A 144,179-nucleotide genomic window follows, 5' to 3' on the forward strand; every position below is an offset into this window, starting at 1 on the left:
GGAGGGTCTCCCTGAGGGTAGAAAGTTTGAAAACCACTACTAGACCAACAAGTCAGGGGGCACCTAGGCCTGCTCTTGCTGACCTCAGACTGGCTTTGTCTTCCTCCTCCTCTGCCTCACTCCACTTCAACTTCACAAGAGCTGGATCTAACACAGCGCTGGTATTAACACCTACTTAACTTAACAGGTAATTTGCACCGCAAGTAGAGGCACCTGACATTTGACACTGTTCCATTGTATCTTTTTCACAACTTCCCAAACTCATTATGAAATTGCTTCTATTAAGTCTGTTAGTTGCCATACATTCTTGGAAAGCTGCTTTTTGGAAGCTGATCCCACAGAAAGACAGACTGAAGACCGGCCCCTCCATCCAGTGGCTCTCATTTTCTTTCTTACTTTCTGAATATGTGAATTGCCTTGCTAAACAAATACTCAAGGTGAAGTATAAGAAGTAAAAGCAACAATGACAGACAAAAAGGTGAAAGCCAATGAATGCTTCTAAAAACACACACCAAACAACAACACCTTAACCTAATGAGACAATCTTAAAACAGCAATGGCATAACCCTAAAAGCAGTAGACAGGGGGAAGCCAGCCTTAAAAGCAGCCAGCCCAAAATGAATCAAATCATTAAAAAAAATTAAACTATTAAAAAGAATATGGGGAAATGGAGATTGGAATGGGCTGGTCCCTTTTTTTTCCTGGTGGCTTCAAGGTTTGGCATGCATGGCAGCCTTAATCCCTTTCTTCTCCATTTTTCCTTCACTTCAACCCAGAGCTGTCTGAGGAGCCCTCCTCAAGCCCTCCCTTCCTTTGCCTTTTATTCCACACACCCCACAAGATATGTCCATTTCCAGTTTCGATTTCTTTGCTCACAATAGCTGTAGGTTCTTGGGAAGTCATCTACACGTCATGTTTGCATCAAGTTAGGGCATGGCTAGATGGGGTAATATCCTGGTGATCAGCCCGGGATCATTCCTGTGCGTCCACATGATGCACAGGGCATCCCGAGAGCAGGGAGGGAAGATCCCTCCCTTGCCCCGGATATCACCCTACAGTTTCTGATTTTTCCGTGGTCTTGGGATGATCCTGAGACTGCGGAACGTGTGGCCCGCCATTGCTGTTTTGTCCTGGCTCCTCACGACTAAACGCCAGGAGCTGGGAACCGGGCATCAGGGGTGGGGTGGGGGGAGGGCAAGGTTTTATTTTTTTTGTAAAAATACTTACATGGCGCTCTAGAGCTCCTTTTCCTTTAACAAAAACAAATCCAAAATGGCGGCCACAATGTTGTGCGCCATGTTTAGACAAGGAGATTGATCTCGCGATCATAAAATCGCAAGATCATACCCCTCCAACCCCCTTGTCTAGCCATGCCCTTAGTCTTCCACCATTCCCTTTTGCTTTCATGCATGCCAGTGGCATAGTGGTCTACCATCTAGAACCCCCTGGCTTCTATCTCTCTCTGAACATACCCTACTGTCAGGGTAGGGATCTGGCCCTCCTAGAAACCCAGCCCAGCCCAGGATTCCCCAGATACCTGCCCCCTTTCCCTAGCACTGCCCCCTTTCCCCCTTTGTTTGGTGGTTTCCTAGCTTTTGCACATTCCAAAAGGGAGTGTTAACTGAAAATATGCTACTGCTTTTGGAGTCTTGGGCCCCACCCAACTAGGGAGGAGATTCCATAGAGTAAGGCTGAATCTGCTGAGATGGGATAAGACAATTCTGAACATAAATAGCCCCTTGAATGGTTAGATTAATGCTGAGCATTCTTCATATTCCCCCTGCCTTCCACTCATAATTTGTTGGGAGTCATAAAATTTTAGGGCAATAGCTGAAATGTAAATAGATCCTTAATTACTGCAGTGTGCGTGTGTGTGTGTGTGTGAGAGAGAGAGAGAGAGAGAGAGAGAAAGCAGAGAATGATTGGCAAAATGGCCTTAAAACACTCAAGAGCTCATTAGTTAGGGCTTAAGCAATAAAGCCCTTTATCTAACTTTAGCTGTCCTCTTAAAGCTGATTTCTCAAAAACGTGTTGCTTAAGTGTTGATGGGAAAGCCAGCTTTAATAGCTCAGCTGCTGGCAAAATGCCCAACAATTTATGACTGAGAGTCATTCGTAGTCTCTTTTTCTTACTCCCTCTCAGCCAGTTAAAGTCAAGGGTAACCAAAGCAGTGATCTGAACCCTTCAACCCAGGGTTCAGACGCCAAATGAACCAAACCTTTTCCCGACGTTTGGAAATGATAGCTTAACTCTCCTTCCCTCTCCCTTAATTTTCATTCCTACCTGCCAAGACTCTGAAATGGAAGAACTAAAAATATTGCCGAGGCAGACCACACAACAGGGAAGGCATTTGCATTTGCAAGGCACAAATGTTCACCCAGATCCAGCAAGAGAGCACAATGGCTTTTGTATTTCAGAGCAGCTGCCTTATTGAATCAGACCAAAATCCATCTAGTTCAGCATTCTGTTTGCAATAGCAACCCGCAGATGTCTCAAGGCAAGAAGGGCTTCAAAGGGCCACAGTATATCAGATGCCATTCAGACAATTGTGTGTGTGTGTGTGTGTGTGTGTGTTTATTTTATTTTTTTAGAGCACCAGTGGATGCTTTCCTCTCAATGCAAGTAGAAGGCTTGGAGGAAGGATCCAGATTGAGATTGCAGCATGGAGGAAAGGGTTAATCCCCTTACCTAGATTTTTGTGAACCACCCAGAGCGCTTCAGCTATGGGGCAGTATAAAAATGTAATAAATAAATCATACCAGTCCAGATCAGGGGCCCATGCCTGCTATACTTTAACCAAAATGATTATTTTTTTCCTGGGGTTTGCCCCAAATATCTGGTTCATTCAGATACATGGGGTTTCCATTGGGCTATAACCACGGAGGATTCAGCTTGACGAGGGGGGTCGGGGAGAGGCGATCTCACGATTTTATGAGCGCAAGATTATTGCCCTGGTTTACACATGGCGCCGGCATCGCACCCGCAATTATTGTTTTTAAAGAAGGAGTGCATGAACGCTCATGCGCAAATAGTTTTTTTAAAAAAGAAAACACCTAAATTTCCCCACTCCCCCCCCCCCCCCGATGGGCATTTGGATGCACAGGGACAATCCTGGGATGATCACTGGAATATCACCCTGTCTAGCTACGGCCTGAGAGACAAACACTGCAATCCTGCATACGTCTGCTTAGAAGTAAGCCACATTGAATTCAGTGGGGCTTACTCCCAGGTGAGTGTGTATATGATTGCAGCCTTTTTCATTAATTTGTCTAATACTTTCGTGGAACAAAAACAAGCAAACCAAAAAAACACCTGAGCTACAGGCCGTTATTACAGCTTGCTCTACAGAATTCCCGAAGTTAGTTTTGTGTCTTTTCCCTGAATCGACTTGTGCACAGCTGCATTAGGTGACCAGAAGTTCTAGTATTATGAGGCCCTTCTACCCACTCCTTCCACACTAGGAGCAACTGTATAAGTCTTTATTTATTTATTTAATTATTTACTACATTTTTATACCGTCCAATAGCCAAAGCTCTCTGGGCGGTTCACAAAAATTAAAACCATAATAAAACCAACAGGTTAAAAGCACAAATACAAAATACAGTATAAAAAGCACAACCAGGATAAAACCACGCAACAAAACTGATATAAGATTAAAATACAAAGTTAGAACAGTAAAATTTAAATTTAAGTTAAAATTAAGTGTTAAAATACTGAGAGAATAAAAAGGTCTTCAGCTGGCGACGAAAGCAGTACAGTGTAGGAGCCAGGCGGACCTCTCTGGAGAGCTCATTCCACAGCCGGGGTGCCACAGCGGAGAAAGCCCTCCTCCTAGTAGCCACCTGCGTCACTTCCTTTGGCAGGGGCTCACGGAGAAGGGCCCCTGTAGATGATCTTAAGGTCCGGGCAGGTACATTATTATATCTACTCCTTCATTGGTTATTTTTGTGTTACCTATGAACTCAGCAAAATTGAAACCAGGTCCACTGAAGTTACAGTATAATACATGTACTAATAGTGAACTCACTTGTCTCAGTGCCAGTTTATGTAGCCCTAATGGCACCATCCTCACCCAGAGGGAGATAGTGAAAGGCTTGGGAAAACCCTGAAATTCGCAAATGTACACACACACACACACACACACACACTGGGGGTTGGTCAAGAAAGAAAAGTTCCCAACACCTGTCCTCCAAAACAGCCCAAAGAGGACTGTGTGGTTCACTGTTGAGAGGGTAGGCTGGAATGGAATGACTGGAAACATGAACAGAAGCATCCCACATCACAACACTGCATTGTGTTGAAGGTCCCTCCTGAAAAGAATAATGACTTCAACAACTGGAAACCTATTCGCCTTTCTTCACAGGGCAAATGCTTCCCACAGTTCATTATTTTATTTGTGTTCTAACGGTTTAGCTTAGCCTTCTTCCATCATTTAGGGCAGGGGGAGGCAACTTCAGATGGCCCAAAGGCCATTTTCACTCCCCACAGGTGCCCAAAATGGGAACACACACACACAGCTAATTTTGACCCTTTTGGTACACTGTAACAGTTCTGGACACCATTTTCTTTGCAAAAAAGATTTCTTAAAAAAATTGAGGGTGTCACCCCCAACTTTTAGGGGAGGCTGCACTGGCAAGCTGTGGGAGCACATGTTGCCCAACCCTTGCTTTAGGTGCTGTTGAACATTCATTTTCAAACTTTAAGGAATTGTTGTGCAACAAATACATTTGTGTCCTAGAAGTCAAACTGAGTAGGGACAGTCCTGCTGAACCGATTAAGGAAAAAGATGGCTGTGGTTAAAACAGCAGGACATAGTGACAACCCACAGTTCACAACCCAACAACAAACCAGATGTTCTCTTCATGGATTGTTTGTGATTAACAAACCATGATTTGTTAGTGTGGTTGGGTTCACACAAAACAGCAACCCATGGCTCAACAGCAACTCACATTCAACCCATACTCAACTTTGACTGTGGGCTGTTGTGTTGTGTGCGTTAAAAGCCACCACACGACTAGATAAAACACAACTCCTATCACAGCATTATTCAGTATCCTGGTACCACTGATCCAGATCTGGAAAAGATGGCTGGTACTGTGGGATTTATTCATTTTCCCGTACATAAATATCAGTTTCATCCATTGAAAGAGAATTTGGCACCCAAATTCTAGACTTAGGATATATTCAAAACTCTTAGGAGGAAATCTGTTTTCCTGGGCCAAAGGAATGGATTTCCATGGAAAAACCATCTGTTCTTTTGGATTTCAGCATGTTCTGTGTGCTCTCGTATATTTTTACTTCTAATTAAAGACATATTTCATTCACAGTCCCATTGCATCATGGTATTTGTACTTTATCTCTTGTTACATTAGCTAGGGGCTTAGTTTAGCTTAACAGAAAATGTCTGTCCTCAGTCACTGTGAAAACCAAATGCTGCTTCTGAGAACACAAATGCTGCCTCAAGAGACATTCATAAGGCACCCTGTAAATCATCCCCTCCTCAGCTCCACCCTACTTACCTCACCCAAACTTGTGGTTCAGCATTGCAGAGCAAAACTGGCTATGAGGAGAAATCTGTCATCTGAACACAGGTATAAGAGGACAGCTTGATACAAAATTCCCCAAGAAAGTTAGCTCAGGGTTGGTGCTCAATGTCATGTGGAGGAGATATATATATATATATATATATATATATATATATATATATATATATATTTCTCTGAAAGAATCTGGGAGAAGGAGATGGCAATGGCATCCGGTCAAGGGCTCTGTATTACTCCTTGAGGCTAAACAACAGCCGCAGTTTAAAAAAAATAATCCAACAAACTAAAAAGAAAAAAGCCATTTTCTGTTGAACAAATTTGACAGAGCCCTCTGCTCACCTTCATCCATCTGCCAGCCGTGCCTCTCTTGTACAAAGCAGCAATGCAGGAGAAAGCAAAATGGTAACAATAATCAAACACAACCACATTCCATTGCAGACCCTTCATTTCTGATTAACTTTCTGATATGCAGGGGTACGGTCACTTCTCTGCCTTCAGATTCAAGAGATGCTCACCATCTGTCTCAGCTGGGTATGCTGCATCTCAAGAGATAGGAGAAGCAAGAAGTCACTGTAGGTGTAACATTTTTTCGGCCTTCCTAAGGGGACAGTACAGGCTCATCTCTGGTTGCACTGCACCTGTACAGTACACCGAGGTGAACAAAAAAAGGACGTAGTCGTCGTTTTAAGGGTAAATAAGAAGTGCATGAATGCATTTAAACAACTGTGTGTGTTCATTAAGTATGTGGAGGCTTCTGCTTGGAGATGCTGCAGCCTTGGAATTGGAACAACGTAATTTTCTGTCTGGAGCCCTGAGTGTTCCTAGACCCACCCCCAAGGCAATTGTCCAAAAGGAGACTGCCTTTTGTTCAGTGAGAATTTAGCTCAGAAGGTGGCTATTTATTTTGGGCTTAAGATCATTTTCACCAGTCCTCTGCTCTCGTTTGACTGTCGTTTGAAGACACGGGCCACCAAAATGCATGAATTCATTTCTAAACTGGGTTTCTCAGTGGGCTGTTTGATTGTAAGGGGCTGCGACATTGCCCGACTGGATGTCTCAAGGCGTCTGATTGTTGCTGGCTTTCAGTTCTCTACTGCACAAGTGGCCAAGTATTGTTCCAATATGCTGTTTAAGATTGTATAGCCCTTCCTGGTAAATTGCCTCCATGTTTATCTTTAATCTGCCCATATGGTTTTAGATGGCTCTTAACTAAATGCAGGGCCGGATCTACACTACTGCTTTAAACGCTTTATAACAGTTTTATAGCGCTTTAAAGCAGTTAAAGTGCTTTATAACTGTTATAAAGCACTTTAAAGCAGTAGTGTAGATCCTGCCCAGGTTATTAAATATTCTGCAGTTGAATAGACATTGTCCAGTCAGATATCAGAAGATAAGAGTAACTGTTTCACTTTTTTGAGGAAATGCCCACTGTATCTTGAGGACTTGGTACCTTGGTACCTATGGTTGGTGTTATAGATAACTGTTTTTAAACAAAATCTTATTTTTTATTGGCTGGAGAAAATAATAATAATTTGTGACATACCACACTGCTAAATTTGTTAAGTATAAATAAGAGGAAGCCTTTTTTTTTCTTTATCTGGGCAGATGACAATATTGTTCTTATTGTTTTATTATGATTTTATTAGAATGTAAGCCTATGCGGCAGGGTTTTGCCGTTTTATTGTTTTACTCTGTACAGCACCATGTACATTGATGGTGCTATATAAATAAATAAATAAATAAATAATAATAATAATAATAATAATAATAATAATAATAATAATAAATATAGGCCATTGAGCTATTTAAATAATTTAATGCAATAATTTTAGTATAAAATCAGTTGTTGATGATTTGTTAAATTATTTCTTATTTTCCTACTAGCAAAAAAGCCCGTCATACGACAGGTGTAGAGGAGCAGTCTGGTGAGGAGGTTAGTGGGTTTTGGCCCCTCTGCTAGGCCGGAAACGCCTGGCAGTTATCTTTCTCCAGAACGTGGAACTTCCATAGAAGGTCGCAGTTCCGAGAAACGTCACTAGATGGCGACAGAGGGCAAAACCTAGACGTGGCTTGGAGGAGCCCTCTGGCCTTCTATCTTGGAACTTCCCTAGATAGCAGTTATTTTTCTTGGTAGACGGCAGTTATTTTTCTTGGAACTTCCATAGAATGCCGTGTGAGCTCAGAAGTTTTAAACACGCAAATAGGAGAGAAGGCAGAGTCAGTGGATTGGCCTACTGGTTGGCGATGTCTTCGTGACATCACCAACCAGTAGGCCAATCCACTGCCTCTGCCTTCTCTCTTATTTGCATAAGTGGCTTGGAGGAGGCTTCTGGGCATATATATATATATATATATATATATATATATATATATATATAGTTTATTATATCTAGCCTGATTTTTTTGCATGCTGACACACTATCTGGCTTGCCTTTTGTCTTCCGTTTGATGTATATGCAAAAGCCTGGTTGGCTATCAGGCATAAACTGAACTGAACATGCATTAAACGCTTATCTCCCTTCCTGCCCTGCCCTTGAAATCAATGGGAGTTAAATATAGTGATAAGTTAACTAACTCTAATGCAAATCAATATATCCTTGGAAAGCAACAAATTTGTCCATCTAATCTGAAATGACAATTCGCCATCGATTTGAGATCTCATTCTGTATATACAAGTTTTTGTGCATTCGCATTATCAAACTGCACAGCCCACAAGTGAGAAAGAAACATTGAACAGGGGGTGAATAATAACCTACTGGGCTGTTTCATCAAATGTGATTGGTTTGTGGATGGAGTTCACTCAAATCCTAATTTTTACAGATCAGTTTGGAAACAGTAACTAAAGGGTGACATCGTTAAATTTCCTTCAGAAATAAAATTAAACCAACCAACTCAGCATATGCACAGAAATGATGGTGAAGGCACCAAAAACTTGTAATCAATTTCAGGTGAATAACAAATCATAGTGAACAGACATCCAAGCTTACTACAAAGGTGAGCGTTAAAAACACACGAGTTTTGATCATCAAGCTAATTCATTTTAAGTTTCTGTGACATCACTAGTTACATTTGCTTTCCTAATGACATTTGCCCCTGGAGGTCAGGCAGGTGCCAACATGTGTTGCTTCCGGCACCTTCTGAAAAAAACCCAAAATTATTTTCTAGAAAGCATTCCTGAACTGACAGGCTACAATTTTTATTGGTATTCTGTTTTAAATTGAGAATTTTAATTTGCTGTTTTAACTTTCTAATCTTTTTGATATTTTATTCCGATGTTCAGCACTCTAGAATCTATTTTACATATGGAGCGGTATATAAATATTGTAAATAAATAAGTACAATTTCCTAATGATTAGAGTAATTTCCTAATTCTTATAGCCCATCTTACATATTCGGTCATCACCTGGGGAAGAAGCTGTCACTGAGGGCTTCTCACCATTGCTTCCTAAAGACCTGAAAAGTTCTTTTATATTCAGTAATTATTTTTTCTTACAGTAGGACAGTTGGAGGTTTGGGATACAGCACCACATTAAAAGCTCTACAGAGAACAACTAAGCACAGAGAACAAAAAAAGGACCAGATTATGTTATTAATACACTTTTCAAATTATTACAATGAACCATCAAGAGTGATTTCAGGTTAAGGATAAAGAACCTGCACAAGTTACAGAGACTTAAAACAGGTTCCTATTCACAAAGCCTACAAGGCACAGTTTCTGAATTTCAAGCTTTGATCCACAAACACACCACAGTCCTTTGCTAAATTCAATTCTGACTCATACTTTCTTTTCAATTGTGCCAATTTATAGGGGAAATGACTTACAATAACTAGAAAAGACTCACTCTTTTTTCTCTTGTCCTGTTACATAGTTTTTGTTCAACAATCCCACCATCCTTAAAGGACATAAATATCTTGTGCTGCTTTCCCTACCAAGCACACACTCAATTTTATGTAACACAGAGTTTCTAATTTTTAGACAGTCCTTTAAATGCTGTATTTATTGGTCCATTGTCATTGTTGGGCTGGCACAAAGTAACAGAACGTTGTAAGAAGTAGACGTAGCAGAAATCACAAACTGAGCTTGATTTATAAGGCAGTTTTATTGAGTGTGCTTTATTTAACCCCTATTCATGTTTTCAGTAACTATATGTGGGAAGGGGCTGTGGGGTGGGGTGTGTGGGGCTCATTCCCTCCATTTGTATCCTTTCCATGTTGAATGGAAATGCCTAAGGAGTACATTCAAGGTTCCTAATCACGTAAATGCATTCAAGGTTTCCAGTCATAGGGAAGATTATAATCACATTAGCCAAGCCAACAAATTTGCTTCAGACTTTCCCACTCCACATGGAAGCACTAGCAAGTGAGTAGACCAGCAGCCCTTCCACAGACAGAATTTCAGAATGCCTGAGTAGGACTTTCATATTTCCTGAATGTGAATATCAGCAAATTGGTCAATGCCTCATCCATACCAAATTTGACACAAGGCATTTTTTTACCCTTCACAGATCTACATGCACATGCCTGTAATATGTCAACAGAGCTACCAGCTGCATTGTTGTGGGAAGTGTAGTGCGGAATAAAGAGGCGAAACAAGTATATTGTATTTTAAACAGGGCCAACATTTATTTGATGGACTTTGCAGAGGGGAAACCTAGTCGGGCATCTTCCTAGCACGGCATCAGCCGTTGTATAGTAGGGCGAGACATTCAGAGCCCTGGTGGTGGTGGCTAAGAGTCACCACCCCCTGGCTCCCCCTTTTGGGGTGGTAGGCCTTCCGGTGTCACCCCTCCTCATGCCGCCCGGCTCTGAGTGGGTGAGAAAGGTTGGCCTCAAGGGTAACCCTTATCTCAGCAGCTGTGCCGCCTAGGCTGGGAGCTGCTGAGTCTCAGGCGTTACCCCTCACCACTTGGTGCCTTGGAGTGCTCACCGACCCTATCCATCCCTCAGATGCCCGCCTACCTGCCATAGGGAGAGACAAGACTCAAGCTTTGTCCCCTCCCCCCATCTGGCAAGAATCACTTCTTTCAGACCCCTCTGCAAGTTCACCAAAAACAAATCATTTCCGAGGTCCGACATATGTACCCCGTCGCTCCTGTACAGCTCCCTCCGGGTTTTCTTTATAAAGGGATGTTGAATACTGACATCCCTATGCTGTATTAACGAATTATAAATTTCCCCATTAACCTTTCGCCGGGCTCTCTCGATCACAGATTGATCGGATGCCCATCTCCAATTTAACCTAGGAAGTAGACAGGATCAAACTATAACGATTCCAGGCCAATGAGAATGTATTGTCTGGAAATCTTTCAACGCCTGCAGGATAAGGGCCTTGCCCGAACTCTTAAACCTGGCAGTAGTATTGGGAACATCTATGGGTGGATTGATGCCCCTTTCACGCTCCGCTGCCTGGAGCCTTGTTAGGAAATTTGAAATATCAGGCGTATCACTGTCATCAGATGAGGACGTGTTTCTCTGTCTGGGGTGTTTTTGCGTGGGGCGAGGGGCTTTACCCGTCCCCTTTTTTCCGCCCGTTCCTTTCTTAGAGGGCATTCTGAGATTAATTGGTCTAAAGATTTATTAAGTCTAAAACTGTTTGTCTTGGTAAGAAAACACCGCAATGAAACAGGAAATTTATGTTTATGTTAACTAGTGAGCCAAGGAAGAATGCCAGCCACCCTAGAGGCCTGTCTGGAAAATTAGCTGGGATGCAAGGGAAGCCACACCCACCCCTTCTTGTAGTAGAATATTAGAGGTCTAAATTGAGTGCTACCCCTCCCCAGAGATAGTCTATGAAGAAAATGCAGTCCAAATTAGAAGCAGAAGGTGAAATTAGGCAGCAATCAGAAGCATAAGGTGAAATAGGCCTCAATCCACTTCAACTGCCAGTATTCAGTATTCAGTATTCCCCAGGCCTAGGAAAATCACGTGGCGCTGGGGAAACAAGTCCGCCTATGTAGGCCAAGCCCATGCTTCGCTGCTCGTGGTCCCGAAAATGCGCCCCTCCCACCAGATTGGGCCTGGGCTCCACCAGCAACACACACACACACACACACACACACACACACACACACGGAAAAAGAGACCCCGCCGCCCAAACGCTTCCCAGCCGGGTTCACATAGGGCAACTTTAAAACGGCCTATCAGCGTGGGAATGCGCATCCTCTCCCCCCCGCATGCTCACTCGGATCGCTCCCAGAGAGTGCCCAACCCTCCCCCAAGGACAAAACCCCTTCGTTCTCGCTGCCGCCAGTCAGGTAAGGAGAGATAAGGCGGCGCTTGCCCCCTATCCCTAAAAAAGCCCGGCAGTGAAAGGGGTGGGAAGGACCGTCCGGTCCTCTCTTCGATCCTGGGCCCTTCAGCCACCATGCGTGAGGAGGGTGGTTGGGAAGTGCGGCAGCGAAAAAGGGTGGTGGTGGGAAGGACCGTCCGGTCCTCCCCTCTAACCTGGGCCTTTCGGCCTCTGCTTATGTGCAGGAGATCGGGAGCAATCCGTGCTCTCTCCTCCTGCCGTCGTTCGCGTCCTCGGGCTGCTCCAATCCACGCCGAGGCCTCGTCTACTCAACGTGCTGCCGCAAGATCCTTCACTCGCCGCAGCCGTTTTTCAAAGAGGGAGAAGGGAGGGAGCCAATTTTTCAAATAGGGCTAAAGCCCCTCCCTTCCCCGCATAAGATCATGTGGCCCACGTGATCCCGTCGCCTCATCCACCCACACCCACAATGCCCTCCCCGCGCCCAGGCTACGCCGGGCACGGCAGAATGGCTTTTCCTAAATATCTTGTGTCTATTCTATGCTGTATCCGATCCACTTTAGGAAGATGTGCTCCTTCGTGCTGCTGGTTACTTCCTCGATGTCAACAAAGGAAAGAAAGTTCCATTTTTCTCTAATATTCTTTGCTTCTGACAGGAAAGGGAAGACAAACAAGCAGGAAGGGACAAGGCAATATGGAAAGTGGGTGCTACTTCAAGTTCAGTAAAGACTAAAATGACCTTGGACCAGACTCAAAAGGGGGCACAAGTTACTTCTTCTGCTGATGGAGCTAGGACTCTTGTCCTGCATCGTGGGACTGTGCTAACCCATGCCTTTCAGCTTTTCTTTTCTTTTGCCAATGTTGCAGATCGGGGAGTGGGGATAACTTCTCCTAATGCTGGATTCCCTTCTTTACAAGGACCCCACCCCAAAAGAAGATAATTATGGTAGGTTACCAACACAGACTGATCCTTACCTGAACACTCTAGGCCAAGGATGAGCAACCCAGTACCCTCCAGATGCTTTGGACAACATCTCCCATAATTTATTAACATTAGCCATAAAGGCTGGGGCTGATAGGAATTGATGCCCAAAACATCTGGAGGGTGCCAGGTGGCCTACCTCTGCTCTCAGCTGGAGTGAGTAATTCCACTTTAAAACAGTGCAGCCCAATTTCTGGCTGGTTGTCTATCTACATAATTTTATTTGGGAAAAGTGAAAAAGAAAAGCAACTCTCTCTCTCTCTCTCTCTCTCTCACACACACACACACACACACACACACACAAAAAGAGAGAGAGAGGGAGAGACTTTCACATAAAAATCAATAGTCAATTAAACTTGGTACATTTTACCTGCCTGAATAGAATCTCAGGTTTCAGAGCATGTGCAGTTCTTTGTACAGAGGATGGTTTGAGACAGAGAGCACATTTTTGTATTCCTGATTTAGGTGGTTCAAGAGACCAACACTGAGGGAAGTCTCATTATTATTATTATTATTATTATTATTATTATTATTATTATTATTATTATTATTATTTGCATTTCTATCCCACCTTTTTCCGCCAAGGAACCCAAGGCAGCGTACATAATCCTCCTCCTCTCCATTTTATCCTCACAACAACAACCTGTGAGGCAGGTTGGGCTGAGAGTCTGTGACTGGCCCAAAGTCACCCAGTGGGTTTCCATGGCTGACTGGGGACCAGAACCCAGAACTCCCTACTCCCAGCCCAACACTTTAGCCATTATTACACTACACTGCTCTCATTGGATATCTGACCCCAATGAGAGCTAGCTCCTTAGAGGAATGAACTGTAATTTGGTCCAGTAGTAAGCTCAGCTATATTTCTGCCAAAGGAAGTGAGGCAGGTGGCTACTAGGAGGAGGGCTTTCTCCACTGTGGCACCCCGGTGGTGGAATGAGCTCCCCAGAGAGGTCCGCCTGGCGCCTACACTGTACTGCTTTCGTCGCCAGCTGAAGACCTTTTTATTCTCTCAGTATTTTAACACTTAATTTTAACTTAAATTTAAATTTACTGTTTTAACTCTGAATTTTAATTTTATATCAATTTTGCTGCATGGTTTTTATCCTGGTTGTGCTTTTTATTAGGGATGTGCTCCGCTCCGATTAGGAGCGTAGAAGCAGTAGCGGATTGGCCTGCTCCGCCTTACCCAGAGGCGGAGTAGGAGCGGACCGCGGACCCCCTAGAAGCAAGGCGAAGAGAAGCGACCATTTTTCGGAGCTCCGAGTTCAGTCGGAGCGCTCCGGTCGCCATCTTGAAAACATTTCGCCATAGGATTGCATTGCGGCAAATAATCGCGCATAACTACGTTGTTTTTGAAGCTATCGTTCTGGAAATTCTTGTGCACAGAGAGTCGTGGATGGGGGTCATTTTGAGACCACTCTCACCTCTCTGCGTGCTGTGGTTCACGTGCAATATTTTTTTAAAAATCGGGTCAACCGCGGGGCTCAAACTGCGTTTCGGCTTTTCGCCCATAGGATTGCATTGAGGGAAAGAATCGGGGATAACTGGGGGGGGGTTTAAGCTATCGTTCTGAAAATTCTTGTGCACAGAGAGTCGTGGATGGGGGTCATTTTGAGACCACTCTCAACTTTCTGCGTGCTGTGGTTCACGTGCAATATTTTTTTAAAAATCGGGTCAACCGCAGGGCTCAAACAGCGTTTCGGCTTTTCGCCCATAGGATTGCATTGAGGGAAAGAATCGGGGATAACTGGGGGGGGGTTTAAGCTATCGTTCTGAAAATTCTTGTGCACAGAGAGTCGTGGATGGGGGTCATTTTGAGACCACTCTCAACTTTCTGCGTGCTGTGGTTCACGTGCAATATTTTTTTAAAAATCGGGGTTTGGGTTTTTTTTTTTTATTATTATTATTTTTTTGGAAGCGATGACAGGCACATTCAACTCCCAATCCTGATGAGAATTCATCTCCTCAGAAAGCATCCTCCTCCAATCCCAGCGTTGGAGGGGGGACTAAGGCAGACCCACCCTGAGAACTTTCTGTTTTGTGTCTCTTTGTGGGTTGGCGTTCGTGGAGGGAACACTTACTTAGCTAGTGCTCCTGCTTTGGAGATAGATTAATTTAATATAGGTTTAGTTTGGCGCGTGTGTGTGTTTGTTTGCTTCTTTCTGACTTGTAGCTTAGTTTGCCCTGTGTTTTCCCCTTACTTTGATTTAATATAAACTTTATTTTTGAATTTTGGAGTGTGTGGTTGGGTTGGTTGCCCCCCCCTTCCCTGTATTAAAGCCTGACTGTTCTGCTTTTGTGAAAGCTTTCTTTTGAAAGCATACACACACTTTTTGTCCCATTTCCCTACATTTATATTCTTAAACATATTTTATTATATTCTTTCACATAGTCCATTAGTATATATTCTCATACATATTATATTAGTATTCATATTTTGTTCTTCTTATAGTAGTGGTTGGTTCTTTTTCCCCCTCCCCTCTCTTAAATCCTGATTGTGTTTCCTTCTATCTTCTATATACCAAATATACCAAAAAAATTGGATTCTCTTTTTCTTCTCTGTGTAACTTCGACGGAGTGGGCTGCTTTTGTCAAGTTCAACAGGCAGCCACAGATTGAGCATTTTGGGGAAAGCATACGCACACCATTTCCCTATTCTTAAACATATTATTATTATATTCTTTGACATAGTCTTAGTAGTCTATTAGTATACATTCTCATACATATTAGTAGTAGTATTCATATTTTGTTCTTCTTATAGTAGTGGTTGTCCCATTTCTTGTCCCATTTCCCTACATTTATTAGTAATATTCTAAAACATATTATTATATTCTTGTAGATATTCTTAGTAGTATATTCTCATACATATTAGTAGTAGTATATTTTATTGTTCTTGTCCCATTTCCCTACATTTAAACATATTATATTCTTCTTATACATATTCTTAGTAGTACCTTATACATAGTATTAGTAGTATTAATATTTTGTTAGTCATCATGAAAAGAGAAAGCAGGCGTGCTGAAAGCAGCAAGGCTCAGTCTGCCAGCAGGGCTTCCTCTCCTCCTGTGAAACTCAAACGGGCAACTCCTTGGCTGACTGCTCCAAAACAGAAGCAGGACAAGCAGCAGGCAGAGCCACTCTCTTCTGCAACTTGTGCCCGGCGTTCTCTTTTTGAGGGTGGGAATGGGAAAAGTGCCCGTTTGCAAGAGGCACGTGGCAGCAGTGCCATTAGAGGAGGAGGAGTATCCCCAACTCCTTCATTCTCCTTTCAGCCCACGAGCCCGCTGATGGACCTAGACGAGGTCCTCAGCACAGTGGAGGGGGGGGAGGAGGAGGAGGCGGTGGGCCTCCAGGATGTGGGGGCTGAGGAGGAGCAGCAGCAGGCCGAGGCTCTCTCCCCAGTCTCATCCCACACCCCTGTTTCTGTGGCAACACCAGAGAGCTCAGGCGGGCAATTGGTGGTGTCACCACAGAAACGAAAGACAAGCATCGTGTGGGACCACTTTGAGTTGGGAGCGGATCCCCGCTTTGCTGTCTGTCGCCACTGCAAACTCAGCCTAAGCAGGGGTTCATCGACAGGGCATTATGGAACCAGCAGCATGAAGATGCATCTTCATAGGCAGCACCAGGCGATCTTGCTGGGGAAAGAGGCGGGCAAGGCGACTGGTTCCAGGGGAAAGCCGAAGGCTGCTGCTGGCACTGCCACTCTAAGCTCTCCATCTCCCATCCCCACAAGGGTTAGGCAGGCAACCCTGCAGGACATGGGGTGGGGGAAGTATTGACCCACAAGATGGCGTTTTCCAATGCCCACCCAGGGTGCTACTGTGTTGGGGCATCTGCCGGGACTGACTCCTCCCCAATACTAGATCTATGACATGTCACTCTGCCTGCCCCTCTGCTAGCCTGTCCTCCTCGGTGACCGACTCGCTGGGATGGTTTGCGTTTGCAATGCGTGACTAACTGCAATGCTGGCTTAGAAACCAGCCATCACTTCCTTGTGCCCCCAGAAATGCCCGCAGCCTGCCTGCCTGCCTGCCCGCCTCCCCCGGGGTGCTGCTGTGGTGGGGCATCTGCCAGGACTGACTCCTCGCCTACTCTGCCTGCCTCTCTGCCCGCCTGGTGCCTGGTTTGCTCCCAATCGTCCTCCTCTGTGCCCCTCAAGGCGTAACTGCTGGCTTAGAAAGAAACAACCAGCCATCTTTGCCTCACTTTGCGCCCACTTATGGGTTGGTTTGCTATGCGTTAGTGCTCAAGCCATCCTTGCGGCACTACAATGCATGCTGCCTGCCTGCTTTCCATTGATGGTGCTATATAAATAAATAATAATAATAATAATAATTCTCCCCTTCCCGCCTTGCAGCGATGGTGTATGTGTCTTGCTTTGACTAAGGGGAGAAGTCCTTCCTGCGCTCACTTAGACTTTATCAAATTCAATAATCCCTTTTTCAAATGTGCCAGAAGATTTAGGGTTATCTCGTGGCATGTTGGGATTGCCTTGGAACTGGCCCCATTGAGCTGTCTGCAATTGCAACTTTAAATCCCTGACATACTGGAGTGTTCAAATTTCAAAAGTTCCCCTAACATCAGGGGATGATGGGATTGCCTTGAAACTTGGTGTCCATGGGGACACATGGGTAAGCTGTCATGGGACCAAAGGATAGGTTTCTAACGTGCAAATTGACGTAGTTGTAGAATGGGACTTGATTTGGGGTGAGTTAAAAAGTTTAAGCCGCGCCAAAAATCAGGGGATGATGGGATTTGCTTGCAACTTGGCGTGCATGTGGACACATGGATAAGCTCTCCTGGTGCCGAGTTTGAGGTTTCTAACATGCAAATTGACGGAGCTATCCCAAGGGGTGTGAATGGGGTGCCCGATTTTCATAAATTCCCCAAAAATCAGGGGATGATGGGATTGCCTTGAAACTTGGCGTGCATGTGGACACGTGGATAAGCTATCATGGTGCTGAGTTTGAGGTTTCTAACGTGCAAATTGACGTAGTTGTAGAATGGGACAATTTGGGGTGAGTTAAGCCATGCCAAAAATCAGGGGATGATGGGATTTGCTTGCAACTTGGCGTGCATGTGGACACATGGATAAGCTCTCCTGGTGCCGAGTTTGAGGTTTCTAACATGCAAATTGACGGAGCTATCCCAAGGGGTGTGAATGGGGTGCCCGATTTTCATAAATTCCCCAAAAATCAGGGGATGATGGGATTGCCTTGAAACTTGGCGTGCATGTGGACACGTGGATAAGCTATCATGGTGCTGAGTTTGAGGTTTCTAACGTGCAAATTGACGGAGCTATCTAAAGGGGTGTGAATTAGGGTTATGGGAGGTGCGTTAGAGGGTAGAGCCGCGCCAAAAATCAGGGGATGATGGGATTTGCTTGCAACTTGGCGTGCATGTGGACACATGGATAAGCTGCCCTGGTGCCGAGTTTGAGGTTTGTAACATGCAAATTGACGGAGCTATCCCAAGGGGTGTGAATGGGGTGCCCGATTTTCAAAAATTCGCCAAAAATCAGGGGATGATGGGATTGCCTTGAAACTTGGCGTGTGTGTGTATACGCCCATGAGGTGTCATGGTGCCAAACGTGAGGTTTCTAACTTCAACGGAAAAAAAGTTGTTTACTTTTTTAGCTTTCAATGCAAGCCTATGGGGGGGCAAAAACGGAGCTCCGGATCCGATCCGGAGCTCCGGGCGGAGCGGAGCGGAAGTGGGCGGAGCGGGGGCGGGGCGGAGCGACCCGCTCCGAAAAATGGCGGATCTGCAAGTGAAGCGGAGCGGGGGGTCCGTGCACACCCCTACTTTTTATACTGTATTTTGTATTTGTGCTTTTAACCGGTTGGTTGTTTTATTATGGTTTTAATTTTTGTGAATCGCCCAGAGAGCTTCGGCTATTGGGCGGTATAAAAATTTAATAAATAAATAAATAAAATAAATAAAATTCTAATGTGAATCAACTACCTAGGCCAATCAGAAAAACACTTAGAAACTGCACCTACCTTCTTCATGACTCTAAGCTTACATTATAAAACAGGTGTCTAGTTCCACCCAGATGGGGTATTAAGGAAAAGAGCTTGGGCTGCAAACATTATTAGAGAATAAAAGATCCGTGCCTTCAAGTCTGCACTTCAAATAGGCTAAATTATAGATGCTCTAGGGGATAATGTTGGCTTGTTCAGAATATAGGATTTGTCACAGTCAGCAATCAAGATACTGGGAAACAGAAGGGCTTATCCGAAATAGAACCAGTATTCATCTTACTGGTTTATTTCAGCCCATCTAAACTAACAATAATTGATGTAGACAGGAATTTGGGGGGGAAAATACAGTGAGCTGCAAGGTGATCCTGCACTACAGGGAGGGATTATAGTTGGAAGCCACACCAGACTCCATATGCTAAAGTAATGCGGATTAGAGATGTGCAAATCACCCAAACTTCAGCTTGCCAAAGTTCTGTGATTTCCATTTTGAAGCTCGTGCCAACTCAAGTCCTTAGAAAATTGTGAGCTTTGTCTTTTTGTTTTCACATGAAAATCTGTGTGTATTTTTCCAAATTTAGCCATCATTTGTATCCATCTATGACATGCATGCATCCTTTTCCCATTGTTTAAAGCATATTTGTGCACAGTTTTCTTTTTTTTTTTTTTTTTTTTTTTTTAGATAAACATTTCCAAAATATAACTAAAACAAACACAATAAGAAAAAAAATACATCAAATATCTGCTGTATACATATTGAATAATTGTTGAGTACAAATATCAAAAACTATTACATATGCCTTATCACACTACAACATCTTCGTTCTTAACATAAAAGTGCACCCCCCACCTCGGGATCATTCTTGAGTCCAAAATCTAATCGTTTCTTCTGCTGGTGGTTTCCCACTTCCCTTAGTAAACACAAACACTAGGAACTGTTTCCAGATTCCTTCGAACTCATTTATTTTAGTTACGCCTTTTCTCCACTTAATATTACATGTCAGTTTATCATTAATGGCTATGTCCCATACTTCTTTATACCATTCCTCAATAGAATATTCCCCTTGAATCTTCCAGTTCCTAGCTACCATCAATCGTGCTGCAACCAGCAAACTCGATATCAGCTCTATAGTTTCTTTTCCACACTTTATATCTTCAAATAGTGACAGCAATGCAATCTTTGGCGTTTGTTCTATTTTCATTCCCACTATTTCTTCAATTTCTGAGAACACCATCTTCCATAATCTTTGTACATATTTGCATTGCCACCACATATGTAAATACGTTCCTTTTTCCCCACAACCTCTCCAACAATTTGCTGAATGTTGATCACTTATCTTATTCAATCTAACCGGGGTTAGGTACCACCTCCATAAAATTTTAAAATAATTCTCCTTTATTCTTACTGATAAACTTCTCAACACTCTTTGTTTCCATAGTCCCTCCCAGCTCTGTCGCCCTATTTGTATCTTCAAATCTGATTCCCAAACCATTTTCTCTGTATTCTCTCTAAACTCCTTCTCTAACAATATTTTATATATTTCACTCATTAATCCTTTTGAAACTATACTACCTCCTTTTCCTTTCTCCTTACTTACTACTAATTCTTCAAACCTCGTCATCTTTCTGCACATTCTATTATCTTTAATCCACTTTTTATTCCATTGTTCTAATTGACCATATTCTAACCAAGATAGCTTCTTCTCCTTTAACAAATTTTCCATATCCTCTCTTGTTTTAATATCTCTTACCCAATCCTTTAATTTTATTTTATTTTTCTCTTTTAATATTTTACATAATCTGCCCTTTAGATCCTCTGGGAAATTCTTTAACATTATTATCGGTGCTAAGGGAGAGTTGCTCGGAAGCAGCTTCCCTTTAAATTTACTCCAAATTTCCCATTGAGTCCTCAGGAGTGGATTATCTATACTTCCAACCCACTTTCTTCCTCCATCTTTAAAAAAAACATTCTCCAAATTCATCTCTACCTTACTTATGATTTTTTCCTCCATCCAATATAAATCTCCTACTCCCATAATTGCTTCTACAACATGTCTTAATCTATTTGCTACGTAGTATAATTTTATGTTTGGGAGACCCATTCCCCCCTTTTTTTGGCTTAGGTACCAATTATTTTTATTCACTCTTGCTCTCTTTTCTCCATTACAATATTTATTAATAATATTTTGCCAACTTTTTATCTCGGTTTCTGATATTTTTATAGGTAGCATCCTAAATACAAAATTAATTTTAGCTAATATCTTCATTTTTATCAAAGCTATTCTCCCAAACCAAGATAAATTTAATCTTTTATATTTCTCCAATTTCTCTAGTACCTCCTTCTTTAACCTCATTAAATTTTCCCTTTCTAAATTCTCTAGATTTTTTGTAATTTTAATTCCCAAATATTTAATCTCGTTCTTAACTTTCAATTCCATTCCCTTAAATTCCCAATCCTTTTCTTCCTTCTTAGTATAGTTAAACAACATCATCTCTGATTTAGACCAATTTATTTTTAACCCTGTAATTTCCTCAAATTCCCTCAACTGATATTTAATTCTTTCTAATTTTCTTAATGGATTCTTAATGGTCAATAAAGTATCATCCGCAAACATGTTTAACTTTATTTCCCTTACCTCTCCAATTCCTTCTAACTCTTTATCCTCCCTTAGTGCCTTCGCCAAAACTTCCATAACCATTACAAACAGGACCGGCGAGAGCGGACATCCTTGTCTTGTTCCTCTGGCTAGTCGTATCTTTTCAGTAAGTCCGTCATTTACCACCACTACCGCCGTATTTTGGGAATATAGCTGTTCTATTACATTTTTAAATTTATTTCCAAATCCCAATTTATCTATAATACTCTTTAGTGCCTGCCAGCTCACACAATCAAAAGCTTTAAAAATATCTAATGCCATAATACCTGCCTTAATATTTGCTTTTTTTATTACATTTATTACATTTAAAACTCTACCCACTAAATTATGCATATGCCTTCCTACCACAAACCCACATTGATCTGCTCCTATATATTCTGCCAAAAATTTATTTAGTCGTTTGGCCATAATAGATGTAAAAATTTTAGCATCCTGATTTATTAAAGAAATAGGTCTATAAGAATCGGGATTAGTCAAGTCTTTATCTGGTTTTGGGATCAGAATTATCACTGAATGTTCCCATGATTCAGGTATCTTCTCTCCTGATAATATCCTATTATAAAGTTCCATTAATTTTGGAACTAAACAATCTTTGAAGACCTTATAATATTCTGGACCCAAACCATCTGCTCCTGGTGATTTACCCACTTTTAACTTATCAATAACCTCTTCAACTTCTCTTTGAGTTATTACTGACTCCATTAACTCCTTATATTCTGATTTTATTTCCTTCTTTATAAACCTTCCAATATACTCCTCCACCTTTTCTTGTTGAATTTCTTTACCCTTGTACAATTCCTGATAAAATTCCTGAAAAATTTTTATTTTAACTTTCATTGCATGACAATAATTCCCTCGGCTATCTTTCAACGTTTCTATCCCATTCCTCCCTTTTTCTTTTTGTGTGAGCTTGGCAAGCAACCTCGAGTTCTTATCACTGTTTTCAAAAAATTCCCTTTTCATATACATTAAATTCTTTTGAATCTCTTCTATATTTAAGTTTTCTAATTGTTTCTTCTTAGCTTGTATTTCCACTAATTTATATTTATCTTTACCTCGCCAATATCTTTCCTCCAAGTTTTTAATTTCTATCTCTAACTTTTCCTGTTCTGCACGTTGTTGTCTTTTTAAGCTACATGTTTCTCTAATACAGATTCCTCTTGCTACAGCCTTCATGGTGTCCCAAATGACTGACCCAGCTGTTCCTCCTTTTTCATTAATTTCCCATGACTCCGACAATTCCTTCCGAATTTTATCTACTATTTTATTGTATTTCAATATCTTTGTGTTCAGCTTCCATCTATATGCCTCTTTATAATCTTTCTTAACTGTAAATTCTAAACTTAACAAGGCATGATCAGTTACTTTTATTACCCCCATTTCCATTTTACAAATCCTCGTTGCAAAGTCTTTTGAAACAAATATATGATCTATCCTGGAGTATGTATGATGAACTGGGGAAAAGTATGAAAATCCAGGCCTATTCCCGTTAAGTAATCGCCACGAATCTAAATAATCATTTTCTTTTACTAATTTATTCAATATAGTCATATTGTTCCTCTTTTCAGCATTAGTGGGATTTGACCTGTCCCATTTATTATCCATAACCATATTAAAATCCCCAGCTAATATAACATACCCCTCCTTAAATTCTTCTATTTCTTTAAACAACTTTATAAAAAACTCTCTATGCCTCTCATTTGGGGCATAAACATTAATCAAAGTATAGACCTTTCCCTCAGTTTTACCTTTTAACATAAGATATCTACCCTTATCATCCTTTTTTACTTCTTCTAATGTAAACCCACTTTTTTTTGAAATCAAAGTGGCCACTCCATTTTTTTTCGATGTCCCTAATGACTTTTCATAATAGGCTAACCACTTTAATTTTATCATATTCGAATTCTCGGAGCCTTGGTGTGTCTCTTGGATCATTATAATATCTGATCCCTCTTTATTAAGCATTTGTTCTATTCTCTTCCTTTTCACGACTGCCCCTAAACCTTTAACATTGAGTGTTGATACTTTTATCTTTTTATCCATAATCACCCTTTTGAAATCTCTTCCGATCCCTTGTGCTCAGCAATTCAAACTTACTTACATAAAAACACAAACTCCATACATAGAACCCCCACCCTCCTACCCCAATCCCTCCTCCCATACCTTCCCCCCCTCCCCACCCCCCCACTCTAATCCCCCCCCATATCCCCGTGAGTCTAGTACTCCAGCCATCTACTTTAAAGGGGGGGGGGGGGAGGCAGTGCTGTGCCTGGCCGGCAGGTTTCTATATTAGCATTTCTATTTGCAATTATCTCCAAACATGATTAACAATTCTCTTACTCTCCAGATGTCCCAGCCTCATTCCCTCCCCCACCCACTCCAGCCCCATTTGCTTCCCCATCCAGACCCAGCCTCTTCAGCAAATCTTTACCTTGATCCAATGAGGTTACTCTGTGTTCCCTCCTCCCATATGTAAATCTTAAAAAAACCGGGTAACCCCATGCATAAGGAATTTTATTCTTCATTAATGTTTCCGTTATTGGTTTAAGACTACGTCTCCAATTTAATGTGTGTTGAGAGAGATCATTGTAAATTTGCACTGGTTTGCCTTTATACTGTATCTGAACCTTAGATCTCAATTCTTTCATAATTTGCTCTTTTTTGTAATAGTTACCAAATTTCACCAATATGTCTCTAGTCCCTTTGTAGTTTTGCCCCCCCACACGGTGGACTCGGTCCAGATCCGATCCATCTATTGGTATGTCAGGCATCAGCTCCTTGAACCAGTTCACGATAATTTCTCTAAGATCTTCTCCTTGCGTCTCCTTCAGCTACTTTATTCGAAGCGAAGATCTACGAGATTGATCTTCCAAGGCAATCAAACGCAATTCCCATTCTTTAAATTGTATATTAATTGATTTTTCAAAAGCCTCTTGTTTCTTCTGGTCCAGATCCGCTTTAGCCTCTATCTCTTTGATCTTATCCGAATTTTCCATCGCTTTATCCGCAATAGTACGCATTTGTTTTCTGAATTCACTCATATGCTGATCCATTTTTTAAAAAATAATAATGTTATTTTCTGCTATAATAGCCTTGATTTCCATTAAAGAGGGAGGGTTACTACCACTTTCTTTTCCCCCTTCAGCCATGTTTTTTTCTTTATTTGGTATTGTATCCAAAGAGACTGGGTCTATATCTTCCTCTTCCTGTTCAACTCCAGGGGCTGTACTTTCCAGGAAGGAGAGGTGAGCCAAATTATGATTTGAAGGTTTCTTTTTTTGTATATTAAGCTTTTCCCAACTTTTGATCTTCCTTTTAACGTTTGGCATGGGACCCTTCTGAGTAGGGTTTCCCATGAGCATAAATCTTAGAGTAGCTTACTTCCTTAGCAACTCATGCTGGCTTCTCTATTGTATAGCAAACTGACTTCCTTCTTCACGAGGGGGGGAATATCCAGTTCACAACAGCATTCACTAGAGGGGATCAGATTTAATCATTCACAGTCTCTCAGCATCCCACATCTCCCTCACCGAATGCCAAATGCAGCTTTTTTCGCCCCTTCACCCCCCCTTCTCGCCACGCCAATAAATCCAATCAACAACTTCCACCTTAGAAGGCCAGCATTTCAATCGTTCCCATGTGAGATAAAGATGAAAGGTTATAACACAAATCAATGTCCGGCAAGCGTAAATTCCTTCTTTTTAAACTGCGTCAGAGTCAGCGTTTACTTTCACTTTTGAGAGTTGCCGTTTAGACAGACATTGCATTAATCATAGTTCATCTCACCTCCCTTCTTCAAATCTGTCCACTTTCCCAGCTCCTGTTGGTTTTATAATCATTTTCTGTCGGTTGCTCAAAGATTTATGCCCATTAGAAGAGAGATAATTGCCTTTTCCGGCAAGCGCCGTTCAGAGCCTCAGAAAAAACCCGCCATCGCTCAGGCTGCCAAGCTCCGCCCCCTTTGTGCACAGTTTTCAAAAGTATGCATTTTTATGTGCTTTTTCAAATGTACGCAAGCTATCGAGCACCGATGGTTTTTGTTGTTGTTGTTGTTGTTGGGCCACAAATCACATTTCAAGCTTGGAAATGCAGACTTTGGACACAGATTGGGTCTGAGTCCATGTTTGATCCAGAAAGTGTGAACTACATAAATCATGGTCATTGAAACAAATTCCTCATCTATCCCTAATACAGAAATTCAAAATCTGGAATTTTTATTTTCACTTTCCTACAGATGGGCATCACATATTTAGGACACATATCTGCAAGAGCTGGTATGCAATTTACACAATGTAGATCTGAATAATTGTTTCAGATTGCAGGTTTATGATTATCCATAATTGTTTGAACTGAACATCATTTCCCCCATTCAAAATCAACATTTGCCTCTCTCTCTCTCTCTCTCTCTCTCTCTCTCTCTCTCTCTCTGCAGTATAATGAAGATCCAAACCATTGTCCATAAGGTTTCCCATTCAAAATTGCACGCATATCTAAGTAGTGCTATGCAGATCTGGATAATTCTTGAACATCACATGCACAATTACGTTAACTGTACAAGTGCATGCCACTAGTACCACCCCACATACAGTTTAGTTGATAGAATTTTCAAACCAGCTGCCTCTTGGGAATAATACAACAGTGAAGAATGTATAGTTTGTACACCATTAGGAGAAACAAAGAAGTTTGCAAATGTTACTCATCCAAAAGGGGGAAATAAAATTACTACTATGTCTTCCCATGCATACCTATGTTTAGGTGAGGCCTAAAAAGAAGGAAGGGATAAGGAGCAGCTTTTGTAAAAAGCTTCCCACCTACATTCCCTGGAATCAAATTCTTACCACAGGCAACCAAGCCAGGGTGAATCCTACATGGTTCTCCTTGTATTAGGTGTGAGATAGTTCATCCCATCTCCTATCTGCTCCTCCTTCCTGCCTGCCCTCTGCCAAAGCCACCCCAAAAGGAATGTCCCCTAATCTTTCCCTTCCCTTGTCAACTGTAAATGAACAGGAGCAGCAGCAAGGACAGCAGAGTGTGAAGGAAAAGGTTTTCTCCTCATCTTCCATCATAACATCTAAGTGATGAGATATGGACTGCCAAAGTAGGAGTAGTTCTGAATTACCCCTCCTATAGTATGTTGGCTTCACTCATTTGGATGGGAAGATGGAGGGAACGGAGAAGAGTGGAGGGAAACAGCCTCCATTTCCCTTCTGATGTTGCTCCCAAAACTTCTCCTGAGCCACACCAATCAAACATGTAAGCGAAAGGCAAAACAGACCAGAAGATGCAGGCAGGGGACTTCCCCAAGGGCTTCAGTTTTGATTTAAGCAGGAAGAAGTTCATGCATTAGAAGATTCATGTCCCATTTTGATGAGGGCCTTCTAAACCTCAGGGGTTTGGTTGCAACCCAGGCTAATGGAATCTCATGAAATCTCTAGTAAAATGGCATTTTCTCCTCCATGCCCCGACAAGTAGACAGTACCATTTGCTTGAACTCAAGTGTATCCATTGATTCTTTAAAAGACCATCTTGTTTCCGTATGTTTCCATCAGTGGTTACAAAAGTACATATTCTCGTTAGGTCAAGAAACCTAAGCGTTGACTTTCTTCTCTATGCTTTGTTCTTTGTAAAAGTCTAATGTTCCCCGGTTTGTGACAAGATTTATTTCCTTAAAGCGCTGTACTCCTCTCAAGCACATCAAGTACTGGCTTGTCACCTACACCAAGAATGTAAGAAGAAAATAAAAGACCTTGCAGCTCTGATTCAAGTGTTCACACTCCTTCCCAACATATAGTACTCAATTTAACACATCAATGGAACAATAACTGAAAGAAGGGGGGGAAATGACACCTTGAATAGTACACAAAACTGACAATCTCTCAATCTGGACTCACCTGTTTTCTCATTCACATATGAAAAAATCTCACTGGCTGCTCACAGCATGTTTTTATTATTGTTCTCTGGTTTTTATAACTTGATTGTTTAATAAGCAAAAGGGATCAGTAATACATATACTTTAAAAGAAATAAACACATTCAACTCTTTAATTTCCTCCAAACCTTTTATATGTTCTGTAACACAGCACGATCTTATACATGTCTAGTCAGAAGTATGTCCCAATAAGCTCAATAGGGCTTACTCCCAGGAAAATGAGAACAGGATTGCATCCTTAACTTATATTTTCCTAAAGTAATGTAAAACAGTTTGTTTGTATCACATGGCTGGAATCCCAGTACATGATGAAAGAAGTGTGTTTTCATACAAAATGATTGCTTCTTTGTCTTTCTTCTGGCATTCACAGATAGCGTATTAAATCTGAAATCATTCCTCCATACTAGTACTTAAAAATACTCAGTCTTGGATGTTGGTACTTCATCCTTTATTCATTAGTATGTGTGTACAATTCCATCTGTAAGAAGCTCAATTGTCTTTTGGCACCAAACCCTTTATTCTACAAACATATATTTTGGGTTCTTAGACTTGGTGCTCCAAACATGGTGCCAGTAGGTGTAATGGCACCTCCAGGGAACTCCCCCGATTCCCCTGAAGTCCCTGCACCTCCACATGCCCACTTCAGGCATGTCTACAGCTCCCGGTGTTCCGGGAGGGAGTGGGGAGGTTCTCACAATATGTTGATCGTGAGATCCTCCCCATGTTCACATGCGGTGTGCGACGTCCAGGGAGAAGGGATGATGTTGCACCTGCCATTTTTTTTTAAAAAAAAATACAGGACCTGGAGTGCACCTGTGCTCCAGCGTAGAAGTAAGTATAAAAAAGAAAAGAAAAAAGTCCCGATCCCACTCACGAGATCCTCCCCCCTCCCTCTCTCTACACTCATATGATGTAGAAACAGCAAGAGTTTGCCTTCCATGAGTGGGCATTCCGCTAGAGCTGAAAACTGTGGATTTAAAAGAATAGTTTTGTATTTGGGAGCAAGTTACTTGTCTCTCAGCTTCACCAATTTGCCTTCTGTGAAATGGGTGTTTTGTGACTGGCTGTGGCCATGAAGTCAGCCATTTTGTGAATGGGAACACACCCCATAGCAGCCATTTTGGGATGATGGTCACACCACTCTCAAAATCCCAAATGTGTCTATGGGCCAAAAGGAGTTGAGGACTGTTGCAGTGTCTTATTTATATCATTTAAAATTCACTTAATATCTTTTCAAAATCTATTACAAGTCCATGCACAGTTAACACCACTTGCTGAAGTTATGAAAAATCCAGGGGAATCACTATTACATTTCATTTTATTTATTTTATTTATTATTTATTTATTTATTACATTTTTATACCGCCCAATAGCCGAAGCTCTCTGGGCGGTTCACAAAAATTAAAATCATCATAAAACAACCAACAAGTTAAAAATACAAATACAAAATACAATATAAAAAGCACAACCAGGATAAAACCACGCAGCAAAATTGATATAAGGTTAAAATACAGAGTTAAAACAGTATAATTTAAATTTAAGTTAAAATTAAGTGTTAAAATACTGAGTGAATAAAAAGGTCTTCAGCTGGCGACGAAAGGAGTACAGTGTAGGCGCCAGGCGGACCTCTCTGGGGAGCTCATTCCACAACCGGGGTGCCACAGCGGAGAAAGCCCTCCTCCTAGTAGCCACCTGCCTCACTTCCTTTGGCAGGGGCTCACGGAGAAGGGCCCCTGTAGATGATCTTAAGGTCCGGGTAGGTACATATGGGAGGAGGCGTTCCTTCAAATGGAGTGATAAAGCCTTAGAGAATTATGATATCCTTGTAATATCTCTTTATTCACAGATGTACAAGCAGAACCTAATGTGGAGCACGCAGACTCCTAAAACTGCTAACCCTGCATCATATTGATTCGCAGCTCTTCTTCTCTTTCTTCTGTTGATAATTTCCCAACAAAATTAATAATAGTATCTGACAGAATGGCTTTGATCAAATAACAACATGGTGTTTGCATGGAGTTCTTTCAGCATGTGGTGACCTTGCAGACACCATTTATTGAACAGAGGTGCATTTGCACCACACATACATGGATCCATTTGGCTTTATCACCAATCAGCATCCTGCTATACGGACAGAAATGTGGAAAAGTTTTGTTGAAGATGTGTTGGCTCCAAGCTATTAAAGAAAAACAAATCCACAGTTAAGTGGGGAAAGCTTCTGATGGTGATGGCAATAAAAATGAGCAGATTTGTTGGGATTTGCCAGAGTGTTAGAAAACACTATGAAGAAGGTATGAAACTTTTCCCAAAGATTTTCCTCTATGATCTGCTACTGAAGCCTACGAGAAGTTTCCTCAAAGGATTTCTAGAAACAATATCAGCCAGCAAATATGCAAAATACCTTGTTTCTTTTTTTTAATTTAGTCCCTGGTTGGTTATTTTTAGGTTATGTCTTTTGATGAAATGGGAAAATCTTCTGAGTAGCAAAAGGCAATATCCGTTTCAAGAGATCCATCAGTACGATATCACATTGCTTTTCAGCACAGAAGAAATGATTCATAAATGCACTTGTGTGAACACATGAACTTAATCCCACAGGGCCATCTTGATGGCCAATGAAAAGACAGATTGTGCCCTCAATAGGGGGAAAAACATGCCTTATGGTCTCATATCTCTGAATTCATGTGCTGTCAAGAAATTTCCACTTGCATACATCTGGAGTCATAACTGCCATCTTTTCATGCAGTCTCATATTGGAGGTTTCCACTTAGTGCTTCAGCACTTTTATCAGGGAGATCTTAAAGCCACACTTTAGTTTAGAAATTTTTTTTTGTTCAAAAGCTGGATTCCATGCAGTGGAAGAACCCTTTGCCTGATTTGATTTTGTACTGACTTAAAAAATGGAGTAGTTTGTTCTATTGTGGGTCTGATCCAGCACCCAAGGTTCATTCTTTCCAGTAAATATGTAGAAGATTCTCAAGAACCATGCATCATGAAATGTATAATTGTACTACAATCAGATGCACTCATTGCTCTAACAAAAGGCAGCTGTATTTAAATCATTCCAATGGGAAAGCACTAGAGTTACCTCTCAGCTCATATACTGGCCACCTTGTGTATCAGAATATACAAACGTCCTAAAAATAAATGCCATCAAATACTATTCCTCCACTACTTTGAGCTCTTCTATGGGGTTGAGTCACATGATGAAGTGTTTCTGAGATGTTCACTGAAATGGTTGTATGAAATGGCTGTCATCAAAAACAAAACAATGCAATCACAAACATGAGCTACTCATCAAAGGAATATGCATCTAAGTAGATGATCGCCATTTTAACTGGACATATAAGTTTATCTTTCAGATTCTATTCATAGCCGAAGACCTTTCGATTAAGTTGTGCTGGCTAGAGCTATATAAATAGCTCCTGTAAAAATACAAGGAGGTGTAAGGGAGAGGCAGGGAGTCGTACAGCTAGGTAAGTCCTCTTTTTTATGCCTGGCTGTCTATTGAGATAAAAAAAGACTGCATGGTATATATGTTACATTGGCTGGAAGCAGAGAGCCATCAACATGGCTACTGGTTCCACTGGCAGAACTTCAAAGAGATCACAGGATTCAGCAAGACCTAAAAGTTTCTTGACAACCCAACTAGGAGCAAATTGGAAAAGTGGGACGGGAAGATAATTCCAGTGGCTGATGATACTTCCTTTTAATCTCCCCTGCTGATATGACCTAGATGATCATTAACAATCAGGGGAGAAAATGTTATACATATGAAGGAGGAGGGGGAGTTCAAGCACACACAAAATATAATGAAGTAGAAACTGGTTGGCATGAACTTTAAAGTTCTCACCAATGACATTTTGAAACATGTCACATTTCAAGCTTTTGAATAATGTAGTGAAAGATCAGATTCTCAACCTAGAATTGAAGTTCAGGATCAAACATCAGCTGCAAAATTAACATGCAAGCGGAAAGGATAAAGGATATAAAGGATAAAAGGATGTTGTCTCTTACAATATTAAAATATTAAACTATCTGTAATACCAACAGCCTCTCATGAAACACACTCACACACCCCACCAATTTATTTACACACACATATATATTTGCTGACATATTTGGAAGGACCACACAGTTACCAAACCAGGTGCCATATGCTATCATCACTAACAACTAGGGTAAATTGTAAACCAATGCTCAGATTTCTATAGGTCAACCCTTACTCAGCAACTTCATAGAAACAGCACCTGGATTGTATTCCTTCATTCTCCTTGCTGCTCTTATTTACTAGAGTAGGTCACACAAGTAGAGGGAGTCACGTGCAAATGGGAACAGATGTACATTGTGTCTGTAAAGTGTTCTTCCTTATTCCATAACATTAGCATTATACAAATAAGGGGAAGGAAAATGTGTACAATCATAGAAGTTTAAAACGCCTCCCCCCCCCTCAAAAAATAATCTCATTTTGTCTTCTAGGTTTAATAATAGGTTCTAATAATTCTACTTTGTGCAACAGTATCTTTGGGGAAGAAAAAAATAAGGGGGGAAAAACTAATTCAGAAAGAGAATGCTAATATTACCTTTTATTAGCTTCTTCCATGATATTGTTCTGTGAAAGGATATGAAAGATTGAAGAGCTCTGACGTTACTGGGTTTTTTTCATGTCCTTACCAGACAAAATGTCCCAACTACCAGAGGAGTTGGGAAATTTTGTTATCAAGGGGGGGAAATCATTATTTCTTCTAGCTGCATAGTTAATAGAATATTAAAATGTACAGCCTTGCTGGTGAAAACTCAGGTTCAGTGAAGGTGTAACAACCTCTAAACATAGTGGAGGGTTACAGTTAGCTCTGGTGGCTCTGGTGTCAGTAGGGACATTACATTGGAGCCACTAGCTTATGCACCTTGTATAACTCCTTTAGAGTTCTGACTGAAACCCAGCACAGATTCACCACCCCACTGACATTGGAGTGATCAGCCTCCACTGCTGTGAGGATTCATTATGGTCAATCTAGCCAGAGGAATTCGCTCATAGGGCAAATGCTTCCCTTATCACAATGAAGGTCTTCTAAAACCCATTTCACTAATGGGAGGGCTGAATGTGGCATTTATTGGCCTTACCTGATATACCAACTATGACCCTACCTGGTCAGAGATAGCCGGGCTACAATTATCCATGCACTGGCAACCTCCCACCTGGATTGTTGCATGGATAACTATTTTAATGTTTTACTCTTTTTAATATTTCTTGCTTGTTATCGTTTTATGGTTGTATCAATTTAAAGTGTTGTGCACCTCCCTGACGGCTTCTTAGCAAATCAGGTGATATATAAATGTCTATAATAAACAAATAAATATTACATCAGTCTTCCCTCTCAGCTTCTTCTACAGTTTTCCCCCTGATCCTCGGGTTCCCCCCCCCCCTTGATCCAACTTGACTTCCCTTTAATGTGGATTGAGGGGAACCTTCCTGAAGTTTGTGTCACACTGATCCCCACAATACTACACCACTCCCATCCTACCTGTTTTAAACTCAGATGGATACAATGTGAGCAACTCTAGTAAGTCATGAGTGGTGTAGCTCTTCATGGTTGCTCACTTGTTGAAAGCTACAAAATAATTCTCCCCCCCCCACACACACACACACTCGTTACCTCAGAATAACTAATCATAGGTGGGTCGTGGCAAACTACCATGTCACCCTCCCACTCTACCCAAAAATAATTATTGTCATCTAAGTCATCCACCCAAAATGCATCTATGGCTTGTAGAGGCAATAGGGCAACGACTGTGCAAAGTATTAGTAAGCACAAAGCAGCAGCTACCTGGTTATGAATAATTAGACATGAAGATTAATGGGCTTAATTATGTGCATTTGGGTACAGGAATACAGCCAAACACATCTCTTATTTGTACATGTATAATTTCCCTATGTCACCTCACACTTAACATCATGTGCTAAACAGGCCAGGAATTCTTTGTATTTGAAGGGAGCATCTCAAGGGAAAGCATTAATGACAACTATGGAGAACCTCTTTATACCAACTCTGTATCGTCTTTAATATTTAATGTCTAAGGAACTGCAAGTAATACAGTACTACAGGTGTCAATTTTGGCTGTGTACCTCCTTTACATAAAGCCTTCACAGGAGTCTTTATGTGTTCGCTTTCTTAACCTCTTGGAACCTCTTCAAACCATTTTTCTTCCATTGCAAACACATCCACAAAGTCTTTGGGCACTAGAAGTTGTGTAGTTCACTAAATGCAGAAGGGGGGTGGACCAAGCATCGCTTCCATTTGCACTCTGCTGTGACCACTCAACCTCTTTAAAACAGTGGTGCCTGGTATGTACTGTAGGTCCTGCCCCCCATAGAGAGCCAGTCTGGTGTAGTGACTAAGGAGTTGGACTGGGAGTTGGGAGATCCGGGTTCTAGTCCCCACTTGGCCATGGAACCTGACTGGGTGACTTTGGGCCAGTCACAGACCCTCAGCCCAACCTACTTCACAGGGTTGTTGTTGTAAGGATAAAATGGAGAGGAAGACGATTATGTACATCACCTTGGGTTCTTTGGAGGAAAAAAGGTGGAATATAAATAAATAAATAAATAAATAAATAAATAAAGGCCCAGTTCATGCAATTGCTGGTTCTTCCTAATCCTTGCCGGTCTGCAAGTCCAGTGGTTAGCCCCACACATTCCCACTGACTGAAACAACCCTAACTGTTCTAGAGACCAAGTGGAATAAACATCCAAAAAATATAAGGTTGTTTTGAAAAAGCAAGTTCTCCACCCTATGTTGCTTTCTGAGAAAACATACTGAAAAGTCCATCTCAGACAAGAGCTTTCTCTCAGCTCTATTCCAAAGCAGTGAACAACTATTCATCATCATGTCCTCCAAGTGACGCTGTCCAGAAATGAACTACTTTGTGTTTATACTTCCCTTTTTCTTTTCTTCATACCTCATGGTTATGTGACATGCCTTAGCTCTGGAAGCCTAATTCATCATTTTCTTTTTGTGCACACATACTACTTTTGCTCAGTTGGATTTCAAGCTAAGTATAGAAACAAGAGCAGCACACTAGGGAATTCATTCCCCTAGCAAGGACCTAAGATCTTCCATCCAAAATTTCCAGCAATGGCATATAATGTCAAAAATGATCGCCGTGTTCTACTTTTGTGTATGAGCAAGCCAGGGAGAATGAGCCCCTATTCATAGGGGACCATCGGAAGTTCTTCGTAAGTATGACATTTGTTTGAAGGGACAGAGCCCAGTTGTTGCATTTTACAACCATTTTAGTGCCCTGTACCTTTTATAGCACTTTTCTGTGTGAGGTCTCATTTGTCCTCCCACAGTCATAAATGAAAACTAGTGCAATATTATCTTCTATAATAATCACCAACTGTCTGTGACTCTGTGAGACTGAACTACTTCACCAGGGCAGGTAGGAAAGACAAGCCATGTGAAATCTGAATGTAATTAAGGGTGCAATCCTATACATGTTTAAATAGAAAAACGTCCCCCAGTGTAAATGTGCACAGGATTGCTCCATAACTGTATCTGATGAACTTGCAACCTCTCCATTAGGATAAAGTTCTCTTTTCCCATAAAGTTGTTTAGGACAGCCTTGCACAACTGTACACAAAAGTTACAAGCCCAGTTGCTAGTCCTTTATGAAACAGTGATGGGCTGAAAGCACTGTTGAAGAATAATAATCAGCTATTTACACATTATAGAAGTTTCCTGGTCACTTAAAAGCAATTCTCAGTTGCCACACATGAATGTATGTTTACAACAGCTAATCTCTATCTTTACCTCATCCCACTAAGGCTCAAGCTATATGCGATTCCAGCAGATCATAGTTATTTGAGCTTGGGTCCTATTGTATTACAGCTGGGTGTGTTTTTATATAAAAAATGCAGAAATATTTCATCTGTCACAGACACACACACACGCACACACTTATAAGATTATGCCCATGTATTACATTAATATTCATTTGTTATACATCTGTCTACATTTTTGAATCCTCAAGAGTCACCTTCAGTCTCTGTTGCTCTAATTCAAAAACAAAACAGAGCAAAATCTGACAATTGTAACACAGAGAATCACAACCTCTAAGGGCATTAGAACCTGGCCACGCATGACTCATAAATAGGTGCGTTGCTTGTATTTTTCATTAGGTGAGCATTGCAGAAACTGGCTCATTAATTTTTTCCCCCTGTTCAGTGTGAGTTTTTAATTCATTTTTAAATCTCCCAGTTTCTACAAGTGACAACAGAGAATGCATAGCCCTGAGGAAGAAGCCTTTTCTTTTCGTTTCATTTCTTTTCTTGAAATTATCAATGAAAGGGGGAGACACAACAGAAAAAGTACAGAAGAAAATGCATGCATAAGAGTCTTCTATATTCAGCTTATATACAGCTTAAAACAGTTTAATTTAAACAGCATTTTAGCCAATTCATTCTAATCTACCCAGTCACTGAAGAAATGTGGCTACCTTAAACTTCTGAAATTCATCACAGGAATGCACAGATCAGTCTGTTAAGATAGGTGCACACACATACACAAACACACAATCAGACAGAGGTAACCTTCGGACTTCAAAAACCAATATTCACTCACCCCCTCAGGTCCTCACAAGTCATATCACTGTCAGAGATAGTTAAGGCACTGCTGTGGGGTCTAGTAGTTTTAGTTAAGATTTAATTAGAAGTAGTCTGGAAGGCTTTGAGCCTGTTTAGCCTCTGGAATATTAGAATCTAGGGGCATGTTTAGACCAGGGGAGGGAGGGGGAAGATCTTGTGATATTCTGCTCACGAGATCCTCTCCTTTGGACAGACGCGCACGCAACATCCCAGGAGGAACGAGGGATGTTGCGTGCACTTTTTTTTTTACAGACCATGCCACCCCCAATGGGCATGGAACACCTGAAGAGCTCCGTGCCCTGTGCCTGCCTCCTTGTGTTTACTCGCAAGGAGCCAGGACAAAATTGGGAGGGCCACCCACACCTCCTACAGTCTCGGGATGATCCCCAGACTGTGGGGAAAATCGGGCTAAAAGCCATCCCAGTTATCCTATGGAAATGGAGGGATCATACCTCCCTGCCCCCAGGATCTCCTGTGTGTCATGTGGATGCACAGGGATGATCCTGGGACGATCCCTGGATAAGGCATGGTGTAGACATGCCCTATGTGAGTCGATCTCTGTCACGGTTCTCAGAACAGGGATGGGGAAGTTGCCTTACTCTCCATAGCCACCCGCTTGTCTTGGCCTTGGCAGAGAAGCTGTCTATGAGAACTTTAAAGAGAAAGGGCGGGGGTTTACAGAAGGGTTGCCCAGATTGAAGCATCATCTTGGTGGGCTGAGCAGTGCTGCCCTGTTTGGTCAGGGGCATTGCTGAAAGGCCAAAAGCCCTTATCTGTCGTCTGGAAGAGGCCTATGCCTCCCTTTTTAAGCTGGTGCAAAAAAAGGGAGGCTCTGCATTCCTCAAGAACCTCCCTGTTTGGATCCATCATCATCCGAGACTGGGGGCATTCTGAATATGCTCCCTCCTAAGGTGAATTTTGGATTACTGTGCTTGATCATTCTGTGCCACTGCTTTCGCATGGGAAACTCCTTGCTGCATGAGTCCAGGCAGAGGAAAGAAGGTCTAGCAGTCAATGATCAAGCCCAGTCTGCTAGTACACTGAGTTGACGTGTTTAGGGGAGGGCAACCAGGATGATCAGGGCTCTGGAAACAAAGCCCTATGAAGAGAGACTGAAAGAACTGGGCATGTTTAGCCTGGAGAAGAGAAGATTGAGGGGAGACATGATAGCACTCTTCAAATACTTAAAAGGTTGTCACACACAGGAGGGCCAGGATCTCTTCTCGATCCTCCCAGAGTGCAGGACACGAAATAACGGGCTCAAGTTAAGGGAAGCCAGATTCCGGCTGGACATCAGGAAAAACTTCCTGACTGTTAGAGCAGTACGACAATAGAATCAGTTACCTAGGGAGGTTGTGGGCTCTCCCACACTAGAGGCATTCAAGAGGCAGCTGGACAACCATCTGTCAGGGATGCTTTAGGGTGGATTTCTGCATTGAGCAGGGGGTTGGACTCGATGGCCTTGTAGGCCCCTTCCAACTCTGCTATTCTATGATTCTATGATTCTATGACGTCAAAGACACACAAACCACAGCAAACGAGAGTTCATGTCTATGAAAAGTCTCACAGTACTCTTCATAGCAAGTTCTTAGTAATCCAAAATTCATCATCCACACCCACTAATTGATCCAAGGTAAACAATCAATTTATCCATCCAAATCTGGCACAAAAACCTTGTCTTACCAATTTTTAACGTCTGAATAGGGATGTCCCAAGCATTTGACTGGGTCTGGGAGTTCAACAGCCCCCCACCTCCGCACCCGCACCCCTGGACCCAGTCAGGCACGCTTGAGCACCAGAGAGGCGAGCGCCGAGCAGACACCTTCCCTGGCTGCCAAAATTGTGCCCTTTCTCCTGCAGTGTCAATGGTGGTCACCATTAATGCAAAGTGGGGAACTACGTGATTTATAGAGGCTCTGGAAATCGCAAACTTCCCCCTGCTGCATCTATGGAGGCTGTAATTGTTGGATTGCTGGAGGCTCTGGATATTGAACACTTTCCCCTGCTGCATTGATGACAGCTGCCATTAATGCAGAGGGGAGTGTGTGATTTCAGCTGCCAGGTTGTGCGACTGCCAAGTGTTCACCAGGCCAAGCCGAGAGGCTCACAAGCATGGGCAGGCAGTGGTGATGGGGCAAGCATCCACCAGGGCAGGCGAGGGTGAGTTCACCCACACCATACCTTTCTAACAGCTGTAATTATGGGAGGAACCTTATCCATTTTACTGTGCCTATTATTATTATTATTATTATTATTATTATTATTATTATTATTATTATATTTATTTATTTGAATCCTGCCTTTTGCCCAATACTGGGTCTCAAGGCGGCCTTACAAAATTTAAAATGTATTTTATGGTGTTTTTCTTTGTGTTGTACCCTGCCTCGATCCAGAGGGAGAGGCAGGTAACAAATTATTATTATTATTATTATTATTATTATTATTATTATTTATACATTTTAAACCTAGGAACATAAATGTACAAAAAAAATTAAAAATAAATTACAATATTAAAACATCAAACGTTTAAAACACACAACAATTTTACAAGACCTTAACATAAATGGAATGAACGTAATGCCATCCATTTGAACATATGATACAGGCAGGAAGATGCCAAACTAACCTAGACAGAAAATCTAATCTAAGTGGAAAAGACCAACATTTAATACATGTCAACAAGTAGTCCTGATGATATCAAGCAAGATTCGGAAAGCCAGCCACACTTTCTTTAATTGGAAGTTGCATCCTTTTAAAAATATATTCATGATTTGGAGCACACACATCCCAATTTACAAAACAGAGCATTGAGGTTTTGGAAATATTTTCCAGGTATAAATAGAGGAATTCCTTGTATAACATAGACAATCCAAAGTAAAATATTAATCTTTTAATGTTGTAAACCGCCGAGATATCCTATTATATTCAGCAGTATGTAAATGTAACAAATAAATGAATCTGAACTCTTTTTCCTTACCCCACAGACTCAGGACTTAAGGATGTCCATTCACCTATATCCTGTGAGATCTCATTAATCTAATTATTCAAATTTGGCTTAATCATTTTAGATAGGTCTCTAGGAATAAGAATTCCCAAATAAGTAATAAGATCTAGGCACCATCAGAATTGCCAATTAGCTAATACATTATGACATGTAGTATCTCCAATTGGTATCAATTCAGACTTTGACCAGTTAATTAAGGGGCCAGACAAATCACCAAAAGTATTGAACAACTGCATCACAATTGGAACAGATGACTGGACTTTTGGGAGAAACAGTAGAAGATCATCAGCATAAAGTATAATTCTAAATTCTAAACCATCATGTATGATATTATTCTGACTAGTAGCATATGTCAGAGGTTCCAAACATAAATCAAGTAACAATGGAGAAAGTGGACATATATGTCTGGTACCTCTGCCAAGTAAAAAGGAAGCTGAGAAAAGACCATTACTCTAGCTCTTGGGCTTGCCTAAAAAAATTACATTGTTAGATTCCCCCCTCCCTTTCTCTCCCACCCTTTCCCCTCATGATTTGCTTTGTTTTCTTGAAATTTCCAATAATAATAATAATGACTAAGGATCAAGAATTATTTCAGTAAGACAGACAAAATTTCTCAGTAAGGTTTCACAGATCCATAAAATTATTATTATTATTATCAAGGGTGACCATATTTGGGAAACCAAAAAAGAGGACACCTAGTGTGTGTGTGGGGAAGCAGCTTTCTGAGTCCTGCAGAAAGTACGTTATTCCCCCGCCACCTTAAAGAACCCGATTGGAGTGGAGGAGGGGAAAGGATTTCATTCTGCACCACCACCATCCACTCCAATTGGGGCCTTTTCTATAATGTCCACGAATGACCCACTTTCCCCTTTAAGACCTCAATTGGAGCTCGGGGTGGGGGAATGATGTGCCTCAAGAAAGCATGTCACTCCCTCCTGCCATGCTAATGGCAGCCTTAAAGAGGAAGGTGTGTCATTCGAGGACATTATTGAAAATTATAGAAAATCCCCCCTGACACCATGGAAAAAACAAAAACCAGGACAAATCCGGGGAAATCCTGACAGTTGGTCACCCTATATTATTATTATTATTATTATTATTATTATTATTATTATTATTGAAATTTGGTCAAAAAATGGTGGAATTGAAAAGTTTAACTGAGAAGTTAAAAGATACCAGAGATCAGCAGTCCAGTCCATTACTGTTTCATGAGAACTGGATTCTCAAATCCACCACTAGATTCTATTGTATTCTAGTGTTCAGCAACAATTCTAATTTAAGAACAAGCTGGACCTGCAACGAAACATTGCAGTATACTGTTCCTGTTCACGAAGCCAGCTAGCCAGCCAGGCAGCCATGGAGTCCTCCATTCCATTTCCCATCATCCACCCCCATTTCCATTGCCCCCATCCCACTCAACATCAGTCAGCATTCTGTGGACACTAAACATGCTCATTCCTCAAAGGCATGTTTTGGGTCCCCGTCCCTATTATTTTCCTAACTTTCTTTTTTGTACTTCTGCAAACCTTGTAGGGGTTCCCCAAAGCTGGCTGAGACTCTCCTGTTCTGTGTGGGTGATGCTAGTTTAGCTACATGAGGATCCACACTCAGAAAAGGAGTTCGCTATAAGTATGTAAGATGAAATCAAGGCTCAGAGAATAATTAGTAGGGCGGGTTTGCAAATCTGCAGGTAATGGTCACATTATATTTAACACATTTCTCATCAGATTTTCAATTTCCAGTATTGTTGTAGGGGGTGAAATTGGGAAACAAATCAATAAAAATCTATCATTCATATTATGAGAGGCATAGTGGCCAAGTATATGAGCTGGAATGCCTTCAGCCATGAATTGACTTTGTGGCCTTGGCCTTAGCAACCCAACACAGACAATCTGCAACATGAGTGAACACTGTCCTCCTACCACACATAAAGATGACAGAGATAATTATGTGAAGCACTTGAAAATTTTTGGAATTGGTGGGGGTTATTTTTTTTAAAAAAAAATGCTGTCTTTTATTGTGGTTGTAGATATAAGTTTATTATATTGTACTGCCATTTTGAATCATTTATTATTGGTGCAGGACACCACTCTGGAATCTCATGTGATGAAAGGTGTGGTACATAAGTGTTTGATATAAATAATACATGTAGTGCACTATAAACACCTGGAAAAGAAGATGGTAGTGGTGATGATGGCACAAGATTCATCATTTTCATATTTATTTATTTATTTTAGTAACTTATACACCACTTCCCTTCGTAAGTATAAACTCCAAGCAGTTTACACCATAAAACAGCAAAAATGGTATGATATACAGAAGGTACTACTTATCTGTTAATACTAGGAGAAGAAGAAACATGAAGAATAAAATTCAATGTACTACTTGGACAATGAGATGAAAAAAATATGTTTTGAGGTCTGACAATGACTTGGAGGATTCCCTAAAGTTAAAAGAGAAACAGAATCTGGATGCGAAGAAAGAGATACCAAGACGCATACATATGCCACAGAAAGGAAGAGCTTTATTAACACAAGCGCATCAAAATGCTGTGGGTTTTGCTGGTGCAGCCATCTGGCTGCAGTGACATCTTGTCTCGTTTTATCTTGTCCCACTCATCTTGTAGTGTGATGTTTTACTGGTGATGTTTCATAGCAGTGACACATCCATCGGACTAAATATATAGGGTCAGATTCACCGAGGCAGGCGCGGGGAGGTTTAAATTACCACTCGCCATGTCAGCCTGTCCCTTTGCATAGTCGTTTGGTATCTCATTTAATGCCTGCAGGAAGGCAGATGGTACTGCTGGTGACAGTTTGTTCCTGGGGCACTTCCCATGAGTGGTCAGCATAAAACACACACACACAACATCAACTGCATGACATCTCCTACAGTGGCAGACAATGCATAATTTTGTGCGTTGAGTATGTCCCTTCTGCACCCAGTACCGGGACATTTGCCTTCGCTTGGCCAGAAGTTAACCAATCCAGAAAACAACATAGATGATAGAAAACCAGAAGCAGCAGCTGCAATCCAACACACATTTAGGCTGCTTAGACCCCAATGAAGTCAAAAGTACAAGAAAGATGGAGATTATCAAACCGCTCATGTAATTAACAGTAGAAATGGAAAATGGGTGGAGAACCATGGCAGTAGATGAGCAGCTTTATGTTTTGGCCTCTTCCCATTACAGAAGTTGTCCAAGTCCTGTACATAAACCGCCCAGAGAGCTTCAGCTATTGGGTGGTATAAAAATGTAATAAATAAATAAATAGGCAATGCATGAAGAAAGCTACTGTGAGGTAACGCACAGCTCCTCCTAACTCCAATAAGGCTGTAAATAATCTATATTCTCACAGAGCATTCTTGCTTGGAAGGCAATGCAGTGTACTGCAATTATTCTTAACCAGAGCTACATAGTGCCCATTTGGGGGGAGGCAATATATGAATCGGAGGAGGGTTCAGAATGAGATTCCAAACTTTTTCAGGCATTATGACCTCCTTATTATGACCTCCTCCCAAAGGGGGGCAACCACTGGGCATTGCTAAAACATATGACTTAAAGAAGCATTACGTGCATTACATCTCCAACAGTTAAGAGTGTTGGATAGTGGATTGAGACACAGGCAAAACCATAAGAGCACCTTGAAATATGACACATTTGATATTTATTTCTTTTCAGTCTGTATATGATCATTGTTTGTTGTTAGGTGTATTGTTGTTCTCCATGTGTCCGTTATTGTTGTCAGAAAGTTTTGGATCAAGGGATGTATTTTGTATGTTTTTAGTACATTTTTCAGCCAACTGTGTGGGACAAAGTCAAAAGACTTTTTATAGTCTATGCAGCAGATGTGGAGGTTGATGGGGGGGATTCTGTTTGCTTCATGATGACACGGTCTATTATTAACTGTTCTTTGCATCCTCTGCTGTTCTTTTTATATCCTTTTTGTTCTTAGGTGAGTATATAATATTGGGTGAGATGTGCTTCAATTTTCTCTGGGTGGCAGTTATAATTTTGTAGAGTGTTGTAGAGTGTTGGAGTGTTGGAGCGTTGGAGTGTTGTAGAGTGTATTTTTGAGGATATTTTTCGAATGATCTCCATTCATGTATTGTGTCATTCTTCCTATATCATTTCATAGTTTTTTTCCATTTTGTTTTCAATTCTGATTTGGTTTGGCTTCTAAGCTTCTGCATGTGTTGTTGTTGTTGTTGTTATTGTTATTGTTATTATTATTTATAAAGCTCAATCAATGTTCATGGCACTCTACAGAATAAAACAAAACAAGACCATCTACCATATGGCTTACAATCTAAAATCACAGTAACAGACGGGAGGGAGGGGTTAGGGGGCATTAAAACCAAAATATAAACTAGTATGACCACCCTACGATTGAAAAGCTTTCGAGAAAAGAAATGTTTTCAAGCAAGATTTAAAAATTGAAATTGACGTCGTGGTCTGGAAGAGAATTCCAGGTATAGGGGGCAGCAAGCGAGAACGGGCGAAGACGAGCAAGAGAAGTGGAAACACTTGGGCAGGTAAGAGACATGGTATTATTGGGCGGAGGACACTGTTTGTTACAGATGACGACTGCTGTGGATTTTTTCTAAGTTGCTATCATTATTGATGTATGGCATGAGTTCACTATTCACTATTCATCATGTTCATGAGTTTCTGTGTTTCCTTGTAGTGAGTTTCTTTTCGTCGGGTCGGTTTCTGTTATGCTATTTCTTCTTTGATTTTTGGAATTTTGTGTTCCGTTAGCCTTTTGATCATAATTCACTTTTTTATCTATTAGTCTTTGTTCTGTTACAATGTCCGTTCGGTGGGGGTAGATTTCCAAAAATAGTCTATGAAGTTCTGTTCGGTATCCTGATGATATTGTTTCGATTGTGTGCTTTTATAATAACATCATGTAACATTACAATTCTTTTCATCTGACCAAGCTAAGCACTGCCTTGTGTAACAGGCAAAACATATCTGTGGGAGTTTGGGTGGTTGTTCTTTTCCTTATTCATTGCCTGTTCGTTTCCATCTTCGCCGACTGTTAGGTTCATGCAGCTTTCTCGGCCTTGATGCTGCCCATTCGAGGCTTCACACCCACACTTTCTGGAACCATTTTTTCACACTAACAGGTTAGCCCTGACTAGTGGTGGTTGGCTAAGGTCCACAGGTATGTCGTGCCAGTGTAACCCCTTGCGGGATTACCTCTTGAGGGATGATAATGATTTAATCCATTTATAATCTGCTTAACCATTTCTATAAAGAGGCAATCCAAAGAGGTTCACAACATAAAAATTAAAACACAAAACATCCAGTGTTAAGACATGAAATAAACATTCAATGTGCAGTAAACACACCCACATATATACCCAGAAGGTGTTGTACAGGACTAGTAGTACAAGAGAGCATATGGGGATGTACATTCCAACTCACACTGCAATGCATATGGGAGCACCCCACTAACAATATGCAAAGCAGACAACTGCACACTGCAGTGTCAATGTGCATCAGGCATGCATCAGTATGGATGCTAAGTGCATGCATATTCCTTACTGGAGTGGAGAAACTGTGAATATCTATGAACCGTTGTTACAGAATACAAGGATATTCCAGAATATGAGTCTTATGTAAACAGAAGTTGTCTGTGTTAAATATCCCATTTTTATGTCTCAGTACAGAAATCACTCATGACACTAGAAGTCACTCTTGTAAGTGATACTGGTACCACACCTAAAAAAGCTGAAAAAGTGCAGAAAAGGGCAACTAAAATTATTAAGGGGCTGGAGCATCTCTCCTACGAAGGAAGGTTACATCAACTGGGATTGTTTAGCTTGTAAAAAAGGAGACTAAGAGGAGACATGATAGAGGTATACAATATTATGCATGGTATGGAGAATGTGGACAGGAAGACATTTTTTTCTCCCTCTCTCAAAATACTAGAATCCGGAGTCATCCCATGAAACTGATTGCTGGGAGATTCAGGACAAATAAAAGGAAGTACTTCTTCACACCCCGCATAGTTAAATTATGGAACTCACTACCACAAGATGTAGTGATGGCCACCAATCTGGATGGCTTCAAAAGGAGGTTGGATAAATTCCTGGAGGCGACTATCAATGGCTACTAGCCCTGATGGTTGAGTGCTATCTCCAATATTTGAGGCAATAAGCCTGTGTGCATCAGTTGCTGGGGAACATGGGTGGGAAGGTGCTGTTGCACCATGTTCTGCTTGTTCATCCCTGGCCGATGGCTGGTTGGCCACTGTGTGAACAGAGTGCTGGACTAGATGGACCTTTGGTCTGATCCAGCATGGCTCTTCTTGTGTTCTTATGGTACTAAGGGTCCTATGTGAACTAGCTGTAAATGTCAATCCATAGAAATATTTAAAAACTAAAATATCCTGATAAGCGTTTATTTTATATTTTTGACCGTATCCCTTAAATTACTTATATGTACTTACATGCCTCTCATTAACCATCTTTAGATGCAGTAAGCCCAAATGCTTAAAGATTGCTGAAGGAGGCACAGCAAGACTGGTTTACTCTTGCTCATGTAGGATTTTCTTTTATTCATGAGCAGGTGTTTCTTTTTAAACTTTAGAATAAAAACAAATTCATGATTTTAATGTGAGATCCTGTTGGGGCTGCTGCATTTCACTTTACATTGTCAAATCCTTTCAAAACCATGCATTCCTTATGTTTTTAATGTTGAGGCGGGGGTGGGAAAGTATCAAAAACAGCAGGCATAAAGAACTAAAAAGTAATTTGGAAAAAGAACATTTGTTTAGACTACCATTTTGCTTCAACCAGTTTTTTTTTTTAAAAGATCACAATACAAGGCACTATAAAATATATGGAAGAAGTTTAACAAAAGATACGTAAAAGCTGAAAACGGTCAAACAATTGCTGGTGATCCTTTGAATGTGCTTCTCAGGCTCACATCGTTTGGCCTTTTTCTCTGTTCCCATTTTCAAAAAGACTTGCAGGGAAGCAGCAGTAACATAGCCCCAAACAACCTATCTTTGTAATATCAAAATCATTGCAGATGGGAATGCAGATGGGGAAATGGCAGGAATATGACTGAATGTTAAAACCAGTCATGAGCGAGACAGGCCAGTTACACAACCATCTCATGCCATGTCAGCCAGTTTTCAGTCAGATTGTGCTAACTTTTAGCCAGAGCACCATGGGATGAGGATGTCCAGATGACTAGCAAGGAATGGAAAGCACATCACATTTTATAGACAGGGAGACCTCATGTTCTCATACATGGGATCTAAGTATCCCTCCCCTCAGACAGAATCCCATGGTTAAGGTATCATCTGAGCAGGTCCTGGGACTTTGGGAGGAAAACAGGCACCTTCTCTGTTCATTATTGCTGAGACAATTGCGGTAGTGAATGGTGATGAAGTCTTGCTTCCCATTCCTGGGTAGCAAGGTAAGGTGGTGGATGAGTATTAACTGCACCCTATCTATTTAGAATTTCAGTTACTTATAACATCAATATAGGTCAATCAATTAAAAGCCACCAGCCATCTACTGCTGGCAGGAAGGACATATTCGCACACCTACTAGGGTAGTTGCTGGGGGAAGCTTAAGAATCACTGTTTTAAACCTGTTTTAGGACCACCAGACAAAAGAAGAAAACAGGAATGATGCTGAGATGAAGCACAAGCCTGAGAAACAAAAGGATGCTGAACAGCAAAGAGGGCTCTTTGAGGTATTAATTTGGCTATGTCGAAGATGCTAATTTCAAGGCAGATATCAAATTATCAAGTATGTGGAGAAGTCATCATGATTTTAACCTACCTAAACTTCTGTTAAGTGCTTAAGACTATTATATACACACACAAATAGATTATTGCCTTCTCTTCAGAACCACTCAGACAAGGGGTGTATGAATGAACTATATTCTTTTTTCATGAAAAATTTATCTTAATGAATGCATATAGGACTCAAAAAATCTGGAAATATTTTAGACAGCTAAAGCTGACCTAATAAAACATATCCTCTTTACCTATATTCCGTATCTGTCATTTTCCACACTTCCAATTAGTGAGGACAAAGGTATAATTTTCTGTAAGATAGCCCCTGAAGGAATGTAACAGAAAGTAGTTCTTGGAACATGACAGGGGAAAAAAACTTTCCCACCCTTCTCCCACACTGAGAGATACAAGTTATTTAACACATCTAGGAGTAAGGCTATTACTGATTTCCTCCTGGTTTAAATTGCATTCCCCTTTCTTTCTCTTGACCCACTGTATTTGATGACGGGGGTGGTCTGCCATGTATGCACACACCCCTTCTACATACCATCACTGTTATGTGAAATAAAACACAGGCTGTCAACTGAATATGCTGAAATGCAATTTTGGTTCCTTTTTATGGAGAACTGTGTGAACATTACATTTTATTTTATTATTTTTTGAGAAATTGCCAGCTGCTGGTTAATGAAAACTAAAATTATACCAACAGTACAATCTTCTGTTCTGCAGCAAAGCCTCATGGTAAATCTCACCTCAGGCTGCCTATGCTAGGCATTCTCTTACTCTAAAACATGCATACACACATTGCTAACGAAATTGTTTTGTGCTATAATTTGGACATTTTTGACAGTCACAGCCTGAGGTTCTCTGCAGAGTGTGAATCAAAACTAAGGAAAAATGTACAGAGTTAAAAGCCAGAGGTCATCTTGTGATCAGAAATGCCTTCCCAGCACGCCCTGGAACATGGGCGTGCGGAGGCCGTTGCGGGTGGGGGCGGGGAGACGCTGCGAGGGACAAGACTATTGGCTCATCCCACATGGTGCCACTGCTTGGGAGAGGAGACAGCGTGGGTATAAAACCCGCGTTGGCCCTCATGGCGCCCTCTTCAGCGCGAGTCTCCCTCCCTGCCTCCCTGTAGGCAGTGTGGGTCATCCGGTTGCCCATTTGGGAGCCAAGTAGGAATTTTTTGCTCATATCCTAAGTTGGTTATGAGGTTTTTTTGCCTACTTCACACTGTGAGACAACAAGGGAGTATTAAATAGGTTAATTGGTGTTTTTGGTCACAATTTTGATTTGGCGGTTAAAATCAAACATCGGGGGCGAGTATAGGAATGGTGAGCATTCATTGGCACCGTTAATGGTGAGCGGTATTGCCTGAGTCTCACAGCTGGGAGCCTTGTGGCAACAGCTGGCGAGATAGGGCTTACCTCTGAGGCCAACCTTTCTCACTCACTTTGTAACACGGGGCGAGCGACACCGGAAGGCCTACCAACCCCATGACAGGGAGCCTGAGAGGTGGTGGAATACAGGCCACACCTGTTGGGCTAAGAATGTCTCGCCCGATCCCTTCAAGGCCAGATTGATGGCCAAGATAGGACGCCCACTTAGGCCTCCACCTCTTGCAGAATCACAAATAAAGTGGCCCATATTTTAAAACCTTTATCTGTGTGTCGTCTCTTTATTTACATACTCCACTTACGCAATGCACAGTGGGCCCATGTCCACTTTGGGTGCATCATGCCCATAAGTTCCATTTTTCATATATACACACACATACATACACACACACACACACACACACCCCTTGTTCAATTTTTATTATATGACAAATATGCTCAGCGTAAGGCAATTCTGCTGGCCATCCTTGTCATGATGACTGATCTTCAACCCTCTGCCAAGGCTTTCTCTTCAGCATGGAGTTGGAAAGGTGTTGGAGAGCTTCCCTGCTGTGGCATTGCACTCAACAGCACAGCTCAACTGCAGGGAAGATGCTTTGGCCTGGGCAGAGGTGGAGCACCTGCCTGTCCAGCAGCAAACAAGCCTCAGCTTTCCCCTCTGGCTTTAGGGATGAAAAGGGAGCAAGCCAAAATAAGCTTTGAGATGTTTTGGGAGAACTTAGCCAAGCTCAAAAACTACTGAATATCCCATTCCTAGCTGGGGCTGGACACACTGGTGTTGGAGGTGCTCAGACCATCTGCCTGCACTGCATCAAAAGAAGCCACCACCTTTCGCTTCTGAGATGAAGCCCAGAGTGACTGTTTTGGTGCTGAGCAGTGAGGGTGCTCAGAGTGCCAGCCTGTCCAGTGCCTGCCAATACAAACCCAAGACTTCCCCGCCAGCTCCAAAGAGACTGATCAGCCACTTGAGGACCTGGCTGTTTGAGTGCTGATGAGCTGCAGAAGCTGTATGAATGCCTTTGCAACCCAGTGCAAAACAATCCCCTCAGGACCTGTAGGTTTGGAGCCTGAGCGGGGGCTTCTTTTGGACATCTACCACTGTGGAGCCCTGCTGGGGAAAGGAAGGGGGCTGTCCTTGACTTCATACTGAAGCACACCATAAGGTCATGGACAATGGGAAGGACATGGTCTGGTCAGGCACAAGCTTCACTGAACCCTGGTTATGCTTAAGAGAGATCTGCCTGGCCCAAGTTGCTGTCACAATGTTTCCATGATGTCGTGACTCAAGGCATAGCCACATAGCCACACAGCTCACTATCAGAGGAGTGGTCTGATGATATTGCAGATAAGTAAGACTGGTTTCAGCTACCACCTCATGGACAACTGAAGCAACCGCTTGGTTGCAGACTTACCCAATCAAGCTCCAGGAGCCAGTGATGGCATCATCCTCTCTGCCTGAGGAAGCAGCCCTGTCTGCTTCCCCTGACTCAGACTCAACCACAGAATTATCTACAACATGGGGACACAACCTTCCAAGGAGAGCAGAAAGCTCACCAATTCCACAGGAGCCTGTGAATATGGAATAGAGCATGGCCCCTTTGCGCCTAAACAGTTTCCCTCTGAGGGTGGAACTTGAGATACCTGCCTTGTTAAAGGCCTACTTCAGCACTCAGAGTATTGCACTCCAGAGTATTGCACTCCAAAGCACACCACAAGGCCACAGACGATCCTGAATTCTCGTCCTCAGCTGCAAGCTCAGGAGAAGAGCACAATCAGGTCCACATCAAAGCCATTAAAAGCACTTCGGAAGCAGAGCGAAACTTCAGGAGTGGGAAAGCAGTTGTCCACGATGTCCTGCAATTTGGAGTTGTCTGGAGAAATTCCAAAATGCAGCACCACCCCAGTTCCAGCATGTGGGGGATTGCTTGCCTGTGTTTGTGATGCATTTCGGTGGCACTCGGAGCCCCCCTAGCATGTAACACTATTGCAAAGATGATCTCTCAGCTCGGGAGGAGGGTCAGGGCTCACTATGCTTGCCAGGAGTTGGAGGGGAGGAACATTTGCTATAAATGACCATATGTGTCCCTCTCCTGGGAGTAACTGTGTAGGTGCCACCAGCAAATGTTATTCACCAAGTGCCCCATAAACTATCCCAGAAGCTGAGAGCTTTCATTCATTTAGAATTATGCCTTTTCAGGAGGATTTCAGGGGGGGAAATAGGGGAAGGTTTAACCATCCTGTCTCAGAGCACCATGGTCCTGAACCAAACTGCAGCAATATGCACTTATATGGGTGTAGAAAGACTTGCCTTAGCTACATGCACCACAATTAGTGGAATGTGAAGTTCGGCTTTTACGGAGACCTAGGCCGTAGCTAGACCTAAGGTTTATCCCAGGATCATCCCGGGTTCGTCCCTGCCTGAGCGCTGGATGCCCTGTGTGGCACTTAGATGAACAGGTTTGACCCCAGGACAATCCTGGGATAAACCTTAGGTCTAGCTAAGGCTCTAGTCTTATGAGCTAGGCTTTACATATGTGTTGAATCTATTAATTGAGGTCATCAATATTATCCGTCTAAGACCAGACTAGCCAGAGACACATGTTAACTGTCTGTAATGTGATGGATGCTCAGTGTCAAGAAACCAACGATTTGTCCATTCAGCACAAAGAATCACTTACTTTTTCAGAATTCCTCTGGACTTCTCTGAGGTTTACTTCAGCCCATGTTCAATACAGTATAAACTATGAAAGTATCCTCTTACTTTCTGCTTTCATATGAATAGGCAAAGAGAAATGAGGAAGGTTTTTTCCCCCCTCACTCGTCCTGGATCCCAGCTTGCGTTTTTCCTTGTCTTTGAAAGAAGGAATTCGTTGCTTGAAAAGATGTCCATTCTTCAATATTGAAGCTGTTCCTTATAAGTTTTCTTCAGGGGCTGGTGATTTGGTTCATGAACAGCTTTGAATAGATTTAACTTTTCACAGGTTCTCCTTCCTATATCTTTTCTTTTACTTTAGTTTGTTGCAGAGTTCCTCTTGAGGAGCTCAGACTTCAGTATTTCAGTTTTAAATATTTTCTCCAACTTCCATGTGGATTAATTATTCCTGAATTTTCTACCCTGGATTTCTACTAACCTTCATCTGAGTCCCTACAAGCCTACCTCCTCTGCTTGGAATAGATAACTATAAATCATTCTTTTTTTCTTCTTCTTTTTACTTTTATGCCAAACTAATACACACTGGCAGCACAGTAAACTTTAACTAGAAGGATGGTGGAAGACATGGGACAAATGTAGGGTTTCATAAAGGACTAATCATAAGTAATCATAAAGAGCATCGGCTATTGGGTGGTATAGAAATGCAATAAATAAATAAATAAATGTATACATCATAACCATTGTATATAGCAACCGTTTCACCTAATGCTTTTATAAAAATTGTTCCATACTTTTTTATTTTCATTTAATCGTTGTGTTGCTTTTATCTCCATCTAATTTTCTGTATATTGTACCTTCATCTCATAAGCCCAATTTATTATTTGTCTGCTGTGATTTAAAGAAATATTTCAAGCATTCTATTTTCAGTTAAAACTCTGGTCCCTTATGGTTCCCCACCACTAGCTCATTGGGGCAAGCTTAGCAGAGCTAAAATTGAGCTTCTTTTTAGGGGGGAGAGCAATGAAAACTATCAACTACCTTAGAGGGGAAATCCCCATGTTTAGAAATGAGTACATTGAGCACAGCAGGGATGCAGCAACAGTGATAACTTCATTCCAGTTAGTATTCTCCTGATGTGGCTTCTCTGCCATTACAAAATTGCTGTGTTTTGGGGTGGGGTTTTCTAGTTTTAGTGCTTGCCATAAACTGATGTATTGGCACACTGATGTACTGCAGACATCTGCAGACATGGATTTTAATTATGATGGATGAACAAAGTGTGAATATCTTTCGCGCAGGCCTTTGGCTATGTGCAATAAAAAATTATTCATTCATTCTGTTGTTGTTGATTTGTACTGATGATTTTGTATTTTATGACCTGCATTTGTTGACCTACTGGGAGCGCATTTGTTGCAGAAAGGGGGTACAAACATGATTTCAATGTATCAGTCAAAGCAGTATAGTATCCTGGTGATCTACACACTCAAATCACACCAGTACACACCAATAGCTTATTGAAAACCAGCAATGTTCCCCAAGGAAGTCCAGCCTTAGTATGTATTAGTGCATTGATATATCCCACCCTTTTTCCTCCAAGCAGGGCTGGTGCCAGACTATTTTGCTCCCTAGGCAAGGTGAGGTACTTTCACACACACACACCCAAAATGCCAACTTTGATTTTTAAGAACATATGTTTCCTGGAAAAAAAATAAGAAGCACAAAACTTGAAACTGCTAAGTTTATTTTAAAGTGCAAGAAATACGTCATGCCAATTGTAGCAAACAAATTGGAAAGGAACGTCTATGGGTCTAAAATGCATTATTTAATAGGAATATCACCTCCAAATCATCCCCCCCCAACTCACCAGCACGCGTGCACACACACACTCAGCATCACTCACTCCAAACAAACACATGTATGAACACATGCATTCACTCAAAGACCCCATGCACCCCATTCACCCATACATTCTCTCTCTTTCTCTTCTGGGCGCATTCCAGAAGTCTGAACGTGGAGCCGCCCCACTCCCACCCCAGCGTCCCTGGCTTCACTTCGGCTGGGCGGGCGCGGGGCGCCATCTCGCCCACCCAGGCCCAGCTGAATCCTCAGGCCGGCCCAGCTCACAGCCAATGCGCATGAGTGCTGCGCTGTGCCCGGTGCACCACTTAGCTTGGCGCTTTAGGCAGCCACCTGAGTGGCCTCTATGGTAGCACTGGCCCTGCCTCCAAGGAACCCAAGGCAGCGTACATAATCCTCCTCCTCCTCTCCATTTTATCCTCACAACAACAACCCTGTGAGGTGGGTTGGGCTGAGAATCTGTGACTGGCCCAAAGTCAACCAGTGGGTTTCCATGGCCGAGTGGGGACTAGAACCCAGATCTCCCAAAGTGTCCCAGTCCGACACTTTAGCCACTACACCACACTGGCTCTATGTCACTGCAGTGACATAGTCTGCAATCCTATGCACTCTTACCTGGGAGTAAGTCCCTTTGACTCAATGGGGTTTACTTGAGAGCAGACATGCATAGGACTGTACTGCCAATATGCTGCCATTAGAATCCCACCCACCCACCAGCATAATACAGACAGAGCAATCCTATATACACATTTCAAAATGCTTAACTTGAGCTGGATATTATATTATTGTCTTCATAGACAAGGAATGTTCTCTCCTGCAAGTTAAGTTTTCCTAAGTTTGGTAAACACAATGTGGGTCCTGAAAATGAATAATGGTGGCGACAGTAACAGAATAAGCAGCTTTGTTAAAATTAGAACTGTGCAGGGAGCCCTGACCTGTTGACCTGTGCGGGGACCTTTGGGGCCTGGTCCAATCCTGATTCAGATTGATCACTTTGCTTCAGGATCCAAATTCGAACCCGAGTTGGTGCACAGCCCTGATTAAATTGATTAAAACTGAGTTATCTAAACTGAATTTTACATTTTAATAAATCAACACGTGCAAATAAGCAATCATACTTGTCCTTTGCCTTTCTGTGGGAAGCAACAATCCCTACTTAAGTAGGGTGACCATATTTTGGAAACCAAAAAGGAGGACAAAATGGCTGCCCTCAGGAGGCGTGGCCACCCCAACATGCCCACCACCAAGGCGGTGCCAACTCAACATGTCCGGCCCCCAAGGGGGCGTGGCCTCGGTCACATTTATTTATTTATTACATTTTTATACTGCCCAACAGCCGAAGCTCTCTGGGCGGTTCACAGAAAGTAAATGATAGCAACCAATGAGTAGCAAAGGCACACAACTACTATAATAATATACTAAATACTAAAAAAGGAACTTACACTTATATAAAACCATTTCTTTATTTTTTATAACATAATAAACAACCACAACAGTCATAGTACTAGGGTGACCATATTTGGGAAACCAAAAAAGAGGACACCTAGTGTGTGTGTGGGGAAGCAGCTTTCTGAGTCCTGCAGAAAGTATGTTATTCCCCCGCCACCTTAAAGAACCCGATTGGAGTGGAGGAGGGGAAAGGATTTCATTCTGCACCACCACCATCCACTCCAATTGGGGCCTTTTCTATAATGTCCACGAATGACCCACTTTCCCCTTTAAGACCTCAATTGGAGCTCGGGGTGGGGGAACGATGTGCCTCAAGAAAGCATGTCATTCCCTCCTGCCATGCTAATGGCAGCCTTAAAGGGGAAGGTGTGTCATTCCAGGACATGATTGAAAATTATAGAAAATCCCCCCTGACACCATGGAAAGAACAAAAACCAGGACAAATCCGGGGAAATCCTGACAGTTGGTCACCCTAACTTAAGAGTAGATCCAAACCTTAAACACAAGGTCACATATTACAGGATGCTTAAAGACTTATTTCTATGCACCATCTCTGATATTCTAATGCTTTTCTATGAAAGGGAGGACTTTCTTTCTAAGGGTTATGATAAATGCACAACTAAAAAGGAAATACTGTGTTAGCTAAATATCCCTAGCTTGCAATTATGATGCTCCTAATCTTTTCTTTGCTCCTTATCTCCAGGTCTCCATTTATAGAAAAAGGGATACTGGAGAACCCAATCTGATGTTTGCATGCATAGGTTACATCCAATATGTTGTGCCCCCTCAGGGACTAGACTCATCCACCTGCCGGTCCAGATTAGGCTCACCTCAAAATGCTGAAAGATGAAGCAAGCCTAGTTTTATAAAGAGCAAATCACACATTGTTCTTAGAATTTATCTAGCATCTCAGTCAAAAGGATTGTTGCAATTTTGTTTCACTCTTAGAGAGGTTACGGGAAATGTTTGAGTTTCAGCTAGGACTGAGCTGAAAGAAAGGAGGCAATGTTCACAAACTGTTTTGGCAGTGGCAAATAGTACTCCCCTCCTCCACCTTTCCCCTGTGATTGTTTGTGGGTTGTGATGAAAATAGGTGGAAGGATTCACCTCTTCAGGGTGAGGACAATCAGTGATCCTGCCATGTATACGCACTGCAAGATCATTGCCTTCAATCACAATAAGCTTCATTTGTGCTAAATAAGGATGTCCCATGGTCAAATCTGATTGGCTATATTCTACTATGAAATCATGATCACTGTATGTTCATTGATCCCAATAAGACATTAGAATGGGGGGAGGTAGTTGGTCCTGAAAGATGAGTAGATCAGGAGCATAATGTCTGCAACATGTGCAAAAGATGGGCATAAGTTCTTCAAAGGTAGGAGTTTTTCAGGGTGCTGGGGGTTCCAAAAGCTCTGCTTTCACCTCACAACCCAAAATATATGAATGTCCAGTGCATCCCAAATTTAAACTAAAATCTACATATGTCAGTCTACAGAAATCTAGTGCAGTGTAGTGGCTTGAGGAGAAAGGCTATGTAAGCCACCTTGGGAGGAATATACTACTGTTACTTCTACTAAAGAAATGTATGAATTTGTTAAATTCTTATAAAAAATGAAACAGTCAATACTGTCACTCATCTGCTCCATCCACGATCAAGAGATACAGCTATCCTTAGCGTGGAGTAGTTCATGCTGTGCCTGCCATGTGGCAAGCCTAATTCAGCAACCCAACGAGGTGGCAGCCCTAATTCGGTGTCACATACACAGCGGAATGCACAGGGATACAACCTTTAGACTTTGAAAAGCTACACACTGAAACCTTCTGCCTAGATGGGTTAATCTATCAGTTTCACTTTCTCCCATATTTGATTAAAATAAAACAAAACCCTCAGATCCTTTCTATCCCATTTAAGAAGAATTTTGCAAATCTGGGTAATTTATTATTAAAAACAGACCCAAACTGAATTCTTACCCATCTTTCCCCCACAAAAGTAACCTTCACTTAACTACTGATCAATATATGCTAGAGCTCTAAGCTACCCGTACCAACATAAAACGCAAACAAGACTTGAAAGAACATTCTTCTTCCATTCAGTCAGCTCCCAACATATTCAGGTAACCCACTGATGGAAGGAGAGGTATCTCTGAACTATCATATCAACTGAACTAGAGATGGGAGCATTCCAACGCAAATGGGATTTGGGCCAAAGGCTTTGTTCCACTTGGTGTGGTGGAGGAATTTCCAGACTGGATCTGGGGTCCTCCACATTCCGGATGGTTCCAATTCTGTTCTGGAAATAGCTTGCAGGGGCAGAAACACCACCTGTAGGCCTCATCTTGCATGCTCAGAGGCCTCCAAAAAGGCATAGGTAGGAGCAGTATTGCCTATATTGGTCATATCTCTAAAGGTCAGAATCTTTAATCCACCCCTCAACATGCACTGGGAAGGAAGAAAAACATATTACTGTTTTTATTGCCTGTTTACCACATCAATTCTGAGTACAGTGGGATATGTTAAAGCATAAATCTGCATACAATAACCTTGAGACTACTCACAGTCTTATGCTCTTGAATCTGCTGTCCCTTATTTGTCATCTGCCCTACTCAAAACAACCCATTTCTGTTTCTTTATCTTCATTACAATCTGTCCTAATTGAACGATAACCCTTGAGCAGCAACACTTCTTTCTCTCCCTGGGGATGTCTATACGGTGGTGGGTTGCCGCCACAATAAGCAAAACCCTGTGCTTTTGCTGTGTCGGGGTCACGATGGCTAATCCTGATGCACAGCGAAAGCATGGGGTTTCCAGCAGCCTGGGCAGACAGACACCAATTCAGGGTCACCATCCACCCAGCCACAGCTCTGCATCAGGGATGGAGCGAGTTTAGACAGCAGAAGGACCGTGATTGCCTCACTCCACCCTGAAAAGTCAGGGTAAGTCTCTGGAAATCGATGCAGCACCACCGCGGAGCCACCTCGGGCCTTCCAGAATGCATCGACAGTCCCCTGTTGTTCTTCCCTTCTCTAGCATAGGTGAATCCCTTGCAGGTGAAAAAGGGGACCAGAGCTCCCAGAGAATGGATATCTTACCATAAAACAGAACATCTAATGGGAAAGTGTTTGCGTTTTTCAGTAGGGGAAAAAAAACCAAGTCAATAAGAGTGAGGCGGAGGTGCTTTTCATTTCATTGCCCCCACAAAAACCTGTAAAATGCATTAAAGGCCCTATCTATTCTCAAATTCATTCTAAATATTTAGATCGTTTTTTCTGTGAATAAGTCCAGCTGGTCTGATTCAGAAAGAATATACTTTTTGTTTGCATGCAATAACAAGACTGCATTGGCCAACTTCGCTCTTACAGCCCAAATGTATAGAGCAAAATTTCTGACTTTGCATGTATGATTTGTTTTAGTATTGTTTTTTATTATGCTTGTTGTAACCATTGGTTGAAAAAAATAAAGCTTTATTATTACTAAAAATAAAGGCATCAAATGAACAAACTTTGCAATCAGACTCAACATATCAGGATCTGACATTTCACACCCTGAGCCAAATCAAGTTGCACTTTAAAGGGGGTATTTATACATGACTAGCTGCACTAGAATATGGATCAGGATGCACATTTGAACACTCATTCAAATGTCCATCCAACTGAAAGCAATGTAGTGTGGATAGCTAGCATTCTGGACATCCCCAGGCATACACTCTCATCCTTCTTGAGGTAGAACAGGCTGAAACCATAAGCCTGTTCATAAATGGACCACACAAAATTCTTCATGGTTTTTCTTTTGGGGGGAGGGGGCAAAGAAATTGGGGAAACTGTTTCACTGAATTTGTCTAGGGGCTGAATAATTTTCTTGTGGGGCAGGATTCACCATTAGTTGGGGCAATAGCAGAGATTCTCTCTTTTTTTCCTAAGAGGTTTCTTTTTCTTTTGATTTTGCTGCCAATGCAAGAGGCAAAAGCAATAGATATTTTCAACTGGGCCACCATTTTGCATCCTCCACAATGCCCCAGGCACCCTAATGGTATTCCAAGATGGCAACAACATTAAAAATGGTGGAAAATATTGAGGGGTCTGAAAAGTGGTCTTTTTCTAGGGGACTAAGAAAAAGGAAAAACTCAGAAATGTTATCGGGGGGGGGGGGAGTCTTCTGAGAATTTCAGCCCAGCTCTACGTGGGAACTGCCTTGTGTATCATTTACATTCATGAAACTGTTGCCACCAGAACAGATATCCTAGATCTGGACATGGGGAAAACCAGACTTTTAGAGCTGCCAGAGGGGGAAAGATAGACTTTCTACTACATATTTATTTAATATTGAGTAGCCTTAGGACAGAACAGTGAATTGTAGATAAGATTATCAAAGCTGTCAAACAACTCCAGGTTCCTGATTCAAGATTATTATTACGTTTAATGACTTAAGAAGAGAGTCAGAAAAATAAGGAGGCTGCATGAAAATAAAATAAATTGCTTGTCCTAACTTACCTTGCTGAGTTACTAATTTTTAAACAAATTAAGTACTTATTATGAATTTACTAAGCTACCCTTTACAGGGCAGGTTCCCTAGGGCAAACAAAAATGGAGGCAAATTCCAGAAGGATTATGGGTGGGGGTGGGGTGGGGAGCATCCAATTAGATAAAACCCAGAGATTCACCTTATCTAGCACATAGGCAGAATCTGGCTAATGGATTTTGGGGAAGTGAAATCATAAGAAGATCTCTCTTTCCTGTCATACCTTCCCTGATGTGGATTCAGAATTGTTCAGCCAGTGTGGTGGTTCACTTATCTCTGATGGAGAAGAGATTTTTAAGGGGATGAAGTTGGCTTTGCTTTGTTACAAATGCATATCAAATTTAGCCAATTCCTGATCCCAAAAGTGACATCTACATGGAAGCTCACTTGCATATGCAGAGCTCTTTAACTGAATCAGGGCAAGAATCATAGAATCCCCATCTGTCAACAAAAACATATTTAAAGGAAAGCATACAGAGAATGCTGATTATACGAAAACTTGCTCACATTGCGCTTATTTTGCAAGAGAAAATTGTCAGAAATAATCTAGGACTCAAACGATCTTGGACTTGAAGAAAAGCATGATAAAAACTTGCTTGACCTTGTTCTCATGACAGTTTGATATATGTTACTAAAAAAGAAAAAGGAAAAAAAGGGGGGGGGAAGGATACAGCTCTCAATCCTTCCAAAAGAATAGATGTCTTACCTTTCTTGCAATATCAACCAAAAGGTTAGTGAATAAGGGTTTCAGAAAAGGAAAACAGAAAAGGACGGCTGATATTCAAATGATAAAAGTGCATCATTTGTCAAAAGAAGAGAAAAATGTTGAGATAACCCAGATCATTCTCCGGCAAATGGTCAAGTCAATTATTATTCTACTATTGGATACATGCAAATGAACATTTTTGGGTGTTCTTAAGATTTCTGGAATGTAGTAAGCAAGCATGTCTGTTTTATATCTCAGAGACTTCATTCATACAATAGCATTTCCTTTGCTGTTCTGACATCATTAGCTGACACTCCAAACGTTATTTTCTTGAATATATTGCTTGTTGCAATTTTAAACCTTTTAAAAGCCACCTTATTGCTCTACTATTAATAAACCTTATTTTCTGAATACATTACCAGTGGCAATTGTTATCTCAACAAAAACAAGCATACATGTTCATTTAATTTCCTACAGGGCAGACCAGTATAAGAGTGAGCTCTTGTTTGATATGAAATTCGGCAGGGGATCAGGCGTTGGGAGGGTGGGTGGGGGGTGCTGGCTAATTTGACAGGACAAATAGCAGCATGGGAAATGCAGTGTTTAATCCCTTTACCCCAACATCATTTCCACTGATCTAAATTGGTCCCACTCAACCTGCTAATTGCTCTGTGGGATAAATAAATGCATACACAATTGTTGTTTATTCGTTCAGTCGCTTCCGACTCTTCGTGACTTCATGGACCAGCCCACGCCAGAGCTTTCTGTCGGCTGTCGCCACCCCTAGCTCCCCCAAGGTCAAGTCTGTCACCTCCAGAATATCATCCATCCATCTTGCCCTTGGTCGGCCCCTCTTCCTTTTGCCTTCCACTTTCCCTAGCATCAGCCTCTTCTCCAGGGTATCCTGTCTTCTCATTATGTGGCCAAAGTACTTCAGTTTTGCCTTTAATACCATTCCCTCAAGTGAGCAGTCTGGCTTTATTTCCTGGAGTAGGGACTGTTTTGATCTTCTTGCAGTCCAAGGCACTCTCAGAATTTTCCTCCAACACCACAGTTCAAAAGCATCTATCTTCTTTCGCTCAGCTTTCCTTATGGTCCAGCATACACAATACATGCAACTAAACTCCACCCCCGCCCCCTTTAGACCAAACAGCAGCTTGGGAGGGATGATTTAGATTAGGAAAATGACACTGGGTGCGTGTGTGATTAAACACACTTAGAACATCAAATTAGAACACACACCCCAGTGGCTGAATTTAGTTAACCGAAGTTATTGCCTCCCACTTAGCATATACTTTAACCAGCAGCAATATCAAATCATGGCACAAGGCAGAAAAGGTACAATGTTCATATATCTACATGGTCCTCAATTAGGTTTAGGGAAAAATATAAATAGGCAAATATCTCAGTGACAATGAAGTGCAATTTTAATCTTCAAAACAATGTCCCTTTATTTCCAAGGCACAGGTCTCTGTAGGCAAGTCTATACCCACATAAAGCTTCTACTAATACTCCAAACCAAGGAAGGGCTGAACATATCTAGAAGCAGATTTATTTATTTATTTATTTATTACATTTCTATACCGCCCAATAGCTGGAGCTCTCTGGGCGGTTCACAAAATTTAAGGAAGCAAGTGTGAACGCTTTAGGCAGATTCACATCCAGGGATCTATCTGCACTGCAATGCATAATCACAGGACAGAGATCTGGGCAGCCTCCATTTTTATTGCATGGTGAATGTGCATGCATCCATCCACAGCACAATGCAATTGGAAGTGTGTATCTCAAACCAGTATCTTATGCTGCACACACATTGTCGCACGTGACTATATCGGGGTCGGCAGATGTTTTCTTATTAAATCACACAGCATGCTACATATCTGCCAGTGTGGAAGAACAGATCCTCTGATCTGCAGAAAGGAAGCATATGAACTGCTTTTTCTAATCCATTTCAACTGTCTTAAGTACAGGGCAGTCTCAAAATACAGCATCTGACATTAACTTTCCTTGGAATGGGTAATAAAACATAGGAAGCAAAAAGATCATAAAACCTATTCATTAATTCTGTTCCCACAGTGAGGTCACAAGGAGGCCAAAGTGATTTTTATTAGAATCACAAACTTCAGAAAGTGAATTCCACCTCAACGATGAAGTTAAGTGACTGATAACGTGCACTAAGTTCCATAATTCTAAAAAAAGGTATGTGTGATATTATACAATACTATACGTGAGATTCAGCCCACGAAGACTGTCCATGAACTGCTTTCATTGGTATGTTTCTATCAATCAACATATATACAATTGTATTAATGTTTTATGGTTTGTAAATGGCTATTAATCAAACATTCTCCAAAAACATCCAAAAGGGGAAATATATATAAATACAGCACAGGTTGATGTGTATGCTGTCCCAGCATTAGAAGAACATAGATTTCCCACACTCATAGCTCCCTTTTTAGATTAAGAAGAACACACACACACCCCAATGGAAGCATACCATGGTACAGAGGGTGATGGTGGTAGTGGTGGATAAACTTGGGGCCCCATTGGCATGTGGGGGTGGGGGTGGTAGAAATGTGCAATCTCCCCATGGTGGCCACCATTAATGCAGGGGAGGAAAAGGGTGTGATCCCAGAAGCCAGGAAGGATCCACACTCGAGCACTCTTGTGCATGGGGCAAGTCTGCTTGGTTCCGGGAAGGCTGGACGTGGGGGTGTCTGCTGCCCTCAGGGACCCAAACGGACACTCACCACATCCCTAGCTGGTTTTGCCCTAAACTATTAAACTGGAACCAAGTGAACACTATCGGTTTTAAGATTTATTTATTTATTTGTTTGTTTGTTTATTAAAACATTTCTATCCCGCCATATGTCACAAGGATCTCAGGGCGGCGTACAGATAAAATCATACATATAAAATAGAACAATAAATATACAATTCTAAAACAAATTAAACCATTAATATATTAAAACCAATATGAAATTTTAAAACAGTAAAATCCAATTGAAACAAGACAGTGTGCAGGCTGGTGGATTTAGCCATCAAAGGCTTTGTTAAAAAGCCAAGTCTTAACCTGGTGCCAAAATAAAGCCAGTGCCAGCGGAAGGCATTCCACAAAGCCAGGGTGCCACAACAGAGAAAGCCTTCTCCCATGTCCCAACATAGCATATATCTCACGTTGGTGGGGCACAGAGAAGGGCTCCTCCAATTAGGGGGCTGTCTATACATTAAAGCTCCACGGTGGCTTCGAATTGGCACTGTGCTGGTTACACAACTTGCAAACACTGCAGGGCTTCTACATGCAGCTCTGCATTAAAAAAAGTCAGGGATTTATTCTGACTTTCTTCTTCTGAGCGAGGTCACCACGGCCCCTCAGCTGTGTGACCTCGCTCCATCGTCAAGTTGAGGGCATTCCGGGCAACCCCTCATCGGTCACCAGAAGCCAGGCAGAGGGCACGGGGTGGCAATCTGACTGATCTCGCTAAGAGGCGTTTCTGTGTAAACTGAGGCTGAACAAACATAGAGGAAGCTCTTAGCGTGCAGCCTCCAAAAATGTTGTCAGGGACTTCATTCTGATCTGGCTGCTCCCACACTGTCTTTTACAAATCAGGACTTAGAAGGGCAGCAAGCAGTCACCTCAAGGGTGTGGGGAGGCTGGTGGAGGTGGACCTGGTGAATGGCTGTTTTCTTTGGAGGATCTCATGCCATCTGGATTATCCCACCTCACCCCATAGAAACTGCAGGGTTTAGCAGGAAAGCGGATGCAAGGCAGTGCCATGAAGGCAACCCCCAAGGTAAGGAGAATATGAATTTGCTGATTTATTAAATAAATAACCTCATTCCAATTACCTAGACTATCTCAGGAACAGTCTTTCTTTTCCCTCAGATATTTCTCTCTGAGAGGGATGGGTGAAGTCACCCTGGGTCCGATTCACTCAGGCTTCTTTTGCAGCTCGGTGAGTGTCCCAACAATGTCACAAGCCCGTCTGCCCTCATCTGCAGCCTCCATTGTTGCGCACAGTGGAGGCTCCAGATGAGGGCAGATGGGCTTGTGACATCGTTGGGACACTCGCTGAGCCGCAAAAGAAGGAGCTTCTGAAGAAGGAGCCGCAACCATGGAGGCTCCAGAAAGTATGCAATTTTCCCATTGTGTAAAACGGCAGCTGTAAAGGCCCCATTTACGCAATGGGGGAAATGCGCAATTTCAGAGCCTCCATCGTTGCACACAATGGAGGCTCTGGACAAGGGTTGCCGGCAGTTGGGTGCTTGTCGGCCTTCACAGGTGCTTGACCCACAGGCATGTGAACATGCTGCTTGTGCTCAACTGAGCCGTGTGTGTGTGTGTGTGTGTGTGTGTGCCCATGCCCGCAACATCCCTACTCTCAAACTCTAGGAGCGGAAAGTGTTGACATCTCTAATTTTCCTTACTAGAAGAGTAAGGCGAGATACATAATCTTCCACCACTTCACCCTTGTGATGTGATCACGAAAAAGAAAGAAGAAATGTGAGTCACTCACACCTCCCTTCTGACTGCTTCAGGGGTGGGGAATTAAGCAGCCCTCAGCATGGAGTCGCAGAAGTTGAGCTCTTTGTATAAGGTCTCTGCTTCCACAATTACCTTTGAACATTAACATTCAAGAACTTCATGGAATTCAATTTTGGTAAAATTATACTTTAAACATCTGCACTCATCAGAGCATTTATCATAGAAGCGTAGACCTTCTAGTAAAGACCCTGAAAGAATAGCTTTCGGGATGGGGGGGGGGGCAACAATGAATAATCCACCTGTTTTTCATAATTTTCTCATTGCCAAGATTTAAAAATCTATACAGCTTCCCCCCCCCTTTTTTTTTTGCAGCACCAGCAGCAGCTTAAACTCATTGATAACTGCAGATGATATTCACAGTGGATGATTTAAGGGTGGAAATTAAGCATCTGTCTCAGCACAGTGAGGGGTCCTACCAGCAGAATTATTTGTTAAGGCTTTCTCTAGTAATGTGGAACTGAGCAGGCTTTCCAATGAATAGCTGAATGGGATGAATGGCAAATGCCTAAGTATCTGTTATCTTCTCATTTAGTGGCGAGGCGTGAAGCAAGTTCTTGAAGGACTGAAGCTGCTTTCTGCCTGCTAAAAATTCAGAGCTAAATCATCCAATATAACTATCTATTGGGCCGCCATAATATAATGCACAATTTGGCGGGGGGAAATAAACAAACAAACATCTTAATGGCATCATGTACTTTCTGAGAGCACCAATGTTCACAGAGTTCCAGGACAAGACTCCTAATGGAAAAGCTCCATGATGCCCAGAAAGAGAAATGGTCATTATTATTATTATTATTATTATTATTATTATTATTATTATTATTTATATAGCACCATCAATGTACATGGTGCTGTACAGAGTAAAACAGTAAATAGCAAGGCCCTGCTGCATAGGCTTACAATTTAATAAAATCATAGTAAAACAATAAGGAGGGGAAGAGAATGCCAACAGGCACAGGGTAGGGTAAAACTAACAGTATAAAGTCCGCACAACATCATTACACATTATTCCATTCAGAGAACCAGCAAGAGACGTCTTTACTTGTCCTCTTAACTGCAGAGATCATACTCCTGGAATAAAGAGGGATGCCCATCAATCACCAGGTTATGCTTATTTCACTGATATGATTTATTTTAGCTTTTTAAAAAAACACCAGCTGCACACACTTCTCCCCCACCTTTTTTGCATATAACGTCTAACTTTTTTTTCTTTTTTGCATATAACATTATAACAACAAATGAAGGTCACGTAGCACACTTATGAATTAGTTTATTTGTTATTTGTTTATTTCTTTTTCCTTTTTCTTTCTTTTGTCTTGTTTCCCCAACCCCTAAAATTGTATTAACCGAGTTTTCTGTAACAGCTGTTTAAACTCCAATTGTTAGGGGACAGTTCTATTATTTATGTATTTATTTAATTTCTATACCGCCCAATAGCCGAAGCTCTGGGTGGTTCACAAAAATTAAAACCATGAAGAGCATAATAAAACAACCGACAATTTAAAAACACAAATACAAAATACGATATAAAAAGCAATATAAAAAGTTCTATGTTCTGTTATATCTAGAACAAGTGAGAGAGAGAGAGAGAGAGAGAGAAGAGAGAGAGATCTTCTGGTAGGCCTACCCAGTGGAATCTTAGGATGTTTTTATAGGATGTTTTAACAATGTATACTATGTTTTTAATTAGTATTTTACGTATTTTATACTTACTGTTGTTCCCCACCTCAATCAAAATTGAGAGGCGGGTAAGAAATATTATTATTATTATTATTATTATTATTATTATTATTATTATTATTATTTAAAAAACTAACTACTGTTCTGACATTGTGAATTGTGGGTGGGGGCATAGTATTAACTCCCTTAGAATTAAGGCACTTGCACTCCACTTTTATGAACACCATTTCCTGCTTCTCTCCAATGATTTCAAAAGTAGCTTTGACCTCTTCCCAGTCTGGAAAGAAGAAAGGGCAGTGATCTTGGCCAGATCTACACCAAGCAGGATATAACACTTTGAAAACAGGAGGTTGGAAAGTGTACATGGACTGTGTCCTGGGCCCCAACAGTTGTCAATACCACTATAAACTGTTTTAAAGCAGTAGTGTAAATCCTGCCCTTGTATTGCTCAGTGCTCCAGTTCATATAAAATTCACCCAACCAGTGAGGGCCAAGAGAGTTGCAGCTTCAAAAGGCTCACATTCTGTTGGTTTCAAACTATTTCCCTGAGCAGTGCAGCAGCAGCCTGCTTGCCCCCGCCCCCCTGCCCATCCCTTAGTATTCAGTTTGGGATCAGGCTGCCACCCAAGTAGGACTTCTCTAAATGCAGGTCCAGAATTGGAAAAGGGGTGGGTGGGGTTTGCCTAGTCCTCAACAGAGCCTCAGCCACCCAGGTAATCTGTTAATCCGAGTCTGTTGTCCTGAATCTGCAGTTTGCCAATCCAGTGTGGGTCAAGGGAGGAAATATCAGGAGCGCTGCAAATGCTCGAGAGAGAAGTACATTGATGGTGAGGGAAGTTCACTGGGACTCCCTCGGCAGGCAACAGTGCAACATTATGGAGAGTGGGCACTGAGAAGCCAAGACCAGAATTGGCAACTGTTATGAGGCTTAGCATCAGGAAGGTGTTTGACCAAATGGGAAAGACAGCAGAAGTAACTCCTCTTCCTGACTCAGTATATAGGGTGCTGTAGAATACACATGCTGCATACCTTAGAAGAATCAGTATAGTTACATTTCAACCCAAGCTCATCATGTCCCATTTTCCTTTGGGGCTTTTTGGGGGGGAGGGGGGAGAAGGGATTAGTCACTGGTTAATGGAGCAGGGAGGGAATTTTACCTGCACACAGATTGGCACCACAGTGCAGGTTTTTCGCCTTCCCAAGGCTCAGTTTAACTGTCTGTGCCATGATGTATGCCCCTCATTCCTGCCTCCTCACAGAGGCCTCTGGCATGCATGGTATGGTTGAAGGATCGGACAGCAGGCAGAGTATCCACGCTTACGCCCCTGTCAATTCCATTCCAAGCTGAAACAAATAAAGTTGTGGCCTTTCAATTTCTGCTGCTGTTCTGCGTTTTTAAAGTTGTTTTATCATATATTGGAATCCATCAGGGGAAGAGCCTTTAGTGGGGTGGCCCCTTCTCTTTAGAACTCCCTGACTCTGGAGGTCAGGCAGGCACCAACACTAGGCTGCTTCTGGCACCTCCAGATAACAACTCTATTTTGAGAAGCCTTCCTCAGTTGACAAGCCACTGTTTTTACTGGTTCTTCATTGAGTGGTATATAAATAATGTAAATAAAAACTTCTGATGTCTGCTTTTAGCCTCTGCTGCTTTCAATTTATTCTTTTATTATACTGCTGCTGTTTTGTGTGGATTTTGAATTTCAATTGTGGTTTTATTGTACATCACTCTGCAAGCTATAAACTATAGGGCAATAAATAAACATTGGACTACAAAACCATTGCCCCTAGCCAGCATGGCAACAGGTTGGGGTAGGCTGTCACAGTGTTTGTAACCAAGTTCCTGTGACCTGACCATTAAACGATTCCTCATCATCATTTCTAATGTTTGTAGCTACCTGTACTAAGGAGACTCTACTATTTCCTCATTACAAGACTCTGGATAAAACTATGGAACATCAACCAAACTTGGACTGGAAATTTGGATTATACCCTAAATTCTACAGCTGTCCTAATTTGTTGCCTATATTTCTGTCTTCAAGCAATTTTCAGCAGAATCCCCTCCAAGTTTACTCAGAAGTAAGTCCAACTGATTTCAGTGAGATTTACTGCCAAATAAATATAGTTAGGATTGCAGCCTTGGGCAAGGAATGGAGTCTGCTCTTATTCTTAGCAAAAATAAAATTCTCTTTCAGCCTTTATTACAATTGTTGGAGGCAGTTTCTAGCAAATTATATGTAGCAACAAGGGAATGTTTGGCTTCCATTTTGTTTTTAGTAATGCACACTTGTGTATATGGAGTTTGCATATGGAATAGGATACGAGAGCAGACATTTGCATATGGAATATAATACAAGAGCAGACATTTTCAAATGCAGCCATCTATTTTGAGACATGGAGAACATTAGCATAATATTTTAAAAAAACTGAACCACAAGGTAAGGGGCTGCTACCATGAGCTTCAATATGTCTCTTTGTAAATCTGAGTTTCATGACCTTGAGCTGAGGCAACTTTCCACAAATTAAGTACTTTCAGCTTTGTTTTTTTGTTTAACCTTAAGAAACAAAATCACACAGCCCGCTATTTGTTTATATTGGTTTCCATGGAAATTAAATAAAGGATTCATTCAATAGCCCCATCTTCTCCACTTTTTCCAAATAAATAATAAAACAAAAAGGTTAGCTACTACTGTGAGCCACTTAGCCTTCAAATCACCATGGCAACTGAGGGGCAGGGAATGTATCTTGGCTTATTTGGGAAATAAAATACTTACAATATACACCTCTTCTTGTAAAGAATCAGGTACTACCATTATGATATTGCTCTTGAACCTTACCAGAGGTTATCCTTATCCAGGTAAGTATGTAGCTGGGCCACCAACCAAAATTGGTAGAAGGCACTCTGTGCCACTGAGACCACCTGACACTCAAATGACAAAGTTTACTCCAGAAGAACCGCAAGCTACGAACCTGCTCCTTCATGGGGGATGCAAAACCGTCCAGAACAGGTTAAGCACCTTCCATCCAGTCAGAAGAAGCACCAATTCATAGCATTTCAGTTACAGTATATTAGCCTCATCCAGACTATTATCACAGCCAGACGCCAATCCAGCACAGCCACAATGTCACCTAATGAAGATTAAAAGGAGAAATAGTGTTGCGTGTAATTAGCATACTGATGACAACACACTCCAAAACTCTAAATGACCCTACTCAACCATTTCATGTAGATGTTGAATAGCATGGGGGACAAAACTGACCCCTGCAAAACCCCATACTGGAGAATCTGTGCTCTCCCTTGTGTTTCTGTGTTTCATCTCAATAATGATTTTAAAGAACTGGAAAGTTCTTTAAAATAAAATAATAATAATAATAATAATAATAATAATAATAATAATGGACACAGAAGAGCAACAGGAGTATGGAATATCTTCCGCTCATAGCAAAACTAGAAAGGTCTGGGTTTTTAAAAAAATTGTATGAAGAATGGTATACGGATTTGCAAAAGATCTGAGAAAAGTGACATGGGAAAGGAACAACAGAAATGGAATTAAAGCAACTCTAAGCAAGCAAAGCCAAATTTTAGCACAGCAAATATTATTGGAAGTCATTTGGGCAGTAAAAAATACTGCCCCCCGCGCTAGCAAGACCTATGACTAGCACAATATGAACCTAACAGTTCCTGAAGCCATCAGAAACGAGCAGAAATGCTCATTTCCGTAACAGCACAGGTCAGCGGAGCTCACAGAAGGAACTCTTCTGACCTGTCCCATTCCAGAAATAAACATGTCTACTCATTTCTGAGGTTTCTTTTCGAAGTGCTAGTTTCTTTTTTGCTCGCAGTGGGTCCTGTAAGTATAACGAAACCTGCAGAATGGCAGTACTGAATAGTGCCCATTGACATAGGCCTTAGTTAGACCTAAGGTTTATCCCGGGATTGTCCCGGGGTCATCCCTGTTGATGTAAATGACATACGGGATATCCTAGGAGTAGGCAGGAACCCCGGAATAAACCTTAGGTCTAGCTAAGGCCATAGTTTCAACACAATATTTGGGAGAATTAATGGAAGATAGGCATTCAGGACTTAACTTGAACCATGGCTCAGCTTTACAACTTTGGGTATGATATATTAAGTCCCTGTTTTGCGGGGTGGTGATGTGAGATACCTTTATTTCATGCTACCTTGTGGATCGTGTTAAGTGCATCAAGAGAGAAAAATGATGTCTCTTGGTTGTTGCAGGAGAGGCAGATATTCTCAGATGTATAGTTAAAGCTTGAACAAACCAAGTGATCCCCATTACATATTCTTCAGATCATATTCACCTTTTTCTTTATGTCTGGATTTCTCTTTCTTACAGTAATCCCAGCCTCCCCCTCCATGAAAACCTTGACACCAGTTCAATCTGGTCTCATTTCCAAAGAGATTTGTTCAGCCTCATACCAAGTATGGAAACTTCCTATTCTCAGCACTTGTCTAGTGAACCTTAGCCTTTACTGTGAAGAGGCTCAACACTTCCATTTGGAATAAACTAAGAAGACAAAGAAAAGTTCATGAAAGCTCAACTATTTCTGTTCACACTATGAATCTCTCACTATTTACCTGTTTTAGATGGTTATGACATTTTATATACTGTGAATAGAAAACTACATAGGGGGGAACAGGGTTACTTTATAATAGTCCCTTAAAAGAAGAATGGGTGGTATAATCATAATGACTTGAAGGCAATGGCACTAAATGTGTGGAATCAGGTTCAATCCAGTTTTTCAAGTGTAGAAATGAACATGTGGAAGTGGGATTTGGATCCCGCCTCCTTGCCTGGTCTTCATTTCCACACATCCTAGATCCCATTTAAATAAGAGCATCATCAGACAAGTGTTTTATCAAATGCTCGTTACTGGCCACTCAGTTTTTCACAGGTCCTTTTGATGACGAAGCCGGATTCCCATGCATTTCTTGCTCCTTCTGGTCTTCTTTCCATCCCAAAATAGACCCTGGTAAATCTGACTCTTTTTTGGGGGGAAGCAAAACGTGCTATTTCCTGCTGTCAGCAGGTTAAGCAGTGTGAGGAGAAACACCCACTAAATGGGCCACGTGGTCTTGTTTACTTCCTTTTTCTTTGGTGTCTGAAGAAAGAGGAAGCTGCTCATCACAGAAGCATGATTCAAAGCAACAGGAGGGAAGCGTGATTTTCCCCCATTTGAAGAAGCTCTAAGTCTTATGCAAATACAATGCCTGTGGAATCCAGACCTTGAAATGTGGAAACTACACATTCCTAATCTTCCATCCGCACACTCATTTATAATGACTGCATATGGGCTTAGTTCATAACTTTATGATCTCTTTAAATTTAGGAAATTCTACAAGGGTAGCATAAAAATAGACCAATTGGGAAAGGGAGTGGTGTGTCAAGGGGGATCCCACTGTTGTCTCTGATTTCCCACCCCAGGGTGAGGCTTGAGAGAGGGGGCAAACTGGTCCATGGGCTGGAGGTTCCCAATCCCTGATATATAATATATCATTCTAAACGGCTTGGGGCCAGGCTATCTGAAGGAACGCCTCCTCCCGTATGTACCTGCCTGGACCCTAAGGTCATCCTCAGGGGTCTTTCTCTGCGAGCCCCTGCCAAAGGAAGTGAGGCAGGTGGCTACCAGGAGGAGGGCCTTCTCTGCTGTGGCACTCCAGCTGTGGAATGAGCTCCCTAAGGAGGTTCGTTTGGCACCTACATTATATGCTTTTAGATGCCAGGTGAAGACCTTTTTATTCTCCCAGCATTTTAACAGTCTATAAATAAATTTTAACTTGGTGTTTTAAATTTATAATTTTGCATTGCTGCTGTTTTTATCTGGTTGAGCTTTTATATTGTATTTTATATTATGGTTTTATACTGTTGTTTTATACTTTGAATGTTTTTAATTTTTGTGAAACGCCCAGAGAGCTCCAGCTATTGGGCATTATAGAAATGTAATAAATAAATAAATAAATAAATTCTGTTCCTTCCAGACAACTGGCTACTCAGACAATGAGTGAATAGGCTGTGCACCAAAACTGGGATTTTAGCAAGGCGTGCAGTTGTTTTTCTTATAAAGCAGCCTTCCCCAACCTGGTGCCTGTCAAATGTGTAGGACTAAATTGGCCATCATCCCCATATGATGGCTGGAATCATGAGAAAGGTAGTCCAGTACATCTGGTGGTAAACAAATTGGGGAAGACGGTTAGTGTTGTAAATCACAGGAGTTGCAAGATAAGCTGCAGCTAGAATATTCAATTAACAGTTCAAGTCCGGTATGCCAGGAATATCTGTCGGGAGCCAAGTTAAACAGTACAGGTTTCAGGGATGTGCAGAAGAGTTATCGAGGTCTTTCCAGGGTCAGATAGCATTCAAACAAGTCAAGGAGCTGGTAGACAAGTGACTGGAACAAAGCACCAAACAAGTCAATTGCTTCCAGCAATCAAACAGTGTCTTCAGCTTGCCTTATATTGGAATATTGATGATGGATGGAAGCCAGCTGTGTTGGGCTGCAGCTAGCTTCTGCCTGCTCATGTGAAGGGCCACTCCCCAAACACTCAGCCGTTCTGCCTTCCTCCTCTATCCCAAACAAAGGCACTACAGTTAAAAAGTTTGGACACCAGTCTGCACGATTTTGGATGCGCACATGTATAGTTTAATCAGTGCTATAAACTCCTTATAGCTTCTGTACTGACATGCTTCTGATCATTTATATATGTACCTTAATAAATATGTCTTTGATTAAACATTTTAAAAATTCCAAAGGTTGAGGTAATCTATCCAAATAATTGGGAAATGGGGGGCACGGAAGGGGAATAGTTATCCACTCTTACAGACACACCACCATTATCTCCTATTACACCACCAGCAATCTTCCATCCCCAATTCCAGGCCACAGAGAGGGAGATAGTTCAGGATGCAAAATGGGATTCTCCTAGAACTGAGAATTGGGATAAGGCAGAAGCCATTAGCACTGAGCTCCTTTCTGGCTCAGAGCTAATGGTAGATGCTCTCTTTCTTCTGTTTAGACTTAGAGCTCAGGGCTTTACAGTCAGGAGGGGGAAAGTAGACCTGCAGGAGACTGCACATAAGCTTCCATCATTTGATCTCTCAGGGAGAAAGAGAGAAAGCAAAGAAGCCAGCCATTCCTGCCCGCATCCTCTTTCTCTCCTTCTCACATATCAGGAGAAGAGAGCGAGTGAGCAATGAAACATCTCTACTTCATTTGCCTGCTTAATGTAGTGGGGTTGGAGGGGCTCACAGCTAGTGTATTATTTCAGAAGAACCTGTTTAAGACAGAGCTCCATTCCTGAGACAATAAATCGGTCTGTTCTCCAACATCCAGACAGAGTGTTGGGACAGTGCATGCAAATAAATTCTGTTAGGAAGCTGCCTTGTTTCCCATTTTCTGCAATGGTGGTAGCAAAAGCCTTCTCCTGGTAGGCTGCACACAGTGCTGTTTTGCAAACCTTACTTACCCCCAAGTGACCAGGCAAGTGGCTATTTGCAAGCCTGGATTATATCTTATTGCATTTTCGGGTTTATGACAGTGAGCAGTGGTAAAACTGAGCCCTACCCTATTTGCTAGGAATAAGATTCTTGGCCCCCATTGCAGCTTAAATGAAGACACAGGATTGGCCTACTGGTCCGATGGGGAGTACGGTACTATCGTGTCTTGGACAACACTACCAACAGCACCTGAAAGTTCAAGCTTTGACTGGAAATTCTTTAAAGAAAACTGGTTGATTTCTGCAATATATGCTTGCTCACTATTAGCCTTATTGCTGATAATCAGAAAAGGTCTCCATTCAGTTTAAAATGTAGGGATATTTATCCTGACATTTCAGTGTTTTCATTTTTACTGATTTCCCCCCCCCCTTTCCATACAATAGCACTGCATGTTCAGGATGATTATCAGAACCATCTCTTGAAAAGTAGATCCAAAACATTCATAAAAGTGGATCTGCATCATGTGGCATTACCAGTTGTGACTGCACATTAAGCTGCCTATTCCAAAGCAGAGTCAAGAGTACAGATCTTCTAAATCATTATTGCACATCACACGGGCAATTGGCTTAATTGTACACGATCCTCTCCATTCAAAAGCACAGACAACCGTATGAATTAATGCGGAGAGGAATCGTTTGGGGGCCTCTCTTAATTATATCATGTTTCTCATGCAAAAAAGCAGACAGCAGTATAGATGAATGCAGAACCAAATCGTTGCTGAACATCGCATGTACAAACGGCTGTGCAATCAAGTCACTTTTATTATTTTGTAGATTGGATGATAATAATAAAAAAAGGAAATTTTAAAGGCACATTTACAAACAATTCCAGCAAGGAAAAAAGATAGAAGACCACAGAAGAAACCAATGTGGCTCCACAAAAAAAGTTTAGAGATGACCTGAAAACAAAGAGGGATGTATATAGAAAGTGGAAGGAAGGCCAGGCTACAAAAGGAGGGTACAGACAGGTAGCACAGAAGTGCAGGAATGGCATCAGGAAGGCTAAAGCTGAGAATGAGCTCAGGCAAGCAAGGAATGCTAAAAGCAACAAAAAAGCTTTCTTCAGGAATGTGCATGGTAAAAGAAAGAGGAAAGAAGTGGTGGTTCAACTGCTTAACGAGGATGGCAAATTGATAACAAGTGACAAAGAAAAGGCCAAAATGCTCAATTCTTACTTTGGCTCAGTCTTCTCCTGAAAGTGGGTCTATGACCCCACCCCACCACACACCCCGGAAAAAGTGAAGTACAAGCTGAAGGGGAAGGATTGAAGTTTGAGACTGATAAACAAATGGTCAAGGAACACCTAAGTTCAAATCTCCAGGGCCCAATGATCTGCATCCTAGAGTAATAAAGGAGCTGGCAGAAGACCTCTCAGAACCACTGTATTATGGTTCTGATGCAGTGATTACAAGAAGCCGGCATGGATTTATCAAAATCAAATCCTGCCAGACTAATCTTTGATCAGGTAACCTCCCTTCTGGATTGTGGGAATGCTGTGGACATAACATAACTTGACTTCAGCAAAGCTTTTGACAAAGTACCACATGACATTCTGATCAGCAAACTAGCTAAAAGTGGGCTAGATGGAACAACTATTAAGTGGATCTACAGTTGGCTACAGAATCAGACCCAAGGAGGGCTAATCAATGGTACTTTCTCAAATTGGGAGGAAGTAACAAGCGGAGTACCACAGAGCTCAGTCCTGGGCCCAGTGCTCTTCAACACTTTTATTAATGACTTGGATGAGGAGGTGCAGGGAACGATCAAATTTGCAAATGGCACAAAATTGGGTGGGATAGCTAATATCTTGGAAGTCAGAAGCAAACTTCACAGTGTTATTGATAGGCTGGAGTGCTGGGCTGAATACAACAGAATGAAATTTAATAGGGATAAATGCCAAGTTCTACACCTAGGGAAAAGAAACCAAATGCACAGATACAAGATGGGAGACACGTGCCTCAGCTATACTACAAGCGAGAAGGAACTTGGAATTGTTGGAGATCACAACTTGATATATGAGTCAACACTATGATGTGGCTGCAAAAAAGCAAATGCTATTTTGGGCTGCATTAATAGAAGTATAGCTTCCAAATCGTGCAAGGTACTAGTTCCCCTGTATTCTGTTTAGGCCTCATCTTGAGTATTGTGTCCAGTTCTGGGCACCACACTTCGAGAAAGATGCAGACAAACTGGAGGGAGTTCAGAAGAGGGCAACAAGAATAATCAGGGGTCTGGAAACAAAGCCCTGTGAGGAGAGCCTGGAAGAACTGGGCATGTTTAGCCTTGAGAAGAAAAGGCTGAGGAGAGACATGATAGCACTCTTCAAATACTTGAAAGGTTGTCACACAGAGGAGGGTCAGGATCTCTTCTCAGTCATCGCAGAATGCAGGACATGGGCTAATGGGCTCAATTTACAGGAAGCCAGATTCTGGCTGGACATCAGGAAAAACTTCCTGATTGTTAAAGTAATATGACAATGGAAACAATTACCTAGGGAAGTAGTGGGCTCTCCCACAAAAGAGGCATTCAAGAGGCAGCTAGACAGCCATCTGTATGCTTTAAGGTGGATTCCTGCACAGGTTGTTGGACTTGATGGCCTTATAGGCCTCTTCCAACTCTACTATTCTATGATTCTATTCACAAAATTATTTATTTAACTCATGTGTATTTGTATAATACTTAACAGTGCAAACTTATACATGCCTACTCAGAAAGAAGTAAGTCCCACTGAGTTCAATGGAGCTTATTTCCACGCAAATGGGTATAGGACTGTAGGCTAAGTATAGTGATATTTCTACAGCTGATCATATAGAAGATAATGGTCATTGGATAAATCCATAATGGAACCAAATGAGTTTGGATTTTTATTAATTTAACCTGTGGATATTGCAACAGACCAGCTTTTCCCCTGTCAGGTGGATCCCTTAGACTCACGGACCGATTTTCTAACCTCTAGTAATTTTGTGCAAATTTCATTGTAGAAAAATATGCTTTTCTAAAAAAACGACCGAAACTGTGCATATCCCCATAGGCTAAAGGGTGAAAATACACATTTGAAAGAACTTGCGCAAAATTGCATTTGTGCAAATTCGCACATGCACAAATTCAGAAACTAAATATAATCTAATTCCGCAGGTGGGAGGATGGTAGAATGGAAGGTGCCCAACAATTTGTGAAACAAAGATGGAACAGATTTTACACAATTCTTACATCCCTATCAGATGTACCTAGTCTGAAGACATTTCTATCCTGATTTCACTTGATATTTCTCCTTGTATGTCTCTACAAATTGCCATCTGGAACTGTATAGTCTAGACAAATAAGGTCAAATAACCAACTTTATTTCCTTCTTCTGACTATCAATATTTGCTCAGCACATTTTTATGAAGCAACATGATGTTATATTAGCAAATCATTCTAAGTGGTATACAAATTATATTACTAATTACTCCAAAGGTCGCACACAAGATTCAGAGTAATATACTAAACAGTACAGAAGTTGCTATTTGGCAGGAAAAACAGTTTTAAATCCTTGCTATAAATAGTTTATTTGCTTTCAGTTCCTAAGCAAAGGAAATTATGCAGTATCATTGTCTAGGTTTCAGCAGTGCCTGCAATCAATACCACTAGCAAAGCTGCCAAAGTTCACAAATAATGAGCTCCTATCCTGAATTTGCATTGCTTTTAATAATACATTTTTAAAAATATATATTTTAATTTTGACCTAAACTCTCAACCTATTCCCAATTAATAATGAGACATATCGCCAGATGATGTCCTACTTTTATACCCATGCTGTCAGCATTCATCAGAGTAGGCCAGCAAGGCCAGGAGCAGTTATTGACACATTCCCAGAACTAAATCATCAAGATTTACTTGGTCTTGATGAGAAACGGTCCTTCCCTGATAGCTGCATTTTACCCCAGTCTTAGGCCTAATCTACACCAAGCCAGATATAGCACTAAGAAAGTGGTATATGGTATGTGTCAATGGGCCCCAACAGTTGTCAATGTACTTTAGTACCGCTATAAAGCAGTAGTGTGGCTCCTGCCTTTTATATACTGTTTTCATACCACTTTCATAGTGGAATATCCTGCTGGGTATAAATTAGGCCTTAGTATCCTCACAGCTGGGATGGGGAACCTTGCCAATTCCAGTCTTTTGAACCACCAAATCCTTCTGTTCATTTCTACTAGTTCTACATATATTTGGAACCCCACCTTCACTTATATCATCAGGCTCTACTGCCCATGATGAAGGGGATAGGGGAGAATGAAGGTTGTGCCCTACTGGAACAAGCCCCTGTTTGAGGTTGAGACCCACCCACCCACCATAATAGGTAAAATTGCCAGGGGCACCAATACTATCAAACTCATCCTTTTCCATGCTCCAACTTCCCATCAGGGACTAGAATATCCAGAATCATGATGTACAGCAAACAAAACTGTTGTCCAGTTGCTTAGGCACTCAAGGTCTCAAGCAGCACCGCACAAACGCACAAGTGCTGAAAAATTGCAAGCTACTTTAAAACTCTTGAAAATTTGTTTTAATTGCTTGTGGAACAAATTCTTAATTAGTATCCCAAATATAACTCAAGCAGAGAGGTATCTTCACATTGGTACTCATTACAAAACAACAGCAAGAGGTTGAACTTAAAAGAATATCTACACTTCCAAAGCAGCCACTATGATTAAGAGATCAAACAGAGATTGTGTTTACTACAAACTGAGTTAGTAATGCTTTTTAGCAGGTAAAATTCCAAACTCATTAGCCCACTGATGTTATAGCTCCAGTTTTCATTGTGTTCCACTAGTTCAAACTCTACCTTTTCCGACGACATTATATACTTATATAGTGTCGACCATTATGTACTTATATAGCAGCACATTACAGTGGACCACACCTGCAATTTGCTTGTTCTTTGCAGACCCCTGCATTTTCTTAGCTTAAGGCCCCCACATGGGAAGGCTTCTGAATTTAAAGAAAATCAACAGCTGGCTACCATTCAGTAAAGCTCTATGCATACATGGGAAATAATTGTTTAAACAGCCAGACGTTTTCTTTGAAGCATCCACTGCAGGTACTTTTTCTGCTGAAATGGCAAACCTGATTCTAGCTAAAGTTTAATCTGAAACATTGGTCACCTCATCAGTTTATTGTTGCAACATCAAAGACATCTTTGGCCATTTGACATTTTCCTCTGCTATTTTCACTTCCATTTCAGGGATTACCTAAAACTCATCAGTCCACTATTGGTCCATGGACAACCATTTAAGCAGCCCTGGAGATGGGCTAAGCAGCTTCATTAATTAGCATTTTTATAACAATCTCTGATCATTCAACAGTCATGCCCAAATCATAAGAAATCACAATCATATTAAAATACTACCCAGTTACATATTTTACAAAATCACCAAATAAAGTACTACAGGGTGCACATTCTCAGGTAAGTAGTCACACTCTGCTGATGATCTTGGTATCCAATACTCTAGGAAATAAAGACCTGGTCCACATAGACATGCACTCATCACTTGAAGAGTACAACGTCAAGAGATGAAATGTATATACAAATGAGCTATTACATATCTCATGCTACAGAGTGCATTTGCAAATCACCTGATATCACCTCAAGTGCAATAATTTTGCACAGTCACTTTGCGTGTTCACCTACTAATTATCAAATATGTATAACTTTTATGTGTCTTTCCAGTATAATTACACTCATCATCTTTTAGACTATAAGCCTTTTGGGGAAGGGATCTATCGGAGCTGGTCTTCGTAAAGCAACATGTAGATGGATGGTGCTATATAAATAAACAAATACATAACAATTTGCACCAAAATTAATGGATTAAAGTAGCCAGAATGCATTTAGATTCGTGCTTCCACACTTTCTCCTTCAAACACCACTGAACCATTATTCCATTTTGCCAAAACCAACAACTTACCACAACGTTCTCTTCAGATCTGCTCCTCGGCCAGTTGATTGGTCTACTGACAGTTGACTGGGCTCTGCCAGGAGGTTCAAGTGAGATTTGCTGAAGATCTCAAGTCACAGAGATGACAGACAACATATCCAATTTTTCAGTGACCAGGAAGCACATCTCTCAGTTGTAAGACAACCACAGTAGGTCTTCTTTTCCCTGGAACCAACAAAACAAACTTGACTACCATGTAGGTTCAGAATAGTAACAGCACATGCATGATTCAGAACAGGTTAAGGGGAAAGAAGCAGGGATGGAAAAATGGGTAAACTTGGGAGAAGGCGGAGGAAACAGTACACTAAGCTGGGCATGGTTACCGAATCAAAGCAACAGATTTCTATCCATATGGCAGGCTGGGGAGGAAGAGGAGGGACCAGGCCTCAGTGATAGATTTTCATGTATGTATTTAAAATATTTCTTGGTCACCTTTCAGGGCAGATGCTCTTCAACAATAAAACAATAAAAACACATAAAACCAAATACAATATAAGAGTGATAAAACCCACAATAAAACAGAAATAAAAACAGCAACAACTGCGATCAGGCCAAGGTAAAATGATATGTTTCCAAGGCCTTCTTTAAAGCTCGCAAGGATGGGGAATCATGGACTTCTAACGGCAGCTTATTCCAGAAGTGTGGAGCCACTGCAAAGAAGGCCCTCTCACGTGTGGTCACCCACCTAACTGCTCTCACAGATGGACAAAAGAGAAGAACCCTCTTGCTCATCATAAAGTGTGGGCAGACTGATATGGATGAAGCCATAATTTGGTCCCAAACCATTTGGGGCTTTAAAGGTCAAAACCAGCATTTAAATGGGGTTTGGAAACAGCCCAGTAATCAGTGCAGATCATATGCAGAAGGTGCCCAGTTCAAACTGTGGTGTTTACAGTTAGAATATGGTAGCAGATGATCTCTGTCTGAGATCTTGGAGAGCCACTCCTGGTTGAAGAAGTACACACTGGTGGGATAGATGAAAAAGGTTCTCCCCTCCCTCTTCAGTTGTCACCACCAGCAGCCATTTCAGGAGGTTGAACTGAGGGAGATGAGAGGGAGAGATGGGCTATTTATTACACCAGCCCTGCTGAAAGGCCTCCCTCTTTTTGAAGGCTCCTCCTCCCTCAGCTGTCACCAGCAACAGCCATTCCAGCAGACCCAGAGCCATGCTACCAACCCTGCTGAAAGACTATTTCGATTTTTTCACTCTTCCTTATCCATCCCCATTTCCTTGTGTGCCATGTCATTTTTAGATTGTAAACCTGAAAGGAGGGACTATCTTGTTTGTTTGTAAGGCATTCCAGAAACCTTTTTGCCTTTGCAGCAGGATGAAAATAATGTAAATATAATAATAATAATAATAATAATAATAATAATAATAATAATAACAACAACAACAACAACAACAACAACAACAACAACAACAACAATCGTCTCCCCCAGTATAAGGCTTATCCTTCATGTTCCATACTGATTAGGAGCAGCTGCATGCAGAATTTACCAAAATTCAAACGGGAGAAGTAATACATATTCTAAGATATTCTGACAACAGGAAGAATAGTTCCAGTTTAAATTGCACATGGAAAACAAAGACATTTCACTGAATAGCCAGTTTATGAGAAAAGATTATGATGATCCAGAAATTGTTGCAAATATAGTGAGGTGTGGGAGGGAAGACTCTTTTGTCACTGTTACACATGGCGTGCTAAGGAACAACAGAAAACCTAACATAAATAAGGACAACAACCACAGTGACAAATGAGATTCTAAAGGGTAATCCAACACAGGTGTGACTTCAGGGGTTGTTCTTGCATGTCAAAAAGTATTTGAAGCTCCTCCGATAAGGCTTTATGAGTGCAACTCCATACAATAGTCAACATTGCTACAGATAAAGAGTACATGCCCTGGAACTCCTCAGAAGTGCTATCAACTAATTAGCTCTTTGCCCTTGGCATAATTGCTCTGATAGGAAATGTGTACATGCATCCATGAGATAAGTGAATTCTTACTTAACTGAGCAGCAAAAAATGAATCTGATATTATTCTGACCCCTAAGAAAAGAATATGGTTGCAGGGAGGGTAAGGGGGAGAGGGTCTTGAGCCTCCAAGAAGTGGTACATGTATTATATGTTTCTTTTTAATTCTGTCAATTCTCCTTGAACTTCAACTCCTTAGCAACTTTGCCACTGCCTTCTTAGATCCCTAGAGGAATGACACGGCTGCCAATTCATCAGGTGAATAGGAAAACACACACACACGGGCACACACACACAAACGTACACACAAAAAGATCTTGAATTTGGACTACATGATCAAATATACTAAGACAGTGTGTCAAAGTAACTGGGTCACCAAGAGAGACTTAGAACTGTGCCTGGACATGGCCACTGGGATTTTTCACAATTTAATGAAAGCCCCATACAGCATAAATACATCTGTAGGAATCAACACTGCCACACATGCTGAGTTGCACAGGGCGGCCTGCACATCCAAACGCTGACTTGCAGACAGTATCAGGTGAAAGCAGCTGGAGGGGCTCAGAAGTCAGAGGAAGGTTTCTGTGAGCTTGGAAATCACTGAAAAGACCATGAGAAAATGTCATTTTTCAGGGTATCTTCAGGAATCTTACAGTATTTCAAGTTCTGTATCCCTCCACTTTACAGCTTATAGCACTACTTAAGTATATTAACTGTGATCCAGTAATGTTGTGGCCCCAGAAGAGCAAGCAACGCCCTTCCATTGTTTCCAATGACACACGAATATAAACTGTAACCTCCCCCTGAAACAGGCAGCAATGCTCCTGACATATTTCCCAGTTCCTCAGGCAAGCACACATTCGGGCAAACTGACACAGGACACCCAAATCAGTGGGACTTTATTGCAGGAAATCCCATGTCAAAAGCTTAATGGTTACACACTTCAGAAAACTTATAGCTGATGGTCAGTAGCTATAGGTTCCAAGAAATTCCAGAACAGTAAAAGTTAATCACTACTACTGTGATGAGATTCCCATCAATGTGGTTTCCCTGTTGCCTTCTCCATGGTCCTGAAGACAAGGGAAGGTCAATGCATATATGACTTCCAAACCCAGACTAGGGAGGGGGATGAATCCTGACATGATTCCTCAGGCAATCAAAGCAGCAAATTCTTGAAAGGCCTAACCAACCAACCAAAGCGAGCTAGTCCAACCTCGGATCATACATTGGTAACTCAAGGCAACTCCTTGCTGCCTGAGTCTCACATGAAGATGGGGCCAAACAGAGAGGTTTTCGAGGAATGCAGAGCAGACGTTATTATTATTATTATTATTATTTATTTATATAGCACCATCAATGTACATGGTGCTGTACAGAGTAAAACAGTAAATAGCAAGACCCTGCCGCATAGGCTTACAATCTAATAAAATCATAGTAAAACAATAAGGAGGGGAAGAGAATGCAAACAGGTACAGGGTAGGGTAAGCAGGCACAGGGTAGGGAAAAACTAACAGTAGAAAGTAACGTTCCTATCAAAGGCTCCTCACCATTGCACCAACTTAAAAAAGGAGTCGTAGGCCACTTTCAGACCATTTTTCAGACAGGGGCTTTTGGCCTTTCAGCAATGCCCCTGTCCAAACAAGGCGACATTGCTCAGCCTACCAAGATGACCCATATCCGGTTCTCACAGACAGCGTATCTGCCATGGCAAAACCAAGCAGGTGACTGCACAACTCCCCCAGTTCTCCTCTGAGAATGCTGGCAGAGATCAATTCACACAGTTTCTGACATTCCAGAGGCTGAACAGGTCCAAAATCTTCCAGACTACTTCTAATTAAATCTTAGTTAAAACTACAAGACCCCATGGCAGTGCCTTACCTATCCCTAACAGCTCCCATTCCACACCTGTGAATCGCTGAAACACACCTTGCTTTTAATGACATAATCAAACAAGAAATGCTCACAAAAACACATTATTTTCTCCATTTGTACAATGTATCTTGCATCTAAGTAATTGAGAATATGGGATAAATAATACACTCCTTTTCTCTTGACCTATCCACTCATATGTAATTATTTTATTATAAAACTTCATTTTTTTCTTTGCTTTGTGAAGGTGGGATAGTCAAGAAAGGTAGAAAATTGGCTGAACATTTTTCTTTTCTTTTCCACTGTTATTCAGTAATGCTTTGAATGACAGGGTTTTGTTTCAAGGAACAATTTAGTTTGTGGTACAATTTAGTGCAAATTCAAAATATTCAGTTTCTGCTACGTGATTATGAGACTTTGTGTGTCATATTTATATACCGCTAAATATCATAAAATCCCTAAGTGGTTTTAACAGCACCCTTCCTTCATTTAGCAGTAGAGAAGATGATGTACACACATACACTGACAAGATGATATCAGGGACTTCCAGAAAACAGGTTCTTCTGAAATGAATGAAATAACACAGAAAATGAAACACAAAGAGGTACATCATCCTAACACAGGGCCTGGATGCAATAGTGGCTGCTTACTTCTACTCAAATTGGTTCAGAATAAGCTGAGCTGTTTTAAGGGAAGCAAGAGAACAAGAGGGGTATTATTGGAGACAAGCAGGTGAGTGAATTAAGGAATTAAGTTCTCAGATGAATTTAGTTCTCAGAGAAGAACTCAGAGTTCTTGCATTTGAGGCAAGCATTACAAATGGCCAAAGTTTGTATTCCAAGATAAGATCACTGAACTTCAGCACTCTCTCTCCTGGTTAGGCAATACCATTGCTATGACTCCTCTCAATCTTAAGCATTTGAAGGCTGCACCAGTTATCTCTGCACCAGAGCCACACATTCTTCTGGATATTCCAGGTGCCATTAGCCCAGTGAATGTGGCTCTGGTATAAGCAGACGCTTAATACTAATGTTTCAGCAAGCAGTTGTGTATCTGAATATAAGGACTGGCAGATATGCACATATCCTGGCCTGATTTGTAATTCAACTTGGAAACTCAAACTAATTCCCTGGCCAATCTGAAATTAATCTGGGTGTCTTGGATGGAGCCCCATGTATTGGTAGCCTTGTCAAGCATGCAATGGGATCTCAAGGCCTGAACCTCTGGTGCACCTGACAGCTAGGTCCATCTCCCCATCTCTGGATGACTTGTTCAAATTAATGAAGATGTCAGAGCAGAACTGGTACACTTCCTGCAAGTCTCAGGCTCCACAAAGACCTAGCAGCACAGGTGAGGAATTGTTTAGCTCCTGGAGGCAAGATTGCTTTCCAGTTCATTCTCTAAGAAGTGGATGATATTAAAGGTAAGACCCTCCCTCCAAACCCTCTCCTCCAAGCCCCAGTCCCTGACATCATAGGAGAGTTTCTCTAAGAAGAGAGAGGCACGGAGCAATTGCTCCTGCCACTATCTGCCTGGAGAAACTACTTTTCACCATGCAGAGAAAGGCAAGAGACCGTTCCTGACTCTGCATGGATAATTCCTCCCTGAAGAGAAAGGCAAGAGCAATTGACCAATCATGTAGGGGGCTGAATCGTGTGCAGCTATACATGTGAAGGCCTTCCCACTGCATGGGGTTGGTGCTGTACATGTGGACCCCTTTGGGCAGGACTATGTTATGAAATGACGGGGTTGGGCTGGTGATACTCCACATGGCCGTCTTCCTGCTCACATGTTGAGTTTCACCACTTACAGTAAGGCATAAAAAGGGCTTGAGCCACTTCTAGAAAGGGGTGGGGTGGGGTGGGGTGGGCAGGGAGGCTTTTAAATGTAAGAGAAGGTATATGAAGTGAAGAGAACAGCAGCAGTACTCGCTAAGAAGTGCTATGTTAAAGAAAAATAATATGCTATCTCAGCAATTCATGTGCTGTTTTTTATTTACATAAAAGACACTAGAGGAATGCTTTGTGCAGAAGGGCCTTCAAAAGCAAAAGTAATGCTGCAGCTTGTCTGAGCTCCCTCACATAAACAAGCTAAATGATCGTTCAATGAGTTTTAGCAACCAAAGCAAAAAGAAAAGATATCACCTTAAAATAAAGAATAATGGATATATACTGGAGGGTGCCTGAAAGGAAATCTCTAACTCATCACACTCCACTTTCAAGGGAAGCTTTAAAACAAAATGGAGGCTCTTCAAAATATCTATTCATTTTCCTTCTGAGAAAGAAACTAATCTCTCATGCCTGTAGGCAGTTGGAGTTATGTGGTCTTCCAGGCTTTGGGGGAGGTGGAGGACAAGCTGGAGAGTATCAGCCTGAATTAACATTAGGATATCAGACTCACACTGCCTTTGGGAAACAGCTCAATAGCATTATTTTTGAGGCATCACATGCTTAATTGAAGTAAGCACTATCAGAATATATATATTAAAAAAATGGAATATATTGAACCAAACAACTTTTTTCTGAACAACCATCCTAAATCAACTGACAACTCAGAAAGTTTGCTGATTTAGATCATTCACTTAATTTCTCAGTTTCCAGACACTAAAATTTGTCTCAAAACTCAACAATTCATCATTCCTCAATGTGGTCGTCAGGTGTCTATAAAGAGAATTGTTTGGTTCTTCTTTATTTAAAGTTTTGCATTTGAGAGTCAAAGCCTGTGGATGAGTTTATGCTGTATTTTTCAAAAGATTTATATAATCTTTTTAAAAATATTTGGGTATTACTGACTTTACACTGATGATGATGATGATTTACAGATTTTATTTTATTAGGACACTGGGGAAGAATTCCCCAAACATTTTAACTGAGTTTGTTAAAGAATTTAGTAAACTAGGCCTGTTGTGTTTTAATTATTAGTTATGTGTTATTGTGTGATTTTGTAATTAAAGATCATGTATGGTGCGTGCGTGTGTGTGTTTGTGTGTGTGCATATATCTCCTTGCCTTTGTTTCAGGAAGTATGATTTTTTTTAAAAGGTACATTTTGCGCCTTTTTGGTTTTTAGAACATCCTAAGCTGAATAACATTAAATCTTATAGAATCACATTTCCCTTTGAAACGATACTCCCACCCCCCAAATGTAGGCTGGTTGTTAGCTTGTTTTGTTTTTGTGATTGTTTAAGTAGAAAGAAATTCCAACAATATCAATGAAACCAATCTCTAAGTATGTGACTTGCATCATGTTTACCTTGGATGTCTAGTTTGGGTTATATTTTTAAATACGATGCAATAGTGTTGACACTAGGACAAAAAAAATTATGTGTGTGAAGATACCATTGGTAATCTCACTAGGATTAACTATAACAACTTGTTGAATAACATAATTTAATTTGAGTTCTTTTTTTGCTATTTTCACACACGTACAATTCAATTATACTGAAGTATTATTGTTGATTTCACTCAACGGGCTCTAGATATCACTGGGTTGTTGGTTTTTTCCTACATAGGAGTTGTTCAAACTGTATAAAACTGAAGTTTTTACATTTGCATATAGATACTGTTCATCTCACATTACGCCACAAAATAGATCGATACACTATATCTCATTTAAGTTGCAATCTTTGCATGATCAGCCTTACCTAGGAAAACCATTTGCTTGATGACACTTCCTAGTGGCCATAGTGAATGGCCTCTTCTTTACTATTAATGTATAATGAAAGAAGGAGAAGGATTGTTTTTTGATGGGTAAGAAAGGCTTTCCTCAAAATTGGGGAATTTTAGTTAGGGTGGGGAAGAGGAATTTCAACAAAATAAAAAGATGGACATTTCTCAGAAATATCAAATAAATAACAGCCCAATACTTCCAGTATAAAAATAGCAGTATTTCTTGTTCCTTTGACAAAGTGGCTGCAAAATGTATTTCTGAACTTTCTTACACGTGTACATCATGCCTGGGAACTCTTCACCTCAGATTGAAACAGATCAGACATCATGGCCAAATCATGGCTTGTCTATTATGAGTGTCACAAGAACTTCTGTTCTCCCCTCCTTCCTGGTCTCTTCAAAGCATAGTTTGCAGTGACATACAAATCAAGGGCTTGTCTATACGGCTTGTTTACCCCGACCTAAATGCACATAATCATGCTTTAGGTTAAATGACATAGCCGCCCATTCGTCGCAGCACTGGTTTTTTAACCCGATTATGTACATCTTCACATTCAGGATTTACTGTGACTTTTACATCACATCTGAGTTTGCACCGTGTTATGGTTATGTGTCTTTGGGGGAGTTAAATTGGATTTTGTCATGTGGGCGGAACTTTGAGGGTAGGACGTGATTGGCCAATTTCCTGATTTCACACCAATCGGCTATCTTGTTTGTTCATGCTGATTTTAGTTTGAAGTCTCTCTGCGGAGAACGCTTGTTAAAACAAATTTATTTATGTATATATATATTTATTGCATTTCTGTACTGCCCAATATGCAAAGCTCTCTTGGCAGTTCACAAAAACAAAGAGGGGGAAACGCGCAGCCAGATGAAGGAGAGGTGTTCTGCTTCCTCGTTCTTTCCCTCTGCTGCCTTGTTCCTTCCCCCGCACCCCCGGTTTGTCTGCCCCCTCTATATATGAATCTGCAGAGCTCTTTTTATAAAATGTATAGTTTCATATGTGCAAATGTGCATATATGCACATGTGTGCATTTATAACTACAGTACAAAAAAATCCAAGGCGTAAATCGCTGTTGCTGCTGCAGTGTGACACTCTTTACCTACATTCAAATCAATGAAAAATGAGGTTTATATTTAATGAGTTGCAATCCCGTTGTCATATAGACAGGGGCCAAGCAAATCACTGTTACTGGTAGTAAGTGGGTTCAAACCAGGAGAGGAAGAAGGTAATTATGCATGGGAGGAAACGAGACAGTACTCAAGTCCATTGGTCACTTAAGAACAATTAACGATGGTTTTTCTGCGATATCTGAACTGGGCTACTGAGAGATACAAAGAAAGGTGGCTAGTGTCTTTTTGCTGTACTTCTATGCTGAGGGTGGTACTGGCCATTTTTGTGCCATTTTTTTTAGTATATAAACCCTGTCTCAATAACCTAAACTCAAACCCTGATATAAATTATGTTCGAGCAAAGGAGATTCTTATGCATGAGGAAAGGATTTGATGAAGACACTCTCCTAACACTGGGAGGACCTATGATCAGCATGGTGCAATTTCAAGTTAATGAAGTCCTCAGGCTCTCTCCAGCTTTTGGGCTATGCCATTTGTAAGCAGATTTAATGTTATTTTGAAATGGATGCAGTATCCAACTGCAATCAAAAACCAATGAGAATATGTTGCTTTAAACTGCCAACTTTTCAAGAAGCAACTATGCTAGTATACATACTTTCTAAGTCTTATTCACACAGCTCACCCTCTGGATGAATTCCCGTAATTTTAAAATGCCACCCACTTATGCACATATAGAGATACGTTGGGGAGTTTTACACCACAGGGCAGATGCAGCGCTCATTAAAATATAATAAGATCCAAGATGAATAGAATAAACACTCATTACAAATTAATGAGAATAATTAGCATTCAAGTAGTCCTGTGGAGCAAGACTCGTTGCTTTTTATGAAGATCGTGATGTCCTCAGTCATGGTCCAAGTAACTCAGAGTGTCAAACTGTGTCTTAAAAGAAACAAAACAAGATTCCTTCCAGAAATAGCACCTACAATTCCCCGCCCCCCTAAGTTGGCCAGTTATTAGAATATACACATTGGAGGGCCTGTACATTACCTAGGTTTAAGGAATATCTTCAGGCTGGAAGGCTTTCTCAGGTACATCCATTCTTTCAGCAGAGAGGCAAAAGATTCAAATGTCCATTCTTGGAAATATTTGATATAGCGAAGATGATACTCCCTACCAGTCAAAGCTGCAAGGTGTGGCCTTGAAGGAAGCCTCTGATTTATAGCCTGGGAATGTGAGAACGGTGCAGGAGGAAGACTCTTCAGTGGAGGGGTGCTCAGAGATGCCCCCCCCCTTGAACATAGTGATTGTTTATGGACCAGAATCCCCTGTCAAGAGAGATCATCAGAAGAGGACTTTTAGCAGCAGCAGCCCATGTTTAAGCTGGTGTTGAGGCCAAATGGTCTTTGCTGAGAACAACACCTTATTTGCCTGGATTTCTTTTTTTGCCTGGACTAATTGTGACTCTCGAATCTTATCTGCTTTGAATCTTGAATCATTAAAACTCTGACTTGCAATAAATTGCTGGGAGTCTGGCTCTGTATGAATTCTAGCCTTGGGACTGTGTCTTGAACAGGGTAACATGCCAATAGCTTCTGCCTAGGATATTTGATTTATTGGGAGTTATACACACTGCAAGCTCAGCCACAAAGTCTGGAAAGCTGATATGTGCAACATGATCTATTGCAATGAAGAGTTTCATTGTTATCTATGATCTGTGTCAATTTGCCAGATAGTGTCAGAAAGGCAGGCCTGATGGTTGGTTTTCTCCCCATAAGTGAAGAGATGTGTGCCATGTCGAATTTTGCAACATCAGGCTTGGACGTCTTGTCTAGACGAGTTCATTTCTCATTCATTTCCTTGAGCTACAGTTTTCAGGGAACCTTTGAGTGGAAAAGTGGGGTGAGAGTGGATAAATGAATAATAATTGTTTAGCCAGTGAGGAAGTCTGTCAAGTTTCTCCTGGACATTTCATCCCGCTCAACACCACTAGCATGAACAAGAAGGAAGCCAGGATGGGGTTACAGCTGGATTTATTCTTAGGAGCTTAAGTTACCAAGGGCAGAAAACTATCTCATACTCCTCCATTGTGTCTCCAAGAGCACACGGAGACGATTTGCGATTAACCACCACCAAGATTTGTTTAGTACAAAGGCTTTTTCTGCAAACACATGCACACACCATCATAACACTGGGCATCTCACTAGTGATGGTAATGAAGAGCTTTTGATGACAAAATTAGTATGTATTTAACCAAAACATAAATGATTTCCTATTTTTTCTAACTATCTGCCAGGGCAGAAGTGTGTGTGCTGAAATGAAGGATGTGCTTGCTCCCTTGAAGATACACTGTCTAGAGACATAAGAGCATTTTGCCAGAAAGACTTGAAGTTTTTTAGGACTACATTTAGAGTGTCTCTACATTAAGAGAAATTGCATTATTTACCTGGGGCTGTTGGGCTTCCTGGGTCTTTGCAACTGATACAAGCTGATTACACTGGAGGAGAGGGGTGACAAGACAGCTGTTCCTGTTTCCTTTAAAGTTTTGAACTGAGGGCACACCTCCCTCCCTGGCATGTGTGAAAAGGAGAAGGGAAGTCTTGTTTTTGTATGTTAACTTGTGCTGTACTGTTTCCTTGCAGCCCCCAGGAAAGGCACACTTTCTTGGGAGTAGGCCCATTTGAACACAATGGGACTTACTTCTGAGTGAACTTAAGATTGCACTGTAAGTTTGTAACTCTCGGCACATTTCCTTAGGAGTAAGCCCTATTGAACTTAAAGTGGTGCTCTTGGTGGGGTTGGGGGATCAGGTCTGCCTCCTTTGTTGCAGGGAGGCATTTTACCCTCTTCTCCCTCGATCACAGACACAGAAAGTCTTTCCTTGGCAAATTCATAGTGCAATGCCAGCTTTACACACTGCTGATTTCCTGCCATTAGGGTTTATTCCAGCTTATCTCGGATCTATTTTAAAACAGAATAAGGAGGGAATGGGGGGAGACGTCCTGGCTGTTGCCAATGTCGTCAAAGTTGTCAAAAGGACCTGTGAACTTCCATGAGTGGCCAGTCATGCGCGTGCTTTATTTTGCTCGTGTGGAGAAGCCCTTAGTGAAAAAGCTCTTAGTGAAAATCCCACAGCCTTACTAGGGCTTTCTCTTCTGGAGTCTTTAACAATTGGCAAAATACACACACTCCCCCCATTCTTTTGGACAGTACCCTCCCATATGTTTCACTGATAGCACCAATGGACGGTGCTGTTTTATCACACAATTTAGGCTTATTACCACATTTTCGGTGGGTTTCAAAATGGTGGATTACCCCTTGAAAACAACGCAAGAGGCATCGGAGGTTGACAATGTCATGAAAAGGCCCTGCACACTTCTGTGTGTGAACAATCATGACTGCATGATAAATGCCTTGTGTAGAGGCCCACTTACTGTCCTTCATACAATGCTTCCCTTTTGCGAAGCTGAAGGATCAAAAGTAGGTCGTTGAGACCTATTAGACTGATCTTGGGGGGTTCCATTCAACACCAGTTTTCTGAGATTGAGGATATGTTAACATTGTTTTATTTATTTCATAGATAAAGAAGTAACTTCTAGCACTAGCTAACTGCATCCATTTCTCCAGGGGAAGGATCAAGACATATTCTTATTTCAGACAAGACAATATAAGTCAAATTCCAGGCAAAGTTATTTTTAATAGCTCCCTGTTCTCATTTGAATACATATGCACTGACACAAGAGTTAACCCAGAACACTCAGACCACGCTTAGACAAGTATCTATGCCTTTTTGTGCCATTTATCCATGTAGGTTCATACTGTCGATAACAATATAAATGATATTGGGTCGAATCCAATTCTTTTGTTCCACTGATGAAAACGGTTCCATCAGTGGAAGCAGGAAGGGGTGACCCCTTCCAGTGGCCCCAATCCTTTGCATGAACAAACTTTGCTCCAGAAGACTGAGAAAGATTGTCAGATGGCACAGACAGCTGCAATGGGAAAAGAGAGGCCTAATCTACTCCAAGCAGGATATTGCACTATGAAAGTGGTATATAAAAGGCAGGAGCCACACCAAGCAGGATATAGTGCTATGAAAATGGTACATGGTACATGTCAAAGGGCCCCAACAGTTGTCAGTGCACTTCACTACTGCTATAAAGCAGTAGCATGGCTCCAGCCTCTTATATACAGCTTTCATAGTGCAATATCCTGCATAGTGTGGATTAGGCCAAACAGGGAGGAATAAGGGAGAAAGTCCCATCGTACTATCAGACTCCTGCCAATGTGACACTGAATTTAATCAATTATTTTGCACTACTCTAACTGGTAGGGCATCTCAGGGCAGCCTTTTAGACATTTCACTCATAAAGAGAAGAGATAGAAGACTTACAATTTTTGTGATGTTTATTTATAAAGGCAAGTTGGGAAGATTTGTAGGGAGAGGATTGCAGTCACCAAGAGAGTCAATGCTAGCGTTTATAGCAGCGCATCCGTTTCCCTAAGGATATCCCTGAAATCTATCAAGGCTGCTTTTTAACAGTGGGCTATGCAACTCAAGTCTCTTTTCCTTTCTAAGCAAATTACCTCATTTTTTCTTTCTTTTCCTGTCTCACACATGCCCACCGAGACTGTTTTAGTGCTCAAGCTGCAGGAAGATGTGACCTGGACCTCTGACTCTAGGAACATCAACATCCATCAATGCACCTTAAATATTAAGTTGTCCAGGCCATCGAAATCTCAACTTATACAGCTACAACTTTTGGTTCACCTGATTTCTGAAAGACATTCTGACACTTTTTTTTTCTTTATAAACATGAGCAATGCATTCTCCCACCCCCCCAGCCTACCACCCACATAACTTGGTCATCAAGTGGGCCTTTTCTGTCGGTTATACTGTCTCCTTAATGTATTAGGATACTTGACTCAAAATTAAAACCTCCCCATACTTTCTGGATCCAGTCCATGTCTGTAAGTCATGCTTTTATATGGAATGTCCAATTTCTCCTACCTTGCTTAGTGTGTAAGGGGGAAATGTGGCAGAGTGGCTAAAGTGTTGGACTGGGAGTTGGGAGATCTGGGTTCTAGTCCTCACTCGGCCATGGAAACCCACTGGGTGACTTTGGGCCAGTCACAGTCTCTCAGCCCAACTGACCTCACAGGGTGGTTGTTGTGAGGATAAAATAAAGAGGAGGATTATGTACACTGCCTTGGGCTCCTTGGAGGAAAAAAGGTGGGATACAAATGCAATAATAAATAAAATGAATGTGCAATTTCTGGAACCTCTGGAAATGTGTTTTTCCCTCCTATGCCAATGTGAGCCTCCAAGGTCTTATTTACCCTTGTGTTGATAGGGCCTTTAAGGCCCTTATTAGCACAGGGAGGAGAATGCACAATTTCTGTAGGCTCTGGAAATTGTGCATTTCCCCATTGCATTACTGGCAGCTGCCATTAACACAACGGGGGGGGGGGAGGGGGCTGGAAGCCAGGAAGAGCAACTTCCGAGCACTTGCGAGAGCCTGACGGAGGCTCACGAGGCCCAGTTCATGGGCAGCAGCGGGGCGAGTGCTCGCCCCTTTTGGCTACGCCTAACAGCAACTTCTGTTCTACCCTACCCCTGCAATCACAATGAGGATGGGCTGAGTGACACAGGGCCCCTTACAGACACCTAGGGAGTGGTAGACAATAGCTGAATCCAAGGTCCAAAGAATTCAAGGCTTTTCCCCAGCCTTCTGTGGTTGCCAGTTTTAGGGCTTATCTACACCAAGCAGGATATTCCACTATGAAAGTGGTATATAAAAGGCAGGAGCCACACTAACGGTATTGAAGTGCACTGCGGGATCTACACTACTGAAGTGCACTGACAACGGTTGGGGCCCAGGACACATCTATGCCAAGCAGCATATATCACTATGAAAGTGGTATATGGTATGTGTCATGGGCCCCAACCGTTGTCAGTGCACTTCAGTACCACTATAAAGCAGTAGTGAGGCTCCTGCCTTTTATATACCGCTTTTATAGTGCAATATCCTGCTTGGTGTAGATGAGCCCTAAGAGGAGGCTTGTGCAAGTTCAGGGGTATACTAGTCTCTTCTCTTTCAGGGTCTTCCCAGCACTTCCCACAATGTCCCAGAGGTAGAGCAACCTTGGTTTCAATGTGGTAGAAGCGTGTCTTCCACTCCAGTTTTCAGAGTTGTGTTTCACCCACTCCAACAGTTATGCTCTCAGGCTAGGCTTCTCTTCCAATCGCTGAACATGTTCCCCATGTTTTCCAGTCTCTCTTCTTCCTTTCTTTCTCTCCTTCATAAAAAGGGCAACTCCCTTTTCTAGGTCATTCACAGGTCACACTATGGGCTCTTGGGAAATGTAGTTCCTAGACTCAGCAATCCCATTACACTAGACTTGCTTAATTTCTGCTTGCTTAATAAATCCCATTAGCTTTGTTGATGGATGATGTTCCAGCAGAAGTACAGCAATTTAATTCCCTACCCTCCCACTCTTATACACTCTTCCAGAAAGTCTGCATAATAGGAAAAATCACTATTCATGTCAACACATCTCTTTGATTTGCACCTTTCCCAACACTTTCTGATCGTGGGGAGAATTTTGAAATCAAATGTTTTTCCACAAGGAAGTTGACTTCTATGCCTAGATTGCCCTCCTGGACTAGGTTTTAAAGACCTGGCTATTTATATTCACTTTTACTGTTTAATAGGAAACTAAGTCAAGTTTTTTAATGGTTGCTACCATTTTACTGTTTGTTTTAGATGGTTTTTATACTAAATTTGCATTTTTAATATGTATACAAGGATTTACTATTATTTTGCTGAGTGCGGCGCCTTGAAAAGACTGCCTGGCCCTCAAAAAAATGTTATATATTTTAAATTAAGACAAATTTTAAATAAAGGAAAATAAAATATGAAAATTGTATATAATAAAAAAAAACCATGGATATACTTTATGGATACACCACAGACACATTGTTACATACTGGGAAATACATCATTTGAATCTTAAAAAGGAATAATGATTTAGAGATTTGAAGCACAATCCTAAGAAAGTTGATTCAGAATTAAGTCTCATTGTGTTCAATATAGGTTATTCCCAGATAATTGTATATAGGATTGCAGCTGCAATCTATTTCAGGCCATAATCCTAAACACACTTACTACAGAACAGGCCCTATTGAATATTTTATTTATTTATTTATTTATTTAAAACATTTGTATCCCGCCCTATATCAGCGGGATCTCAGGGCAGCATACAGATAAAATCATACAATATAAAACAATAAATATACACAGCTAAAAACAAATTAAACCATAAATCAAGTTAGGGGATGTACCTAAAACAAATAATAATAATAATAATAATAATAATAACAACAACAACAACAACAACCCACCTCAAGGCGGGGTACAACATAAATGCAAATGCCATAAAATACATATAATTAAAACATTTAAAACTAATACATTATTAAAAGCAGCACATTGCATCTTAAAATTCAACTGGGTAGGCCTGCCAGAAGAGATCAGTCTTTATGGCTTTCTTAAAATCTGGAAGACTGTTAAGTTGACGAATCTCTCCCGGCAGGTCATTCCATAATCTGGGAGTGGCAGAGGAAAAGGACCTCTGGGTAATAGTTGTCAGCTTTATTTTTGTTGACTGGAGTAAATTCTTCCCAGAGGACCAGAGTGTGCGGGGCAGATTGTACGGGAGAAGGTAGCCTGGACCGAACCATGTAGGGCTTTAAAGGTGATAACCAACACTTTATACTTTGCCCGGAAACTAATTGGCAGCCAGTGAAGAGATTTTAAAACTGGTGAGCTACTAAATTACTTCCTCGCTCCCTTCATTTGTCTCCTTTCTGATCAGATAAAAATATCTTATTCACAGAGCCCATAATTAAATCATGGAATTCACTACTTCCTAGAGATGTAGTGAAGTGAGGACCATCATCAATGGTAGGCATGGTTGGACACCTGCTGAGGGCCCAACCCCTAGAAGGGGCCTGTTGACAAGAGCCCCATGGGGTTGCTCCTCTTCTTTACTATTGCAACCTGCTTGTTCACCTGCCTCTTGCTCTGACCAAGACAAAGAAAAAGAGAAAGGTAATGAAAAAGGAGGAGTAGAAGATGCGGTAACCTTGATGAGAAAAAGGATAAGGATAAGCAACAGCAGCTGGTGACCATGGCGACGAGGAGGTAGACTAACTGAGGGAGCTGGCCTATTGAGAGTACCTTGCCCAAGTGTCCACAAAAAACTGGAGCCTGCACTGAGTGATGGTCATCCACTCGGATGGCTTTAAAAGGGGAGTTTAAAAATTCAAGGAGGATAAGGAAATCGACAGTTACTAGTCATGATGGCTATATATTACCTCTAGTTTCAGAGACAATATTCCTCTGACTACCCATTGCTAGGGAACATGAGCAGAAGGGTGTTACTGTACCCATGTCCCGCTTGTTGGCTTCCTATTAGCTTCTAGTTTACTGTGGAACAGAATGCGGTTTTAAATAGGTCATCAGTCTGATCCAGCACAGCTATTCTTATGCTTATTTTAAAATGTTGATATTGCATGAAGGTGGTTAATACATCTGTTGCTGTGGTGCTGCTCAGGTGCCTGAAGTTTATTTCACCTCTTGAAAGCCAAGTTTTTACACTTGGAAGAGTCAGCACTTCAGCTTGCTAATACTATATATCAGTGTTAAAAAAAATACCTTACTCCAGTCAAGCAAAATGTATCTCACCATTGAGCAGCACATGGGAACAGCTTTTAGTGTGTACTAGAATTCTTCATGCATACTTTACCTGGCTAAGGATACATATGCAGACATGCACCCATTTCACTACAACAAGAAAGTAGAATACATGTTTGCCTGCATGTTAAAATAGTCCAGAAATTAGAAAACAACAGGCATTTAAAGTATTCTAGTAAAAGCTGAACTCAACTGCAAAAGTGCAATGTTATGTAGATTGTCAAGCTGCAACATGGGAAATGGGACATTGATTTTAATGACAATTACAATGTTAAAATAAAATGGGAGTAGGTGAGGGAAGAGGTTGGACAGAAGTTCTGAAGAAAGAATGAGTGAAATGCACAGCAGCTGCACAATCTCCTCCTGCAACATTAATATGAAAAAAAATCTGGTTTTCTGGGTTGTGATCTGGTAACCCTAACTTGCGTAAAAGGGAAGGACAATATGATGCTGTATTGTGTACAATTAAGAGAGCCAGTGTGGTGTAGTGGCCAAGTTGTCAGACTGTGAATCAGGAGATCCAGGTTCTAGTCCTCACTTGGCCATGGAAACCCACTGGGTGACTTTGGGCCAGTCACAGACTCTCAGCCTGACCTACTTCACAGGGTTGTTGTGAGGATAAAATGGAGAGGAGGAGGATTATGTACACCGCCTTGGGTTCCTTGGAGGAAAAATGGTGGGATATACATGTAATACATAAATAAAACAAATTAAGATGGAGTGTATTTATTTATTTATTTATATCTCCCTGTACCTTTAGACTAGAATGAAACAAATTGGTGCAATTCCATCCATATCTACTCAGAGATAACTCTCACTGAGTTCAACAGAGCTTACTTCCGGGTAATTATGCATTTTCTTTCCTTCAAACCTACTGGCTTGCAGGCTACTCACTCGGAGAACCAATTTGCCAGTTGATTCAGAGATTCACCCCTAAACACCCTTAAGTATCCCCACTGAAAGCATCTGATTTTGGGACACAGACTCCCCTGTCTAACACAAGCAAGGAGGGTGTGTTTCTTAGTTGCTTGGTTTCTGAGCAGCCATTTGCACTTGGAGTAACAGTATCCAGAGAGGCTGCCATGCCTTCTGACTCAGGGAAAGTGAATCCTGACTTTGGAATGGACTTTGGTATGCCACAAATGTATCATTGCAAGTTCCTTAACTATTGTTGCAATCTTTATTATTGCAACAGATGACAGAAAATAATGAGATAACATTGGAGTTTGTTTGTTTTTATTTCCTAAGGTCCATAAATATTAAGTTGTAATTTGTTTCTGAAAGGATAGAAACACCAATAGTCAAGCTTAGTTATGTTCGCCTAAGCCATTTTCTGCTGCTTCCTGAATTGAGCAGAGAGTTGGACTCGATGGCCTCATAGGCCCCTTTCAACTCTGCTATTCTATGATTCTATGAACTTAATTTTTTACACCAACAGTTTTGTGAACATATGGTACAGGATGGGCATATGGAGTCCTAGCATCCCCTGTCTCCCAAGCACTGGTTAGCTCAGAACTGAGAGCACAGAGGGCGGAAGGGGATGGTCATACAATTGACACTTAAATTTTCCCTAAGTGTAAGATAACTGCTTCTTCCCACATCAACTTGTCCAGTGTAGTTAAATCAACACCAGTGGCCCTGCTGTGTGACCTTCCACTAGCCAAGGTGCATTGGGTGGACATATGAGAGAAGGCACCCATTTTAGGTCATGGCACCCAAAACTCTAGAATTCTCTTCTAAGCGAGGCCTACCTAGTTTCCTCACTGCTAGTCTTTTGGCACAAAGTGCAAAGTAGCCTGGTTCTTTGAATAGGCATTTGGTTTATATTGATAAATTGGAAAAATTATCACTCGTCATGCTTCTTGGTGGCTTTATATTCTTACTGTGGCTGTATTGATTACATATATGTTTCAGGGATGGCTTACTAGCCACCTTGAAGGTTTAGGATCAAAAAGCAGGACAGAAACATTTTAGCAAATAATACCCATTCAAAATTTGCATTAGGTGGAACCTGGGGGGAATCAGATCTAAATATCCATTCAAAGATATTTCATTCAGCAAGGTCTGGAAAATCCACCAGTATTCAGTCAAAATCCTTTTTAAAAGTCCTTTAAAAATGACATCCATGAACGCCTACACATGTTAAATATTTTAAACAATGGAAATTTAACAATGAAATCAATGACTCTGAAGTATGTTCCCCACTTTGAGTTCTCTCTCTGTATAAACACACATGCAAACATACAAACACTATAAATTATTCATGTATTATTATAATAAATATCATTTATTTATTTAAGCATTTAATTCTGCCCTTTACCCAAAAAGGCTCTCAAGGCAGCTTACAAAAATATTTCTTATGATAATCCCTGCCCACAGGCTTCCAAACTAAAAATCATGACACAAAAGGAAAGGGGATTGGGAGGGCGGGGGAGAAAAGGAAATTCAGGCACTAGATCCTTAATAGAATTTGTTGTTACATTAAATTATAATTCCAAACTGCCCTAATGCACTTTATACAATTATTTCATGAAACCGCCACCTATTCAAAAATAAATAAATAGCAAATCGTCTTCATTATATAATGTAAGTATCACATTATATGCCTTCATTTTCGAGAGAAATTAATAGTTCAAGTTTAACTGTTGTGAAGAAATAAGCAGACCATGAAGAAATACTTGGGTACTGTTGTTCTGCTCTTGTGATAAGGTTAATAAAAGTTTTACAGCACAATTCTAAACATATCTATTCAGAAGCAAGTCCTATTGTAAGTCCCCTACTCAGAAGTAAGTTCAGTGGGGCTTATTCCAAAGGTAAGTGTGTGCAGAGTTGGAGCCTCAAGGAGTGGTTAAAAAGAAACCACACCCCTAACACCATCACCACTGGTGTAAGAAGTGGAACTTCTCTTCTTGGCTCAATCCTGCCATCAACTAGGTAGGACACAAACAGGAAGCAGAACGCTGAGAAATATGTGACAGTCACCAGTATTTTCAAGGAACTTCTATCTATCTATATTGCATATCACATTGCACATTAATATTTAGAGGGGGAAACAAAGCTCAGCATGTCTTATGCAAAATGTAGATAGGATTATCTTCCCGGACCCTCCTAAAAAACCCCTCTAAATGGATTATTGTAACAGTGCTGGATGCTAAGAGGCTGGGGAGATTTGTGGTTATGTTACTAAATTTGTATTCAGGCCTCCTAAAAATGAGTAAGTGCCCTATTCAGCCAAGTTCTCACCTCTGTACTGCACTCAGATTACTTATTGACTTTAAGACATTATTATCATAGTTATTAGTAGAACACCGATTGAACAAGAATACACAGAAAATTTTCTTTAACATAAGGAAAATGATCAACCAAAGTTAAGCAATGTTAACTTCCACTGATTTTGGAAGCAGAATTAAGCAGATGCTTAACACCCACCTACTGGAATCAATGGGGTTTTTCAAAGGTGTTTAGTATTGGTGGAACTTAACTTCAAATTATAATAATTTCACCTTTCCCTTACTCTGAAGGAGAGGGACAGAAATTGTACCTTTTCTTTTTTCAATTGCTTACGTTAGCTCCTGACAGCAGAGTGTTAAAATTAATTTTTATTTTCTGCAAACAGGGAAAATCCATGCATGTCCTTTGGTACTCTGCATGTTGCAAATCCTATCTGAAACCCTACACATGAAATAAACAGAAAACATTATTATTATTATTATTATTATTATTATTATTATTTTGTTTTTCAAATGTTTGCCTTACTGCGTGTTCAGCCTTGTTACTCTGAAGAAGCTTATTTGCCCCTTTTTGGCAGGCCAGACCCCTCACCTCCACCCACACGAAGGTGCAGCGAGAGACCATGTTTCAAAGACATTCCTAAGCCAATAATCTCCCCCGCCACACACACACACACAAAATTGTTTTCTACCGGAGTCTCCAAATTATTTCCCTGTGCCAAAAACAAACAAACCCTTCCAGCGCTCAAGGAAGGCTCATTACCTTCTCCCCCGGTCGCCGGATCTTGTTGGTATCATCCTTTGTGGGGTGAAAAATGAGGCAGGGTTGTGACTGCGCCCCATTTCCATTCCCTCTACTACAAGAAGCCCCCCCTCGTCCCCCTCCCAAAGGAGAAAGTTTTAGCCTGCAGTTGTTTAAAGCGTTAACAACAAGGATTCGCTGCATTTCTAAGGGGTGGAGGGGGGAGCAGGTAATGTTTCAACAAGCCCAGCACATGGAGAAGAAGGATCGCTGGAGAAGAGCGATGCCTGGGACGCTTAACACCACTACATAGGCGCACACAGGTCTGTGCCGGACCCGAATGTGACCCCCCCCCATTCCCAGGTGTGCCTGGCCCCCAAGTTGTAGAGCGGCAGCATTAATACTGCCGGCATTCCGCGGGAGGGGGGAGGAGGAAGAGGAGGAGGCAGGGGAGATACATGCACACATAATACAGCACCTAGGCTATGTTCTCTCCTATCCTCCCTCAAAAAGAAAATAGGAATCGTGGCTTCCATTGCAACAAAATAATACTAATTCTAGGCTAAGCAAACGCACGGCAACAGAAGAACATCGCAGACGCTGGTAAGGCTACCGGGAGAAAAAGAAGGGAGAAAGGCAGGCAAACTTAAAGGTACCCCTTGGCCCTGTTCGCTTATGCAAAAGAAAAGTCCTCCGTTTAAAAAGCGGGGTCATATTCCTGGCTTAGGAGCACCGCGTTAGCAGGAGCCTCCGAGGTGTTCTGCCGTAGGAATATTGCAAAGATTAAAGAGGGGGGAGAGAGGAGGAGGAAGAGGAGCATTGCATTGCAAACCTTACCTTAGCTGACTTGCCCTAACTGGTGAGAGTGAACTTTAATGGCTCTAAGGGAAGCCCAGAAAGAGAGAGAAAGAGAGAGGGGGGACAGTTGTATCCCCCTTTGCACAGCGGCTCCCAGTCCAGAGAGAGAGAGAGAGAGAGAGAGAGAGAGAACGAGGCGCCCAGGATTCCGGCTCTCGGTGTTATCTCCAAACCTCCGGCTCAGATGCCGGCTCGGCTTTCTGCAGCTCGGGAAAGCGACGCCGATTGGCTACCGCCGCCGCCTGTCGGCTTGATCCTCCGTCCGCCGCCGCCTCCCCCCACCCCTGGCTTTTAGTACCGTGCACATTCTGCTGCGAGCACGCAACGTGGGGATCTCTCTTCTCTCTCTCCCCCCCCCCACTCTCTCCCCAAGCCAAGTCCTTTGCCAATGAGAGAGGATGAATAAACAACTTCTCCAGCCAAGCAGGCTTTACTCAGCAAACCAAAAGGAGAAGAAGCATAAGAACATAGAAAGCTGCTTTAGACTGAGGCCGTAGCTAGACCTGAGGTTTATCCCTGGATCGTCCAGGGGTCAACCCTGTTCATCTAGGTGACACATAGGGGATCCAGTGCTCAGGCAGGGGCGAACCCTGGATGATCCCAGGATAAACCTTAGGTCTGAGTCAGACCTGGGTCCATCTAGCCCAGTATTGCCAAAACCTTCCAGTAGCAGCTATCTGGGGTTTTAGGTAGGGTTCTCCTCGCCCCTACCTGCGGATGGTGACAGGGGTGGATGGCGGGGAATTGAATGTGGAAACTTCCACATATGAAGCAGGTGCTCTACCATTGAACTACACCCCACTTCTATTATTATGTAGCAATTTGCAGCAAAGCAGTTGCGTTAAAGTCAAGCCTCGCTGGAAAGAACATGCTATATTATGGTGTCACAACACAGAAGGCCCTATCCATGGTCACCAACACCACCTGCTTTAGGGATTGAGGCAAAATAAAACAAAAAACTCATTTTTCCATCCTATTTGCAAAGGACATTGCAGCTATTCTGTTGCAAAAGAAAAAAAATGCTGAAAAGGGGGGGATTTCTTGGAGTACAAATATGTGCATAAAGCACACCGCCCTTTTCAATTCAACGCTAAGAGTGTCACTACATTAAGGGAAATCACATTGTTTACCTGGAGCTGCTGTGCTTCCTGGTTCTTTGGGGTGACTGATATGTGTTGCATTACATTGGAGGGTGGAAGGTAACAAAGCAAAAGATCCTGCTGTTTCCCAGGGCTCCTTATAAAACAGGCAGGGAGCGCCTCCCTCCCGCCCTGGAATGTGTGCAAAGGACTAGGGGATGTCATGTTTTCATCTGCTTTAAGTCTGCAACCCTCAGCAAACTTACTTGGGAGTAAGCCCCACTGAACACAATGGGACTTACTTCTGAGTAGACTAATGGTGAATGATTGGCACAAACCAACAGGAAGAAAAAAAGATAATTAAAAAACCCCACATTGGATTTAAACCTAGCACATGTTATTATTATTATTATTATTTATTTATATAGCACCATCAATGTACATGGTGCTGTACAGAGTATGTTCTCGTGGTCTTATAGAACCCTCTTTGTCTCCATGGCACAGTTACTTGGGAGTAAACCCCACTGAGCTTAAAGGGGAACTTTGGTGGGGTAGGGGATCAGATCTGTCTCACTTTGTTGCAGAAAGCATTTTACCCACTTCTCCCTTCAATAGCAGGGAAAGTCCTTCCTGGTCAGTTTCATAGCGCAATGCCAGCTTTATGCTCTGCTGATTTCATGCCATTAAGGGTTTATTCCAGTTTATCTCTGAACTCTAAAAAAGCGGAATAAGAGGGGGAAACCGCAGGAGACATCCTGTTTATTGACAACGGCATGAAATCAACCTGCAAACTGTTTATAAGATATTATTAAGTTGCTTTGAATGCCAGCTTTGGCAGAAAGGTGGCATGCAATCAAAAATGAAAGAAAACAATATGTATCTTTCATTATCTCACTTAGCTAAGTAATTTCCCCTAGCAATTGAGAAGCTGGGGAAATTAGCTGAACAAGCTAATTGGCCAGCAGCATCTCCTTCTCTCTCAACATGAATCCGAGGCAAACTCTTCCCTCAGGTGCTGGTTGTCCAGAGATCCCCTTCAGTATTCTAAAAACCAGAGAGCCTGCCTACTTTGCATATGGTAAGTGTAAGAGAGCTTCAGCTATGGGGCGGTATATAAATGTAATAAAGAAATACAATAAATAAATAAGATGTAGCCAGGCTCTTAATTTCTACTTACAGGTCATCACCTGTACACACACACACACACACACACTCACACATACAGAGGTTCCATTTCAGACAAGGAATGGAGCAGAGGGCAAAATCTGCCTTCCATTTGCCCATGTAAATACAATGTGCTTCCCTTAGGGCTAAATCAGACATAATGCCAAATGCAGAATTAGAAACTATGTCAATTATTAAAAACAATATCGTAGAAGCTACCCCTTTCCCCCCGAATTTCACCAGTATGATAGCATATGGGGAGGGGAGGTTTAATTCTTTCCTGCAATCCTGATGGAAATCCCCTCCGCATCTAGAGGAAAAACTCCCCTTGCTGTCTAGTTTGGACCTTAGAATCCTTCCTCAAGCCAGTTTTTGCCCATTTTCTTTTAAAATTCCATCCCAGAAAGATGCTGTGATGGTATATGTAGCAGTCCAAATCTGAAATGGCCAGTTTCTTAAGCCTGAAAATTATGTAGTCTTTTGCACCTAGGTGATCTTTTCTGCCTTAGCCATAGAGAGTGCTTAGCATCATTGGGTGCTGATCAGACTTGGGTTAAAGGGAACCAGTATGAACTGAGTCTTTATAAGGGTTTATTCCGGTTTTCCAGGAAGGGAAACCTAAACAGGAATAGGAAATCCCTAATCGGGGCTGGAGGCCAGGCAAGCTTGTCTGCATATTGTTCCAACAAGCAGCAGATTGTGTCTGAGCCTGAAGTAGAGGGTTGGCTTCATTCATGCTGGTTTGCACGCTGTTCTGGAATCCTCAGACTGCGATGATATGGGGATGGCTATGGCATGCTGATGCCTTCATGGCTGGAGTCCTCAGAGTCTGACAATGTGACCTCCTCTGAACTTATGGTGATAGGTCCCTGGGGTATTCCTTGTTGATTATGACATGGAGAGGTGGAAACCTCATGATTCCCTTCCCCGAACTCAGGACCTTCTTCCGCTGAGGATACGAGATGGGATCCTCTGAGAATTAGGGTTCAGGGTCTTGCCCCATTGCACCACAAGCCTGGAAACTGTACATTCTGCAATGGAGTAGTAGCAGTAGTAGTAGTAGTAATAATAATAATAATAATAATAATAATAATAATATAACAATAATAAATTATTTTTTACCCACCTCTCCATTTTGATTGAGGCGGGGAACAATAAGCGATAAAATACATAAAACTGAATTAAAACATAATATACAATGTTAAAAACATCCTAAAGCATTCTAAAAACATCTTAAAATTCCACTGGATAGGCCTGCCAGAAGAGATCAGTCTTGATAGCTTTCTTGAATGCTAGTAGACTGTTAAGTTGATGAGTCTCCTCCTGCAGGCCATTCCACAGTCTGGGAGCAACAGAAGAGAAGGTCCTCTGGGTAACAGTTTTTAATCTAGTTTTTGCTAGCTGAAGTAGATTTTTCCCAGAAGACCTGAGTGTACGGGGCGGATTGTATGGGAGAAGGCGATCCCGCAGGTAGCCTGGACCCAAACCATGTAGGGCTTTAAAAGTAATAACTAACACTTTATACTTCGCTCGGAAACTATTTGGCAGCCAGTGAAGAGATTTTAAAACTGGTGTAATATGGTCATGCCTAGGTGTAGCGGTGACCAGCCTGGCTGCCATATTTTGAACTAGTTGAAGTTTCCGGACTAGGCACAAAGGTAGCCCTATGTAGAGCGCATTGCAGAAGTCGAGCCTCGAAGTTACCAGTGCGTGCACTACAGTCTTTAGGTCTTCTAACTCTAGGAAGGGGCGCAGCAACTGTTGCAGCAACCAGGCAAACTGGCAGCATTCCCTTTTATGAATCTAAGGTTGAGGCAGGAGGTTGTTGCTGCAGGAATGTGGAACCCCAATACTGGGTTGAAGGAATAAGGTGCAAAATTCAATTGAGAGTGGAGTGGGGGGAAAGAAAAGACAGCAGAAAGCCATCAGAACTTATGCAGTGGGGCTGAATCAACAAATGGACGTGATCCGTCATGAATTCCTCAATGCTGGTGTTAGTGTTAGGGGAATCTCTAGTTTTGACATGACTGACAAACTGGTACCCTCCAGATGTGCTGGACTATGACTGCCAGCATTCCCCAAGCAGCATGGGAAGTTGAGGCTGCCAGTTGGCCCATCTCTGATCCAAAAGCAGGTGAAGCTCAAATGACTATGAGCCAGGGGTGTGTGACATGGGGCTTTATAGAAACGAGGTGGAGGTGTGAGGATCCTCGCCCCTCTTTTAAAGGATTGCTCCCTGTTTGAGGAAGTCACAATTTCAAACAGCACAGTGGACGTCCTCTTTAATTTCAGATCAACTGGTTCCACAGCTCTGTGGGGAAACATATCCTTTTATAAAACAAAACAAACAAGCAAACAGACAAACTAAAATCCGTTCCTAAAATCCAACGAAAGGCCAGAGCTCTACACAGCTAAGTCTAGAATCCACACCTCCTCGTGCAAAGCTGCAGGAGAAATATTGTTTGGCTGATCCGGGTTTTGAGTTGAGAGCAAACAAATGCCAGATTCAGCTTAACCGGCTATCCTTGGCACCTTGCCAGAAGTATAATTAACATATAAGTGGCAACGCTCACACATATGCTCTTGGCAGCCCAGCGCCTTTTTCCTCGCCAAAAAGACAAGAGCAGAAGCCCGGCTGGATCTCCACAGAATATGCTGCCATCGCAGAAGGAGCTCCGCAGGGGGGGATGGCATGGGATTGACAGAAAGCCTGGCACGCTTGGAAAAGCATCCATCAGGTTAAAAGATGTGGCAAGAGAACCACCTCCTGTTAAAGAAAGGGAGCCAGACCCTGTAACCAGTGCAGATTTAGTCACAGCCAGGGAATGCAATCTGATGCTGGCTCTGCTTTTCCTAGGCTGTGCGTTTAAAAATATCTGTGCAAAGGAAGGGAGGAGGCATGCCAAGGGAGCCAGGAGTTTGGGATTCGAGCAAGCTCATCTCTCAGGAAGAAGTGAAACGAACGGCTTCCACTTGCTTTCCGCGTGTCCTCTGGCTTGCAGCGGGAGCACACGGGCAAATCGTGCCTCTCGCAGCATTTCTACATGCTCGTTTTCAGAGGCAGCTCATTTTGGAACAACAGCACTTCTCCAGCTTCGGCTCTCTTTGTCTTGCGCCTCCCTGCAACCCCACCATCCCGACTGCTGAAGGGAGAATTCCCCTGTAAGCTTTCCATCCTTCGTACCATCACACATATGCACACCTACACACATTTCACAGACTGGAGGGACTGTAGGGGAAAGGCAAAAGGCTGTTCCACCTCCCACCCCAACATTTCCAAGATGAAAATAATAAAAAGCACCCTTACAGAATTGTTATAACACCCCTTCCACTACACATTGCTAAAGGTTTTTGGCCATTCCTGTACATTCCATTTTTTTTTTTTTATTCAGCAACATGCTTTTCCGCCCTGTTTAACCAAAAGTGCTAAGTCCTTCTTTACTGTTAAAGATATACTAATGGAGGATGGGACATAATTGTCCTAAAATGTTTTATAAGTGGTTCAAAATGGATCTCTCCAGCTGCAGCACATGGAAGGGCTATATAGTGTTCATGGGCTTATCCATGAACACCAGAGACAAGGCCAAATGCATCTTCTTCTCTCCCTATTAGAAATTTAAATATGAGACCATGGCTTGTTTGCCCCACTGTAAATGTGCCGTGGTGGCATTTTGGGCAGATGATCCCAAAGCCATTTAGAGGCAACCCCCCCCCCCCCAAAGATGCGCTTTTAAAAAGTTGGCTACTTAACATGACTTTTTTCCTCCCAGCAAGGCACAGATGTGGATTTGCCATCTGTCGCCTTGCTCCAGTGTTGCGCTGGAGGCGTGTCCCGGCCAATAACGAGCCCTAATTGGTCGCCATGGCTGGACAGGGGGACAGGGAAGGAGGGGGCGGACCAATGAGCCCAATAGCTGCTGGACGTCCTCCACGGATCCTGCAGAGCTTCCAGTAATAAATAAGAAATGATACACAAGTTTTTTTTTTATAAAAAATATATATTAGAGGGCTAACCAGGTCCGTGGGGGAGGGGGCAGCCTGTCTGCGTACCTTCCTATATCTGTGAAATTGCACGGTTAAAAAGAAACAGAAAAATTGAGGAGCCTGCTCGTCCCAAGCATATATGCACGTCCTACATCTGTAATGTAATGTAATGTGTTAAATTGTATGGTGTTTGATTGGAGTGCTGGTTGTTATACCGTAATAAACTTATTCATTCATTCAAGCATGGGTGCAGTGGGATGGGAAGGGGTGGCCGTTTGCCTCCATGCCGGCAAAATTGTCCAGGTGGAGATGGGGTGGTGGTGCAGCAATGGGGCGCGAGGGGCAGTTGCACCCCATGAAGTTCCAAAGGCCACATTGGTGCTCTTTTTAGTGTGTACTACTCAGGAGGAGCACAAATGCAGGATTTTGGATAACATGGCACCACAGCGAACTCGTATAAAGGAGGCCCGGGAGGTTGGGTGGGAGGGAAGAGGAAATCTGACAGCTGCCACTCTATGTCATAGTTAAATTTCAGAGAAGGACATACATTGGCTGGGGGTGCTCTGACCCCCAATATCTCTGGGTTCCCTGGTCTCAGGGGAAGCTGGTTGGCCGCTGTGTGGATAGAACGTTGGATTAGATGGGCCCTTGGTCTGATCCAGCATGGCTCTTCTTACATTCTTATGTCTTCCTATCCCACATCTCTTCCCAACACACCTCTTCAAGCCGTTTAATGTTACTCAATCTTCTAGGCATGTGAAGTTATTAGAAAACACACAGAACGATTCCAGTCTTTAACATTTAAGATGAAAATGTTATTGGTATGGGTAAACAGAGATAAAGGCATAAAAATATCAGCACTTAAAAAACAACATTCCAGCTCTGAGATGCTGGTAGTTTGCTGAGCCAGCATTTAAGACTTTGAGAGTTGCTAGATTTAGGATTAATATCCATATACTCACAATGGGAGCAGAATCACGATAGAAACGTTTATTCCAGATGGATAATTTCTGGCACAGATAGAGGGAAAGACCCCTTTAAAAAGTTTTTTGTTTGTTTTAAAGGCAGGATTTTGCTTTGGGATTCTTGGCCAATGAGTTTTAAATTTCACATGCCAATTTGGAATCACCCAGTGCAGTTTGCCAGCTGCAACATGAAAAATAGCAGTTGGTGCACTGCATTGTGCCTTAATGTGCATGTGGATTTGTTTGCATTGGTGTCTATGTAGAAACTCAGGTGAGAGGGCTGAAACACCCACCCCCACACCCCCACACACAAAGTGGCAACTTTGCAAACTGCAAAACAGGGGCAGTGATTTTCCAGGGAATGGTACCCAGAAATAAGGGTTGCCTTAGGCAAATAGGGATGGAAGGAACATGTGTGTTCCCTCTTTCTGCAATGGGTAATTCCATTTTGACTTTAATATTGACCCTAATATGGTTTCTAATATGGTCTCTGAGCCTCGTGTGGTGCAGAGCGGGTTTTGCAGCCGAAACTCTCCCCACGGCCTGAGTTCGATCCCAGCGGAAGCTGGTTTCAGGCAGCCGGCTCGGGTCGACTCAGCCTTCCATCCTCCCGAGGTCGGTAAAATGAGTACCCAGCTAGCTGGGGGAAAGGTAATAATGGCCGGGGAAGGCAACGGCAAACCACCCCGCTATAAGGCCTGCCAAGAAAACATCAGCGAAAGCTGGCGTCCCTCCAAGAGTCAGCAATGACTCAGTGCTTGCACGAGAGGTTCCTTTCCTTTCCAATATGGTCTCTAAACAATCTCCACCACTTTAGTACATTTCCCACTCTCTAGAGAGAGAAAAGGTTTACCTACCTGCCTCTGAAGCTTTAGTTGGCATGCTATCAATATGCAACCTGGGGACATACTAGAAAACCAAACACCTTACTGTTAAGCTTTTCCCAGTAGATTTCACTTGGAATAAGAGAAAACATATCATAACCACTGGACATTTGTAAGTAATTCCAGTTAATAGGCAATTCTTGTTAGCCAATTAGGACAGCACAGAAACATGCAGGAAGAGCTGTTTGCTATGCTCAAAGAATCATTTTCATGGGGTTGTAACCAAGCAGATTACATTTTTGCAGCATTTCCACTGGGGAAAATGAATTGCCACTAGAGTTACCATACAACAGAACAGAAGTAAGAAAGACGCCGATTTTAGATTGCAAATGGTTCTGTGTCCAATTTTCTGTTGACTTCTGTTGCTGTAGTTATAGCAATTTACAACAATTAGTAATTTACTGCCCTTTGAGGGTGCCTAAAATCTCTAGAGTATTCCATTCGTGGACAGGACCATTTACATCTCAGCATTACGTGGGAAAACTAAAACTGAATCCAGAGATGTTCTGCTTGCACTGAAATCTGAGCAACTTTTGCACAAGCAGTAGCATGAAAACAGCTATAGAACCTATCTATTATAGCACTCTGTGGACTCTGGCACAAGTGCTTATGCAGGCATATGTGGAACAGTGCCAGGAATTACAATTCCTTCTGTTCATGGTTCTTTAGATTCAAGCCATTATAATATTGTATAAGTCATTTAAAGTTCACATCGCAAATGTAAGTATAGACATGCACAGTGCGTAATGCTACAGTCATATGAACTTAAAATAGTTGTTGCTGAGAATCTCCATTCATGCAGAGAAAAAGCACGAAACTGCTACAAGGATTTCCACTGTTTTTATTGTGTAAGACCAGTGATATCGTATTTTCTGCTCAGTAGGACCATTCCAAAGTTACAATTATTACTGGAAACAATTTGTCTCCCTTTACGAACATCAGTGAAGCCACATTGATTCATTATCCACTTATTTTAGCATGGCAAACCGATGAGACCATTACCTCTGAAAACAACAATTATTGTCAGTTATGAAACTATTTTTCATGTTTGTTACTTGGATGATAGATTTAAACTCCATCCACTCAGTCATAAACTTCATCGATGCAATTTTTATAGGTTTGACAGAAACTCTGGGGTGCTTTCTTCCTGGCCGTATGCCTGATGACAGCCAGATGTTCCTCCTTTATTTTTTTTCTACTGGGATTTGTGGCGGAATAGATCCCCCATGTTTTTACTGGCCTACAGCAGCATGACAAGACTCTCCCAAGACAAGGCAGAAAATCCAGACACCTCCTTCCAGAAAAATACAATATGGGAAGAACCAGCCATTTAAAGGTGTTGAAAATCTGCCATCTGAAATGGGTTGCCTCACTTTGCCTAGGGATTCTGGAAAGATACGGAAAGTTCTGTCTCCATTTGAAAAAGGAAAAAGCTTCCTGAAAAATAGGAAGGGCTCTGCTCTGGTGGAATCCTTGGTCCTCAGCCAATGGGCCACATTCATTTTAGCATAAAGCCCATTTAATCCCCACAACTTCCTTAACACTCTCTCCTCCCATATAAGCTGCCCATCCTTTAAGATTGGAGGAGGCCCTTCTTCGTGGCCTGGTCCCCATCTTGATGGTGGCACGTTGGTGTCGCAAGCCGCCCAGCTCCTGCACTTGCGTTCCTTCCTGGCATCTTCATAGGAAGGAATGCAAGTGCGGACTTTCCGCCATGGTGCTGAGCGCCAAGAAGGATTGGGGAGGAACAAGGCAGCCAAAAGAGGATGAGGAGAGGAACGTGGGGTGCCCTAACCATCTCTCCTTCCTCTCACCACCCTCTGGCTGCCTGTTCCTCCCTCCATTTTTAAAATGTTATTATCTGTATCTGCGCAGAATAACGGGGGAGGAGAGGAACAGGGACTGTTCCTCCCCCCTGATTTTTTTTATCTGTATCTGCGAAGCTGTGCAGATACAGATAATAAACATTAAAGAATTAAGGGGAGGGGTGGAACAGGCCCCGTTCCTCGCCTCCCCCCTTTTCTTTTACAGAGGCACAGGGCCCATTCCCCTCCTCGCCCCCCACATTTTTTTAATTTAACACAGGACACAGGGTTCTCCTGAGCTCCTGGTGGTCTGCCCCCTTCCCTGTCACAGCCAATGGTGACCAATCAGGGGGCGCCATCGGCTGTGACACACCTCCGCTGGAAAAAAAAACAGGGTAAGTACCCAACTGTTTTTCAGTGGTAGTTTCTGGGGTTTGCCCCCAGATGGCTTCGCTGTGGTGGCTGTGTCATCTGGATCATACAGACCATCCCTAGAGGTTTCCCCCTTTATTTCTTGGGGGTTAAGGGGGGCACCAGAGAGGGCTTAGGGGTCCACCTGTGGCCTGCAGGTTGCACTCTTTCTACCCCTGATATAAACTATGGTGACCCCCTCTTCCCAACATTCTAGCCAATGTTGGTTCTGCCCTGAATAATCAGGTGGACAAAGCTGAGAGATGTCTATCCCATCCCCTCACCCAGTTCATCAAAATAGGGCTCTGTAATACATTTCAGCATGATGGATGTTTTATTATGTATTTAAAAAGCAGCACCACAAGGCCTGAGTATAAGCTGGCAAAGTCATCTAATTCCCCTTAGATGAGGAGAGGACGAAAACTGGGGAAATCTTGTATTTGTCTCACCACCCTCCCCTCAATGCATACGTCACTGTGTCCACTACAACCACAATACTGTCACCAGCCACATTATGCAAAACTCAATCCAGCAAATAATTTTAAGAACAGAACTAAATCATACATTCCAAAGGCAAAGCCAATACTGACTCAGGGCTGGTTGATATATTATTAAAATACAATACCAAGATTAAATTTTAAATTGAGTACAGGGCATACAGTCAATCATTCAATAAAGTGTGAAGCGATCTTAAATTGATTGTTAAATAGTTAATAAAGTGCAGAATGATAAGAAATATATAAATACTTTTTAAAAAGATGATAACAAGGATGGCATAATTTATGAATAATTGTAATTGGAAAAAAAGTTTAAAATATCTTATATGCATGTATGTACAGATAGGTAGACACATAGGTCTCTTCATACGAGCAATAAATAAAGCATGTTCATGACTGGCCACTCAAGGAAGTTTGCAGGTCCTTTTGACAATTTCGGCAATCTCCTGCACCTTCCCCCGGTAATTCTGATAATAATAATAATAATAATAATAATAATAATAATAATAATAATAACTGCAATGCCCTCTACATGGGGCTGCCTTTGAAGACGGTCTGGAAGCTGCAGCTTGTGCAAAATGCGGCGGCCAGATTGATAGCTGGAACAGGGAGGTTTGAGCATGTAACACCGATTCTGGCCCGCTTGCATTGGCTGCCTATATGTTTCCGAGCCCAATTCAAGGTGCTGGTCTTAACCTATAAAGCCCTACATGGCTTGGGACCACAATACCTGATGGAACGCCTCTCCCGACATGAACCTACCCGTACACTGCGCTCAACATCTAAGGTCCTCCTCCGAGTGCCTACTCCAAGGGAAGCTCGGAGGATGGCAACAAGGGAGAGGGCCTTTTCAGTGGTGGCCCCCCGACTGTGGAATGATCTCCCCGATGAGGCTCGCCTGGCGCCAACATTGTTATCTTTTCGGCGCCAGGTCAAGACTTTTCTCTTCTCCCAGGCATTTTTAACAGCATTTTAACAGCATTTAACAACGTTAAGTTTGTTTTTAATGGACCCCACAATTGTTGTTTTTAAATGGATACTGTTATTTTTATACTGTTTTTATGTGTGTGTGTGTGTGTGTGTGGTTTTAAATTGTATACTTTTAATGTTTACTATTTTTAAATGTTGTAAACCGCCCAGAGAGCTTCGGCTGTGGGGCGGTATATAAATGTAATTAAATAAATAAATAAATAAATAAATAATAATGATATCCTAATTTCCCACCAAGTACAGGGGAGGTTGCACTACAAATCACCCACTAGAGGGCACTGGTCCATTCAGGGCTATAAGCAGAGAAAGGAGGGGAAGTTTTCCATTATAGGCCACCTGGTTGCCCCACTCCAGCTGTGTAATTTATTTATTTATTTATTTATTACATTTTTATACCACCCAATAGCTGAAGCTCTCTCATTAATAGGTAATGCAGCCCTATTACCATTGCACAAGAGAAGCAGGAAGCAAAGCCCTGGTAAGGACACACAATTTCCTCTTAATCTAAAGAAGTTCGTAGATAGATGCAGCATATCCAACATGGGTTATCCTCACCTCAATATAACATCAAATACACTTCAAACCTCCCTTGTAGTTATTTTTATTCACATCTCTCAGACTATAATCCCAACAAACTTTCACCTGGCAACAGTCTGGACAAATCACTGCAACAGGGATGGGGAACAGTTTTGGAGTGGGGTATTGTATGACACCAGCTCCCTCAGCTGCTCATAGGCTGAATGATGTTAGGGTGTGTGGTGACTCCCCCTGTTACTGTGCTTTGGCAGGGGACCATCTTTGCTGCATGCAGGCTTTCCTGAGCTGGGGAAAGCAAAGCACACACACAGGCTGAGTTCGGACGACACACTAATCAACTGCGGGGAGGGGTAATAGGAACAGAATGGGAAACTATCATTGATTAGTGTGTTGTCCGAACTCAGCCACAGTGAAGCCAAACCCACCTGAGTAGGCAGCTGGAGGAAATGGGTGCAAAAGTCACCAGCCCCACACCAGCTGTTTGCAGCCCATAGGGATAGGGGTGGGCGTGTTTAGCAATGTGAGAAACCACCACAAAATGGCTACCACAGGAGGCATTGCAAAGGAGAAGTAACCTGAGTACAAGGCACAGGTGGAGTCTGAGCCCCAACACTGTAACCATCTCCTTACAAACCACAGTTTTCAGCACCAACAGAAACCTGTTTCACTGTCAACCCAGCTGCCAGTAAGGAGCAATGGTCTTCTCCTTGCCAGCATCAGCAATCAGGTGTTTTTGTGCCTCCTAATAACATTGTTCTACTCAGCTGCTCTTTTTGCAGGAGCACCAATTTAGGAATGAGGGCTAAGTGCCTGAAATTTTTACAGTCTTATAACCAGGGTCTTTAGTTTCCAGCAAATTTTACTCATACCTTGATGAGTTCCTTTCTCGTTGGTGACCTTTGGGTTTAGTGCTATCAATCGACTTCAAATTCTTTGCTATTTGTTTGCCATACCTGTAGTCTGTTACTTTCATCCCAATCCCGTTCTTTTCTAAATCGCTCACTTTAATGGGAGAAAGAAGAGTGCTAAATTTGTCAGCGCAGAGAACACAATCATGGAATACACATCCTTCCCATAAACCACAGCTTTATTGGTCAATAAAGCACACAGCGCACTTTAGTGCGATAGGAATAACACAGCCACAATTAAACGGAGATGATGACAAAATGGACATGGGTTTAATTTTATTGTTTACTAAATATCTGACACCTCTTTTACATTGGAGTTGCTGGACACTTTCCACACAAACCCTTGCTATAACCCCAGCTTTCCAACTAAACACCTATAAATCATAAAGTTGCTAGTCCTATAGATGACCATCATTTTGAACATCAGGCCTGCACAAGTGACCCAATAAGTGGGACACAACTCAGCAGGCTTTTATAGAATCATAGAATCATAGAATAGCAGAGTTGGAAGGGGCCTACAAGGCCATCGAGTCCAACCCCCTGCTCAGTGCAGGAATCCACCCTAAAGCAGCCCTGACAGATGCTTGTCAAGCTGCCCTTTGAAGGCCTCTAGTGTGGGAGAGCCCACAACCTCCCGAAGTAACTGATTCCATTGTCATACTGCTCTAACAGTTAGGAAGTTTTTCCTGATGTCCAGCTGGAATCTGGCTTCCTTTAACTTGAGCCCGTTATTCCATGTCCTGCACTCTGGGAGGATCAAGAAGAGATCCTGGCCCTCCCCTGTGTGACAACCTTTTAAGTATTTGAAGAGTGCTATCATGTCTCCCCTCAATCTTCTCTTCTCCAGGCTAAACATGCCCAGTTCTTCCAGTCTCTCTTCATAGGGCTTTGTTTCCAGACCGCTGATCATCCCGGTTGCCCTCCTCTGAACACGCTCCACTTTGTCTGCTTCCTTCTTGAATTGTGGCGCCTAGAACTGGATGCAATACTCTAGATGAGGCCTAACCAGGGCCGAATAGAGAGGAACCAGTACCTCACATGATTTGGAAGTGGTCAACCAGGGGCTTGACCAATGTCTTCTTTTTTCTGTTTGCTTGAGACGGGGGGGGGGGGGAACCCAGCAGGGCAGGGTTGAAGCACCTGCCAAACCTCAATTCATGGCTGCGGTCGGGCTATGTTTGGCCTAGTAAATTGCAAGCCACAGGGAACCCAATAGCCACGTGTGTTATTTCTTGCTCATCTGGTGGGCCACCATACATGGATTGTGATAGTCTGTGTTCAGCCAGGTGGGTTACAGCTTGTGCAAGGTTCATGCCCATCAAGATAACAATAAATGGGACGAGAATTACTTCGGTGCCTTAGTAATACGGACATACATCCTATGCCAGATCCAGGGTTTGAGACTCCTTGGGCAAGGTATTTGTCATGTGTCCCTTCCTTCTGAATCTACCTTCCCACCACCATTGTTATCAGCTGCCATTGCTCCCCATCCTCTTTCCCATCATTGCTACTGTTCACTTGTTTTACAGGCAGGGATCCAGGAAGCTGATAGGCAGTGGCATCTACTGCTCCTCCTTCTCATTAGCCCCATTGCCCTTCTCACTACCACTATGAACAAGCAGGTTGCAGTGATGAAAAGTGGATGAGCATTCCCAGGGGGTTCTTGACAGTGGGCCCTTGCAGCTGCAAGGACAACTGGCAGGCACCCAACCATGCCTACCTTTGACACTGGGCCTGCATAAATCCGATATAACTTGTAAAACCGAGGACAGGGTCTTCACACAAAACAAATAAAGAAAGCAACCAAAAATGGATGCAAAATCACAGATCTTCCAAAGCCCTACATTACCTTTTGAAAAACTAGGATCAGGTTCAGATTTAGTCATATTTAGAGTAGACCCATTCAAATCAATGTGACTTAAATTAGTTATGAGTCATAACTAAAGTCCCATTGATTTCAGTTGGTCTAACAGGTCCTTACAAATGGTCTCAGTTCAGCCCTCTAGGATTGCCCAGATGACCATGCCCTAGGCCCCATCCCCCTTCTTTCTTTCTTTCTTTCTTTGTTTATTGCATTTAGGGCCCACTTTTTTTCCTCCAAAAAAAACAAGGCAGAGTACATAACCCACCTTCTCTCCATTTTAGCCTCACAACAAGAACCCTGTGAGATTGGTTGGGCTGAGAGTCTGTGACTGACCCAAAGTCACCCAGTGTGCTTCCATGGCCAAGTGGGGACTAGAACCCAGATCTCCTGACTCCCAGTCCAACATTCTGACCGTTACACTACACTGGCTCTCCCCTGGCCACATTGCCCAATACACCACACTGGCCCCGTTCTTCCGACTGACAATTGTTGGGCCATTTCCCAGCTTTTGTGCAGTTTTTCCCCATTCAAGAAGGTTGAAATGCCTCTCTGAAGGCTTAATCACTGGCTGTAAGAACTTTAAACTAACATATGCTAGTATTTTTGTTGGTTGACTCCACCCCCTTTTGCCTTTGGCCACACCCCTTTTCTTTCAGCCCCACCCACCACTGGACTGCAGGCTCCAATTTTTTGTCCAGAGCTGAATTCCGTCTTTGGGCTAAAAGAGGTTCCCCACCCTGGTAGACAGTCACAACAGGTAACAAAACCAGAAAGTGAGCTGCCATTTGCAGAGGGTGGATTGTGTGCGACTTGATGGACCATAAGCCACGCAGGCCTGGGCTACAATGAATGGACAGACACACACACACACACACTCCTTGAGGCTTTGAGAGAGGCTCGGAGTGTGGCAACGAGGGATAGGGCCTTTTCGGTGGTGGCCCCCAGACTATGGAATGATCTCCCTGATGAGGCTCGCCTGGCACCAATGCTGCTATCTTTCCGGCGCCAGGTTAAGACTTTCCTCTTTGCCCAGGCATATGGCAGCACATCTTAATCACCCACATGTTTAGTTTTTTAACGGTTTTTAATGCTTTATGTGTGTATGTTCTGTGTTTTAGAATTCTACATTTTGTATACTTGTTTTTATCTCAATTTTAGAATTTCTGTAAACCGCCCAGAGAGCCCTGGCTATGGGAATGTTATATAAGTGCAATAAATAAATAAATAAATAAATTTGCAGAAAAAGTGTGGTTGTTTGCATTTGACTGTTCAAGTATGTGAGCTCAGTGAAAGTATTCTTAGAAATAGATAGATATGTCTTCCCATGTAAACATTTTTAAATGTGGAATTGATTTGAAGGAGCCATTCTATGACTTGAAACAGAATGTGCGAAGTGGCCTTAAGTGCTTATTGATGTGTCTCAATAAAAGGATGCTTTTCAAAAGCATAAGCAGATGAATCACACATTAAACACAATGGGGCTATTAGGACACAATGTGGACTCATTTATGGTTTATTTAGGTGACTCAACAAGGATTAAGAATCCTCACAGCAGCCACCCAACATTGAAAAAATGTCTGCTCTGCTTCCAGCATCAACATTTAGGATTAATCTTACAGATAAAATGGCCACATTTTTTTGTTCGCCCTGCTCCTGTGCCTTTAATAGCAGCCTGACCCACTGAAATCAAACGAGTTAGTCTACCACCACTGCTCTGGGATTGCTTTTAAGCCCGTGAAGCTATTATGTATAATTTTACACTGTTAAATCAAGATTAATCATATATTCACACACTTCTCCTAGCCCACTTATATACTGGGGCCTTGGATTGTATCTACTCCCAGACACTGGCCCCATTTCAAATGCATGCTTGGATGAAGGTTTAAAAAGAGCTTATGAACATACAAACTGAACTCGCACAGGCTCCATCCACAGAATTGGGGACTGTTGCATATGCAAGATTTCCTGACCATATGAGCAGAAGAGATGCCCATACAAAAGTTATATTGCCCCTTCCACTGAGGGTGCATACGAGGGGTGGGAATGGCGGGTGGTGGTAGTTGAGGCCATGAGCAGGCATAGCTACACTCCCCAATGTAGGTGGGTTAATGTAACATGTGCAAAAGGCGTTGAATATTACATTATGGCTGGTGTTCAAATAGGAAGGCTGAATTGGGGCTCTGGGCCTGAGGTTGGTCACCCCTGTACTATAGCATGGCAGATCTCTCTCTCTCTCTCTCTCCCTCTGTGTGTGTATGTGCATGTATGCCATAACTAGGCTGAAGGGCAGCTTTAAAATATTTTTAATAAATCATACACAAGAGAATAAATGGGTACTGCCAGCTCTATCCTATTGTCTTCTGGTCTCTGAGAAGCTTCAGAACAACCATTTTGAAGTCATCCTTGGATCCAGGACCAGTCACTTAGATCTTTCTTGCTTAATTGTGGGCAGGTGGAAGCGAAGGACCAAGTGAGTTGTCACACACATATAGTTGCTTTATCCCCCCCCCCCACCTCAATTTCATAGGTTTGCACTACAGGGAGACAAATCACATGTTCTGGCAGTATTGTGTGAAGATGTCTTCAGAATGAATAGCTTGCCCCAAAATGGAAATACTGTAGATACCAAGTGGCATGCTACAATCCTATCACCTTGTGATTGCCAACGCACAATGACTCTATCACAAAGAACAGTATTTCTTTAATGAGTGACCCCCTGAATTATGTCACAGAGCAATGTGGAGTAACTGTGGCTGTGCATCAATGAACACACATTTCATCTTTTTATCCTCCAAGAGCTAGTGGGACTGTCTGAGAATCTGTGAAACTTTAAGAGCAATAGTTATCTTTTGATTATTTGTTTTTCTCCCTTAGGCTGAGCAGACAACAAAAAACAGCCCTTATCCTGATTTGTAACAAACAATGAAGCAAGCCCATATGTTGCTATTTCCCCCCAAGCATAAACAGAGCAGAGAGCTTCCCCCCACCAAATAATACATTTAATTTCATTTTAATTAAACGTGGACGGTTTTACTTACATTTCCTGTGTTCTGTCACAGAATCAAACACAACGTGAGTAGAAAGAGGGGTGGGGGCACTGACATGTCCTCTAATACCCCCCCCCACCATAAACATGGTGGATTATTTGCCCATCTGTTCACTGGTGGCCTTAAGAAACTAATTATATATGCAGATTTCTTTCTGATGAACAACCAGAAAAAAGATTAGCTAATACTGTTGCCTTTTTCTTCTTCAGTGTCTATCATAGCCAGAGAATCCTAGAGCCACTTTCAAATCAGATTATGCTTGAATTCAGAAAAGTGAAACCTTTTTTATTTGCTACAAGGTCTGTCCAAGTACAATCAATGGAGGATGTGAATTGAGGGGAGACTAACCAGAGCATGGCTGGCCATGTGTATTGTTTTACAGAGAATGGCCCTCTATTTGAAGTACTGAACTCTATGGACTGAAGGGACGTTTAATTCACATCTGGTATAAAGGTAAAGAACCATCGGAATAAAGAGCTGGACCCTGAAATGGTGCATCAACAGCACCTGGACAGCGGACTGAACAGGGCACACACAGGTCCCCTATCAAAGTCTTCCACGCTGTGGTGAAATGTACTGTATTTCTATTTAAATGATAATAATTTCTAAGTGTGCATCTATGCATATAAATTGGCATATGCAAATTCTATGCAAATCAGTGTCCTCTTTTGTCCTCTTGTTGGGTGATACATGTCCTCTTCTTTGGTGATTCACAAGTGGCCACCCTAACCAGAGCAGAACAAGTCCCTACCAATAGACAGCACTTCCTTTTCCACAAACTAATGGGGCCGTCAATTCTACCTCATTCTTCCCCGAACTCTCCACAGCCAAAGGGCCTGCAGGTAGGGTGATGCCTACCTGTGAGAAACAATCTTACTGACATATTGGGGCTGTTCAGACAACACACTGCGCCATTAGTTGGTCGCTAACCCTTTTGCAGCAAGTGGTTAGTGAGTGTCTTTAAACCATAGATATGTAGCCACCAGACTTAGGAATGGTTCACACCAAAGACACAGTCATGGTTCACATGACACTCTAAGCCATAGTGACCCTGTTCAGCATATTGTCTGAACAGGGCCAGTCACCCTGTCTAACAAACGCACACAAAATAAAAGGCATGGGGTCTCATAGAAAACTAAGCCCTCTCTGAGCCCTGAGATCGCCAGTATGGGAGGGTCATGAAGAGCAGAACTTATGATCAATGTCAATTACATGAAATATATCTGCTCCAAGTTAAACGTTTCCTATCATGTTCTAGAGGCATTTGCAACCCTCAGTAATTTGCTCTTTGCTCTCCAAGAAACCATTAGCATGCTTTGACCCACTCTAATGAAAATAAAGTTCAAAATCCACAAAACACCATCATGCCTTTATTATTGAAACACTGACCTTTTACAATTGCTCAGCTCTTGTTGCGTTGTCGGTTCTTCAATGGATTCTGTTACATGGTTCTGACAAATACAGTTAACAGCAGATCTCTCTCTCTCTCTCTTTAATACATCAGTAGTTTCCTTTACAACTATTCCCTCCCCTCCTCTCAATATAGGAAGCCCTTTTCCCACTGTGCCAGCACGTCTAGGGCGGGAGCAGACATTTGTGGGCAGGGAAGAGGGAGGAAAGGATGATACACATGCTTCAGGCATGTGTACAAAGTGAGGCGTGGGCGGGGCTAGCCTATAAAGGCAAGTCCCACGCACGTCGCCGGCCTCTTTCGCTTTCTGGCTGGGAGAGGAGGCATCTGCAGAGCGAGAGCGGGGCCATGTGGCTTTCAGCCTGGTGACCACACCCTCCTGCAGTATCAGGGCTTCTTCCTCTGACAGCTCCGGAGGCCAGGCATCGGCAACTGGTGAGTTTGGCATTTCCTGGGTGCCAGCTTTGCCATGCCCAGGCCTTTCTCTGGCCTTAGCTGAGGCCACGGGCTGGAGGTTTCCGTGTGGCCTCTTCTGGGGACCCCCCACTCATCACTGCACTCCGGCCTTCTTCAGCCTTGGCTGTGGGTTGGGGCTTTCCCGCACAGCCTCTTCTGGGCCCTGTCATCTCGGCCCGATGACTGGCACGGCCCCTTCATGACTGGCCAACTCCGGCACCACTGTGGTCACCGCGGCCTATAGTTCAGGTAGGTGGGGACCAGGCCTGGCAGCATTCACCCAGGTGTGGGACTGGCCTATTGCCTGCCATTGTTGTGCACACCTTGCAATTTAGCCATCCATGTGCATGGCTGGTCATGGTTCACTGGGAGGGGCAGTTTCAGCAGTGAAACCGCCCCTACTGGGTCCTGAGTTGGGCCTGCTGGTTTGTGCCCAGGGAAGGGGAGCTGTAGATGCCATAGCCTACTCACTCACTGCTTCTCTGCCTGTCAAGCAAGCAAGTAGAAACAATGGTTGGAAAGAGGATGAGAAAGGGTAACAGCAGCTGGTGACAATGGCAGTAAGAAGGTAGACTTATGAGGGAGGGGAGCCACTGAGGCTGTCTTTCTGATGGGCCCTCAAAAATCTGGAGCCGGCCGTGTTTGCAAGGAGTCATCTGAGTGGAGAAGCAGTATGTGATGCAAGGTACCCCATCCTTCCACCACTCCTCCACTCAAATAATAATAATAATAATAATAATAATAATAATAATAATAATCCTTAGCATGTTTACAACAATAATTATAATATTAATACTAATAATAAGACTTAGCATGTTATTAGTGTTTATAAGCCACCCTAGCACATATTTAGCATTTCAGCTTGTACAGATAACCAGTAATCAGCAAACTGAAATAACCAGAGAGAGAACGTTGACATTTGAGTGCTGCTATCAAAATATCACAAAGCAAGCCAGCGTATCGGCCTATCCAAGAACTGCCATTTGCATCTCCAGAAATCCTACAAGCTTCTTTGGCACATTATTAAGGGATATGTCATACATTTCATAGGGTCAAACCCAGATTTGCCATTGAGTGTGTTTCCAGAGGAGGCTTTTATTGTGCCAATGCCCTGTTACATGGAATTTTACTGCGGTGGGAGGGGGGGGGAGATTCCAGAAAACAATGCCTTGTAACTTTTCTGTCCTTTTTGCACCCCCACCCCACACACAGAGAGGAAAAGATACCCCACACTTTCTAATTGCTAGTGCCAGAAAGTACCCTGAAAGTACCCTGAAGGCTCACACAGTGGAGCTGTAGCCAGGTACTGCTTCCTGACAACTGGGGAACCTGCCTAAGGAATCCTGTTGATAGCCATTATGATGGCACAAGAATTTCTTTTTGATTCTGTTTTGAGCAGAACTTGCCCCCATTTGCACCCCAGAAAGTGAATGTGATTGCATCTTCCAAGCAAAGCTCACATATTTAGAGCTTGTGATCAAGTTCACAAATGCATTTGTTATGAAATGCACACTTTAAAATGCACATTCTGAAGGGAAAAGGGAGCATTTCATACTTTAGTCAATGGGTGTGCCCATTTTTTAAAAAAGGCATCAATTGTGCACATCTTTGTAATGCACACGTTCTTCTCCCATCAATTAACATGGGCATCTTTCAAAAGCATACATTTTATGTGCATTTTTTAAAGGTACGCGTGCTGTCACAGACATTTTTGGGGGTCCACGAATCACGTTGGAAGCCTGGAAAAGTACGGACTTTGGTGTGAGTCCGTGTTCAGTCCTGAAGGTGCAAATTGGGTAAATCCAGATAAAAATGAACTGAAATGAATCCTCATACATCCCTACAATTGCTTTCATCTCTGTAAAAGGATGAGTGTTACTGAGTATGCATGGTTTGCTTCTAGGTGCATGGTGGCTGTTAGTCCCAGTTTTTCTGGTGTTGTTTGCTGCAAAAACTCACTGTGGAAAGCAATGGATCTGTCACGTCCGAAGACATTTTCCTGCCTGAGAAGGAATAATAGTTGGTGCTTCCTCCCCAAGTCAAGGTGCATAGTAGTAACCCACGGCTGGCTGAGCTTTGGACACCTGAACTTTGGACACCTGAGCTTTGGACACCTTTGGACACTACTTGCTGCTCTATCATGATATCAAAACTCAGCTGCCTCACTCTGACCCTGTGAAGTTCTAGATCATGGGCTGAAAATTCTCTCTCTTATTCTTCAGCCATTCTTTAAATCTCTTTCAACTTGGTTATCTCCTGACTCCTGTTTTCCTAAGAGCCATGGCCCAAGCCCAGGTGAATGGGTGTTTGCTATGGATTTCTGTGTGGGTTTGTAGATCAAAGCCATCAGCTGATGGGCATCTGAATCCATTCCTTCTCCAGTACAAGATCTTACATCTTGTTAAATGTGTTTTCTAGCATGGCTCCTGTGTCTCTAATGACACCACACTGACAACAAAGGTCCTCATAGTTAAAGCAATGGTATTCCCCGTAGTAACCTACGGCTGCGAGAGCTGGACCATAAGGAAAGCTGAGCGAAGGAAGATAGGTGCTTTTGAACTGTGGTGTTGGAGGAAAATTCTGAGAGTGCCTTGCACTGCAAGAAGATAAAACCAGTCCATACTCCAGGAAATAAAGCCAGACTGCTCACTTGAGGGAATGGTATTAAAGGCAAAACTGAAGTACTTTGGCCACATAATGAGAAGACAGGATACCCTGGAGAAGAGGCTGATGCTAGGAAAAGTGGAAGGCAAAAGGAAGAGGGGCCGACCAAGGGCAAGATGGATGGATGATATTCTGGAGGTGACAGACTTGACCTTGGGGGAGCTAGGGGTGGCAACGGCCAACAGAAAGCTCTGGCGTGGGCTGGTCCATGAAGTCACAAAGAGTCGGAAACGACTGAACGAATAAACAACAAAATTCCTTTTCTAGAAAATAGAAATACCAGAAACTGTTGTACAGTACTTCCCCCCTGCTTGCTCCTAGCAGAGAGTACTGCCCCCCTCACAATACATAATAATTACTTACAATTGGCAGGAGAAAGGGACACACAGAACTCCATTAAAAGCAATTCTGCTAGTCTTATGAACATTGCTTTTGAGCTTCCCTCAAAATCCCTCAGAAGTTTTGACTGAGGAGGAACCTCCCGTTTTGCTTTGAATGTAGCAATAGAGGAACTCTAATTCTTTCCACCCGACAGGGACTCCGAGCTGATTCGAAACTGACTGTAGGAGCAGCATGACTGGTGGGAGAGATCCTGTATTTCTTTGTAGTGTTCAGAAATGCATCAAGTCCCCAGCTGCGCACAAGGATCTCTGAATAAGGACCATTCATTGTCTCTGATGATAACATGTCTGTACGAATCAGCAGGATGACAAGATTATGACAATAACAACAATATCCTAGCATTTAAAAGAGTGATCCGTGTAAACAGGAACACAACTATTATATATTTCTTTTTAGAACTACTTAGTAAATAAGGGTATAATTGTTAATATCTATCCTGCAAAAAGGTGTTCATAAACATCAGTCATTCGCAAAGCTTCCTTCTCACGTTGTTTCCCTCCCTCTGCTTTCCTCCATAGCTTATATGAACATCCAGCTGGAGTATTTACTAAGATCCCAATATGTACTCTTATTTTGCTTTGGAGAAGGAGTTTGAAAAAGAAACAAAGCTGCTCTAAAATATATGTATAGAGTCCCCCCCTTTCCCCAATAATAATACGAGGGCTTTATAATACACAACTATACAAACGGGTTCTTCACACGAGATTTTATCTTGCACTCATTTTTGGTCACTCATGGAAATCTACAGGTCTTTTTCATGACATCGTTAACCTCTGGTCCTCTCCTGTTGGTCCTATGTTTTATTCTGCCATTTTTTTTAACTCTCTGGGGAAAACAACACCACCACCATCAAAGATGTGGGGTATTTCCAGAATCATGCAAAATTGCAGCACCATCTGCTTGCCGTATAAACGGAACATATAAAACTTGCCCACAAAGCAAATGGCCAAGTTGGGGGGGGGGGAGCATGTATTGTGCGCTTGGAACGTTTCTACACCAGTGAAAATCCCACAACTTTACTGCAGCTTTTTACTTCCACTTTCATCCTACAACCATGGCGTGCTCTCGTTACACACACTTCCCTTCAGAATGACGTATGGATATAAACTGTAAGTTCTTTTACATCCTCCAGTTCTACATACAGTTCTATTGAAATGTTTGAGTTAAACAGAGCACAGGATTGCAGGCTGGGTGGGTGGGGAGAAAGGTACAGCATTGTTGATGGGGTGGGGGTAGGGTGACCATATGAAAAGGAGGACAAGGGCTCCTGTATCTTTAACAGTTGTATTGAAAAGGGAAGTTCAGCAGGTGTCATATAGGGAACCTGGGGAAATTTCCTCTTTATCACAACAGTTAAAGCTGCAGGTGCCCTGCCCTCTTTTAAATCTGGTCACTCTAGTATAGCTCCTGCAGCTTTAACTGTTGTGCTGAAGAGGGAATTTCACCAGGTTCTCCATATATACAAATGACAACTGCTGTAATTCCCTTTTCTATACAATGGTTAAAGACACAGGAGCCCTGTCCTCCTTTTCGTATGGTCACCCTACTCAGTGATGACCCAAAACCTCCCCCTTACTGAATAGGAGAGGGATTCTAGGGCAGGAAAAGGTGGCACTTCTTGTAGTCTGAAGCCTTTGGGTATTGCCAGTTGACTTCCTTGATGCTTAGGAGGCTTCACATGCACCAAATGAATGTTCTGTCACAGTGATGGCTTAGTGTTGTTGGGCCCTGCTGAGTCCTAGCTAAGAGGGTATCAGCTATGGATTTGGTTCACACCAAGTTCATGGGCAAGTCAAGTTCAACTGGATTCTGACCAAGAAGAAGTCAGGTTTCCCAGGGAGTCAAGAACAGGACAGCAGCACAAAGATCTCTTAGTAGAGCTTGTCTGTAGGTTGTTCCAACAAGCAGCAGGTGGTGGCTGATTAGCCCTGCACACTGACTTAGGGATGTCCGTCACTGGGAAATCTGTTTCTCTTTTTGCTCGATGGAGCTCCCCAGCATACCCGACTTGGGACCGATCTACACCAAGTACTATCCTGCCCGGAGAAAGCTAGAGGAAGGACACCATTATTTCCGCCTTCCCGGTTGCACTTCTGGTGGTGTCCACTGGGGGATGCAGCACAGGATGTAGGCCCCACTATGATAGGGTGACCATATGAAAAGGAGGACAGGGCTCCTGTGTCTTTAACAGTTGTACTGAAAAGGGAATTTCAGCAGGTGTCATTCGTATATATGAACCTGGGAAATTTCCTCTTCATCACAACATTTAAAGCTGCAGGTGCCCTGCCCTCTTTTAAATCTGGTCACTCTAGTATAGCTCCTGCAGCTTTAACTGTTGTGATAAAGAGGGAATTGCACCAGATTCTTCATATATACAAATGACACCTGCTGAAATTCCATTTTCTATGCAACTGTTAAAGATAGAGGAGCCCTGTCTTCCTTTTCATATGGTCACCCTAGGGTGGGGGAGAATTAAGATTCACCAGCACATTCCACCCAAAGCATTCCAACCAATAATATACAAAGCCCTGTAATGTTTTTGCTTCATGTTCTTGCATTACACTTTGAGGAGGGAGTTAAGCCGCCTTATTAGATGCTATTTGTAATTTCTCCTACAAGCAGCTCTCATCCAGTTTGGCCTTAACCTAGTGCCCACAATCTCATCTTCTAGCAGTGAATTTCCGTAAGTACTTTCTTTTGTCAGTCCTCAACAGAGTGCCAATCAGTTTCATTGGTTGGTTCCAAATTCTAGTCTTGCGAGAGACAGTGAAAAATGTTTCTCTCCCAATTCTGCCACATATAACACACCTGTGGTCTTTATTTTACTAAGCTCAGGCACAGCAGGAGTAACAAATCTCTCACAAGCTGACACTGGCACTATCCAAAATCACATCCCTTTCTCTGCTTTGGACAGCACACAATATAAAGCATTCAAATAGTGCTCCTTGCCCCCTCCTTTCCTCTTTATGAAGTTCTCTGTACTTTTCTGATACTTCATTAGATTTATGAATCCGTTCATGTATTTTTAGTAGGTAACATTTTCCTTCTCTTGTCAAATCCAATTTTTGCTGGGGTTCTTGTTGTTCCAAACTAAGGGTGGGTAACATGTGGCCATCGAGAAATTTTGGCCTACAATCCGAAATCATTGCTACACTGGCTAGGGATGATGGGAGTTGTAGGCCAAAACTTCTGTCAGATCAGATCATCTCTTTATTGTTTGCAGCCAATGGCCATCACAACATCATAAAACGTTAAAACATTAATCTGATTAAAACCGTTGAAACAGTAAAACAAGTTAACACATTAAGCAAAACAGAACAGCAATAAAACACATTATCTTGAATCAATGCCACACTCTTTATGTTATTATCTACCTTACCCAAGGTCAGAATCCAGACCTGCCACAAAATCTCTCCTTAACTTTAATGCTGCTAGGGCAAATAGGGCCACCCTGTAGCTTACAAAGTTGTCCGTATCTGCCAGCAACCACCTAATTTTGAACTCTTCCGTGTGGCCTTCAAGGAAGTTTAAAAAGGGGAGGATGAATTTGGTCCATGGTGATTTATAAAAGTGGCAGTGAAGAACATAATGAGCCAAGCCCTCAACTTGGCCTGCTCTGCATATGCAGAAACGCTCACTTACGGGACAGTTACCATATCTCCCCTTCAGGAGTTCCGTAGGCATCTGTTGAAATCTTAATTGTGTAAACGCTCGCCTGACAGGGAAAAAGGTTAATTCCTTAAGAAGTGAAGCCATTTTGTAGTCCTGCTTGACCAAAACTTCTGGAGTTTCCCATCCCTGTTCTAAACTGATGATTTATAATCTGTTGTAGGAACAGGTCCATGTACTGCTGTCTGTGTCACAATGGCTTGCAGGAATTTTATTGACTTGCTAAAGGGTGAAGATAGATGGAATATTTTGCTGCTTTGGAACTTGAACCAGTTTTGTAAGTTTGCAACATGGGTTTATGCGGTCTACCAACATACATAAAGTTCTGGACTTTGTTTACTTTGTTCCAGTCTCTCTTTCACTCCTTCTTTTCTCTTTACTATTCCCGTTCATATACTTCTTATATATACTTAATGCTTCCTATGCTCACAAGCAGATTAAAATACCTTCTAAAATACCCATTTATTTCCAGATTAGTGTATGTATTTATACTAATATGCACAGGCAGCACAAATGGATTCTCTGCAGCCTTTTGACAGATAAAAGACTAATATTACAGCAGAAGGTAAACACTCAACTCCTATAATGCAATGGATTGAGGACCTACTAATACTTTCAACATTCGAATGGGTAGTATACAGACATCACTTGCAGATAGGTACTTAAATGGATATTTGGTTTGCTTTTGTTGAAGTTTATGTATAATTCTTAGAAAGCTGCATTTTCATACAGACACATACATTATACATATACTCATACATTTCATATCCACACATTGAAATATATTCAAATTTATGTAGCTATACCTTTTTCCTTTTCCTTTTTTGTTTTGTTGAAGTTTTGCAATAAAAAAGTTTTAAAAGGTTTACAGCAACAGCCAGCATAGCCAACAGAGAGGGCTGATGGGAGTTGCAGTCTAACAGCATCTGGAGGACCTCAAGTTGCCCACTCCTGGTTCACATTACAGCAAAATTCATTGACTGACAGTGCCAACATGGTAGCACCCTTGATGTCACCCATGATCTCCCTTACTCCAGATGTTTGGGAACTGTCATCTGGAGGGCACCAGGTTGGGGGAGGCTGGCAGTGGGTGTTCTGGGCCTTGACATTTTGAATCTGCAGCCTGGTGATCTTGCAAATCATGGAAAAGCAGTTGGATGCCTTCCCCTCACCCACCCACTCATTAAACTGTGAGCTGGAGCCTATACATGGAGGCATGGATGTGCCATTGCTAAGTTTTATTCATATTTTTGAGAGCCAGTGTGATGAAGTAGTTAGAGTCGGGAGATCTGGTTTCTAGTCCCCACTCAGCCATGGAACCTCATTGGGTGACTTTGGGCCAGTCCCATGGCACATCTACACCAAGCAGGATATAATACTATGAAAGTGGTATATGGTATGTGTTATGGGTCCCAACAGTTGTCAGTGCACTTCAATACCACTATAAAGCAGTAGTGTGGCTCCTGCCTTTTATATACCGCTTTCATATCACTTTCATAGTGGAATGCTTGGTGTAGATGAGCCCACAGATTCTGAGCTCAACCTACCTCTCAGGGTTGTTGTTGTGAGGATAAAAATGGAAAGGAGGATTATGCATGTCACCTTGAGTTACTTGGAGGAAAAAGGCAGGATATAAATGCAATGAATAACGTAATAATGAATAAAGTTGATGGAAGGTTTGTTTTAATCTAATTAGATGAACTGCAGCCATAATTCAGGCATGTGGTAGAAGTAGATGAAACAAACATATGAGCAGGGATAGGGCTCTAGCCCTGCCTCCTCCTCATGTATTTCTGTCAGCATCTACCTGTGGAGGGTGACCTTCTGAATGAGAGCCTCTTGTATCCATAGAGGCTCTGTACACAATTTGGAGCATTTCAAATTCAGTATTTGAAATGGTTCGGGTGGCCTACAAAGGAAGAGGCTCTCCAAACAGAGGCACTCCTCTTCAGAAAATCACTCTCCACATGTGGAGGACAATGGAAACGATGAGGAAAGGGACACAGATGTGCACTTCACTTCCTCATGGGTTTATTTTTCCCAATTCACAAATATCTGAATAGAGGTTATATATTACCTGCAAAGATATTTCACTAAACCTTGAGGGTGCTTTTATTTCAGAAAAGCCTTTATGGGCGGGGATGGTTTGGAGCAGGTGGGGATGGGTTAATATTTTCATGTCTAATGTAATTTATCCATTAGTCATCTGCATTTTTAACTGATGCTTAAGGGATACCATTCTATCGCTGTTCAGACATTTTCTCCATCTGTGCATTGAATCCATGGAGGGGAGAATGGAATTGCATCTGCCTAATATCCATACATTCAATGCAAGGTCTGAAAAGGGTTCCTACACTCCAAAAATTGTGCACGTGAGGTTCCCAGTTACACAGAAGAGCAGATGTGTGTAGAGGTGTATTTGTAGTTTTTTAGGTGAAGTATAAAGTGTTGGTTATTACCTTTAAAGCTGTACATAGTTTGGGTCCAAGTTACCTGCAGGATCACCTTCTCCCATACAATCCACCACCACACACTCAGGTCTTCTGGGAAGAATCTAGTCCGGTCAGCAAAAACTAGGCTGACAACTGTTACCAGACGACCTTCTCTTGTGTTGCTCCTATACTGTGGAATAGCTTGCCAGGAGAGATTCATCAACTTAACAATCTTCCCGAATTTAAGAAAGCCGTAAAGACTGATCTGTTCCAGCAGGCCTACCCAGTTGAATTTTAAGATACTTTTAAATAATGCATTAGTTTTATATGTTTTTTTAATCAGTTACATGTATTTTATAGTGTTTTGTATTTGATGTTGTACACCCACCTCGATACAGAGGGAGAGGTGGTTATTGTTGTTGTTATGATGATGATGATGATTAATTATCCCTTTTTAGATTTCCTGATGAATGCATGGAGGGTGCATTCAGACAGAAGGTGTCAACAGAGATTGTGGGTTACTCTGCTTCCTTTAAGTCCTGTATCAGGTATTACTTTTATTTGGTGGCAAGGATAAGGTAGGATAGTAAACATAAAGTAACCACCCTGGGATGGGGCAGGCCATAAGTCCAATAAAAACAACACCACAGTAAATAACTTGTAGAGTGCAACTCTTTCATGCCACCTTTTATTTGTGATAAGTGTTCCTTAAAATTACCTAAAAGTCTGATTCATTTATCCTTTTAATATACAAGCAAGAATCTGGAGCAGTTCTGAAAGCAAGGAAAAGCTTTTGGCTAACATTCCCTCTTGCAATGCCTGTAGCTCTGTTTACACAACCAAATGGGGAATTCGGTGTGTGTGTGTAGGGAGAAACAGTGGCAGCAGTCCCCCCCGCCCCAAGTTCCACACGTTCATATTCTCTTTTGCACAGATTGTTCTGTACAGAAAAGTCAGTGGAGATGGAAATTGGTGTTGCGGGGAGACAGCAGATTGCATCTGCAATCCCCCTCCCGGCATTTAGTAACATCTCTTTGGTTGTGCAAACGTGGATGGTGCAAACCATTGTGTGGTGATTTTCTTGGGCTTGCAGAAGGAACCAAATTCAGAATTCCCTGCAAATATGTGCTGACTTGTAGAGCCAGCCTTAGGGATGGGCAAGCTGGGTGCTGAACAGAAGGGGCATTACAGCACTATCCTACTCAGCTGTATGTGTGATTGAATTCAATGAGAAGCCAACCATGGGAGAGGATTCATACAAATGCATAGCTAGAAATGTTTAGTAACCTAAACATCTTTGGGATCACTTGATTAAATACAAAGAAATCCTCATAATCTCAGGTCGCCAGGGCTGACCTTAGGATAAATAGTGCCCTTTTCATGGGCATTGCTGGGAAAAATACGGCCTGAATCACTGTTTGATTTTGCAATCCTGCACAACTTGGTGATGCTCATCATAGGATGTGAATCCTTGCAAACAAAGAAAAGGGAAGGAAAATATTTTGCTCAATAAGGCTCTAGCTGTGCATTTGTGTGAATCTTCTCCCATGGTTGGCTTCTCAGGAAACATAAAGCAAGCAGAACTCTGAAGAGCAAATAAGAAAAGGTAAATTATAAATAACACACTGCAAAGCAGGTTATAAAGAAGGCTAAAGGGGCACCAGAAAACTTCAGATAATTGGAGGGAACAGACAGCAGACCTTGAATATCCTGTGATCCTGAGGGCAGAGTTCAGACATACTGACATATTTTTCCTATTTGATGGCTCAGGGGTTCAGCACCTCATGAACACAGGGTGCTTCTATTCAGGTGAAATATACAGTGAACAGATTGGTGTATGTTTTTCTTTGTAAAAAAGCAACAGCCAACAGAACGCTAACCATCTCTGCTCTAAATGCTCCACTTTTCACCTTGCAACATTTCAAACTTTCCACAATTACTTGCATGCTATGGAATCCCTGCATGACTGGAATAGATTCTGGGGCATGTTTTGCTATGGATGTTCATTTCATGCAGTGTAGCAAGTTCTGTTAGGTGTAGGGATGTCAGAGGAATCTGTAGTGGAACCAAATCTAATGTGTGGATTCTCTAGTGGACCAGCTTTTCCCAGGTCACATGGATTCTGCAGCCTTGCAGATTTTTTTTTTAAACTTTCTGGATTTTACACAGATTTACTCATAGAAATATATATATATATATTTTAAAAAATGTGCATTCTTCCCATAGGCTAATGCATGAAAATGTGCATTTGCGGGGGGTGGGTGGGTTTGCACATTTTAGGGGGATTTTCGCATTTGCAAATTTTTGCAAATATGAATTTGTACAAATTCAGGAAACTGGAAAAAAGTCTGATTCCATCAATGAGCAGACAACAGAACAAAAGCCCCCGACAATCTGCGAAATGAAGATGGAATGGATTTTACAAAATCAGTACAGCCCTAGTGAGATTTCATTGGCATTTTGTGTCAACTGGGAATCTACCCTAGGATGCATCAAACCTGTGTTCATAGCCAGCAAGGATTTGTAGTGTATGGGCTAGCTGTCTTTCAGGGCATAGCTAAATACAAACTGCATGTCAGAAACAAAAGGCCACATGTGCATTTTTCAGTCTTCGTGTCTTAAAACTCACATCCCCCTCCCAAATGCTCCTTCGGTGTATGTTAAAGTGACACATGCGGAAAAATCCAGGCACATGGTTTGGAATTCAAGGTTTGTATGAGAGAGGAGGAAGGATGGGCAAAAAGCCAGAGAGTCAAGGCTGGAAGCATGGGTGCAATGAGCAGGATTCAGAATGACATCCTCAGTGGAGGAATTGAAAGGAGCAAACTGATCATTTTATACCCTGGCAGAGGGCCATGACTGTATTAGCATTGCAATGTTGCACTATGCAGCATGTGTCAGAGAGAGGTATGCTCTCAGGCACAGATGAAAGAGCTTCTTCCTGAGGAAAGCAGTGTTTCTTATACGGACCCACCTGTCCAATTCACAATTAATTGGCACTGTATATTCATCGGAATTCAGCAGTAACTTTGAGTTTTCATCCTGAAAAACTACTACTCAAACTATTTCCTGTAACAGCAGGGTGAAGCAGAGACATTTTGCTGCCTGAAGTGGAACTCAAACGTCACTCCCACCCTGTTAGGACTGACACTGTCACAAAGTATAAATGCAATGACTACCGTTGAGAAGAATTTGTTGCATTTATCTGAGTCAACTGATATGCCGGAGATGTGATGGGCATGACACAGCACTCCAAAATAAGACAAATGATGCTGTACTGGTGGTTGTTCGCTTTGTTTTGGAGTTTTGAGTGTCCTTCATTATAATTGCTGTGTGCTAACTGTAATTACAGAGTGATTAGTTCAATATATGCTATGATCTAGCCGTAAGAGCAAAAGAAGTGGATTTGTAACTGAGGCAAAAGAACTTGCCACAGGTGGGTTGGTTAAACCTTGGAATGCAAAATGCCTTTTAACTTATTTAATGGACCATCATAACGGGGCTACTAAATTCAGCCGTAAACCAGGCTACATTGGGAACAAGATCTCTTAAGGTTAGATGCTGGAGCTATAACTAGGTCTGGAGGTCCTGTTTGAATTACCTACATAGATGTATGTTAAGATAAGGAACTCAAGATAAGTTTAGGTAGGCTATTATAAAAGGTAGATTTTTTTTTAATCTGGTTGAGCAGAGAGATCCTGGAAGAATGAAAAACTTACCAATGTGATTACTTAAACTTCTGCCAACCATGCCTGCCATATAAGATCTTAAGTATGACTATGTTGTAGGTTGAGAGGAATAGAACTTTAATTTTAATAAGAATTATGTGAGTAGTACTATTATACTTGTAATGATCCCATGTCTTCCTTATTTTATAATTTATTCTCTGTTTGAGCAATAAATACATATTTTGTGGTACCACTGTGTGTTGTCTAGCTTGAGGTGGCTTCATGAACCACAACTCACGTCTGTTCCTGAAGTCCAGAACATTCAGCTCAGATTTACAGAGCTGCTACTGAGTGGGGCCTGTCCATATAGCCTTTGGTCAGGTGAGTCAGAGACACACCTGTTTAGGTGAGGGGGGAAAAGCTCGTCAGATGGAGCAGGAATGTTTTACCCATCTCAACACTTTAGAAAGTATTGCTACACCATTGGGACACCAATTCCTTCCCTTTGTGGTGCCACCGAAGCAAATTGCTCTACTCTGCTTCATGGCAAAATAAGCCCTGTGGAAGAAGCATTTCCCCCCTTTGCTTAAACATCTAAAGTATGGAAACCCCTTCCAGTTACATCACAGCTTTTCAACTAGACCACCCTTTTCAGTTTTGTCTTCCTTGGTAATTAATATGGAAACCTGTTTTGTAATGTGCTTATGGGAGCAAAGCCTCTGTCACTAATTGGATAAACTGGTGGACTAGCATGGAATGTTATTTAAGCATATTCCAGCTACTCAAAGAACACAGCTATTAGAATGTTTGCAGCCCTGGCTTGAGGCTAAGATACTGCCAGCATTTTCCATTGGGGCTGAGAAGAATGAAAATTGGCTCTAGGTTTTTGAGGACTTTTGGGAAAGTCACGTTCAATGCCCCCCCTCCGTTGGTGTGTCTATCTCCTTACCACCATTGATATTGTTCCTCTTCCTATTTGTCATCATTGCTACCACTTGCTTGCTTGACTGGCAGACAGTTAGCAAGGAGGCAGGAGCAGCTACCACTCCTCTGTCTCACTATCTCCATTGTCTGGATCAAAGCAAGAGGCAGGTGAATAGGAGACTACAGTAGTGAAGAGAAGGAACACCTCCTGGGGACTCTTGTCAGGGGGACCCTGATTGGCAGATGCCTAATCATGCCTATCTTTGGTATGACTGCAGTTCCCATGCTTGCTGTCGTCAGTGCCACACTACTACATAAGCTCTTATCAGCATCAAGGCCTCAACCCTAAATTCAACCATTACCATCTTGGTAAGGTAACTTTGGGAAAGAGAGAGGTTCATGAGAAGGGTTTGCATCAGGGATTGGTGACAGTGAGAGCCCTACCCTCATCGCTGAAATCAGGAACACAACTGGATGAAATTGGAACAGGGACCAAATGAATTATTTCAGAATTATTCATTTTAATCCGACTCATTACAAATTGGACCAGAGGGAGTTCATCCTTCACTAATCTGGATGAAGCTTTTTAATATATGTATTGTAAAAGGAAAGTTTAATAGTCTCAGAGTTGTTGGGAACTAATACACTTTATTAACTCACACTTTAGTTTCAACGCAAGTGGAATCAGTTGCAAATAGTCTTATCAAGATTGCTCTCCCAAAACAACAACAGCAACAACAAGTGTTTGTTGCGTGCCATAGGAATTGTATCCTGTTTCTACAAGACATTTCTTAATTGAATTCATTTAACCCATTTCAGTGGTTTCTTACTATCAAGCCTCTTGAGCAAAGTTGTAACACAGGAGAAAAATTTGCATTTTAAAAACCCCTGCAAGAAAAGGAGCGTTACACGAAGTTATAAAAGGTAACGCTTTATGTGAACCAAACTGGAAATGTTCACTTCTTTCTACACTCCTGGGTTGCTTGTCAGTATTCAGTGATTTAAATGCATAATTTATTAAACACTCTCTTAACACTGGAAACTGTCAGATTTAAAGAGTTTCGTTTAGCCTTCGTTATTTTATAAAGGGATTACAGTGGTTAATTTTAATGACTTTCCCCAGTCCCTTTCAATCAGTCTCCATTTTGTGCCGTACATACGTAGGATCAATGTCATTCATGTATGCGACTTCTCTTGAAGGTGAGATGAAAAGCTTTTTGGTTTCCCAAGCCTCTCGTTAAGGTTTTGTCTGGCCTTCATTTTGCTCCTAAGCATGCAAAATGTCTGATGAAATCTACAGCCGGGGCCTTGTTACTGCAGCTGTTACTGTATAAGGCAATTTGTATGCAAATAGCATTAAAAAAAAAATTAGTGCTGCATTTTGCTAAGGGGGGGGGGGAAGAGAACCACATTCAAAAAATGAATATTGATCATTCTAAAGTTGCCACTAATTTCTTTTTTAACCTTCAGCAAAATTTAAGGTGAATTTGGGGGCTTCCTCTTCGGTGAGATACCTGGGAAATTTCACAGGAAATTATGGGTTTCTGATAAGACTAATGAAATTTGCCATGGCTTTTGCACATCCCTATACATCCCATTTATTTGGGTGTCTCTTTATTGTGGCCCAAAATATCAGAAATGGTAATAAAATGGAGAAGCAAGAAAATGCATTGTACATCCCTGTTTTCTATATATAATTTACAGACCAAAGCAGGGCAGTTTATCATTGCCAAGTATCCACAATTTCCCTCCTTCCTCAGCATCATTTTCCCAGCACCCTCCTTTGCTGTTTTTGATGACTACCAGCCCTTTATTTCGTCTTTATTTCTTATGGTGCTGCATATGTGCAGCCATTTTTTAAAAGACTATAATCACGATCACTAGAACGCAGGTGGCAGTAGCCACTGGGAACAGCAGTTACATACATCAAGCGAAGATCCCAGCTTGATATCAAAGTAAGCTCATTTAATTAATAACACTTTCAGATGTTGTCCATAGTTTTCTGGCCTGGTCCTTGTCTGAGGAAACAAAGGCAGCTTTCTTGGTCAGATTTATTCCATTGGTAGTAAGCTTCTTGACTAGCCCATGATGCTAACTTGTACAACATGTTGCTAGAATCCTGAAAAGTCTAGTATCCGTTAGTTAAGAACAGAAGCAAATTTCAAGCCCTTTTGACCTCAGAGTCTATCCCACCTCTTATGCTTTTGCCATTTTTTAGTGGTCATTGAACATCTGCCTTGTTTTGTTATATTATTGTACACATATCTTATGTGCAGTGACATACAACAAAACATGATGGCACTGTGATGACCCCCTTTTGTCTTCCTTTATTTCTTCTTAAAATCAAAGGATCCCAACTCAGGGGGAAGTCAATAGAATGCTGCTCACTGGCTCTGTGACTCACTGACCCTCTTCTGGCCTCACAGCTACCAGCCCAGCACTCTCTATTCACCCTTGTCCTTTACCACTGCCACCATAAAACAATGTACCTTACCTCAGGTACTTCAAGAATCCAATCCAGTTTATGAAACAGAAGAATTTTTATTAAACAATAAGTAAGGTTATGCAGTTTACAAAGCTTGTGGTTTCATTTGTCCTATTACTTGTTTGTTTCAAAACAGTTTCATCTGTAACCCTGCTTACTCTACCCATTAAGCTACACTATCTCTTCCCATTTACTCCCCCCGCCAAATATTAAAACACGTTGATCCTACACTCTCTCTAGACCTTCTCACAGACAAACCCAGACTCTTCTCTTACTCTCTGGCTCATACATACACATACACACACACACACACACACACACACACACTATTCCTTGCTAACTCCTCCCCTCTCCCTGCTAACTGCCAATCCAAACCTTTGAACCACCTGCCAATCATCATTCGCTTCACATTCATTTCGGTCGCTCCCCCTCCCAACAACGTTAACCACTTACCAACCAAAGTCCAAACCAGACTTGCATCCTAGATAGCAATAATCATTAACACATTGCAAATACTTGTATAATTGGCAATAAAAAGTAAAACATCACAATTATTACAGGAACTGGGATTCCTGTAATAATTCAGAGCAAGCTTTAAGGGTATGGCAATGGCAACAGGAAGGGGAAAGGAGAAGAAGAGACAGAGAAAGGCCTAACATGCGCAGCCTAGTGAAGAAAAAAGCCCTATGTCTTTGGGGAATGGTGGGGCACAAGAAATACAGTGAAGAGCTGAGACAGATCTCACAATCTTGGACTCACCAATCTTGATTTCTGAGAACAAGCTCTTTCCATCCCGTTTTCTGCACAAGTGCATGATTTTTTAAAAAAATAATCTATATGGAAATTCATACTTATTTGTGTACATTGTTGTAATGTACTTTTTTGTGAATATTTTAAACGTATGCATTTCCCCCAAATACTTTACATCACTGAAATACTGTTTTATGCACACTTCTATCAAATATATGCTTTTTGTACACACTTTTCCCTAATAAGCACAGTTTTGGGGTGGATTTTTGTGCAAGTTGGTCTACTATTAAACTTGAATTTCCTGGATTATTATTATTTTGCTTATGTCACGTACCTCAATGCCACTGTGAGAATAAGACTAAGAATGGACTACTTCACAGGGCTCCTGTAAAGATTATTGAGATTATGAATTTTTTTGACCATGCAGTGTTTATATAGCACTTCTCCTAAGTATTATCATTACAAGTCAAAAGAGGCTGATAAACAGCATGCAATCTAATCTGATTTCACAGAAAGCTTTGGCAGTAAAGAAATGAGGGTGTGAGAACGAGAAACTTGAAGTATTGCAAGGATGGAGATAACTATCAGTATTGTCCTTGCTTTCTTCCCTGTATCCCTCAAGACAAAAACATCCTTCCTCGGCTGTTCAAGGTCAGAAGGATTCCATCTATCATAAAACAAGCGACAGCGTTGTCTTCTTTATCCCTTGGACATCTGCAGAGAGGATAGCAAAAGCTCATGTTTGATGCTTTCACAGAGAGCACTGTGAAGCCACGGTCCCTGTGAGGTGCAAGCAGCAATATTCATTGTGGACCTATGGAGCTGCCTCATGCCGAAGTCAGTCCATTGGTTCATCTATCCTGGGACTGTCCATCATGACAGACAGTAGCTCTCCATGATCTCAGACAGGGGATCTTTCCCAATCCTGCACCCAGAAATCCCTTTTAACTGGAGATCGAACCTGGGCGCTCCCACATGAACAGCACATGCTCAATAATTGACCCAGGCCCGTTTTGCTTCTCCATATTCTTGACTCCCTTCAGTTTTATGCACTTAAAAGGGAGATGAAAGTGAAAAATTGGGACACCTCATTATCCAGTGACCACTTTCCTCTTCCAAAAGGTTGAGCCACCAAAAATTAACATTTGGAGCAGATGGGAATTCTGCTTTTCTTCTTTTCCTTTGAAAATACACTACAAGATACCTCGAGTTATACTAGAAACAACAACACAATTTGAGGTCAAGAAGATTGAAGGAAGGTTCACATTTATCCACTGACAGCCAAAGGCTCTCTCTCTCTCTTTCTGTGAGTGTGTATGTTTAAAAAAATGCCAGTCAAGCAAAATAATGACAGCCTTAGCAAACCAATAGTAAAAGAAACAAAGAAGAAGAAAGCAGCAATAATTGCCTCCTGTAAGTGCCACAACCCCCCCCCCCCGCCCCCAATCTCCCTGTTTCCTTGTGAATGCCATGGCATTGCCTGGCATTAGATGAAGGAGCTATTTCCCTCTTTCTCTTAGGAATTGCAGAGGAATGGGATTGTGGGTAATGCTTCTAATAGTAGTAATAGCAGGATTAATAGTAGTAGAAGCAGAAGAAGCAGAAGCAGAAGGAACTGCCTCACAAAAGAGGGATGGCATGATGAAGAGGAAACCTGTCGTAGCCTGTCAATTTTGCAAACAGAAAATTATGGCCACAGCAGTCCATATGCCCTAATCCAGGTTATCTGAAGGAACGCCTCCTCCCATATGTACCTGCCCAAACCTTAAGATCATCTACAGGGGGCCTTCTCCGTGAGCCCCTGCCAAAGGAAGTGAGGCAGGTGGCTACTAGGAGGAGGGCTTTCTCCGCTGTGGCACCCCGGCTGTGGAACGAGCTCCCCAGAGAGGTCCGCCTGGCGCCTACACTGTACTCTTTTCGTCGCCAGCTGAAGACCTTATTTTCTCAGTGTTTTAACACTTAATTTTAACTTAAATTTAAATTTTACTGTTCTAACTCTGTATTTTAACCTTATATCAGTTTTGCTGTGTGGTTTTATCCTGGTTGTGCATTTTATACTGTATTTTGTATTTGTGCTTTTAACCTGTTGGTTGTTTTATTATGGTTTTAATTTTTGTGAACCGCCCAGAGAGCTTCGGCTATTGGACGGTATAAAAATGTAATAAATAAATAAATAAATTCAAGCTAAGAACAGCCCACCAACTATTCAGATGAGGCTGATTGGTATGGTCAGATCATTGTTCCATCCTTCCCAAGATTGCTTACTCTGACTGACAGCCAGTGCCAGCTCCAGGTTTCTGAGGGCCCTTGGGTAAGACACCCTCAGTGGGCCCTCTCCTGCAGTGAGTCTAACTTCTCACTGTCGTTGCTCTCATTCCCCATCATTGCTACCAACTGCTTGCTTGGAAGGCAGAGAGCCAGTGAGCAAGAAGGCAGTGGCAACTACTACCCCACCTTTTCGCCACCACTGTTGTCTGGGTCAGTGAACAAGCAGGTGAACAAGCAGGTTGCAATGATGAAGAGGAGGAGCAACTCCAGGGTTCTCTTGTCAGTGGGCCCCTGCTGGGAAGTGGGCCTATGGCAGGTGACCAACTATGGCTACCCTTGACCCTGGCCTTGCTTGCAACAACTCTCTGGATCTTTTAAGCTGGAGATTGGATCTGAGACTTTGCATACAAACTACGTGTTCTACCACTGAGCAATAGTCTTCATAGTTAGGTGCTGGGTGAAGCCCCAATTTTACATTCCCAGGAAAGCAGTAAAAACTGGAAGTTTATTAAGGCCCAAGGGGGCTGCCATGTAGGACGCTGAGCTGTGTTTAGCTTGTTCAGGTGTTAGGTGGGCCCACAGCATTCAATCAGTCTTCACTCACCGTCAGGGATCATCCCATTCCTTGTCTGTGTATGGATTGACCCTTCCCTCATGTTTGGAACCGTGGAGATGGAAACAGGGAAACCATGTTGATGGGCATCTCAGTCACTTAGCTTTTGACTGTTCTGAAATTTCTTGGAGCCTATAGCTGCTGACCATCAGCTATATGACTTCTGAAGTGTGTAACCATTAAGCTTTGCCATGGGATTTCCTGCAATAAAGCAATCTCACTGATTTGGGTGCCCTGTTTCAGTTTGCCAGAATGTGTGCTTGCTGGAGGGACCGGGAGACCTGACATTCACTTTGCTATACTGGTCTTCACTATGACAAAATACAACTCCCAATTTTCCATTTGTGGGAGGTACACTGAGGCATTCAGGCCGCTATCTAGACACACTTACCCAGGACTAAGTCCCATTGAACTCAGTGAGGATTACTTCTGAGTAGACATGTATAAAAAAGATGATGTGCAGGATGCCAGCCTTCCAGGAAAAAGTCTGTATTCTTGAAATATGTTCCCGTTGCCTCCGAAAGCTGCTGAAGCATCTCCTAGCCCAGCATTAAAATCAAGAGCAGCAGCAGCAGAGCTACAGAGCTGTTTGCTAGCTTCCTAGCATCTGGTAGGAACTTTCCTTTGTGGGTTTCTTAACTGGTCCTGGCACCGATGACAGGTTGCGAGCACTGGTCCCACTGAAAAGGGTTACTCAAAAAGTATGCCCGTTTGGGGCATCCGTTCAGAATGCACCAAGGGCAAGGGCTGCGGAATGGGTCCTTTGATGAAATGGGGCGGCAGCAGGGGGGCAGCAGGAAGGATAGTAAATTACTGTCGTAAAACTGTTTGTAAAACTGTCTTGATGGGTCACAAACTCCAGATGTCTGGAGCTACCGGCCTACAAAACAGTGTTTTCCTTCACCAGGGACATGATATTTATCTTCCAGATAGTAGGGTGACCATATGAAAAGGAGGACAGGGCTCCTGTATCTTTAATAGTTGCATAGAAAAGGGTATTTCAGCAGGTGTCATTTGTATATATGGAGAACCTGGTGAAATTCCCTCTTCATCACAACAGTTAAAGTGCAGGAGCTATACTAGAGTGACCAGATGGGCACCTGCAGCTTTAATTATTGTGATGAAGAGGGAATTTCACCAGGTTCTCCATATATACAAATGACACCTGCTGAAATTCCCTTTTCAATACAACTGTTAAAGATACAGGAGCCCTGTCCTCCTTTTCATATTGTCACCCTACAGATAGGCTTTCTTTGGGGAACATCTCAAAAAGCACCAGGAAAACATTTTCCACAGGGTTTTCTCATACGGTCTAGCAGCTGGTGGACTTGGAGGTGAAATAACAAGCAACATTCACTCTCTCTAGGCTGCCAACCCAGGCATAAGAATCCCTGCCACCATTTCCCCTGCTTCCTCTCCTCACTCCTTCAGTAAACCCATCCCATTTTTTAGACCTGGGATTTTTCAGTGGAAGACATTGCATGCTGATGTCCGTGCCCCCTGTCACTAGCATCCCACTCAGATTGGGATAATGCCAAATAATATTTTTTCTGTTACAGCACTTTGAGGGCCATAGTTCAGTGCATGCAGAAGGTCTCTGGCACCTCCAGGTAGCACAGAAATATTCCTGGACTATGAAATCATGCAGAGCTGCTGCCAATCAAAATAGATAATACTGCACTAGATGGACCATTGGGATGATTCAGTATAGAGCCGCTTCCTATGCTACTTGAGACATAATGCTTTGCCTACAAAGAAATGCAGTGAAGCATAAGAAAAGATGTGAATCCCACATGTGGATCACCACATTGGCTAACCAACACGGCCATTCTTTATAGAAGTTAATGGAATAGTGTGGAACGGACTATAGGGAGAAGGATCACACATCTGTTTCAGTAATGGAAGAAACATGCCTAATTGATGTGAATGCTGTTGAAATAATAAAATTAGCACTTTTATTAATTTTAGGGAAATTATTTTATGTAGTGCTACTGAAATCAAGTTGGCTCTGTCAGTGAACCAACTTGTTTAGAGATTTGTTGGCAGATACAGCAATGGGCAAAACTGAAAGAATAATAAATCCTGATCTGGAATGCCTCATCTACAGCACAGTTATATTCCAGACCTGAGTCACTATTTAATACCTACTGTCAGTCATGCCAAATTTAAATGACTTGGCTTATTATTGTTATTGTTGTTGGCAGGAGGGAAATATAAGTGTAACTACCATGCTAGGATCTTCAGATTTCATTGTCATTTGTAATCCAAGTCTGAATTTCAGTTCAAGATACCCTCCATAGGTGAAAGGCTAATGGAATAGTGTGCTTCAGTATCAACCACTATTCACATTCCTGCACATGCATTAAACATGCATTATTTTATAAGTAGATGTTACAGACTGATAAATTATGCACTTTTGCAACCTTGTTTTTTACATTGCTATGTCATGTTCAATATGTTTATACTTAAAAGCACCATTATAGGTTATGACACCCACACCCACACACACATACATGAATTCCAAGGCTAAAGATATTCATATATATATTCCCATATTTCATCTGATACATAAATGTCAGGATTCATCACATCCCCCTCCCCAGCATGCAACAAAGCTTTGCATGTGGAAAGAAGTATGGAGTCTAGAGAATATTCTCATCTGCTTATTTATATTTGCAGCAATTCCATGGAGAATAGAATGTGTTTACCTTCTGGCAGCTGCAAATGCTGACACATACCAGGAGAAAAAGTTTTAAATGACAGATTCTTATTTATGTGTAGATTGAAACTGACTAGTAGGCAATTGCCTTAGTAAATTTTCTGACATGACTGCTTTAAAAAAAATGACTTAATGCTGTGTCCTAGATGTGTTCCTGAATCCCCCAGCTCATTTTTAAAATAATAGTTCCCCCTCTACACACACATTTGTGTGTGTGTGTTATGTTTTGTGGCATAGTGGTCACTATTTTGGAATTCTTTTCCTAAGTAAATCACACTGTTCCTGCTTACCACAATGCAAAGGAGTGATGCCCATAGTGAAATGCCATTTTATTCCCTTCTGGGCATTTG

The sequence above is a fragment of the Elgaria multicarinata genome, chromosome 7 (genome assembly GCF_023053635.1).
Source record: "Elgaria multicarinata webbii isolate HBS135686 ecotype San Diego chromosome 7, rElgMul1.1.pri, whole genome shotgun sequence".
Classification (NCBI taxonomy): domain Eukaryota; kingdom Metazoa; phylum Chordata; class Lepidosauria; order Squamata; family Anguidae; genus Elgaria; species Elgaria multicarinata.